Raw genomic sequence first — 142,170 nt, forward strand, 5'->3', positions numbered from 1 at the left:
ATGATTTTGAGGACTACGGGTCAAGTATTTTGGAAGATGCCCCTCTATTGCAATTAGTCTATTTTTTCTACACTGGATTTTGGGAGAAAGATCACAAAAGTAAAGTGACCATATCAAGGTCACTTATCAATGTAACATGACTGTTGATTGATCTTGGTCATGTGGCAGAAGTAATGTTTCTCAGGTTTCTCCAATGTCAAATTACTCTTTCCCGCCCTTTGGAAGATCACTGTGCACAGCCTACTGGTAAGTAATGGGGAGTGATGCTCTTCTTTTGCTTTTTTATTTTAACTGATTGCCTTGGGGATCCCTATAAATATGTACTGTGGTATTGTGGTTACTTCAGACTCACATCTTCACTACCACCACCACCCCCACACACATCACACACACTACTTTTTTGCACAAAATAATGCATATGAGATTGCCCTATAATATGAGGGACTTCGTTAGGATTTGAATATAAGTTACTTATTTTTTGCTGAGGGATAATGTGGGAGTAAAAACACATTGCATAATAGGACATTAAGGAAAAGAGTGCTAGTTTGCCCTCTAATACCATTCTCTCATTCCTGGTAACAGTCCTGGGTGCCCAGCTAGTATGTCTCAGTGGTTGAGTGTCAACCTATACGCCAGAATATCAGTTTGATTCCCAGTCAGGACACATGCCCAGGCTGTTGGCTCAATGCCATTTGCTGGGGTCCAACCCCAGCAGGTCCAGGGGTCCCCAAAGGTGTGGACGGAGTCGGCGAAGAAGGAATGACACGGAGACAGTGTTCAGTTGATCAGCAGCCTAGCCAGGATCTCCAGCCAAGTTCTGGTCAGGATCTCCAGTGAAGTTCTGGTTAGGATCTCCAGCCAGGTTCTGTGTCCATATTCTCTTGCTAGGTTCTCCAGCCAGGTTCAGTCACCAGGTTCTAGTCAGGTTCTCTTGCCATGTTCTATCCAGGTTCTGTAGCCAGGTTCTCTCTAGGTTCTTCAGCCAGGTTCTCTCGCTAGGTTCTGTCTCTAGGTTCTGTGGCCAGTTTCTGTCCAGGATCTTTTGCCATGTTCTCTCGCTAGGTTCTGTCTCTAGGTCCTGTCTCCAGTTTCTGTCCAGGATCTTTTGCCATGTTCTCTCGCTAGGTTCTGTCTCTAGGTTCTGAGGCCAGTTTCTGTCCAGGATCTTTTGCCATGTTCTCTCGCTAGGTTCTGTCTCTAGGTTCTGAGGCCAGTTTCTGTCCAGGATCTTTTGCCATGTTCTCTCCAACGAAGTTCTGTCTCTAGAGAACGTTCTGTGTAGGTTCTGTGCCTAGATTCTGTCTCTCTTGGTTCTGTCTTCTAAGTTCTGTGTCTTGCTGTCTTGTTACATCTGTATTTATACCAGTTGATTCAATCCTATCAATCTCTATTACAAAGGTTAGGGCGTTTCTTATCTCCATTCCAGGGAGTAAAGATTATGTAGCTTAAGCATGATTGTTCATAGTTAAAGTGATTAATTACCCGCCTGGCACTTAGTTGAGGGGTTTTATTCCCTCCCTAACTTCAGGGGAAAATCCCTTCCTGGGGAAGCAACCGTTCTCAGAGAGGAGACCTTGGTTAAAACACATAGTGCCAAGAAGGTGAGCAAACATATTAAGAACAGTATGCCATATATGCCAGGTCCTTTGAAACAGCAAGGATGGACCGGCTCCCGGCAGCCATTCCCAGTAGGGACCCTGCAGAAAGCAGCCCATCGATGATTCTCATTGATGTTTCTCTATCTCCCTCTCCTCTCTAAAATCAATAAAAATATGTATATTTTAAAGCCCTGGACAATTTCCCAGTATTTTACTGGGAAATTATGTTTTTGTTCCTATATCGTGGCAAGAGGTGGCCATGTGACGAAGTTCTGGCCAACAAGATACAAAGGAAAGTGCATAATTTCTGGGAAAGCTCCTTGGAAGGGAAGGAGGTGAGAGCTCTTTCTGCCTTTCTGTGCTTCCTTTTTTACCTGCTGCCCAGATGGTATACATATGGATGACTGGAACTCCAGAAGCTATCTTGGACTCTGAGATGACAAAGATAGAACCCATGCCCACTTTCTCACATGAGAAAAATAAAGGACCTTGCTCATGATAACTTCAGGGTATTGTTGAAGCCCTCAACTACATCTGGACTTCTTGACAGAGAAATAAACTACTTTATTTAAACTGCTGTTGTTGGGTGGCTCTCTATTATTGACAGTGGAATGCAGTTCTAACCGACAAAGGCATAGAGTATACATAAAGAGTTGGGGACTGTTTTTGGTGCTTGGGGTCTCCAAAGGTCTTACTAAGGACTTGCTTCTTCTAGGAAGCAAACGCTAAATGAGTCACTGAGTCCTTTAGCACACAGGTGTCATGTTCAAATGGACTTGAAAGCCTTTCTTGAAGGTCTAGATCAGCGGTTCTCAACCTGTGGGTCGAGACCCCTTTGGGGGTCGAACGACCCTTTCACAGGGGTCGCCTAAGACCATCGGAACACATATAATTACATATTGTTTTTGTGATTAATCACTATGCTTTAATTATGTTCAATTTGTAACAATGAGGAACTGTATTAAAGGGTCGCAGCATTAGGAAGGTTGAGACCACTGGTCTAAGGTTTATTTCTACCTCAGTTGCTGGCTCCTACCCAGCCTGGCCCTGGTCAGGGCTTGGGTGGGAGACAACCAACTGATGTGTTTCTCTCACATTGATATTTCTGTCTTTCCCTCTCTCCCCCACTCTCTCTAAACATCAATGGGAAAATATCCTCGGGTGAGGATTTAAAAAACAAACAAAGGTGGGTAACCTGGTCAGAAGGTCAAATCTTCAAAGTGTATGCAAGCTGCTCCTCCCAGGGGGTCCGGACTGAATGTTCTTGAGCACCTCCAGGAAGGCCTGGGGGGATGGTGCCTCCACATTCTGGAAGGTGTTCTGGACTCTGCCGAACAGGATGAAGTAATTCACCTGCAGCGAGATGAACCCGAAGTGGTTCTCATCGAACAGGATGAAGACTCCAGGGAAGCGCCTGGTGTAGGCGAAGCCATGTAAGGCAACGGTATAAGTATGAGTGTCCACGCCATAGAAACACACCCTGCAGGTTCGGGGGTAGTTCTGGTCTCTTGAGAGCACGCCCACAGGCAGAACAAAGGGAACAGGCGGCTCCTCCAAAGCTGCAGCCCCGGACACTCTGACGCTGGGCTGGGCAGGGCTCTGCCAGCCATGGCCCTCGCTGTCCTCAGTCCCGTCTTCTTGCTGCTGCTGCTTCCGGATCACCTGCTCGTCAATCTCCTGGACCACGCGGGAGAGCTCGTTGAAATTGCGGAAGATCTCGCCATCTGGCAGCTGGATGCGGCGCATGAGGTGGATCTCTAAACTCGGGTTGGAGTCTCCCGTGACCTTCGTGACCCTGGCATACTTCCCATGGAAGCTGAGCATGGCAATTGATAGGTCATAGGCATTGCATTTGCATTGGAATAGGCCTGGCCTGATGAGGTCATCCAGGTGACTCGGCGGGAGGTAGAGGCGGCGGTAGGTCAGGCAGTCATACTGCTGTCTGTCCTCCTGCACCAGCACCCGCCCCCATTCGTCCCTAAGCCGCGTTGGTGAATCCCTTCGGTGGTCTGTCTTGTTGCACTGGGTGGTGAGCCTGTCCTTCTGAATCTGCATCTGGCGGTGGTGGGGCCTGCTGTGGCGGCCTTCCATGCACTCCACCACGGCTGACTTCCTTTCTGTCAGGCGAATTCTGAACGCGGGTTTGAATTGCAGTGGGCCATCCACACGGGTGTTAAAGCAAGGCCCGTACGTCCAACCAGTAACGCCTAAGCCGTCCACCACGACATTCAGCAGTGTTCTATAGCCCTCAGTATCTAGCTGCCACAATCCCAAAATGTGTCTGTATGGGTGGAGCAGCTTCGCATAGACTTCTCGATAAGACATACCTATCGTCTCCAGATTCTGCAACTTTTCACGAACGCCATACTCCTCCCGGCAGCGCCGTCTCCAGATGCTGTCGGTGTGCAGGATGTGGTAGAATTTGGTGCAGGCCAGGGCCAGGCTGGGCAGATCGGTGCTGGGGAGCAAGGCGAAGATCTCCACCAGCATCTCCACCGGCAGGTCCTGCAGTGAGCAGGGCGGGGGCGGCGGGGGCGGCATGGGACTCGCGATTCCTCCACTCCCCGCACAGCACCCCGCTGCCTTGTCAGCCTCAATGTGCTTTTCTGCCGGGGCCGGGGCCGGCTTGCAGTAGGCTGCTGACATCTCAGCTGAGTGCTGGCGCTTCTGAGGACACCGCTTGCCATCGGCCACTGCCGTCTCAGCTGGGCCCTGGCACTCCTGACTACACTGACATCCCCTCGAAGAGGTCAGGACACAGAGGCAAGCGCACTCCTCCGTGGCTCCAGGAGTAACAGCCACCGCCGCCTGGGCGGCTGTGCCTCAGCCTGGCTTTAAACCGGCTTGTCCCGCCCCGAGAGTCACGCCCCCAGGGCCTAGCCACGCCCCCTCAGAGGAGCCAATTGTGGGACGTTAGCAGCACTTCCAAAGAAACCCAGACCCAGTAACAGTCGCCTCCCTTTCCCAGTGCCCCCTCCCTGTCCTCCCGCCCTAGCCCCAGGCAGTCACTAATCTGCATTCTTTTTTTTTTCAACGTTCTCTTTTATTGTATGAAATTTTTTGAAAAAGGATCCGTTTTCTCATTTATTGTTAAAACTGTATCTCTCCTAAAGCCATAGCTAAGTATATTTCATTTTTTATACTTTAATCTCTGCAGGTAGCATACTGTTGACAGCCATGTATTATGATATAAAAGTTCTGGAAAATTGGGACAAATGTAATTTTGCTTAAAAAAAATTTGTGACATCTTTAAGCACAACGACTTTTAAGGATTTCGCAATTGACCAGTCTGCAAAGTCTTGCCTGGCACAGAGGTTTCATGGTCGCCCGAGTTCTTTGCAAGGCTCTCCAAGCTTCTCCCAGGGAAGCCACATGTGGCATCAGCCGTGGCTTCACAGACACTGAAGGACTCGGAACTGAATCGATGACTTCGAGAGCCACGCTCAGGCCCTGCGTGTTGCATGGCCTCTTTGCCTCTCTTCCTTCCCATACCTAGTATTCTCTTCATGGCAGACATCTCAGCCACACTATGCATTAAAAATAAGACAGTGTGTATTTTTTTTCCTTTTTTCAGAAAATGTTATAAATATGAACCTAATAGGCTTATGCTGACTTGTTTATAAAACAGAAGGGGCAGTTCCTTGGACAGCAGATTTGAGGAGGATAGAGTACAGTTGATCTGCTTCTTCCTATTCCCCTTGCTACGGACGGCGGAAACACCCTGGTGCTCCACCGGGCTGGGCAACAGTCGGATTACAGTTGTTCATATGGAAAATAATACATTCATTAATAAGCAATCATACAAGATTAAATTCTGTGTTTTTCACACTTCCAACCATAAACCTACTTTTGCCTCACCCTGTATATAAACAAATATAAGAAGTCTCTGGGAGAGAACCAAGATGGCGGCATAGGTTAACGCCGGAGTTTGCTGCTTTGAACAACTACTTCAAAAGTAAAACTAAAAGACGGAAGGGACATCACCCAGAACCACAGGAACGCTGGCTGAGTGGAAGTCTTACAACTAGGAGGAAAGAGAAACCCATAGGGGCACTCAGAGGAGGCGCAGTGCTGAAGTCAAATTCTGAGGTGCGGAGTGCGTGGAGCGGGCTGGCGGCGGAGGGCGCAGTTGTTGTTTTCAATCGGGAGGGAGTCGCAGACTCTGAGCTCCAGATACAGGCGAGTCTTTAGGGACCCAGACTCAAACGGGAGAAGCGGGACTGTCTGGCTTCGGTCAGAGCGAGTGCAGCTTTCTCTCCCAGCTTTGCAGCGGGTGCTGGGACTCAGAGAGGCAGAGCCCCTGGGGACAGGACTGAGAGCCGCCATAACTGCTCTCTCCGGCCCACCCTGTTGATCCTGTGCGACCCGCCCTACCCAAGCCCTGCAGAGAGGCATTTACTGGATAGCCTCAGGCAAAGGCTAAATTAGCACCTCCCTAGAGGACAGAAGTTCTCTCACTGCTGACACAGCTGATTCTCATAGCCACTTGGCCTGGAGGTCAAACCCTCCCTGGGATTAGCTACAAAAATCAAGGTTTAACTATAAGACTGCGAACAAAGACCACTAGGGGGTGCACCAAGGAAGCATAACAAAATGCGGAGACAAAGAAACAGGACAAAATTGTCAAAGGAAGATATAGAGTTCAGAACCACACTTTTAAGGTCTCTCAAGAACTGTTTAGAAGCTGCTGATAAACTTAATGAGATCTACAAGAAAACTAATGAGACCCTCGATGCTATATTGGGGAACCAACTAGAAATTAAGCATACACGGACTGAAATAACGAATATTATACAGACTCCCGACAGCAGACCAGAGGAGCGCAAGAATCAAGTCAATGATTTGAAATGCGAGGAAGCAAAAAACACCCAACGGGAAAAGCAAAATGAAAAAAGAATCCAAAAATGCGAGGATAGTGTAAGGAGCCTCTGGGACAGCTTCAAGCGTAACAACATCAGAATTATAGGGGTGCCAGAAGATGAGAGAGACCAAGATATTGAAAACCTATTTGAAGAAATAATGACAGAAAACTTCCCCCACCTGGCGAAAGAAATGGACTTACAGGTCCAAGAAGTGCGGAGAACCCCAAACAAAAGGAATCCAAAGAGGACCACACCAAGACACATCATAATTAAAATGCCAAGAGCAAAAGACAAAGAGAGAATCTTAAAAGCAGCAAGAGAAAGAAACCCAGTTACCTACAAGGGAATAGCCATACGACTGTCAGCTGATTTCTCAACAGAAACTTTGCAGGCCAGAAGGGAATGGCAAGAAATATTCAAAGTGATGAATACCAAGAACTTACAACCAAGATTACTTTATCCAGCAAAGCTATCATTCAGAATTGAAGGTCAGATAAAGAGCTTCACAGATAAGGAAACGCTAAAGGAGTTCATCACCACCAAACCAGGATTATATGAAATGCTGAAAGGTATCCTTTAAGAAGAGGAAGAGGAAGAAAAAGGTAAAGATACAAATTATGAACAACAAATATGCATCTATCAACAAGTGAATCTAAGAATCAAGTGAATAAATAATCTGATGAACAGAATGAACTGGTGATTATAATAGAATCAGGGACATAGAAAGGGAATGGACTGACTATTCTTGGGGGGGAAAGGGGTGTGGGAGATGTGGGAAGAGACTGGACAAAACTCGTGCACCTATGGATGAGGACAGTGGGTGGGGAGTGAGGGCGGAGGGTGGGGCGGGAACTGGGAGGAGGGGAGTTATGGGGGGGGGAAAAAGAGGAACAAATGTAATAATCTGAACAATAAAGATTTAATTAAAAAAAAAAAAAAAGAAGTCTCTGTAAGATGGAGAGAAGGAGGAATATTGGCTAGACACTTTGGACTTAAGTCCCCAAATGATGATTTTTGCCTCACATATTCCAAATAGGGTACTGGAGAAGTAGACTACTCAGAAAAACCAAGGGTGCAGGAAAAAATAAACAACCAAAGGCCGCTTTGCCAAAGGCATAGGAAACGGGCAATCTGCTAAGACAGAAGACTTTTACACCATCACTATGCTGTTCCAGCCAAATACCCCGGAAAAGAACTGTGGCTGCATCCCAGCCAGGCCAGCAAAGGCCGCGTGGAGAGCCTATACTTCCCTCTCCCCTGATTGGAATGAGGTGTCCCAGGCACCCCATCCCCTAACTCCCCTGCCCCAAGCCACGTTTGTGTCAGAAAAGGCTGAGTCGGGACCTGGAACTTTCATCCATGCCAGGTATTAAAGAGGTTCCCTACTGGTACTTCTGCAGTGTTAACAGAGACTAGTCTCTAATCTGCATTCTGTATGGATATGCCTCCAGGGATATGCCTATGGGAAGGGCGGGGGAGGGGGGACATTTCACATAAATACAGGTTTTTTTTGATTAATTAAATCTTTATTGTTCAGATTATTACAGTTGTTCCTCTTTTTACCCCCCATAACTCCTCTCCACCCAGTTCCCACCCCACTCTCCGCCCTCACTCCCCACCCACTGTCCTCATCCATAGGAGCAGGATTTTTGTCCAAGTCTTTCCCCCATCTCCCTCACTCCTTTCCCCCCCAAGAATAGTCCACTCCCTTTCTATGCCCCTGATTCCATTATAATCACCAGTTCATTCTGTTCATCAGATTATTCACTTGATTTTCAGATTCACTTGTTGATAGATGTGTATTTGTTGTTCATAATTTGTATCTTTACCTTTTTCTTCTTCTTCCTCTTAAAGGATACCTTTCAGCATTTCATATAATACTGGATTGGTGGTGATGAACTCCTTTAGCTTTTTCTTATCTGTGAAGCTCTTTATTTTATTTTATTTTATTTTATTGTTTTATTGCTTAAAGTATTACAAAGAGTATTACATATGTCTCCTTTTTTCCCCCGCCCTTGACAATCCCCTGGCCTCCCCTACCCCCAGTGTCTTATGTCCATTGGTTATGCTTATATGCATGCATACAAGTCCTTCAGTTGATCTCTTACTCCCCTACCTCCTGCCCCCCAAACCTCCCCAGCCTTCCCACTGCAGTTTGACAATCTGTTTGAGGCAGCTCTGCCTCTGTATCTATTATTGTTCATAAGTTTAAAATGGTCTTTATTATCCATGAATGAGTGAGATCATGTGGCATTTTTCCTTCATTGACTGGTTTATTTCACTTAGCATAATGCTCTCCCATTCCATCCATGCCGTTGCAAATGGTAAGAGTTCCTTCTTTTTTTACAGCAGCATAGTATTCCATCATGTAGATGTACCACAGCTTTCTAATCCATTCATCTACTGATGGGCACTTAGGCTGTTCCCAGATTTTAGCTATGGTGAATTGTGCTGCTATGAACATATGGGTGCATATATCCTTTCTGATTGGTGTTTCTGGTTTCTTGGTATATATTCCTAGAAGTGGGATCACAGGGTCAAATGGGAGTTCCATTTTCAGTTTTTTGAGGAAACTCCATACAGTCTTCCATAGTGGCTGTACCAGTCTGCATTCCCACCAGCAGTGCACAAGTGTTCCTTTTTCTCCACATCCTCTCCAGCACTTGTCATTTGTTGATTTGTTGATGATAGCCAGCCTGACAGGTGTGAGATGGTACCTCATTGTTGTTTTGATTTGCATTTCTCGGATGATTAGTGACTTTGAGCATGTTTTCATATGACTCTGGGCTTTCTGAATGTCCTCTTTTGAAAGGTGTCTATTTAGATCCTTTGCCCATTTTTTGATTGGATTGTTTATCTTCCTTTTGTTAAGTTGTATGAGTTCCCTATAAATTTTGGAGATTAGGCCCTTATCAGATATGACATTGGCAAATATGTTTTCCCACACAGTGGGTTTTCTTGTTGTTTTGTTGATGGTTTCTTTTGCTGTGCAGAAGCTTTTTATTTTGATGTAGTCCCATTTGTTCATTTCCTCTTTAGTTTCAAGTGCCCTAGGAGCTGTATCAGTGAAGAAATTGCTTCGGCATATGTCTGAGATTTTGTTGCCTTTGGATTCTTCTAGAATTTTTATGGTTTCCCGTTGTACATTTAAGTCCTTTATCCATTTTGAGTTTATTCTTGTGTATGGTGTAAGTTGGTGGTCTAGTTTCATTTTCTTACATGTATCTGTCCAATTTTCCCAACACCATTTATTGAAGAGACTATCTTGGCCCCATTGTATGTTCTTGCCTCCTTTGTCAAATATTAATTGAGCATATTGGTTTGGGCTGATTTCTGGGGTCTCTATTCTATTCCATTGATCTATATGTCTGTTCTTGTGCCAGTACCAGGCAGTTTTGAGAACAGTGGCTTTGTAATACAGCTTGATATCTGGTATTGAGATCCCACCCACTTTGTTCTTTCTCAGGATCGCTGCAGCTATTTGGGGTCTTTTTTATTCCAGATGAATTTTTGGAGCATTCGTTCTAGATCTGTGAAGTATGCCACTGGTATTTTAATGGGAAGTGCATTGAATTTATAGATTGCTTTGGGTAGTATGGACATTTTAATGATGTTGATTCTACCAATCCATGAACACGGTATATTCTTCCATCTGTTTATGTCTTCCTCTATCTCTTTTTTCAACGTCCTGTAGTTTTCTGAGTAGAGGTCTTTTACCTCTTTAGTTAAGTTTATTCCTAGGTAGCTTAATTTTTTTGGTGCGATGGTAAATGGGATTTTTTTAAAATCTCTCTTTCTGAGAGTTCACTATTGGTGTACAGAAATGCCTCAGATTTCTTGGGGTTAATTTTGTATCCTGCTACATTGCCAAATTCATGTATTAAGTCTAGTAGTTTTTTGATGGAGTTGTGAAGCTCTTTATCTGACCTTCAATTCTGAATGATAGCTTTGCTGGATAAAGTAATCTTGGTTGTAGGTCCTTGGCATTCATCACTTTGAATATTTCTTGCCACTCCCTTCTGGCCTGCAAAGTTTCTGTTGAGAAATCAGCTGACAGTTGTATGGGTATTCCCTTGTAGGTAACTGACTTTCTTTTTCTTGCTGCTTTTAAGATTCTCTCTTTGTCTTTTGCTCTTGGCATTTTAATTATGATGTGTCTTGGTGTGGTCCTCTTTGGATTCCTTTTGTTTGGGGTTCTCTGCGCTTCCTGGACTTGTAAGTCTATTTCTTTCACCAGGTGGGGGAAGTTTTCTGTCATTATTTCTTCAAATAGGTTTTCAATATCTTGGTCTCTCTCTTCTTCTGGCACCCCTATAATTGTGATGTTGGTACACTTGAAGCTGTCCCAGAGGCTCCTTACACTATCCTCGCATTTTTGGATTCTTTTTTCATTTTGCTTTTCCAGTTGGGTGTTTTTTGCTTCTTCGTATTTCAAATCGTTGACTTGATTCTTGCGCTCCTCTGGTCTGCTGTTGGGAGTCTGTATAATATTCTTTATTTCAGTCAGTGTATGCTTAATTTCTAGTTGGTCCTTTATCACAACCTCGAGGGTCTCATTAGATTTCTTGTAGGTCTCATTAAGTTTATCAGCAGTTTCTAGAAAATTCTTGAAAAACCTTAAAAGTGTGATTTGGAACTCTATATCCAGTAGTTTGCTTTCCTCCATTTCTGTCATTTGTGTCCTGTTTCTTTGTCTCCGCATTTTTTATGCTTCCCTGTGTTTATAAAGTGGTTTTCTGTGCTAAGTGTCCTCTAGGGCCCAATGGTTCAGCCTCCCCTATTACCTGAGGAGGACACTTTTGGTGCACCCCCTTGTGGTCTTTGTGCATAGTCTTGTTGTAGTTAAGCCTTGATTGTTGTAGGTATCGCTGAGAGGAATTGACCTCCAGGCCAATTGGCTGTGAGAATCAGCTGTGTCTGCAGTGGGAGAACTTCTGTGCTGGAGACACCCCTCTGGGGCAAGACTTGCTTCAATGGGGCTTTGGTGCTCACTGAGTCTGCCCCCTGAGTGTGTCCTTTATGGTTCCACGGAGCTGCAAACTGGATGGTCCCACTCTGACCTCTGGGTACACTCAGGAGAGAGGGTCCTTTAGATGTAATTCAATTAAGGATCTTGATTATCCTGGATTATTTGTGTGGGCCCTAAATACAATCATGCATCCTAGGAAGGGGAGACAGAATGAAGTTTTAGAAGAGAAGGCAATGTGACCATCAGGTCAAAGAATGATGTCATGCAGCCACAAGCCAAGGAAATCTGACAGCCACTGGGATCTGGAGGAAGCGAAAACAGGTTCTTCCCTCGTTCCTCCGGAGGAGTGCAGCCCTGCCAACACTTTGATTTGGGCCTCGCGGTACCAATTTAGCCTCCAGAACTGAAGGAGTTACTGTCTGGAAGTAATGCTGCCGAGAAAGAACAACCCTCCCTTTGAGATGAGCCTTCCTCAGAAGATGAGGAGGAAGAAGATTGTCTTGTGCAGCATCTCACTTTAATTCTTGAAAGACCCTCGGAGGCAAATTCTAGTGTATTTTACAAAAGAAGCTAAGGCTTGGATAGCTTAGGCAATTGGCTCAGTTTCACACATAAGTGGCAGAATCAGGACTTAACTAGGTCTGTGTGATGGAAACCCATGTTCTTAGCCACCTCCCCTGAACAGACACTCATATACTATTAGCATTCAACATTCTGGTATGTGCCACTGGCAACCTCCTGCAAACCTCTGTAACCCCACCTGAGGGTTTTCTCGTGGTTCATACAGGATGTGAAGGGAAGGTAGCATCCCCAGGAGTAGCCGCCAGCCAGATACGGATTGGAGTTGGTAAATGGTACCCAGCTCCTTAGCGCCTTGGGAGGGGCAACTCTGAGGTGTGTTCAACATTTTTGTCTCCATGTTCTCCATTGTGGCTGAGTCCTAGGTCCCAGCACTATACCTGCCTGGACCTGCGCTCTACATGAGCGCCCTTCCCCTCCCTGTCCCACTTCACTTCCCTGTTTGTACTTCTTGGCATCCCCTCCCAAATAACTCCTTGCTCTCACATCTTTTACTCAGGATCTACAATGGGGAGGACCCAACCAAAGATGCTGCCTTTATAACGTAAAAGTAGGAAAATATGAAACATGCCCCAAGAATGACTATACATTTTTTTAGGTTTCTCAGCTATTACTGAATGTCACAAACCAGCACTAATTTTATTGTGACAGCCTATTTTCACATTTCTTCAATTTCAAAGATTATCTGAATTATTTTATAGCAATGTTCAATTACGTTTTTATTCCGTTTTTAAGAGGAAAACTCTGGAAGCTTCAGGTTTAGGCTATGCACTAGTAATTTTAGTATGCAAAGGTTGAAAATAAAATCACTACATTTGAGCAATCAACCCTGCCAACATCCGAGCTCTGGCTGGGAGTCAGAGAACAGCACTTAGCATGCAGTGAGAGGGCTCTTGGAATACTACTACCTTCAGAGCACATGCCAAATCAAAATGGTTTAAATATCCAAAATATATTGAGACTAAAACATTTAATGGATCAAAGAATGCCAAACATAGGTACCCTGGACATGCAAACATTTGTTTGCTAAAAGTATTGATTTAAAAGATGATTGTGAAACTTCAACTGGTAAAGATTGGGGGTAAATGGGGCTCATTGCAGTAGATAATGTATTCATGAAATAATTTGGAAACTGATTATGTGTGATGAATCCTAATTATAGCTATTTATTGTGGTGAATATTTAGAAAAATCAAGGTCTTAAAAAAGAGACAAGCTTTTACTCTAATTATTTAGGAAGGAAAATAAGTCACCCCAATTTTATTTGGTGTAATTATGTTTTTCATTTGGTTTGCTTATTTCATATTTAGGACCACAGAATATGTCTCATGTCTTTTTTCTGTTTCTTCCTTAAATTTTTCTTAAGTCTCCTTCCCCACCCCACTAGGGAGAAAATGTAAATTGCTATCACGCAAATGAATTCCCTGGCTTCTGCTGAACCTTCACCTCACAGCTGTTGCATGAAATATAATCACTGAAATACTAGCTAAATGAAAATGTCTATCCAAAATGACAGTTTTTGAATAATCTTATGCCAAATAACCTTGTAGGAAAGAAAACAGAGATTACTACGTGTATTTTGTTTTATCTATCAATAGCTGATTTTGCCCTGCCAGGTAGCTCAGTTGGTTAAAGCATCGTCCTGATACCCCAAGGTTGTGGGTTCAATTCCAAGTCAGGGCACATACAAGAATAAACTCATGGCCCTAACCGGTTTGGCTCAGCGGTTAGAGTGTCGGCCTGCAGACTCAAGGGTCCCAGGTTCGATTCCAGTCAAGGGCATGTACCTTGGTTTCGGGCACATCCCCAGTGGGGAGTGTGCAGGAGGCAGCTGATCAATGTTTCTCTGTCATCAGTGTTTCTCTCTCATGGATGTTTCTAACTATCCCTCTCCCTTCCTCTCTGTAAAAAAAATCAATAAAATATATATATTTTTAAAAAGAATAAACTCATGAATGCATAAATAAGTGAAATAACAAATCAATGTTTCTCTCTTATCTCTCAAAAATTAATTTTTAAAAAAAGTTTTACAAAAACAGCTGATCTGAAAATATACCAAAATGCTAATAGTGGTCAGGAAGAGGGGACAATGGATGGATTTTTATCTTTTTTTTTTCTTCAAGTTGCTTTGGTAATGAAAATATGTTGTAAATATTTAAAAGTTGCTTTTAAGCTATAATTCTCATTTTAATTATGAAATCTGAAATATCTACGGGCAAAAAAGTGAGAACGTACTTTCTTGTATATAAAGTGAAAAATTATGTCTTATATTTTTATATTGTTCCTCAACTGTCTTTTGCAAGTATTTTTCAAAACAAGTTGTTAAATGATGAACAGAGTGAATCCAGAGACATGGAAGCATGGAACAGAGTGCAGAATCTTGGAGGGAAGGCGGGGGAGGTGGGTGGTGGGAGATAATCTAAAATATAGATTCTCAGACCCTGCTCCCAGGGGAGGTGAATTCAGTAGGTCTGGGATAAGGGGGTGAATCTGCATTTAACCAACAGCTGGTGACACTTTTGTTAGTGACCTGTAGACTTCACTTTTATGCTGATTCTCTGCAGGGTCTGAGAATCTATATTTTAAACAATTTCCACACACATTATTTTAGAACTGTTGCTCTGGACTCCTCTGCTAAGACTGAAACACAACGAAGCATTGCACTATTTCACTCTGGTATCTCTTTCTCCTTGGGTGGGCCTATAGGCTTACTTGTATGGTGAGATTTCAGGTCAAAAAAGATACATTGACACTTTTTTTTTTTTTCAGATGTAGTGTTGACATAGCCATTTCTTATGGAGATAGAGTATGTACCAATGAATAAACCAAACCAGATGACGCCATAATTTCTTTTTTTAAAATATATTTTATTGATTTTTTACAGAGAGGAAGGGAGAGGGATAGAGGGTTAGAAACATCCATGAGAGAGAAACATAGATCAGCTGCCTCCTGCACACTCCCCACTGGGGATGTGCCCGAAACCAAGGTACATGCCCTTGACCGGAATCAAACCTGGGACTCTTGAGTCCGCAAGCCGATGCTCTATCCACTGAGCCAAACCGGTTAGGGCTGCCATAATTTCTTTTATGTGTATAAACATTTACTCCTTGAATAAATACTGACAGATCAGTTTTTCCTGATTCTGTAGTTCTATATAAACCGTCCTATGCTAGATACAGAAATAGGGGAGGAGGGGAGGGGGTGGGGCATTTACCAACAATAGTAACTTGCCTTTACAGTTATTATCTTTTTTTTTTTTTAATATATTTTATTGATTTTTTACAGAGAGGAAGGGAGAGAGATAGAGAGTTAGAAACATTGATGAGAGAGAAACATCGATCAGCCGCCTCCCGCACATCTCCCACTGGGGATGTGCCCGCAACCCAGGTACATGCCCTTGACCGGAATCGAACCCGGGACCCTTCAGTCGGCAGGCCGACGCTCTATCCACTGAGCCAAACCGGTTTTGGCTACAGTTATTATCAATAACATTTTTATTTTTCCCAAAGCAAAGACCAACAGGAATAGGAAATGACCTGGCCCTAACTTGACTTTGAGTTTGTTCGGTCTGAACTAGCTTTAGCAGGAACATTTGTTCACCTCGGGGGTAGCCATTAGAATTGTGGGAATTAGAATTTCACTAGTACTACATTCTCAAGTTCACCAAACTCTGGTTAAAAGTTTAAAGTGTCTTAGTTTGCAGTCTTTTTGGCTCATTTGTTTCATGCTATCATGTTTTATAGAAGACTTTTTCACCGAGAGTAGAAAAAGGAAAAATCCTAACAGAAGGAAATTACAACAAAAAACCTGTTCCTCTTCAGTGATACCAGCACTTAGACCTTTTGATTCAAAGTTCTTCATTTCCTACAAATATTTCTTTCAACCGTTCCAAAGGTAGAAGAGGCTCTGAATAGCCTAAGCGCTGTGCTTTTTAAAACCTGCTGGACAACTTCTCATCTCTAACAGTGCTGAAATTTTGCCATACCCGACTGTGTATGACAAACCACAAAACATTTGCATAAAAAAATCTAGGCTCTTCTAACTGTGCCAATCTGGGGCTTAAAAACTTACTTCTGGAGCCGCGCAGCTGTTGGAATCAGTCATATTTACAATTTTTACAAATGAGTTTATTTTAATAAAAACAAGTTGCTCTGTGAGCACGATCTCTAAACAGATTTATGTGGGCTGGCACAATCTGCTATGCGAAATATATATTCATATTGCTTAGGTCTGCAAGCAGTTTTTATTTTAGGGTGAGTCTTGCTTTGTACAAGGATACCAAATAATTGGCAGCAATCCAGCTGAGGACACTGTTCTCAGCGCTGTGCTATTAAAATTGTTTTCCTGGACAGAATTGCCCTGTGGGCATGGCCCTAACTTGGGAGGACTCTGGGCTGCTGGAATTGGGCAGTGAACCAGATGGACAGCTTATAGAGGAAAGGAGGTGACACTATAAGCTGGTACTAAAGTTAAAGAACTGGGAGGCAGGTGAGGAGGAGGAGGAGGAGGAGGATGGACAGGAGAAAAGGAAGGAAAACAAGAGGGAGATGAAGGAGGCAGGAGAGAGAGAGAGAGATGATTTATATTGATCAGTCCATACCCTTAAAGGGTCTCTTTATGTATCTCTCCTTCATCTCTGGCTTAATTTTTTAAAATATATTTTTATGGATTTTAGAAAGGAAGGGAGAGATAGAAACATCAATGATGAGAATCATTGATTGGCTGCCTCCTGCATGCCGCCTTACTGGGGATCTAGCCCCCAACCTGGGCTTGTGCCCTTGATAAAATCCAACCCGGACCCTTCAGGCCACAGGCCAACGCTCTATCCGCTGAGCCAAACCCGCTAAGGCTGGCTTGATGTTTTTATGTTCATGTTGTTTTGCTTGTTTACTAGACTGTAATCTCCTTGAAGACAGTAATACTGCCTGACTCACCTTTGCATCCTCCACAGTCAGTGCCTGGCATAAGCTGCTGCTCAAAAACCATTGTTAAATGCATGAGCAAAAGAATGAGTTTCTGTATCTGAAGCATTTCCTTTCCTCAGAGATCAGTCCCAAAAAGAGCTTCTCAGTGTGCACAGTATTGCCCCCTCGGAAATATGCTGAAATCCTATGGGGGCAGTTTTTGGCCTGTATATTTCTCATATTGGTGTATTTATTTACAGAGAAAAACATTGCTTTATTATTTTTACTGATATTAGTATAGCATTTTAGAATCAATGACTTTTTATTTTTCACTTGTAGAACACCGACTTCTTGAAATTATTTGTGTAAATAGCTTGCATTATCTATGAACTTAACTCCAGGAGAGTAAAATGATGTTAAATTTTTGTTGTAAATACAAGGTGTTGAGTATGGCAGACTGAGTACCTCTGTTTATAAGATCATGAAGCTTCGCTTGCTTATGCTTCCACAAGTTCTAGGACCCTAAGATGAAACATACAAATAAACAGAAGCTGGTGTCCGTCCATTGATTCCGACCATCAGGCTTCCCCTTGAAGCTACTGCCTCTCTCAGGATTGGTGGGGCTCCGCGGAGCACTGCTGTCAGGGCGCAGAGGCTCGGTGGCTGGGCTGGGGGCGGGGGATGAACGCCAAGGCACCGCGGAGTTCTCGCACGTCCAGGCCCATGAACCTGTGCAGAGTAGCTTGGAGCGTGAGTCGTTTCTCTCTGCTTTGGTTTGAATTTCTCTTCATTTAAAACATGATGCGGGGTGGAGGGGAAGTGAGTGGGGAGGGGCGGGGACGCTGCCTGGTTTTCCCAGAAGCCTGGCCCCCGGCTGGGCGCCCCCTCTGCGGGACTGGCTCACCTTGGAGCGGTCCGGATTTGAGGACCACAGCCTGCAGAGAAAGCCCTCCAGGAGGGTGACTCAGGAGCGCGGAAGGAAGGGCTTTCGGGGGACAGAGGATGCCTCCGTCCCGCAGGGCGGTTCGAAGTGAGGGCGACCTAAACTTCTGGAGTTTGCGGGCAGCGCTGTGGCCAGTGGAAGCAGGGACCCTGGAGGCAAGGAGAGGCGGGGCGTTGGTTGGCCAGCGGTGAGGCATCGGCTGGAATAGAGACTGGCCTCGGGAAGGCGGGGCTTCTATTGACAGAGGGCGGGGCTTGCTCTTACGGGGGCGGGGCTGGGCCAGAACAGCCGCCGGGAAAGGGGCTTGTCGTATTTCTCACGATCCAGCGCTGACAGTAGGAAGGCCGAGCGCTCAGGGGGCGTGGCCGAAACTGACAAGAGGCGGGGCTGTCTTCCGGACGGACCCGAGCGAAGGCCAGATTTCTGCGGTAGAGGGCGGAGCGACCGCCGGCCAGGGGCGGGGCCACTTCGAGACCTTGGGGAGGCGGGGCTTCTGTGGGCGGGGGCGGGGCTCCTGTTGACAGAGGGGCGGGGCGGCTCCTACAGCCCGTCTTGGGCGTAGAGGCCGGTGGAACCCCAAGGGTGCAGCGGGTTCAGGAGCCGAGAGCCGGCAGCGGAGCAGGGACAGGGCGCCGAGGGCGCGCGTGCGGGCGGGCTCCGCCTCGGCCGGCTTTCCCCCGCCGCCCGCCCCTCCCCCCACAGCCGGCCGCCGGGGCGCGCGCCTCGCCGAGCTGCCTTCCGCCCCAAACCGCGGGCCCCCCACGCCCCGCGGGGCCTGCCGAGCTCCGAGGCCCCGTGAGAGCCCGCCGAGCGGTTCCGGGGGTAGGGTTCACAGGTCAGAGTTGACTCCCTGAAAAGTGCCGCCGCTTGGAAATGCAAGATGGCGGCGGCGGGGCGCTGAGAGGCGCGGCGGCCCCCGCAGGTAGCGGCGCTGCCGGTTCCGGGGCGGGCGGGCCGGGCTCCCCGGGGCTGAGGGCGGGATCGGGCCGCGCGGAGCCCGTGCCCGGCGCGCGGGCCGGGAAAGCGGACGGCGAGCGGACGGGACGGAGGCGGCGGCCCCACGGCAGAGACCCCGGGGACCGAGCGCGCCCGGCGGCGGGCGGCGGGCGGCGGGCGGCGGGCAGACCCGGCGCTGGGAGTCCAGGGGGAGGGACCGGGCCTGCCAGGGCCGGGCGTCGCCGCGGGGGACCGACCCTGCGCCTCGTTCGCGCCTCCGGGGTCTCTGTGGCCGGGGAGGAGGGGTGGGCTCCCCGAGGAACCTCACTCCCTGCCCGGGAGGGCTGAGCAACTTGGGGCTGTGGAGGGGCCGCGGAGGCCGGGTCTTCCGGGGGGCGGTCGCCGCAGGGGTGGGGGCCCAGAACTACGGGGAGTCCCCGGGGAGGTCGGGGCTCGGCCTCCCTCAGGTCAGGAGAGCCTCTTGCTGGAGCTGAGCGCACCGGCACGGGGTCGGGGCCCCAGGAAGCAAGTCGGGGAGGCCGTACCCCACTCCAGGGGAGGCCGTACCCCACTCCGGGGGAGGCCGTACCCCATTCAGGGGAGGCCGTACCCCACTCCAGGGGAGGCCCCCACTTCGGGGCAGGACCGGAGTCCAGTCCTTAAGGACTAGGTGACGTTTGGAAGCCCTGGCGCTGAGGGCGAAGTTAATGGCAGAGAACGGAGACGGTGTCGGCCCCTCCGGGAGCCTGGGGGTGGCCGGGGACTCCCAGCCCAGCCTCAGGGGGGCGGCCTCCCCATCCTCGCGGGGGAGGAAGAGGGGCTGCGGGCCGGACAGACCCCGTCCCGCTGTCCAGCCACCGAAGTTCTTGGTCCAGAGGTTTGCGATTCTTTGTCTCCGCGGCGCCTTTCCCACCTCCCCTCACGATGGGAGCCGCGAGGACAGAGCCCGGCGCGGGCAGGCGCCGGTGCCCCGGGTTAGTGGGGGGTCAGGCTGCGGCGAGGCTGCGGGGTCGGGCTTGGGGCGCAGAGGGGCGGGAGGGGGAGGAGCGCGGCGGGGAGGGCGGCCGGGCGGGGATTCCACCGCGCCGTCCTGACATCCCACGCCAGCCGCAAAGGAAGCCATGAGTCCAAAGGAAGAAAAAGCAAAATAAATAACCCGCCACAAAAAAACACAGACGGCAGAAAGAAAACCTCGAGGAGAGGCTGCTCTTTGCTTGCTGGGGGCGGGGGGTGTAAGGAGAGGCTGTGACTGGTACCGACATCAGAACGGGCCGGGGCTGGGATCATGGACCCGAACGGCAGCGGCAGTGTCTGGGGGGGAGCGGGAGCGGGCGGGGGGTCACAGGTCTGGGGAGCGGAGGCTCCGGTGCGGGAGGAGGCGCTGCTCCCGGGACGGGCGGCGGGCGGGGAGGCTGCGCGCGTGGGCCCCGCAGAAGTGCGCCTCCGGGCCGGCCGGCCGTGTCGGTCCCTGCGGCTCGGTCTTTGTCTGAAGCTTTAACTTGTGTTGTACGGAGCTGCGTGAATTCTCTTTGCTTCTGAGAAATCGTCCTGAAAAAGTGGTTTGTTTTGATGCCAGCAGTGAAGATGAGTGAGAGTTGGTGCTAACAGAGATCCTGACTCTAGTTGAGACATAGGTTTGATTTCTTAAAGTAGCAATTTGGACTCGATTTTTAAGCAAAAGAACTGTGAGTGTTGCCAAGGACAATAAAGTGGTGCAGGATGTAAAAGAAAAAGGGCTTTCATGAGTATTTTCCCCTCTCAGTGTTTCTCTTGTCACTCCAAGCATTTTAGGGCTCAGCAGGCTAATTTTATGCCAAATAAAGTGTAAGATTGTGGGGTCCTTTCAATATAGAAATAATAGCATTTCATGTATCAATGAGTCGTGTAAAAGAACCTCTTCAAGTGCTTTATTTAGTGAACAGGATGAAAATGAGAAAGAAAAGAAAAACCTGGATAACTGATGACAGCTATGATCCATGCAGATTTCTTGAGCCAGTCTTATTTTTAAAAGAGCTTGAACGTAGCCGAACCGGTTTGGCTCAGTGGATAGAGCGTCGGCCTGCGGACTGGGGGGTCCCGGGGTTCGATCCGGTCAAGGGCATGTACCTTGGTTGCGGGCACATCCCCCCGGTGGGGGGCGTGCAGGAGGCAGCTGATCGATCTCTTTCATCGATGTTTCTAGCTCTCTGTCCCTCTCCCTTCTTCTCTGTAAAAAATCAATAAAATATATTTTAAAAAAAGAGCTTGAACGTATTTAATGGAAATGTTTTTAGAAACCCATTTCAAGTATAAACTCGTTTAGAGCTGCACATTTGGAAAATTTTTTACATGTGTGCTGTTCTTTGGTTTCCCCAAAGTGCATGTAGCTCTAGTTTTATATTCGATTCTGAACAGATTAGGCTGGTGAACCAGAGTGGCACTGATGCCAGATGGTTTGAAAATATGCTAAGGCGGAAAGTAGAAATGTGCCGTACTGTGAACGCTCATTAGTAGGTGTATTTTCCTTATAGCAATTATTTCAATGAATTTGGAGGACAGTCCATAAATGATGCATCAATTATTTCATCTTTCATGATACTTTAAGTTCTTTTAAAAATAAATGTGAATCAAGTTTTGCAGTTTTTTAAAAAATATGTTTTTATTGATGTCAGAGAAGAAGGGAGAGGGAGAGAGAGAGAAACATCGATGATGAGAGAAAATCATTGATCAATCGGCTGCCTCCTGCACATCCCACACTGGGGATCAAGCCTGCAACCCAGGCATGTGCCCTGACTGGGAATCCAACTGTGACCTCCTGGTTTGTAGGCCGATGCTCAGCCACTGAGCCACGCTGGCCGGGCAGCAGTTATTTTATTAATGAACTTAATAGCATAGGTAAGGTGGGTTCATTTTGGAGACTTTCTCCCTTTTGTATTAAATTTCACATTAAGACTAAAAGGTGATGTTATGATGTATTATACTTTTTTTTTTCGTGTAATGTTGGTTGGGCACAATAATGTGATATTTTGGGACTACTTTGCTTTAAATCAAGCATGTCAAACTCATGGTCCATGGGCCATATGCAGCCCACAACAAATATTTTTGTGGCCCAGCCAATATAATGGTATGTAAGATACTTTTTTAAAAAAATATATATTTTATTGATTTTTACTGAGAGGAAGGGAAAGGACTAGAGAGTTAGAAACATCAATGAGTGAGAAGCATCGATCAGCTGTCTCCTGCACACTGCCCCCTGGGGATGTGCCCGCAACCAGGGTACATGCCCTTGACCAGAATCGAACCTGGGACCCTTCAGTCCCCAGGCTGACGCTCTATCCAGTGAGCCAAACTGGCTAGGGCAAGATACGTTTTAATAAAAAATTTGTAACTTAATTTTTACAATATCTTGTTATACATAATTATTACTAACAAACTACAACATTCGCTAATGACTGATGACTATAATTGTGTTGCATTCATTTCCCTTACGCGCCTTAGCCTTACGCGCAGGCGCACCATTTCTCTCCACTAATACCAGCAGCGAATATTTTAGCAGCCGAATGCCACGTCATTAGTCTTGTACTGACTTGTTTGGTGTGCGCAACAGGAAATATTTCACTTTCAGAGAACAAGAAAAATAGGCTTATTTGCGTTACGCTTATTAATTTGTGCAGCTATTCAGTGTATAATAAGTTAATGTTCAAGAAAAATATTTTTATTAAAATGTTCTATTATTTTATGTTAACGAGTACTCATTTATTTCAGCCCTTTGTATTTATTCAGCATGTCTCTATTGAAATAAAACTACATTTCTATGAAAATTGAAGCTTTTGTTTTTTTGTGGCCCACATAAACTTAAACCTTGTTTATTTGGCCTGTGTTAGCCTTTGAGTTTGACATGCTTGCTTTAAATTATAGCTTTATTCTTAAATAGAAGTACCTTTAAACTATTAAAATGATAGCAAATGTGGCTGAGGAAATAACCTTTTAATGTACATTGTAGCATTGTGGATTTGGGCTCAAAAGACTTTATTTGAGCCCTGACCTGTTTGGCTCAGTGGATAGAACATCGGCCTTCAGACTGAAGGGTCCTGGGGTCGATTCTGGTCAAGGGCATGTATCTTGGTTGCAGGCTTAATCCCCGGTAGGGGGCGTGCAGGAGGCAGCTGATCAGTGTTTTTCATTGATGTTTCTAACTTTCTATTCCTCTCCTTTCCTCTCTGTAAAATCAATAAAATACACTTTTAAAAAAAGAGACTCTATTTGAATATTGACAGTGTAGTCATGAGTTAGCCAGACTTGCATGACCGAAGCTGCTGATTACTAATCAGGATATATATTTGAGTTTACATTTGGAGGTCTGTATTTTATACAGTTAATTTTTAAAGTAATTATGTAATATTTTTAGGTAGTTGCCATGTTTTGGTCTTAAAGAATACTTAATCTTTGTAGTTTATGTCACCAGTATTCCGTAATGTATTTAAGAGTATATGGATGGTCTTATACACCTTTGGCCTAAACAAATATAATGATATACTTTGAAAAAGAATTGTATGTGAGCAGTTTAAGAATTACATTTATTCAAGGGAGTTAAAATTGAGCAAATCATAGTTTATGCAAGATTTTTGTTTTCAGTTTTTAGGTTTAGATTTTTTAAATTGATTTTTAGGGAGAAAGAAGGAGAGGGAGAGAGAGAGAAACATCAATGTAAGAGTGAAACATCAATCGCTGCCTCCTCTACGAGACTGGATGGAGCTCACAACCTGGGCATATGCTCTGATGGGGAATCAACTAGCAACCGTCCCATACATGGGGAGATGACGTCCAACCAACTGAGCCACACCAGCCAGGGCTAGATTTAAATTTTTATTTATTTATTTTTGTTGTTAATCCTTGCCCAAGGATATTTTTCCATTGACTTTTAGGGAGAATGAAAGAGAGAGGGAAAGACAGGAACATCAATGTGAGAGAAACACATCGATTGGTTGCCTCCTGTACAAACCTGGAAGGAACCTGCAAACAAGGTACGTGTCCTTGACCAGAATTGAACCCGGGACCCTTTGGTCTGCAGGCCGATGCTCTATCCACTGAGCCAAGCCACCTAGGGCTAGACTTAGATTTTTTTAAAACATCAAAGCTTTTCTAAGAAAATTGAAACACTGATGTGGTAGACATATCATATACATATTCAGAATTTTAAATAAAATAACTTGTCAATTTCAGTGATTCATATTTCCCACAGGATTCCTGATTCTCTTTTCCCCTTCCTAAAGATCTTTCCCTTTTTGGGTTATTGAGAGGAATGAAAGGAGATAGAAAGATTCTGATGTTTCTAAATATTTCACTCATAACTATGTTTTTCTTCTATATAAGTGTTTCCTTTACCTTTAATATTGTCAAAAAGACATTTTTTAAAATTTTTCTGGGCATGGACCGTACTTGGGAGTGAGGGATGGTGAAAAGAGAACAATTTCTCTTGATTACTATGATAATTTTTTTTTATATCAGAGGCTTGTTAGTTCTATGAAATACCCCCTAAAATGTTTTTAGACAAATGATTCTTCTTGAAGGTCAGAGAAAGTATGGATATGTCGGGGTGGGGCGGTGTAAATTACGATTGATTAATGTCTACTTATTAAAGCCAGCTTATTCTAGCATTGCTTGATATGCTGAAAGGTATGAAATGGGAAATTGATTATTGCCTGGGCTTTTAAAATATGTTATACTGTTTCAACATTTAACAAATTTTAAACAAAGACTTCCTTTGTGCTATAAATTAAAGTTAATACTTAAATAAAAGTCAGAAAATATAACTGTGGACTTACTAATGCCAGGAAATATTCTAAACACTTTACATGTGTTATTTCTTTCAGTCCTCAAAGCAATCCTATTAAATAGGTACTATTATAAGATACTGGGTATTAGAGAGAATTGTTCTAAAGTAATCCCAGTTTCAGGAACTGAAATAACATCAGGCAAGTATGCTTTTCATCCGGAACTATTGAGCAGCTCATTTGTTGCTCCTCTAGTTGCCTGGTGCCTTCTCATGTCTTGGCAGCTATTCTCAAGAGACTCCCATTCGATAAAACATCTTGCAATTACTGTGTGATTTAAGAGTGGATTCAAATAGGTCACCAATTTCCTATAACATTAATAATTCATTTTGGAAAATAACCTCCCCTCTTTGGCAGCTGTTTCCTATCTTCTCCTCTAGTTGACATCCTGTAGGTGGATGGCTAAGGAGAGGTGGAACGAGGAGATACCAGAGAAGAAACTGTAGAATCCCAGGCTGCAGGGGTAACAGGATGCTCCACTGCACTCACCAGGAAAATGCTATTTTGCTTTTCATGAAAATAGTGTAACTATTCAGTCCAAGCTTTAACTTTACCTAGAAGTATTTTACTAGAGGATTTACATTATTTCTTTTTTAAAATATATATTTTTATTGATTTCAGAGAGGAAGGGAGAAGGAGAGAGAGAAACATCAATGATGAGAGAGAATCATTGATGCCTCCTGCATGCCTCCCACTGGGGATTGAGCCTGCCACCCAGGCATGTGCCCTGACCAGGAATCGAACCGTGACCTAGTTCATAGGCGCTCAACCACTGAGCCACACTTGCCAGACTACATTATTTCTTGACTTAAGAGGGCTCTTTGTAAATGTGTATATAATAATAGCAAGAATCAAAGGATAAGGCATTTGGGGGAAATCATCTTCCTAAATATTCATTCACTATGGTTACAGAGCTTCAGTGCTTAAAGAAACAACAAAAATGATTCAACCCTTCAAAAGCATTATTTCCTGTTATTTAATAAACAGAAACAATTACAGCTTTTATTAAATTTTCGTGATTGGCTTAACTCTGAGTAATATACGACATTTGGACACAAATCTGAGTTTTCAGAGAATGATTTCGCTCTGGCTGGTTTGGCTCAGTGGATGGAGCATGGGCCTGTGGACTGAAGGGTCCATGTCTCAGTTGTAGGCTGGATACCCGGCCCTCGTCCAGACGAAGGGGGAGGCAACCTATCAATGTACCTTTCTCATATCCATGTTTCTCTCTGTGTGTCTCCCCCTTGCTTCCACTCCTAAAAATAAATGGGAAAATATCCTCTAGTGAGGATTGACAAAAAAATAAAAATAAAAATAAAGGAGAGAGAACGATTTCCAGTTTGTTTTTACAATTGAATGGTTCACAGTGCATTGATTAAAAAGCCATTTGGTCTGTAGCTTTCTTGCAAAAATGAAATAGTTAAACGCCAGTCATTCTATTAGATACTACATGTTTAGGAGTACCAGTGGTTTATTTAAGTAATACTGGCTTATTGCCAGTATTAATAACCCACTTCATTCCACTTAATACACAGTAAATTAGGATGCAGATATTTGCCAAATATCTATGTTTCTGTGTAAACATAGAAACATATACCTCTTTTCAACTCTTAGTTTAAGTTGTCTTTCATAACTTTTGAAATGGAAAATTGATTATTGCCCGGGCTTTTAAAATATTTTATTCTGTTTCAACATTTAACAAATTTTAAACCTTTCAGCATAACAAACAGTGCTAGAATAAGCTGGCTTTAATGAGTAGGCATTAATCTTAATTTACACCCCCGCCCCCCCCCACAGAACTTCTGTGTGGTAAATTTTTACAATTCCCAATTTCTTAATCTTAGCTTTCCTAGTATATTCTGCATATATTCACATTTTGAACATTTTCATTGAAAACAGTATCACAGTGACTTGGTTGTTTTACATAATATAGAATTTTTTAAAGTGTAGTTTTCAATTTTTGTGTTTCTTACTAATATTGGATTTGGCATTTAGATAATTCTTTTAAAGTTTCTATGAGGAAATTAACTTTTTTTCAAAGTTACATTTATTTTTTAAAAAGCCAAGGCATAAACTTTAAAGTTTCCTAAGACTGCATCATCATCTCTAGAATAATAAAGTGATATTACTTTTTTTGTAGGAGATGGCAGATAGGTACTTTGGACCTGTCGGTAATGATGGCCTGAGCTAAACACCTAATTTGAAGGGACACCCTTCCGTGTCAGAGCACAGAATGCTGAGGAAGCTATGGCAAGTATGTGTTCCGATGTTTTGATAACGTAAAACGCGGGTACTGAATGTGCTCCCTTTAGATCCCATGACACTCTCTTTGGCTCAAGTTTTAAAAGCTTTTTTTAAATGAACACAGATATATTCCTAACACTTTTGTAAGAAATGTACATTCAAACTTTAAAAATATAGGAAGATTGGCTGCTTCAATTTTAATGGAAACAGCATCATACGTCATAATACATCTATGTGCTATATTTATAATTGATTTTTAATTGATATTTGCTGAAATCCTTTGTTTCAGGCACTATCTTAGGTGCTATGGTAACAGTGGTAACAAGACAAATGAAGGTTATGAGGGCAGAGATGTTTCGTATGGGGAAATTGATCCAGAAATGTTACTGTTTTTTTGCCTATATCCAGAAAAATGCTTCATGAACAACTCCTGAAATATATTTTCAATATATAGTCTAGTAATAATAGTTAACTTATAATGATAAAATTAGGATATTAAAAGTTAAATAATATAGGTTAAATATACCCTTATTTAAATATTCAAATAGATTTTTACATAATTACATGTATATTTTATTTACCTGATATATATTGCTTTTATAAGAAGCATTAGATTATATAGTATATTGTTTGAAATATTTATACTTTAGTTCAATTGTTATTTTAGATGATTCCTGAAAGTACTAAGAAAGCTTACATGACCATTAATATGGTGGTTCACTTTTAATTTTAAAAATTGAGTTCTTACAAGTTGACATTGCCAATCTAATTTCTATTATATTTCAAAATATTTTAAAAAATTGAATGATTATATCCTGAGGGAAATAGGTAACAACTACTATATTTTATCCAGGGAAGAGATAACAGACAGATGAATGGTTTTTCAGCCTCTTGATGATAATCTCACTTGGAATCAAGAATAGCATTCTTGTGTTAGACTGTGTGTTAGACTGGCTTTGAAAGACTTGAGAAAAGAAGGGGAAAGCTATTTCAGCAGAAAATTACTTTTGGATCATACAAACTTAAGTAACAAAGATAGGAGATTTCATTATAGTTCTAGTTTCTATATCACTCTCAATATGTTACATACCTACTGACATCCCAGGAGAAGGCAGCAAACCAGGATGTTAGTGTCCTGGAGACCTTTCAAAAAGACATTTCACTCCTCAAATCTGGGGGCAGAGCTTGCCAGAGAAATCTGTCCAGCTTGGACTCTTCCTTTAATCGTTAGCAGTATTAAGGTCAGCTTTCTCAGGTGGAAAAAAACAGGAAAGAGGATAGAGTTACTAAACCTTTAAGCCTTAATTAGCATCAACAAAGGGATCTTCTGAAATTAGATTATCTTTGGTCATAATTTCTTAGATGCTTTCATTTTTGTCATATTCATTCCTGTCTATATTCATCGTAATACTTGAATTTTGATTGTCTTGAGACCACTTTGGAAATTTACTTAATAATTCTAGGTTACAGAAATTTTAAAAAACATTTGTTGTGGGTACAAATTTGGGTTGTCAAATTTCTCACTTAATTTTAAAAAATAATTGCTGTTCCTGAATATTTTTACATTTTAGCTTTAAAAAATGCCTAAAGTGTGTAAAGGCTAAACTTTTTTTGCTTGTTTTTTATTAAAAAATATCCTTTTAGACTTTTTTTTTTAACATGGTAGATATCCTTTGTTTTAATGTGGTCCTATTATTCTTTGTTCCTAGTATTATTTCAGGCATTTTGTGATTTTGATGGATTTCTGACTTCTGGTTTGAATACAAACATGTAAAAATAAGTATTTTCAGCTGGCTAAACAGAACTCTGACTCCAAGAGGGAGAAGTGAAACTAAGTAAAATACAGAGTTCAAAAAATTTTTCACTGTATGTATGAATATTTAGTCCAAAGGATTCTCAGTTGGTGTACTTTAGCCACCCTAAGAACAGTTTTATTAAGTTGGTACTAGGTCAAAACTAACATGATCCTTAAAAATTATAGTTATCTTCTAAATGTTCTTATTTGACCCAGAATTGGTATAAAAAACAAAGTTTGTTTTTATTCACATAAAACTTTACCAAAATAACATGCTTTTGTGGCTAACTAGGCCAATAAACTGCTATCTGTTAATCATTTAATTTGAAGTATAAGACAGCCAAAAAAATAAAGGCTTGGAAAATTCAGTGTAGCTATGACTCTGCTTAATTATAAACAACGTTGGACTTTTATTTATTTATTTAGTACTAAGTATACAATTTGAAACAATCCACTCACTTTTTATAGTGCATACCATTGACAACTTATATTTTAAACTCTTTAAAAATGTAACACCATTAAAGTATAGTTTTCTCTTGGAACAGAAATAATGATTCCACGTTCAAATTTGCATTTGCTTTCTTGTAAAGACTAATTTTTGAATGAATTTATCTCCCTTGTTTCAATCTGAGATAGACCACATATTTAGATATACACTGTTCATGCATAAAACTGATTTGTTACAACAGAATTATGGATGTTGGTAAATATTTGTTGAATATTCATTGCGCTATTTTATTAGGTAGGATGTTTGGATGTTTGATAATCAAGAATGTTTTAATATTTTAATGACTGGTAATCTCATTAGTAAGGATTTTACCATTGAAAGTAATCTACCATAAAGCAAGCACAGTTGTTTTTTTATAGCTCCTCTGTAAATGAGTGTTTAGTGAAATAAAATGTATGTTATAATATACAATACAGATATGTTTTAAAAGTGGGGTTTTTTCAGCAAATATTATTGGGGCCTTGATAGGCACTTTGCTGGTCCCTGGGGAGAGCTAAACAGACATTCTTTCTGACCATGTAAGAAGAATTGCTATTAGAATTGTCCAAAATTTTTATACTGTGATGAAATAAATTTTGCTTTCATTAAATGCTTTTCTGGAGAGAAACTTTGTTGTGATAATTTTGACGAGTTTAAGATCATGAATTGATTAAGGAGCAGCTTACCCTCAGGAAAAGAGCAGGATGCAGCTAGGACCATGGAAATTGGCTTCGCCCAGATCTACACCCTGGAGATTATGGGTGCTCTTGGGGGTTCTTAGAACCAGTCTGACTTCCAGACCTGGGGCAGGAGCTCCAAAAAATATCTGGAATACACCTGAATGCTATACAGAAATGACCATACAAGTACTTTTATTTATTTGCAATTTTAAGGCCTTAAAACCATTGTTTGTTATATTTTATACAACTAAAGCAATGTTATAACAATATTAAAGAAAACTTGTAAATACCATACACAAATTTTATCTGTTTCATGAAAATGTTATTTTTTATATTCTCTAGTCTTTGTCCACATGTAAATGGATAATTTTTTATATTTCTTAACTACAATTTTGATTATCATTTTTTAAAATATATTTTTATTGATTTCAGAGAGGAAGGGAGAGAGAGATAGACACATCAGTGATGAGAGAGAATCATTGATTGGCTGCCTTCTGCACACCCCCTACTGGGGATCTAGCCCACAACCCGGGCATGTGCCCTTGGCTGGAATTGAACCCGGGACCCTTCAGTACCCAGGCCCACACTCTATACACTGAGCCAAACCAGCTAGGGCTTGATTATCATTTTTAATGGTAGTATAACGATTGATCAATTATTTTTTCACATATTTCTCTACTGAAAGGTTAACTGAAAATAGTTTTCAAACATAATTATATTTACGATGCTGGATGCTTTTAGCACATAATTTTTCCTTTATTGGCAGACTTCACTTTAATTGTGTTTTAATTGCAAAGCCACTTCACTTTCAGTTGTGCAACTGAACTCTAACCCCCTTTAACAGGTAAATAGTGCAAGGTTCCCCAAATTGATTTCGCGTTCTGTTTCCAGTTAACCTTCAAATAGAGGATAAGATGTCTGTCAGCTAACAGTGATTTCTGTATGGCAATTTCCCTGTCCCAGCCCTACTGCACTTTAATGACAAAGGAGATGAGTTGGAATCACACCATAGAATTGCTTATTCTGTATTTTTACCCCTTCTCTGCTTTTTCATTCCATTTGTGTGGATTGTCAGATGATTAAGTTCGGGGAGAGAGAGAGAGAGAGAGAGAGAGAGAGAGAGAGAGAGGAAGGGAATCGAACCTGGGATCCTTCAGTCCGCAGGCTGACACTCTATCCATTGAGCCAAATCAGCTAGGGCAGGAATTCCCTGTTTTTAATGACAAAAAAAAAAATAAAAAAAAATCAAAATCAAACAGCTATGCTAACACTTGGAACAAAATAGTGGTGTCCCTATTGAATTGAATAGGGAAGATGGCATTAGCTTAGTTTATATCATTTAGTTAAGAAATAGTTTGCAATTTCAGATTTCTTTATATTCCCTTAGAAATCAAAGAAATTTTATAGAAAAAGAACGAATGACATCTTTGTGAATAGAGAATTGGATTATTGTCACTACAATTATTACTAATTGTAATAATTGGAACTCAGGGAACAAGGGGCATTTAGTACAACTTTCCATCTGCTGCTTAGACCCATCAAAGGAATTGTAGTATGTATTTGAATAATCTCAGGGAGGAGGTTCTTACCGCCTTCAAAAGCAGGGCATTCTCTCTTTGGACAGCTCTGTTTCCTAAAAATGTTTCTCCCTTTCCTGAGTCAGTGCATCTCCTCATAGAGAACTGGTTTTGCTTTATAATCTTGGAAGTAAACTTTTTCTCCTCAGTTCAGCTAGGACATGGATCATGCTAGTAAATGAATAGCTCCAATTTGTGGTAAAGAATAAGACCCCTTACTCATTTTATTCATTTTTTATTTCTTGTAGACTTCAGAAACCCATCAACTTTAACTGATTTAGCATCAAAATTTTGAAACATTTAAATGTATTTGTATGAATATAATACACTTTTTCTTGATGATTTAAGATCATTCTTATGAGTTTCAGGAACTGTTTTCTCACGTGATGCCCTCATGGCAGGTGGAGTTTTGTAGGACTGTTTTCCTATTCATTCTTATTCAGTTAATAAACATTTAGTGAGTCCCCACTTCCTGGCTTCTTACATGCAAAGAGGATATAGAAATGAATGAGATTGCCAAGACACCTTGGGAGAACTTTAGGTTAAAGATATAAAGTTCATTGGTTTCATCCAGAGTTTCAGGGGCTTTGTTATATCTCAACTAGAGGTCTGGGGCACAACATTCATGCACTCAGGGTTGGGGTGGGGTCCCTCAGTCTGGCCTGCACCCTCTCACAGTCAGGGAGCCCTTGGGGCTTCTGGCTGAGCAGCGCTCCCCCTGTGGGAGCGCACTAACCACCAGGGGGCAACTCCTGTGTTGAGTGTCTGCCCCTGTTGGTCAGTGCGCATCATAACGACTGGTTGTTTTGTTGTTTGGTAAATTTGCATATTACCCTTTTATTATATAGGAAAAGCTATCACTTAAGAAAAGAAGAAATAATGACACACACATCTATGATGAGGACTATGTTGTGGGACAGAAATGTAATATTTCTCTACTACAACATAGTCAATACTAGACTAGAAAATAAACCAGGGAGGAGGGTGAACTGTCAGGCAGACAGAGAGATCATCCCACCAAGTGCACAACATGTGCTCTGGGATAAGGGCTGGCCTGCATGGAGGGTCCCTGGCACAGCAATCATTTCTGCTGGGCTTAAAGCATATAGAAATCGGAGTCAGGAGACTGAAGGAAGGGCCAGGTTGTGACGGGAACTCTGTGTGGCTTCGAGTTTGACTTTATTCTTTCATAAATTTTAAGTCAGAAGACTGATATGATTAGATGTGTTTTATAAATTCTAGCAGCACTGTGGAAAATGATTAAATTGCCCTAACTGGTTTGGCTCAGTGGATAGAGCATCGGCCTGCGGACTGAAAGGTCCCAGGTTCGATTCCAGTCAAGGGCATGTACCTTGGTTGCGGGCACACTTCCCAGTAGGTGTGCAGGAGGCAGCTGATCAATGTTTCTCTCTCATCGATGTTTCTAACTCTCTGTCCCTTCCTCTCTGTAAAAAATCAATAAAATATTTTTAAAAAAATGATTAAATATAGTGTTTCTAAAACTTTGATCATACGTATTGTATCTTTGCTTCTTTGCCATACTTGGGCATGCTTTTGGGATGATGAGAAGGACCAGTAGGACCAGGCATAACTGATGGATTGAATTTCTTATACATTTAATTGCCATAGTCTCTGAGTATCTGTGACTGCTTTTTATAGTTTTAAAGCTTCTCCCTTGTTAACAGATTATCCTTTCACATTGGTAGTACTCTTGGCAAAGCAAACTTGTTCCCCAACATCCCTTCCAATATATAGCTAGCTGAGAAATCCAAATAAGCCTGTGGGCTGACCCATGAATATAGTACGTGACCTTCAGTGAGTTGGTTTGGAGACATCTATTTTAATCCTTAGAGGACTTTTTTTCCTGGTTTTGATCTCATTTTAGATCTTTATAACTGAGCTATCCAACAACTTCATATAAGTGAAATATAGCTGTAATTTGTTTAAAAGATCATAATCACTCATTAAAAACATTTTTAAATTTATTTTAATGTAGGTGATTGGAGTTGTGCTTCAAAAATTTCAGCAGTTCAACAATATTTTATCTGCCAACAATAAATTCTTTACTTGATTGCACCATGAAAAAGCTGCTAATGAGACTTGTTGAGCATAAAAACGGACCTGAAGAACCAAAAGCCATTGTTTTCAAATGAAGAATACTGAATAGTTTTAAGCCTCAGTGCTTTTTAATCACCACTGAGATTTCCCCCATAACATCAGAATGGCAAGCAGGCGAAAATCAACAACACCCTGCATGGTCCTTGCCAGTGAACAGGATCCAGACCTCGAGTTGATATCAGATTTGGATGAAGGGCCTCCTGTACTCACGCCTGTAGAAAACAGCAGAGCAGAGAGCGTCTCGAGTGAGGAAGAAGTTCATGAACCTGCGGATTCTGACAATCAGCAAAATAAAAAAGTTGAAGGTGGTTATGAATGTAAATATTGTACTTTTCAAACTCCAGACCTAAATATGTTTACTTTCCATGTGGATTCAGAACATCCCAACATAGTGCTAAATTCCTCCTACGTTTGTGTCGAATGTAATTTTCTCACCAAAAGGTATGATGCACTTTCTGAGCATAATCTGAGGCACCACCCAGGAGAAGAGAATTTTAGGTTGACTATGGTGAAACGAAATAACCAGACAATCTTTGAACAAACTATAAACGATCTGACTTTTGATGGTAGTTTTGTTAAAGAGGAGAACTCAGAGCCCGCTGAATCTACAGATGTTTCTTCTTCAGGAATTCCTATCAGTAAAACTCCCATCATGAAAATGATGAAAAATAAAGTGGAGAACAAGCGTATTACAGTTCATCATAACTCAGTTGAGGATGTTCCTGAAGAGAAAGAGAAGGAGATCAAACCAGACCATGAAGAAAGTGTGGAAAGTCCTAGTTCTTCAGCTTCTGACTCTAATACCAGTACTTCCATTGTCAACAGAATACACCCAAATGCTGCCAGCACGTTAGTCACCCCGGCAGCAGTTCTTCCTGGACTAGCACAGGTGATAACCGCTGTGTCAGCTCAGCAGAATTCCAATTTGATTCCCAAAGTCTTAATTCCTGTTAGTAGCATTCCTACCTACAATGTTGCATTGGATAACAACCCCCTTTTGCTTAACACCTACAAAAAATTCCCTTATCCAACCATGTCAGAAATTACTGTTCTTTCCGCTCAAGCAAAATATACAGAGGAACAGATCAAGATATGGTTTTCAGCCCAACGTCTAAAACATGGTGTGAGCTGGACTCCTGAGGAAGTAGAGGAGGCAAGAAGAAAGCAATTCAATGGAACAGTACACACTGTACCTCAGACCATAACTGTTATTCCAACACACATTTCCACAGGGAGTAATGGCTTACCATCCATTTTACAGACATGCCAAATAGTTGGTCAGCCAGGTCTGGTTCTTACACAAGTAGCTGGAACAAACACCTTGCCGGTAACAGCACCGATAGCCTTGACAGTGGCAGGGGTGCCAAATCAAAGCAGTGTACAGAAAAGTCAGGCCCCTGCTGCTCAGCCTCCTGCAGAAACAAAACCAGCAGCAGTAGCAGCAGCAGCGGCAGCAGCAGCTGTCCCAGCAGCAGTCCCAGCAGCAGTCCCAACAGCAGTCCCAACAGCAGTCCCACCTTCTCAGCCTGTCAAACACGAAACTGCACTGGCAAACCCCGATTCATTTGGCATTCGGGCAAAAAAGACTAAAGAGCAACTGGCAGAATTAAAAGTCAGCTACCTTAAAAATCAGTTTCCTCATGACTCAGAAATTAGCAGACTTATGAAAATCACAGGCTTGACAAAAGGAGAGATTAAAAAATGGTTTAGCGACACGAGGTACAACCAGAGAAATTCAAAGAGTAATCAGTGCTTACATCTCAACAACGATTCCTCCACTCCCATTATTATAGACTCCAGTGATGAAACCACGGAATCCCCAACTGCTGTCACTTCACAGCATAAACAGTCCTGGCATCCTTTCCCCGACTTTACTCCCCAAAAGTTTAAAGAGAAGACGGCAGAGCAGCTCCAGGCCCTTCAGGCCAGTTTTCTCAGCAACTCCGTACTGACAGATGAAGAATTAAATAGGTTAAGAGCGCAAACCAAACTGACCAGGAGAGAAATTGATGCTTGGTTTACAGAGAAGAAGAAATCAAAAGCTTTAAAGGAAGAGAAAATGGAAGTAGATGAAACTAATGCAGGTAGTTCCAAAGAAGAAGCGGGAGAAGCTTCTCCTGGAGATGAATCTGGTGCACCTAAGGCAGGGAGTGCAGGCAAGATATGTAAAAAAACACCTGAGCAATTGCACATGCTCAAAAGCGCATTTGTCCGATCCCAGTGGCCGTCACCAGAAGAGTATGACAAGTTGGCCAAAGAAAGCGGGCTTGCTAGACCAGACATAGTTAGTTGGTTTGGGGACACCCGTTATGCTTGGAAAAATGGAAACTTAAAATGGTACTACTACTATCAAAGCTCCAATTCAAGTGGTATGAATGGTCTGTCTTCCCTTAGGAGAAGGGGGAGAGGGAGACCCAAAGGAAGGGGAAGAGGAAGGCCACGTGGGCGGCCTAGAGGAGGCAAGAGAATGAACAACTGGGACAGGGGGGCGTCACTCATAAAATTTAAAACTGGAACTGCAATACTTAAGGATTATTACCTGAAGCACAAATTTCTTAATGAGCAAGACCTGGACGAACTTGTTAACAAATCACACATGGGCTATGAGCAGGTCAGAGAGTGGTTTGCCGAAAGACAGAGAAGATCAGAGTTAGGTATAGAGTTATTTGAGGAAAATGAGGAGGAAGATGAAGTTATTGACGATCAGGAAGAGGATGAAGAAGAAACAGATGATAGTGACACCTGGGAACCCCCACAACATGTGAAGCGGAAGCTTTCTAAATCAGATGACTGAAATGTAAGTTTTTAATCCAAGCATATATTTATCAACCACACACATTTAGAACATCCACCTGGTATCTGTCATCTCCACTTTTGATAGTTTTTTTCTTAAGTAGTTTTTCTTTTACCTAATAAGAGAACTAGGTACTACAAGTATAGCCAAGAAATATATGATTAGCACGTATAGTCTGATGATTATGATTGTTCTGTTTAATATGTAGAGTTTAATGTTTTTTACTTTGTTTTAAGGGAAAGTTACCCGTTTTCTAAGAAGGGAGACTGGTGGGTCTGAGGGAATTCACAAATACTAAAGATAACTAAAATGTAGTTTTTGTAACCCTCCTTCACTAAAGCTTCATTTTTTGCCTATTTAAGGAAAGAATTAAAAAACAAAAACTAAAAAGAAGGGGGAAAGTATACTGAAGGAAAGACTTGCCACAGGGGTGAGGATTGCTCAGTTTCAGGAAACTAGGTGAAAACGGTATCTTTTTCTTTCATTGTATTACCCCCCAAACTCTTAGTTTTTTTAAAAAAATATATTTTATTGATTTTTTACAGAGAGGAAGAGAGAGAGATAGAGAGTTAGAAACATCGATGGGAGAGAAACATCGATCAGCCGCCTCCTGCACATCTCCCACTGGGGATGTGTCCGCAGCCCAGGTACATGCCCTTGACCGGAATCGAACCTGGGACCCCTCAGTCCACAGGCTGATGCTCTATCCACTGAGCCAAACCGGTTTCGGCTAGATTTTTAACTAAAGTTTAAAATGCTTTATGTATTAAAAATAACTCAATATTTTTTCTATTAAAAGCCAAAGCTCTATTTTAGGCCATATATAAATTCCATGTTTACTTGGGTGGCATCTGTTTTTAAAAACTGTAATATAAATTATTTCTGTTTTAGAGATCAAAAGGTAAACAACAAGTTTGATATTAAATTAACTCAATTGCCTAAAATGTCTTTTCATTCTTTGATATAAAACAAACCTGCTACCAGCAAAAATGCTGTATTTAGTAAAAAGTATCTCTCTGTAGTCATAAAAGTGCAAGTAAATATGCTTTAAATGTAAAGGTTTGGCATATTCCTTAAATCTTCATTCTTTTATAGGTTGGATTAATTAAAACGTCACTGTAGTTGCAAATCACATATCTGGTTTGGAGTTAGAACTTTAATTCTTACTACTTTTGGAATTCAGTAGCATTGTTCTATTCTTTACTCTCAGTTTTTGAGCGTTCCAGGATAAAACTATACAATGCAGTTGTCATGAAATGTTTGTATATGTCTATCAGTAGTCCAGAAGCATCTTGTTATCTGAAATCACTGCAGTGTTGTCAGACTGTAAGGGAGGGAACAAGGCATAGACTCTTATGATGATATGAGCATATTTATGTATTTCCTTAGCTTTTTGCATCCCTATCCCAGCCTCTACTTTTATCCTCTCTTTTTCTGCACAGTATCTCCTTCATTCCTCCACATCTTCCTTCATGGTTTTATTTATTTTGTTATAACAATTGCTTATAGAGAGCTATGTCCCAGACACTATTCTTACTGTTTAGCAATCCTTTTCCAAGTTTTCTTTTCATGAACATTTTTTTTTTCAGGCAGAGAAAAAGATGACACTAAAAATGCACCTACTTTTGAATAAATCTCACTCAGGTTATAGAACAAACTGTATTGTAGGTTACAAGAAGTTAAATAGTTTTGTACAGCTTTATCCTGAGGCAGTCCTCCATTTCCTAATGTCGGAACTCTTCAGGACAGGCTTTCTTCTGACCCAGATGCATAAAATATTTTTAACAGGCTGCCTTTTTTTTTTTTTTATTGCTAGACACAAGAATGTGCACTCAGCCAAGATTAAAACAACAAAATTTTTGCCGCAATGAATTGTTGTAGTAACCTCTGCAGTGATTTTTGGGGGAATTGCAGTCTTCTAAAACTAATGTGAACTTTTATATAATTTAGTTTGACCTTACTTTAAGTTTGTGTGGATAATTCTTATATTAATACTTAAATAGGTACTATGATTAAAAAATTCACACAAAGCCACAGTTTTCAAAAATTGTGTCATATATGTTTTATGTGTACTTTTGTGGTACATATACAAACTTGCCTTGCTCTTAAAATATGCAAAAGTCTGAAATTATAAAGACATTAATCAACAAATTATTGGCTTAACAAATTAAGTTTTTATCCTACAAAAGGATTCACCTTAAGTTTCCTCTCAATAGTTACTTTTTCATTTAAATATAGTTCAACTTACGAAAAAAAGGAACCAAAACCTTTCCAAAGTAGTTATTGCAAAAAGTAATATACAGTAGTACCCCCTTATCCTTCCGGGATATGTTCCAAGACCCTCAGTGGATGCTGAAACCGCAGATAGTACCAAGCCCCTTATAAACTATGTTTTTTCCTATATGTACGTACCTATGATAAAGCCTAATTTATAAATTAGGCACAGTAAGAGATTAACAATAATAACTAATAAAATAGAACAATTATAATATCCTATATAATAAAAGCCTAATATGCTAAGTGTCCGGTCGGCTGGTCAGCCGTTCAACCAATCAAAGCGTAATATGCTAATGATATGCTAAGGCTGCTCAACCGCTCACTATGATGTACACTGACCACCAGGGGTCAGACAGTCGACCGGTCAACCAGTCACTATGACGTGCACTGACTACCTGGGGGGCAGACGCTCTAACTGGTAGGTTAGCTTGCTGCTGGGGTCCGGCCGATGGGGACTGAGCGAGACAGGCTGGACACGCCCTAGAGCCCTCCCGCGGTCCCTCCCTGGCTGGCCAATAGTGCACCGGTGGGGTCCCTCGGCCTGGCCTGCATCCTCTTGCAATCCGGGACCCCTTGGAGGATGTCAGAGAGCCGGTTTCAGCCTAATCCTGTAGGCCAGGCCAAGGGACCCCACTAATGCATAAATTTGTACACTGGGCCTCTAGTACTGTAATAAAAGTTATATGAATGTGGTCTCTCTCTCTCCCTTTCTCTCTCTCTCTCTCTCTTTTGCGCTCTCTCTCTCTCTCTCCCTCTCTCTCTCTTTCTTAACTGATCAGATAACCCAGAGGACTACTAAGTGGCAAATGGGCAGGTAGTATATACGGAATAGATCTGCTGGACAGAGGGATAATTCACGTCCTGGGCAGGATGGCGGGAGATGATGTGAGATTTCATCATGCTGCTCAGAACAGCATGCAATTTAAAACTTATGAATTGTTTATTTCTGGAATTTTTCATTTAATATTTCTGGACTGTGGTGGACCACAAGTAACTGAAGCTGCAGAAATCGAAACCGTGGATAAGGAGGATTACTGTATATGTGTGTCTTTTGCACAAGCCAGCCTTGTACAGTAAGTCCTCACTTAATGTTGTCAGTAGGTCTGTGACTTTAAGCGAAGCAATGTATAAGGAAACCAGTTTTACCACAGGCTAATGGATATAAGCAAGAATTAAGTATCTGCAGCATCTCATCATGTTATAACAAAATGGTGTTGAACCAATCAAAGTTATTTGAGGACTTGATGTATATAAATAGAAAAAAAATACAAGAGTTAAAAAAAGAAAAATACAAGAGTTTAGATTTCATAGTTCATTACAGACACTGACAATGAAATATATACTTACTAATAATTTTAAATAAATTATTTCATATAGGTATATAATATAGGTAAAAATTATTACATAGAGGTGAAAATGTCTTTAAAGCAAATCTAGTATACGCAGAACACATACATAGGAATTGCACACAAAATCTAGTGCATTATATAAGATATATTTGGAAGTGATCTCAGTATTACTGAGTGATTACAGAGGATGTGTTTTCATGGCTAATTTCTCTCATTTTTGTTTGTAAAAGAGGTAAACATTAAAGTATGGTTTTCTTTAAGTTTTTAGTTTTTTATTGTGTGTGTTTTTTTTATAGTTGCCTAAAACGTTGGAGGAGAATCAATTCTTCTACTCAAGCTGTCTGATTTACTGTGAATGGGCCCAATATTTAATGACACTGAAACCCTTTGGGAGCATACACATTCTCAAAAAATAGGATCCAGTACCCAAAAGAAATGGAACTTTATGTTGTGCCAAAGTTAAACTACTGCAGCTGGTGAAAGCTCTGCAATGTAAATAGAACATATTCAAAAACAACTTGTAAAAACTCAAATTTTAATACATTTTTATTCTGATAAGATGGAGACATTCTGATTCTTGGACATTCAGAGGGGGTTTAATGACCACTAGAGCTTGTCCTCATATTTTGTCTAGTGTAATACTGTATATCTGGTGAGATGGACCTTATTGTCTGTATTCTCTGATATGTTATTAAGCTTATACTTTGAGTGACCAAACATTTCCCAGAGTAAAAATTGTTGGAAACAGGAAAAAGAAAAACCTGATTTATTTCTGTCTTGTTTATCAGGCCCTGCACGAAGATTAAAAGTTATGCATGGGCTTATACATTTTCAATGTAAGTGAAAATACAGCCTTTTGACACATGTTGGCACAATAAGAGTTTGTGGTATTATTGGCCCTTAATGATTAGATCTTTCATGGATACCACTATTACTACTTGTAATGCTTCTGTTACTTGTTTTCATTCGAAGCTGAATTTGCTTTTTATTAAACTGAAGATAACACTGAAGAAGGAAAAGAAACTGGCATTAGAATTTGGATGGGGTGAAACTCTGAAATAAATGCTATACCAATCGTATGGAAATCAAACGTTTGTACAGGTGTCAGATCAGAATTTTCAAGAATTACCTTTCAGTGAAATTCTACTTTGTGTAATAACTTCAGTGAATAGAGAAAAAATTCTTAACTGATCATAATGAATTAAAAGTCAGCTTTTCAGGAGACTGAAAGTTCCTACTAACTTATAAACCTTGTAAAAACCGGTGCTGTTCATTCATGTTGAGAAGGACCCTTTCTTTTGTGACTAGGGGACCATTTTTCAAAATGTGCTTTTTCATGGAAGAAATGTTCAGTTCAATTAGCTTTGTATTTTATTTTATTTATTTTCATTTTCTTTTATTCCTCACCTGAGGACATGGAGAGAGAGAGAGAGAGAGAGAGAGAGAGAGAGAGAGAGAGAGAATTGGTTGCCTTCTGTAGGGCATATGCCCTGACCAGGAATGGAACCAGCAACCTTTCGGTGCACAGGACAATGTTCAGCCAACTAAGCCACTCTGGCAGGGCTCAATTAGCTTTGTGTTTTAAAATGTTGGGGGTTTTTGTTTGTTTTTTCTGAATGACCAGATAGATGTAGTGGGCTTGGCCAGTTTAATCTAATTTAATGGATAATAAATATTAATCTCATGTTTTTACCTAAATGTTTGACATCTAATGAAAATGTTATGAAAAAGCCTTGAATATGCATGCTGCTTTCATTTTTATAAACTTTTCATTTTTTAACTATAGCTTTATTAGTAATTCCCAAATGCTGCCGTTTCGCTGATTTCTTCTCTCAGACAGCTGGCTTTGTGGGTGGCTTTTTCATACTACTGTTAACTTTTTTAAAAGAAGCAATGTAAAGACTGTAACAATTTAATGCACTAAACTGTTCTTTCTTTTACACATTAAAAAACTTCTTAAAGCTCTGTATTATAATAATTAAATTGCTCCCTTTTTTAAACCATTGCTAATGTGGTCTGAGTTTTGCTTGGTAATAATTTTCATATTTTCAAAATTTGAAATGTCAAGTATTAGACAAGTATAAAGCCATTGAATATACTTATATTATATTTCCCTTACAATATGTAACTTTGTATAGCTGTTAAAACTATTGAAATGTTCCCTCCTGTCTCTTTTTTAGACTTGGCCCTTAATTCTGCTCTGATGTTTGCTAGATTTTAAGTATATTTATTTGACAGAGCAAAAGAACCCCCTCCTGGTTGTATCCAAAATAAAAGTTAGCTGCGACTAGTAGTTTTCAGTGATTTCCCCTCCGCATTGTATTAACTGAGTGTGTTTTTTTAATGTGGTAAAATACACATAACAAAATTTACCATTATATCTGTTTTTAAGTGTAAAATTCAACTGCATTAATGATATTCATAATGTTGGGAAATCATCACCACTATTTCCAAAACTTATTCATCATTCCAAACAGAAACTCTGTAACAGTTAAGCAATAACTCTCGATTCCCCTCCCCCCAGCCCCTGATAACCTTTACTCCACTTTCTGTTTCTATGAATTTGCCTGTTCCTGATACTTCAAGTAAGTGGAATCATACAATACTTGTCCTTTTGTGTTTGGCCTTATTTCATTTAGCATAATGTTTTTAAGGTTCATTCATGTAGCATATATCAGAATTTCATTCCTTTTTATGGCTGAATAATAATCCTCTGTGTGTGTACCACACTTTGTTTATTCATCTGTGATGGATGGACCTTGGGTTATTTCTACATTTTGGCTAGAAAAATGCTGCATTGAACATGGCATACAATCATCTGATTGAGTCACTATTTTCAGTTACTTGGTGTATATACTTAAAAGTGGAATTGCTGCCCTGGCTGGTTTGGCTCAGTGGATAGAGCATCGGCCTGCGGACTGAAGGGTCCCAGGTTCGATTCTGGCCAAGGGCATGTGCCTGAGTTGTGGGCTCGATCCCCAGTGGGGGGCCTGCAGGTTTCAATCGATCAATGATTCTCTCTCATCATTGATGTTTCTATCTTTCTCTCTTCCTCTCTAAAATCAATAAAATATATTTTTAAAACAAGTGGAATTGCTGAGTTACAGCATAATTTGATGTTTAAATTTTAAAGAACCATCAAATTCATGCATAGCCTCCTCTATTATTAATGCCCCCACCAGAGTGGTACATGTATTACAATTGATGAACCTATACTGACACATCATTATCACCTGAAGTCCATAGTTTAGGGTTCACTCTTGGTGTTGTATATTCTCTGGGTTTGGACAAATGTATAATGAATGTATCTGCCATTACAATATCATTCAGACTCAAGCAGACTAGCAGAAGGTATATTTCCATAGACTAGGGAAGCTGAAAAGGTGCAACAGGTACATTTCCATAGAATGAGGGAGCTGGGAACAGCAAAAGGTCTATATTTACAAAATAAAGAGAAGGAAGCTCTTCATCCAGAAGGAGAAGAAAGCCCAAAGGGAATAGGAAACAATAAGGAAGGAGCGGGGAGAACTTCACATGTCCCATGTGAGGTTCCACCTTTGAGCCTAGAAGTTACTACAGTAACCAGTCTAAGGGAATAGTGACCAATCAGAGGGGATATCTGCACCAGGATCTGCAGCCTTTATAAGCCATAGGGAAAGGAACTCCGGGGGACCCTTTCCCCCTCCCTACTTGGGGGTCCATTCTGTGGGACTCTCTCCCTCTCCCCACGTGGGAGTCTGTACTTGTTCTTCAATAAATCTCCCCCTTTGCTATAAAAATATGTATATGTCATGCAGAGTAGTTCCACCGCCTGAAAAATCCTGTGCTTCTCCTATTCATCTTTCTCTTCCCCAAACCCCTGGTGACCACTAATCCTTTACTATCGTCATAGTTTTGCCTTTTCTAGAATGTCATATAGTTGGAAGCATATAGAGTGTAGCCTTTTTAAATTGGCCTCTTTCACTTAGTAATATTCATGTCTCTTCATGGCTTAGTAGCTCTTTTTTTTCCTCTCTCACTCCCTCCACCTCCTTCCCCTAGCTCCGTGGTCGGCAAACTGCGGCTCACGAGCCACATGCGGCTCTTTGGCCCCTTGAGTGTGGCTCTTCCTAAGCCTTAGGAGTACCCTAATTAAGTTAATAACAATGTACCTACCTATATAGTTTAAGTTTCAAAAATTTGGCTCTCAAAAGAAATTTCAGTCATTGTACTGTTGATATTTGGCTCTGTTGACTAATGAGTCTGCCGACCACTGCCCTAACTCATTTCATTTTAGTGCTAAATAATATTCCATTGTCTGAATGTACCAGTTTATCCACTCACCTACTGAAGGATATCTTGGTTGCTTCTAGGTTTGGACAATTATGAATAAAGCTGCTATAAAAATCCATGTTTGGGTTTTTATGTAGACATAAGTTTAAATCCTTTGGGTAAATACCACGGAGCATGATTGCTGGATCATATGGTAAAAGTATGCTCAGTGTGTTATAACATTTTGCATTCCCACCAGCAGTAAATGAGAGTTCCTGTTGTTCCACATTCTTGCCAGCATTTAGTGGTTTCATTGTTCTGGATTTGAACATCATTGTTTTAATCTCATTGTTGTTTTAATTTTTATTTCCTTGCTGACATATGATGTTGAGCATCTTTTCTTGTGCTTATTTGCCACCTGTATATCTTCTTGGGTGAGGTGTCTTTTAAGGTATTTGGCCCATTTTTCAAATCAGGTTTTTTTTTCTTCTTATTGTTGAGTTTGAAGAGTTCTTTGTATATTTTAGACAATAGTCCTTTACCAAATGTGACTTTTGCAAATATTTTCACCTGGGCTATGGCTTGTCTTCTCACCCTTTTGAAATTATCTTTCACAAACAGATTTCGTGCAACAGTATTTGATGTTAAGGAAGTCCAGCTTGTCAATTATTTCTTTCATGGATCATGCCTTTGGTATTGTATCTACTAGTAAAATGTCATTGCCATACCTGAGGGCATCTAGGTTTTCCCTATGTTGTTTTCTAGGAGTTTTATAGTTTTCCATTTACATTTAGCTATATGATCTATTTTGAGTTAATTTTTGTGAATGTTGTAAGTCATTTTTTTGCATATGGATGGCCAGTTGTTAAGTACCACTTGTTGAAAAGTTTTGCCTTAAATTCAAAGTACTTAGTTTAATTAAGCTTTCTTTTTTCTAGACTTTCTTTGTACTTTATATACCTCTTAAGGTGTTTATTACTTTCTATTTTATATTACTACTAGAGACCCGATACACAAAATTCATGCATGGGTAGGATCCCTAGGCCTGGCCCGCAATCAGGGCTGATCTGTGGGACGATGGGGGAGGGGGGGCGGGGAGGGAGACAGGAACACTCCCCCCCAACCACCCTTGGCTGGCCTGAGGCCTGCTGGCTGGGGGCAGCTCCTGCGTTGAGCATCTGCCCCCTGGTGGTCAGTGCACTTCATAGCGACCAGTCATTCCACCTGTCTTTCCACCATTCAGTCAATTTGCATATTAAGCTTTTATTATATAGGATTTTCAATCCCTTGATCATTAACTGCTTTTTACACAGTAGGTACACAGTTGCTTTGATTGAAGTAACAATGAATTTTATTCCTTCAGTCTGGCTTTTCCTTAGTCTGATGTTGTCACCATCACAGTAGTTGCCTCCCCTAGAGGCCTCCGGCATCTCTTCCTGATTTGGTCAGTACTAACTGCTTCCCCTATGTCTAGCTAACAGGTCTTGCTTTATACTCTATTCAGTAGCTGTCAAATTGGCTTTGTAAGTACACCTATTTCACTAGCTTAGAGCACTTTCAAGGCAGAAACTACATTTTAAAAATCTTTATTTAAGTTAGCATTAACTGAACACTTACTATGTGCCAAGCACTAGGTTGAGAGGGTTACTTGATTAATCTCAATCCCAATGCACAGTCCATGAGGTAGATACTATTATTATCCCCATTGTATTGTTGGTGAAACTGAGGGTCACAAAGGATCAGATTCACACACACAGTGTCAAACCTGAACCATCTCCAGAGCTCTCACCCTTAACCATTGCTTAGCCAGTGTCTTCACAATATTGTTACTCAATAAATGTTCATCAAACTGAACTAGAGATTGTGAGTTTGGGAGCCAGGAGAGAAGAAACGCAATGCCAGACTGGTTGTGCACATATCTGGTGTTGGCAGACAGTGTTTGTCTTTGGACAACAGCCTGTGATACTGGAATGAAATTAACTGAGCAAGCCCTGAGAAAATTTCATTTGGCTCAAGACTTGCCAGCCTGAATAAAAGGGCATTAAATTGAGATTTGTAGTGGGAGTGGGATGGGGGAGACAGAGCGAGGCTAAGTCTCAGCTACACAGATCATATGACAGCCAAGGGGTGACAGGAAAATAACCTGACACCATGGGCACCATGCACAGTCAATGCAAGAAAGTACAGCCCAGATGCTAGTAAGATACACTTGGAGTTTTGTATCACTAGATCATTCATTCATTCAATAAACACGTACTGAGCACACAATATACTCTGCCTCGCTCTCCTTTTTGCTTGCTCAGCCTCAGCACCACGGCTTGTTTTCTGCTCCTCATTCTTGCAGCTTTCCAGAAGTTCTTGCTTCCACCTGCAAGGCTACCTCCAGATATCCTCTTGGCCAGCTCCTCTTCATTCTGGGCTCAGCTCAAAGATCGCCTCTTCAGAGGGGCCTTCTGTGACCACCCTCCCTGAAGCAGTCTCTTTCTCACATCACTCCTCCACTTTTACGTACAGCACTTAGCCACAGTCTCAAACTACTTTGTTCATTTATTTACTTGTTATTTGCCCACTAGAACTTAAGTTCCATGGAGCAAGGATCTTGTCTGTCTTATTTATCACTGTCCGCCACTCTGAGGATACAGTCCTTGGCTTAGAGCAGCGGTTCTCAACCTGTGGGTCGTGACCCCTTTGGGGATCAGATGACCTTTTCACAGGGGTTGCCTAAGACCATTGGAAAACACATATATAATTACATATTGTTTTTGTGATTAATCACTATGCTTTAATTATGTTCAATCTGTAACAATAAAAAGACATCCTGCATATCAGATATTTACATTACGATTCATAACAGTAGCAAAATTACAGTTATGAAGTAGCAACAAAAATAATTTTATGGTTGGGGGTCACCACAACATGAGGAACTGTATTAAAGGGTCACAGCATTAGGAAGGGTGAGAACCACTGGCTTAGAGCAAGTCTCAAGAAATTTTAGTTGAATCAATGAATGTACCTATTATAAAAATGTACAGACTATGGGAAATAAATGAGAGAGCTCAGTATGCCAAGATCTATAGATATAAAAGCCTAAGCGACGGAACAACCGAATGACTGAACAACAGAACAACCAGTCGCGATGATGTGCACTGACCACCAGGGGGCAGACACTCAACGCAGGAGCTGTGTCCCGGTGGTCAGTGCGCTCCCAGAGTTGGGCTCATGGCTGGCAAGCACAGCTTCTCCTACCTCAAGCCTCTCTTAGCTCTGCTGCAGTGCCACTGAGCGGCAGCAGCAGTAGGCACAGCAGGGCAGGATGAATGGGAGTGGCACCCCGCCTGGGCTCAGGCTCCTCCCCGGCTGCCTGCTGCTTCGTGCACTGCTACATCCCTTGGGGGATGTTGGACTGCCATCCCGGATTGCGAGATGGCGCAGGCTAGACTGTGGCACCCCACCGGTGCACGCATCTGTGCACCGGGCCTCTAGTAAGTTAATAAATACCGAGGAGAATTAGTGGGTGGTGCATGCCAATAATGGAAGGGCATGCTTTGCTAAAACAAAACAAAACAGAAAAAGATGGAAAAGGAGAAAAAGCAATATTTACAAATATCTGAGGAAGCAGAGAAAGAGGGCTCAGAGGAAAACAGCCTGGATAAGAAAAGGAAAGGAAGAGATGTGATTTCCTTCTGGAAGGTGTTCTACTGGTTGCCAAGCCCCATTATTCTCTATCCTATCACTTTGCCACAATCTGAAATTAAGTAATTTGCTTGCTCGCTGCATATCATATGTCTTCTCCACCTTAATTTAAACTCCTTGAGAGCAAGGACCATGGGTGATAGGTATATCCTCATCACCTGGCACAGAAGGCCCTCAAGAATACATTGGGTTATGCACAGAATGCTTAATGAATACTGTGTACCAAGCGCTGCCCTAGAGGAGCGTAGTGTGCAGAGCGGAGAGGATTCACATGCAAACAGTGTAACAACCCGTTCAACGAGGAGTGAAGGCCTACTGGGTGCCAGACACTATGCTTGGTGCTAGAGCAGTGATGGCGAACCTATGACATCCGTGTCCGAGGGGACACGCGAACTCATTTTTTTGGTTGATTTTTCTTTGTTAAATGGCATTTAAATATATAAAATAAATATCAAAAATATAAATCTTTGTTTTACTATGGTTGCAAAGATCAAAAAATTTCTATATGTGACACGGCACCAGAGTTAAGTTAGGGTTTTTCAGAATGCTGACACGCCGAGCTCAAAAGGTTCGCCATCACTGCGCTAGACAGAGAGATGTCCCTGCCTAGAATGAGCTCATGGTCTCCTGGGGGTGAGGGACAAGAAAGCTTGGACAAGAGCTGTATGAAATGAGAAATGCCCTGTCTGAGAGAATCACATGGTGTTCTGTGAGCCCAGACAAGGGACATGTAACCCAGACGTGGGGATCAGGAAAGGTTTATGGGAGGCAGCAAGATGGAGCACACTGGGAGGGGTCCTCTTGACAAAAGAAATGGTGAGGTGGCACCTGTAGGGGCAGGGAAGGTTGCAGGATGAGGGGAAAATTCAGGGAGGTCAATTCCAGAGAGGACCAGCTTGGCTGGAGAGCACTAATTCAGTTAGGGGGTGGGTAGTGGATTAGGTTCCCCTAGGGTGAGTGTGTGGAATAGAAAACTGTGTCGAAGAAAGAACCCTAGAAGACAAATAGTGGAAGAGGCACTGGCGAGATGACCAATAGGAGGGAAACTAGAGAAAAGCCTGTTGTCTGCTGTGTAATATGGCACAGTAATACTGTGCTGTGCAATATCGGATGGTACTTTGTCAACACTCTCTGCTCCCTACTCTCAAGGAACACCTTGAAAGTATAAAAATGCTAGTAAATATTAGTCTTAGGATTCTTGGATTTAGTATTTTCTCCAGGCAGAATGAGTGCTCCCGAATGGAGTCCCAGAGTAAATCTCTATATCCTCCGGTTTTTATTCTGATCTTTGTTATTGGTGGTGTCTCTTCTCTGGAGACTTGGGGAATACTGACTCATTTCTTTCGAAGCTCGTAGCCACTTGATAATTGATCCTGAGCAAGTTATTTAACCTCTATAAGCCCAATATCTTCATTTGCAAAACAGGAATCACTGTATCTTTCATAAGGAAAGGATATAAAGTGCAAAAAAAAAGTGCTTAACACAGTGTCAAGAATGTCGTCAGTGGTGAAAAAATGGTACCTACCAATTTTAATCAGCTACCCTGGGGCTGGTGCTTTTTGAAGCGAACATATAAGGAACGCTCTGCCCATCTCCTGAAACCGAGAAGTCAAACTCTGTCCCTGTCAGTTTGTGAGTCAGATAAAATTCTCAGCTCAGCTACGACTCCCAACCTGCAGTGGGCTTCCAAAGACTACAAATCCCAGGATGCTGCGCTCTGGGCCTGGCGGCCCCGCCCCTTCGCCTTGGCCCGCGCCTGGGCGCCGCTCTAGGCACCGCCTCCTCTCTATGCCCCCACCGTGGGCGCGCGATGGAGGCCGAGTGCTGGCTGCTGGGCGGCGAGTTCGAGGACTCGGTGTTCGAAGAGCGGCGGGAGCGGCGCCCGGGACCGCCCGCGTCCTACCGCGCCAAGCTCTGCGAGCCGCAGGTAAGAGGGCGGGGCCCCTCCCCCCCGTCCCGGCCCCCGGTCCTCGCCTGGGTCCCCGGGCCCCGGCCTCCGCGGGCCCCGGCACCAGTGCCCACCGCCTCCCCGGCTGCCCCTGCGCCCACCTGGCCTCCCGTCGTCTCTAACCACCGTGAGGATCGGATGCCTCCCGAGCCCCTCCGGGTGGCCCGGCCCACGCGGGCCCGGAGGGCGCACGGGGACCCCCGCGCTGTCGCGATGAACCGGCGGCAGGCGTTCGGCGGGCGTCGCTGTGCCGTCCTGTCTTCCCGGCTCTGAGCGCTGCAGAAGCCCGCGGGCCGAGCCGGCCGGCACTGACTGCAGCCGGGCGGGCAGGCAGCGCCCCGACATCCAGCCGCCGCCACTGCTCACACCTTAGGGTGTCCGCCCCCCCAGATGGCGACGGCCCTCACCCCCCGCCAGCGCCCTCGGTCAGTGACTCCCTCCCTGCCCGCAGCGACCCCGCTCTGACGCTCAGAATCCCTCCCTTGTGTCCATTGCTCAAGTCACATCGTAAGTGCTGCCTCCTCCAAGAAGTGTTTTCTCATATTTTTTTATTATTTTAGCGGGGGAGGGAGGAGAGAAACATCAATGATGGGAGAGAATCATTGGTGGTGCCTCCTGCACGCCCCGCCCCGCGGTGGGATCACCCCACAGGCGGGCAGGTGCCCTGACCAGGAGGGGAACGTGACCTCCTGTTCTTAGGTCAGCGCCCAACCCCGGAGCCGCTGACTTCCCCTTCCAACCCCAGATGCTCGTCTGTGACTCTTCCACCACCACCCGCCCCTTTTAGCTTCTGTTAAAACCCAGAACTCCGGCCAGCGCCCCATAAAGCTCTTTGCGACCCTGAATGCTAAATGATCGCCTGGCTGTGGGCGCTTCACTGGGTGCTTTTCAGAGTTGAGAGGATCCTATTATTGGTATGTTTACTCATTATGATCATTTTCATAAAAACTGGGGCGGGGGGTCATTAAAATCGTCACTCTTCTATGCCAGGGTGTCTTCCTCTGAGTCCATCCTAAAGAAGTATGTCTTTTCTGAGACTTAATCATTTATTTATGGAAAACCGCTTCTGAATATGAGTTGGAAAGCACAGCGTTTCTGTGTAATACACTCTTTTCACAATTTCTAGTGGTTTTACGGGGAAACGGAGAGCAGTGATGATGTGGAAGCTCTAACCATCAAGAAATTCCGAGGGGACCTGGCCTACAGACGGCAGGAGTATCAGGTAGAATTCCACATGTATAAGGTCGTGCTACTTAAAATGGGCTCTTGTTCCATAAGTTACGGCATAGTTCAATAACAGGCTAAATTAGGGGTGTTGTTTGTGAAGATGAGTTTAATCTTCTGCGATATGTGTTTGTAATCTTAGAACCCCAAGTCTCTGTCCTTTTCTTTTTTTAATAATTCTTTATTGTTGAAAGTATTACTTATGTACCTTTTTTCCCTCCATTGACCCCCCCCAACCTGTCCCCCCTACTCCCCACCCCAGGCCTTCAGCACCCTATTGTCTGTGTCCATGGTCTGTTTTTGTTTTGTTTTTCAATATATTTTTATTGATTTCAGAGAGGAAGGGAGAGGGAGAGATAGAAACATCCATGATGGGAGAGAATCATTGATCGGCTGCCTCCTGCACACCCCTTACTGGGAATCAAGCCCCCAACCAGGCATGTGCCCTTGACTGGAATCCAACCCGAGACCCTTCAGTCCGCAGGCCAACGCTCTATCCACTGAGCCAAACAAACTAGGGCTGGTCTGTCCTTTTCTATGAGGTTCTATATAATTTGTTTTGTTTCTTGTAACTCCAGTATAGGAATCTTTTGGGGATCCTTGTAATTCGGATTCCCCAGGCTCTGTCTCTCCTCATTATGCGGGAGCCTCTATCACAGACACCTGCTAGTGCCCCAGAAGCAAAGCACCCCAAAGTGTGTAAGAAAAGGGAGAAGCTAACAGCTAGGCACCAGCTTTACATGTAGATCTCATTTCATCCTCCTAAGAGCCCTGTTGTTAATTTGCCGATGAAAAGGTTATATAACAAGTTAGTGGCAGAACCAACATTCAAACCCTGGTCCTGATCCTGGTCCATTTGGCTCCAGAATGTTCTTGCTCCTATACTTCGATGTTTCCCATGGTAGTAGTGATTTTATCCTCCAGCCATTTATGTTCTGCCTTTTAGAAGAATACTACTGACTGACATCCTCAAGTCTTCCTTAGTTCATGGTTGGGGTCAGTTATGACATTACCTTCTGCCTAGGGAAAAAAATCACCCCTGTAACTGAGTCCTTTCTTCTTCTGTGTTTCCCGCCTTTCTTTTCATCCCTTCTCTTCATTTCCTCAACTGAACAAACAATTGCCAGAAAGCACTGCAGGAATATTCCAGTATCTCTGAGAAATTACCACCTACAAATGTCGCCATGAAAAGGGATGTCCAGGAAGGCCGGGCTCGGTGTCTGGCTCACCTGGGAAGGCGTGCAGAAGCACTGGCGATTGCGACGGACTTGGTGAGTGGTCTCATTGCTTTTCTCACTTGTTTCCCGAAGGTGGTTGAATATTTTCTGAAAAACAAAACAAAACAAAAGCCAGCTTCTTGCTCACAGCAAGATCTGTGAATTCGGAGGAGCAGAGGAAAATCGCCAATGGTGTAAGAACTGTATGATGGTGAACATTTTGGAGCTCTGGACATAATCATTTTCTTGTCACGTTTTTTCTTGATTATGATAAAAATTCTTCATTGCCTGAAAATCTCATTCGATGGAAGGATTATCAGTGATCTGTTTCCTTCTTTAGGTTTTATTTTTCAAAATTTCTACAATGAACATGTATTTTGTAAAGGGGCGGCAGGGAAGTTACCAAAAAATGGCTAAAGATCATACTACGCCAGCCGTGGGCAAACTACGGCCCACGGGCCAGATCCGGCCCTTTTGAAATGAATAAAACTAAAAAAAAAAAAAAGAAGACCGTACCCTTTCATGTAATGATGTTTACTTTGAATTTATATTAGTTCACACAAACACTCCATCCATGCTTTTGTTCCGGCCCTCCGGTCCAGTTTAAGAACCCATTGTGGTCCTCGAGTCAAAAGTTTGCCCACCCCTGTACTACACCAAGCTTTAATAATCCTTTTTTTTTTTTTTTTTTTTTTTAGCTTTGCGCAGTGGCGGTATTGTAGCCAATGAGGTTTATCCGAGGCGTGATTATTGCTAATTGGAAAAAAAAATCCTTTTTTTCTTAGATGGAATTTGCAGAATTTTTTTAAGGGATAAAGAAAAGCAACTCTTTGCAATTCTATATTCTGCTTGTTTTTGTCTTCAGGTTAAGGCATCTGGTTTACTTCTGGTTATTTGTGTAAATTTTATAGGGGGTTGGTCTCAAGTAAACAGTCCTGGTTTATACACTGGGTGGCCAGATTATTATGACCACCTGACATTTGTAGGCAAATTTGCTATAATTTCGCTCTGAAGTTGCTAGAGGGCCACGCCATTATAAATAGGGAAGCAGGTTGTTTACCACGACAGTAGAAGTGATTTTTTTCTGAAGATATGGGTAAACAACACAATTTAACAGCCTTTGAACGTGGGATATATATATACTGAGTGGTCAGATTATTATGACCACCCCCTCAGTACTTCGCTGGGCCACCTTTTGCCTTCAATACTGCAGCGATTCTTCTTGGCATTGACTCCATGAGATGTTGAATGGTGATGCGAGGAATCTGACACCATGCCTGATGAATAGCACCGTCTAGTTCTGTGAGATTTGATGGTTGTGGAACCAGCTGCCTGATGGCTCTTTTAACTTAGCCCCACAAATGCTCAATTGGATTGAGATCTGGTGATTGTGGGGCCACCTAAGCAAGGTAAAGTCTCCCTCATGTTCTTGAAACCACTCCTGCACAATACGAGCACCGTGGCATGGCGCATTGTCTTGTTGGAAGAAGCCATCTCCATTGGGATACGCCATCAACATGATAGGATGAACTTGATCAGCAACGATACTTAGGTATGTTGTGCTATATTCGTTGTTCCACACGAATTAAAGGGCCCAAACCATAACACTGCCCCCACCAGCTGGAAGGGTTATACTCATGCATGTGGGGTGCATGCTTTCATGCTGTTTCCGCCAAATTCTCACTCTGCCATCTGCATGATGCAACTGGAAACGTGATTCATCGGACCACATGACTTTTTTCCAAAGCTCGACTGTCCAATCCTTGTGTTCCTGTGCGAATTGGAGACGTTTTATCTTGGTAACTGCAGACAGCAAAGGTGTTTGAACAGGCCTTCGGCTTCCATATCCCATACGATGCAGGGTACGGCTAATTTGCCTACAAATGTCAGGTGGTCAAAATAATCTGGCCACTCAGTGTAGATGGCCAGTGTTCTTCCTCAAAGGGAACCAGTGAGGCACATGTCACTGATCTTGACCCCTGTGGACCTAGTCAACCAAGGTCAGCCTCGAGTGTGCGTGCATCTGAACTGCCCTCTTTCTGGTTAACCAAGGGGAATCCCTGAATCTGCTTGCTGAGGGGGTCACCGCATAGGATCTCCACCTCTTGCAGTGAGAGGAAACCTTGGGGCGATTGTCTTCAGAACATGGAAAATAGCTGCATTTTCTTCTTTCTTCTTCTCCCCTCTAGTGATTGTGGGCTAATTGGCTGCATATTGTTTCAAGAACCTATTTCTTAGCAATTTAAACATCTCATAGTGGTGTGTGATGAACTGTGTAAAGAATTGCTTTCTGACAGCAAAGGACTCTCTTTCTCATTTATGTTCTCCCCCAATATGTCAGTCCCACATGTGCCTCGTGCCAGGGTTCGTTCTGAAGCGACAGATAGGACGTCAACCCTTGCACATACATTGCTCATCGGGAGTCCAGTGGGAGAACCCTAAGCCAGCTAACGTGTCAGCTCTTCTGTGACTTCCTTCTTTATTCCTAGTATGACTGCCTGGCTCTGCTACTTCCTAGCTGTGAGGTCATGCAGGTTATCTAACTTCTTTGTTGTGACTCGTTGGTCTCATCTATAAAATGGGGATGAAAATAGAATCTGTTCTAAGGGATTGTCATGAGGATTAAGGGAGTAAAGCACCGAAATGAGCTCCGCCTGCCACATGGTAAGCTCTCAGTAAATATTAACATCATCATCGCATCCCAGAGGAGCTGCAGTGTTCTGGAAAATTCACACCAAGTCATCGGCATGGAATTTAACATCCACAGAGCTATTTACTGGTGATGCTCTCAGAACCCTCCCATCAGATCGTAGTTTGTATGTAACAACCTCTACCCTCACACACTTGCTTTCTCCATATGAAAATGTGTCTGCACAGAGTAAAGCCCACGGAGTGGCTGTAGAACAGTAGTATTTGGTTTAGGTGGTCCAGACACGGTACTTTCCTGATTGTACGTGAAGGACATGAGGAGGTATGACTCAGCAGTTATTAAGCCTCTGTTGTGTGCAAAGTGCTGTGTTCTGTGCTCAGGGTTCAGCCTTGAACGGAAACCCTCTAGGACAGTGATTCTCAACCTTCCTAATGCCGCAACCCTTTAATACAGTTCCTCATGTTGTGGTGACCCCCAACCATAAAATTATTTTTGTTGCTACTTCATAACTGTAATTTTGCTACTGTTATGAATCGTATTGTAAATATCTGATATGCAGTATGTCTTTTTATTGTTACAGATTGAACATAATTAAAGCATAGTGATTAATCACAAAAACAATATGTAATTATATGTGTGTTTCCCAATGGTCTTAGGCGACCCCTGTGAAAGGGTCATTCGACCCCCAAAGGGGTCGCGACCCACAGGTTGAGAACCGCTGCTCTAGGACTTCCTGGACTGTGGGGAAGGACAGAATACCCGACAAGAGTAACAGGAACAGCAGACAGGTCTGTCTCTTGGAAGACACAGTGTGACCAGGTCGGTTGGGCTTTCTTTCCATCTTTTCTCTCCGTACGTGACTGTTGAGAGGCCACCCAAGCTTCCGCTCACTGGAGCGCCAGGTCTTCGGGCAGCGGCCTGGGTAGTTTTACTCAGGGCAGTTTTCTGTGGCCGCTCGATTTGCATACTAGACGGCCAGGTTTTCCTGTGACTCAAAATCAACTGAAAGGCCATTTCGTCTGCTGTCTGCTCTCCAGACTTGAACTTAGAAAAGAAGGGTTGTTTTCTGTAACCCACAGGGCTTTTGCCATATGGCAAGTTAGGCAAGCGGTGGTGGCTCAGCTAAGGAGACCGCAAAGGATTTTCTGATCAGAAGGAAACCGAGCAACCCCCTGGAGCCAAAACACTGCCCTTGGTCAGAGCAGGGAAGGCATTTGGACTCAATTACGATGCAGCATGAGCTTCAGGGCTGTCATCGGACATAGAGTTCATACGAATCCTCAAGGAGATGACCATTTGGGTTTTTAGAAGCCTGGGATCTTACTAGTAAAATGGAACCGTTAGCCTAGGTCAGTGGTCGGCAAACTCATTAGTCAGCAGAGCCAAATATCAACAGTACAATGACTGAAATTTCTTTTGAGAGCCACATTTTTGAAACTTAAACTATATAGGTAGGTACATTGTTATTAATTAGGGTACTCCTAAGGCTCAGGAAGAGCCACACTCAAGGGGCCAAAGAGCCGCATGTGGCTCACGAGCTGCAGTTTGCCGACCACGGGCCTAGGGTATCAAAACGTTGGCTTGGCTCTCTTAGCTGTGTGGCTGAAGGCAATAAAGATGATAATAAACTTGAAAATAAACTGGCAGTGATGTCTTTGGTGCAGAACTTTGTGTTATTGTTATGACATTAGGATCTTGGGAGTGATCAGTGCTTGCTTTACTGGGTAGCATATATTTCTCTGGGTTTAGGGTTTCAAACAGATCTATTGAAAAATATTTCGTTCACTCTACTTGTGTAACTGCTGAAAGATACTTCCGATTTATAACATCTACAGCCTGGGTTGTTAGGAAGCTCCATTTGTATATAGAAAACGTTCTGCAGTGTAATGTTTTTGACCTTTTTTTCTCCTTAGGAAATGAAAGCAACGAACACAGACCATTTAACCACTGTGCTCTGCCTCCAGCTTGCCATTTGTTCAAGCTCGCGGGACGCGCAGCGCGCCACCTTCTGCCTTCAGAAACTGGTCTCTCTGCATCCTTTCAGTCCTTGGACCTGGGGCAGGCTGGCAGAGGCCTACCTGGCCGCGGGACCAGCGCTGTCCTCATCGGCCGCGTCATCTCACAGACAGAGCCATTCCACCTCCAGGGACAAAGCTGTCACCTCCGCCTGTCCACACTCAGGAAAAGACTGTCGTCTGTGTTTCCCTGAGACGTTGCCCGAGAGCTCCGTGTGTTCTGTGGAAACGAGCAGCAGTGAGAGCCGGAAGGAGGAGGAAGCTCTGACGAACTTTCGGGACTCTCTGTCGCTGGAGGCTCGGATGAAAGCCTGCGCCTCCTTTATACGGACCAGGTAAATGGACAGTGGATTAAACCATGTGCAGGACGCTAAGCTCAGAGTAAAGGTGTCCTTTTTCTAATTTTAAGTTTCAACAAGTTCCAGGCTAGCCTTGGAATATGTTTTTGAGATGTTTCCTGTGGTCTAGGCGTTCGTGCTTCCAGGTGGGTCATGCAGACAGTTCAGAGTGAAACGGGGGTGCATCGGGCCAGGTTCTGTCATGAACTCCCCAGGGACTCCCCCTCGCACTTACACAAACTCCACGTTGCTTTCCATCGCCTGCGAGGGCTGATGTGAACTGCCCTCCCTCTCCTTTCCTCCTCCTTTACTACAGTCTCTCTCTTCCTGGCTGTGTTCTGCCTACAGGGATCTTTGCGATTTGCACAAACATCAAGTTAGTTCGTGTGTTAGAGCCCCTTCCCTCAGCAACCCTCTTTCCCCAGATGGTCGTGTGGCTGGCTCCTCGTCCTGTCGGTCTTGGCTTGGAGTGACTCAGAGGAGCCGCCTCTGCTGTCCCATCGAAGTAGACACTGCATCCACCCTGCCCTGGATTCCTTTTCATGGCACTCATCACTGCCTGAGATTGTCTTGTGTTTGTAATCTCTCTCCTTCCATCCCATGAAGCAGAAGCCTGTCTGTTTTGCTCACCGGTGTCTCCCAGGGCCTGCAGTAGTGAGTGGTGTCTGCACAGTCAGTATTTCATAAACACACATGAGGGGCCAGGAGGGAGGGGGGACCAGGAGACCAGGCTTTGATCATGATGGGGGAGTTCGTGGAGAGGCAGTTACAAAGTGGTCATCAGGGACTCCTCAAAGACTTGGGCCTGCTTGGGGGAATGGAAGTGAGCTGGAGAGTCTAGTCCTTGAGGTCAGCTGCTGTGGGTTCAGGGACCTGGAGGGTCACAGAGCACTGACCGCGGAAGAACACATCCCAGGATTCTGGGGGCGGAGCCTTTGACAGGAGGCCTGTCCTTGTCACTCCATGGCACGTGTGCTCCTGATCACGTGACTTCTGCAGGACGCCCTCCGAGAGCTGGCTCTCTGAGTTTCCTTGAGAAGCTTGGCCAGTGCCTTTTCCAGATGCCGACTCTCCAGTGGCGCGGGCCTTGGTTCAGGATAAGAAGCGTTAGGGGTTCGGAGGAGGTGAGCGCCTGCGGTGGGCCCAGCGGGCCTCTCATCCAGCCGAACCCTGTGCTATATCTGGACATCTCATTGCTTTCCTTCCTGGGAACCTGCATGTCCGGACGTTGGTGTTTTTCAGGCTCTTGCTTCAGCTCACCCAGTCACAGCAGACGTCCTTTGCTTTGGAGAGGAACCTCAGGACCCAGCAGGAAATTGAAGATAAAATGAAAGGCTTTGGCTTCAAAGAAGACACTCTGCAGCTGATGACCGAGGTGAGTGACCCCTGGGGTTTATGTGAGCGAGGCACCATGGATATGTTTCCTGGCGCCCACACTCTTTTATCAAAAACGAGGTCAGAGCTCATCCGCCAAAGGACTTCCGTGCCCTTCCTTTACGTGCCTTGGGTCACTTCATCCCGAAAACGCCTCTTCCTCGTCTCCCCGCTGCAGCCGCTGGAGGCTGGGGCTCTGCCCATTCCAGGTCGCTGCTTGGGCCCGCCTGCCTGCGCACCTGCATGCCCAGCCTGAGTGGGGGAAGGAATGAGTGTTGACATTTGTGCCGGGCTCTTGTATGTTTTCTCCTTCATTCAGCCGCATAACAGCCTGCGGGGCAGGTGGGCCGAGCGAGGCGCACAGACGCTGTGACTTGCCAAGGTCAGGATGTAAGGGGCGGAGCCGCGCTGGAACCGGTCCAGTTGCAAGTCATTGTCTGTGTGCCCCGCCGCTGTTACTGCTTTGATGTTATGGAGACGGTCAGATGACAATCTTTTTAAACATTTGTTGGCTTTTAAAAATCTGCTGGCCCTAGACGCTTCAGCTCAGTGGATCGAGTGTCGGCCCGTGGACTGAAGGGTCCCGAGTTCAATTCCGGTCAAGGGCACTTACCTTGGTTGCGGGCTCACAACCAATCCATGTGTCTCTCTCACATCAGTGTTTCTCTCTGTCTCTCCCCCTCCCTTCTCTTCTCTCTAAAAATCAATGGGAAAATATCCTCAGGTGAGGATTAACAAACAAACAAAATTATATGCTGTTGAAATATCTTCAGATGACATTTGGAGATTATCCATGTACTTACGTGACTCCTCTTTGTATTTAATTGGAACTTGACAGCCCAGGGACTTTTCCCATGAGAATAACCCTGTTCGTATAAGTCCTAATGTCATGCTTTCAAGAAATGCTTACTGCCCTGACTGGTTTGGCTCATTGGATAGAGCGTCGGCCTGCGGACTGGAAGGTCCCAGGTTTGATTCCAATCCAGGGCATATACCTTGGTTGTGGGCACATCCCCAGTAGGAGGTGTGCAGGAGGCAGCTGATCGATGTTTCTTTCTCATCGATGTTTCTAACTATCTCTCTTTCTCTTCCTCTCTATAAAAAGTGAATAAAATATATTAAATAAATAAATAAAAAAAGAAATGCTTACTGCATGACCTGGCTGGTTTGCTCAGTGGGTAGAGCATCGGCCTGTGGACGGAAAGGTCCTGGGATTAATTCTTGTCAAGGGCACATGCCCGGGTTGTGGGCTTGGTCCCCAGTGGGGGCATGCAGGAGGCAGCCAATCAGTGATCTCTCTCATCATTAATGTTTCTATCTCCTCTCCCTCTCCCTTCCTCTCTGAAATCAATAAAAGTATATATATATATATATATATTTTTTTTTTTTTTAAATATATTTTATTGATTTTTTTTTACAGAGAGGAAGGGAGAGGGATAGAGAGTTAGAAACATCCATGAGAGAGAACATCGATCAGCTGCCTCCTGCACACCCCCTATTGGGGATGTGCCTGCAACCAAAGTACATGCCCTTGACTGGAATCGAACCTGGGACCCTTCAGTCCGCAGGCCTACACTCTAGCCACTGAGCCAAACCGGCCAGGGCTAAAAGTATATTTTTAAAAAAAATGCTTACTGCTGCCGAAACTGGTTTGGCTCGGTGGATAGAGCATCGGACTGCGGACTGAGGGGTCCCAGGTTCGATTCCGGTCAAGGGCATGTACCTGGGTTGCGGGCACATCCCCAGTGGGAGATGTGCAGGAGGCAGCTGATCGATGTTTCTCTCTCATTGATGTTTCTAACTATCTCGCTCCCTTTCTCTCTGTAAAAAATCAATAAAATATATTTTTAAAAAAATAAAAAAATAAAATAAAATAAAAAAATGCTTACTGCTAATCTATGATTGCCTGGCTCCTTTCTCCCTTCCCCAAACTAAGCTCCCCCTTGACTCCTTTTCCCTATTCTGGGATCACACTCTCCTGTCTTGTCTCTGAGCCTTTTTCAGCCTTCCCCCTCCTCTGGGCTCTTTCCATTGAGCCCACAGACATGCCCGGGCACCCTGTCTCTCCTGAGCCGACCGTAGCCGTTCCTTCGTCTGATTTCCATCGATATGTAGCTGTGGACCAGTCACTTTCGGTTTCCCCTTCCCTTTGCTCTGAGAGGCTACACTGGTCCGCTTTTCTCCTGGATTTCTCACTATCCCTCTGCCCCTTGAGATACCACTAGCTTCCTCCGTGGCCTAAGTAATGCATTCTCCCAGGTGTCACTTAGGTTCTCCGTTCCCTCTGCCTTCCTCCCGCAGCAGCCATAACCGCATAACCGCACCGTAGCTCAGTGGTCGCCTCGGGGCTGCTGACCGTCCTGTCTGTTGGGTCTCTGCTCCCTGCTCTGGAGCGCTTGTCTCACACCTCAGAGAAATTACCTACTGAGCGGTTAATCTGAGATGGTTATTGATTATTCTGCAGTCACTTCAGCTACAGAATGTCTAAAATGGAACTGCTCACCAAAACACTTCCCACCTTCCACCAGTGCCTAGCATACGGAGTGCCTTTCACAGCCTTGGCCGTCAGCAAGTATTTGTGGAGAAGAATCACAGGGGAGTTGGAGAGAACCATCTCTTGCTTAGACTTAATTTTTTCCATTGATCCCGTCTGTCATTCTTTGTTTATCCAGACCTGGAACCTCACAGCTGCATCCTCTGTTCTCACCTCTAGCCAGGCACCAAGCCCAGCCTTTCTTCAGGGTCCGCCTTTCATTTCTCTTCACCACTCGCGCCGCAGTCCTTACCAACTCACGGTTACCCTCACAGCGACCTCCGGCTCATCCTGCCTTGCTTCCTTACCTTCTCCCCTCAGATCTGTCTTGAACGTTGCTGCTGAGTTCATCTTAAAACAGTGCTTGAGGACTGGGTGAAAAGGGGGGAGGGATTGAGAAGTACAGAATGGTAGTTACAGAGTAGTCACTGGTTTGTAAAGTGCAGCACAGGAAATGGAGTCAGTAATATGCAAGAACCATGTATGGTGCTGGTCGGTACTAGGCTTATTCATAAATTATGTACTCGTCTAACCACTATGCTGTACACCCGAAACTAGTGTAAAATAATACTGAATGTCAAGTATAATTGAAAAATAAGATTGAAAACAAACAAACATTGCTTTGACCATGTTACCTGCTTGCTTAAAACGAAAATGTATCAGGTCTAGTTTACAGCCTTGATTATGATGTCCAAGGCCTTACAGAGAGTAACCCCACACTTCTGACTTAGTGATTCCTTACACAAGTCTTTGCTTCCACTAGACCAGTGGCTCTCAACCTTCCTAATGCCGCGACCTTTTATTTTTTATTTTTTTCCATGAGAAAGCATTTATTTATTTATTTATTTATTTATTTATTTATTTATTATTGCTTAAAGTATTACAAAGGGATGCCACGACCTTTTAATACAGTTCCTCATGTTGTGGTGACCCCCAATTTCATTGTTACAAATTGGACATAATTAAAGCGTAGTGATTAATCACAAAAACAATATGTAATTATATGTGTGTTTTCTGATGGTCTTAGTCGACCCCTGTGAAAGGGTCGTTCGGCCCCCAAAAGGGTCGCGACCCCCAGGTTGAGAACCGCTGCACTAGACTGATCTGCCTGTATCTAATGAATCTGCCATGGGTTTCCCACCTCCACCTCCTTGCTGTTCCTATCCTCAAAGACCCAGCCAGAATCCACGTCCTCTAGGCACCTTTCCCAGCACGTCCTATTCTGTGGCAGCTTCTCCCTCATCTGAGCTCAGATAGAATGATGGCTTGAATAGATGGCCCTTTATTCCCCCCTCCCAACACCCCCCCACCCCCCCAAGCAAGAACATGTCTTAATCTTCCGTTGTTTTATCAGAGAAACTAATGCAGAATCTGAACCTGATTCTGACCAGCAGGGAGCAGTATTGTGCCTTCAGAGGGCCAGCCAGCTTCTTAAATCTCAGAGGTTGCTGTGGTACCATTTCTGGAAGGATTGAGTCTCTCTGGGTCAGGAAAGGGTGGGCCAAGCTACTTGCTTTGACTTCTTTGGAGAACTTCTAAGAGAAAGAATCTGTGTGGTCCCCGCAGCAGTTATATCTCGCCCAAGCCCTGCTCTTCAGTCATTGTACAAGGAGGGAGGGTCCCTCGCAGAGAAGATGCTCTCAGCTGTGAGGAGGTGACTCGGCTTCCTGTGTCTTGACCAGTTCCGCTGCCACATTAGCACTTCTGCGACTGGTTCACTCGGGAAGGATGAGACCGGAAACGGGGTGATATTTTACCCATGGGGTCCTCAATCGCTGCTTCTGGTCAGACATCTTTTCGAAACGTTGGAACGGTTGGAATCGTCCCCGTGCTGCTGAAGGAGTCCTGCTTGCATGAAATCCTTTACGCCACAGACTGGCGTGGTCCTGCGTGCCATGGCTCGGGCCCCTTTTATTGGTTTCTTTCCCTCCTGCAGGTTATGGGAGAAGATATCGTTCCAGAAAAAATAAAAGACGAGGTTCACAGCGAGGTGAAGTGTGTGGGCCCTGCAGCCCTGGCCGCCTTGGTGATTGCATCTTCGGAAGAATTTGAAGACAAGTGGTTTCGAAAGATCAAAGACCACTTCTGCTCCTTTGAAAACCAGTTCCATACACAGATGCAAATCTCTGCTTAAAAACAAAACATCTGGCCCTAGCTGGTTTGGCTCAGTGGATCGAGCGTCAGCCTGCAGACTGAAGGGTCCCGGGTTTGATTCCAGTCAGGGGCACGTGCCTGGGTTGCGGGCTTGATCCCCAGTGTGAGGTGTGCAGGAGGCAGCTGATCAGTAATTCTCTTTCATCATTGATGTTTCTATCTCTCTCCCTCTCCCTCTCCTAAATCAATAAAAATATTTTTTAAAAAGACATCTGGCCCTGTGTTAGCTGTCCTTTACTTCAGAGAGAATCCACTGCTAACCATGAAATATAGTGAATCAAACAAGATTATTTGCTTTATAAAAATGACTTATCTCCCAGGTTCTTTCTATTGTGTTCTGTTTCTTGGACTTTTGCCATTCACCTATCTTAGCCTCCTACCCCTTTAGAAGTTATCTGTTGGGAGAGTATGTAAAAGAGGCTTTTAGATTTTATAGTCTTTTAATCTTTTTAAATATATTTTTATTAATTTAGAGAGGAAGGGAGAGGAAGAGAGAGATAGAAACATCAATGATGAGAGAGAATCATTGATCAGCTGCCTCCTGCACGCCCCACACTGGGGATCAAGCCTGCAACCTGGCCATGTGCCTTGACTGGGAATCAAACCTTCTGGTTCATAGATCAATGCTCAACCACTAAGCCACGCAGGCTGGGCTAGATTTTATAGTCTTTTTATTTTATTTTATTTTTTATTTTTTTTAATTAAATCTTTATTGTTCAGATTATTACATTAGTTACTCTTTTTTCCCACCATAACTCCCCTCCACCCAGTTCCCACCCCACCCTCCGCCCTCACTGCCCACCCACTGTCCTCATCCATAGGTGCATGATTTTTGTCCAGTCTCTTCCCGCATCTCCCACACCCCTTCCCCCCCAAGAATAGTCCATTCCCTTTCTATGTCCCTGATTCTATTACAATCGCCAGTTCATACTGTTCATCAGATTATTTATTCCCTTGATTTTTAGATTCACTTGTTAATAGATGTGTATTTGTTGTTCATAATTAGTCTCTTTACCTTTTCTTCTTCTTCCTCTTCTTAAAGGATACCTTTCAGCATTTCATATAATACTGGTTTGGTGGTGATGAACTCCTTTAGCTTTTTCTTATCTGTGAAGCTCTTTATCTGACCTTCAGTTCTGAATGATAGTTTTGCTGGATAAAGTAGTCTTGGTTGTAGGTTCTTGGTATTCATCACTTTGAATATTTCTTACCACTCTCTTCTGGCCTGCATGGTTTCTGTTGAGAAATCAGCTGACAGTCGTATGGGTACTCCCTTGTAGGTAACTGAGTTTCTTTCTCTTGCTGCTTTTAGGACTCTCTCTTTGTCTTTTGCTCTTGGCATTTTAATGATGATGTGTCTTGGTGTGGTCCTCTTTGGATTCCTTTTGTTTGGGGTTCTCTGCGCTTCCTGGACCTGTAAGTCTATTTCTTTCACCAGGTGGGGGAAGTTTTCTGTCATTATTTCTTCAAATAGGTTTTCAATATCTTGCTCTCTCTCATCTTCTGGCACCCCTATAATTCTGATGTTGGTTCGCTTGAGGCTGTCCCAGAGGCTCCTTACACTATCTTCGTATTTTCGGATTCTTTTTTCATTTTGCTTTTCCGGTTGGGTGTTTTTTGTTTCTTCGTATTTCAAATCTTTGACTTGATTCTTGCACTCCTCTGGTCTGTTGGGAGTCTGTATAATGTTATTTTAGTCAGTGTATGCTTAATTTCTAGTTGGTCCTTTATCACAACATCGAGGGTCTCATTAGATTTCTTGAGGATCTCACTACATTTATCGGCGGTCTCACCAGTCTTCTTGAAGATCTCACTACATTTATCGGCGGTCTCACCAGTCTTTTCGAGGGCCTTATTAAGTTTATCAGCTGCTTCTAGACAGTTCTTTAAAGACCTTAAAAGTGTGGTTTTGAACTCTATATCCAGCAGTTTGCTTTCCTCCAATTCTGTCGTTTGTGTCCTGTTTCTTTGTCTCGGCATTTTTTATGCTTCGCTGTGTCGATAGAGTGCCTTTCTGTGCTAAGTGTCCCAATTACCTGAGGTAGACACTCTTGGTGCACCCCCTTGTGGGCTTTGTGCACAGTCTTGTTGTAATTAAGCCTTGATTGTTGTAGTTATCACTGTGAGGAATTGACCTCCAGGCCAATTGGCTGTGAGAATCAGCTGTGTCTGCAGTGGGAGAACTTCTGTGCTGGAGACACCCCTCTGGGGCTAGACTTGCTTCAATGGGGCTTTGGTGCTCACTGAGTCTTCCCCCTGAGTGTGTCTTTTATGGTTCCACAGAGCTGCAAACTGGATGGTCCCACTCTGACCTCTGGGCTTCCTGGCTCTTGGATCTCTAGGGAGGTGTTAATCTAGCCTTTGCCTAAGGCTATCCAGCAAAAGTCTCCCTGCAGGGCTTGGGCGGGGCGGGTCCCACGGGATCAACAGGGCAGGGTTAGCAATTATGGCTGCTCTCAGTCTTGCCCTCAGAGGCTCTGCTTCTCAGTGTCCCAGTAATTGCTGCAAGCCCCACGGAGAGAAAGCTGCCCTAGGGTTCTGAGCGATGCCAGACAGTCCCGCTTCTCGTATGAGTCTGGGTCCCTAGAGACTCGCCCGGAGCTGGAGCTCAGAGTCTGAGACTCCCTCCCGATTGAAAACAACAACCATGCCCTCAGCCGCCAGCCCGCTCTGCATGCACTCCGCACCTTAGTATTTCACTTCAGCACTGCGCCTCCTCTGAGGCTCGGTATGTTTTACTCTTTTCTCCTAGTTGTAGAACTTCCACTCAGCCAGCCTTCCTGTGGTTCTGGATGATGTCCGTTCCGTCTTTTAGTTGTATTTTTGAAGTGGTTGTTCGAGGCAGCAAACTCCAGTGTTTACCTATGCCGCCATCTTGGTTTCTCCGATTTTATAGTCTTTTTAAAAACAGTAGCGTAAGTATTCACTTTGCTTCGGTAAATTCATCAGGGATGACCAAGGTTGTTGAAGGGCATGTCAAGGTCAGTTTCATGGATGCTGCAGAAGAGTTTTTTGTTGGTGGCCCAGCCAGCAGTATAAGCTTCAGCCCACTTACATCACTTCTCTCGCCTCCCAGTCCCAAGGGGGTGACACATATGGGCCTATGGAGCACTGTCTCACAGGGACATGGTCCTGTCCTTCCAGCCACACAAATTACAATCACACTCCACACAGCACCTTCAGCAGAGGGGCCATACCTCACTCGACCTACCTGGGGTGGATGAGCTCTCAGAGAAGTGGGATTTAATAAACCGAAAGCTTCCTCAAATATTGTCCCAGCTTTTAGTTTTCTCATTGACTCTGCACTTTTGTGATAGCCAGCGGGGAAGCAAGCTGGAGGCAGGGAGTGCGGGCAGGGGGTGGGGGTAGTAAAGGTGTTGGGGTGTCTGAACGTTAGCCCCCCTGCAGGAGCAGTCAGGTAGCGTTCACTGTGCCCTGGGACGTCCAAGGCCCTTAGGGTCCCTTGGAGCCTGCAAGATACCCTTGGCCTCTGGGCTCTTGCAGTGCAGATAGAGACTTTTATTTTTTTATTTTTTGATAACAGATTTTTTAAAATGGTATCTGGTGAGGACCAAATGAATACTGCAGGTAATTTCTAGGAGAGGCTTGGGGGCAGGGTGGCTCATTAGCAGTCAACACTTCCTTCGTCAGTCCTCCAGGTGGGTAACGTGATCCCTAATCCCTGGTGTGGGGTATGTGTTTGGCCATAAATGAAGCCCCCCATCCCCCTGGGCCCCACACAGGACGATCACAGATTTCTTTCCTCGTGTTGCATGGTGTGGGTTCACATGGGTGTCACCTGCAGCTGACTGGAATTCTCCAGGCACATGTGAGTCTGGGTCTCCGCCTGTGGCTGTGCCTGGAACTCGGTGGGCAGCCCATTGCTGTTGTTTAATTTCACTCGCAGTAGAGATGGTGGGTGTCTCAGGATGGCCCCCAGCGAGCAGGCTGCCAGGGCAGGTGCAGTGGTGACTCTAGCCCGAGTGGAACTACAGGTGGGTTTGGGAGGACTGGGAACTTGGAAAAGGACGTGCTCTGGCCTTCAGCCACCTCCTCGCCTGGTGTGTAAAACCCTCCTGGTCTCCTGGTGGACGTACCGTCTGGACGAGGGCCCAAGGCTGGGGACCCTTGGGAATCCAGTCCCACCAGGGAATGCCCAGCCTCGGCTCCCAAGGCTGTATCTGTCAGGCGAAGCTGGGTCATGGTGCAGTAACAAACAACCCCAGTCTCAGTGCTTGAACTACAAAGGTTTATTTCTTGCTCATAATGCTTCTCCACTGTGGGTGGATGAGGAGGAGTCGGGGGGGGGGGGGGCTGCTCACCACAGTCTCTTAGGAACCCGGCCCCCTGGAGGGGCCTCCACCTTGAGGCCACCTGCACCTGCTCTGGACGCTCTGGACCAGGCGTCCTCAAACTGCGGCCCGCGGGCCACATGCGGCCTGCCGAAAACATTTATCCGGCCCGCCGGGTGTTTTTGCCGCCGCTGTGTGCATAGGAATTTGTTCATAGTTTTTTTTTAAACTATAGTCCGGCCCTCCAACGGTCTGAGGGACAGTGAACTGGCCCCCTGTTTAAAAAGTTTGAGGACCCCTGCTCTGGATGCTCTGGGAGTGTCAGCCTGGAAGTGACTCAGCACGGAGCTGCCAAGCTGCCTTATCCACCTCGATCCCCGGACGCCTGGCCTCCTCCATCTCTGCCGCTGCAGGCTCCACCGGCCCCACACGGCTTACAGCAGCAGTTGTGGGGCCTCATCCCTCCGCCATCGGGCCCAGGGATACCCAGTCTTCCGCCTTCCAGGGAGCAGGAGTTGTCCCCCCTCCCAGAAACACCCAGGCCTCCTCCCGGATCTCTCTCCGGAATCTCTGGGGAGAAGACTGTTCCTGCAAACTGGGAAACGGAGCACCTTGGTCACACCCACCCTCTGCTGCTCGGTGCCCGTTTACCCATCTATGAAACGTGGTGCATCTGCCCTTCTCGCATCCCAGCGAGTCAAAGAATGGTCATGTGGAGGCACTGGCTGCTCTTTGGAAGAAAGGGCCCTACTTTGACCATCTTGTCCTCTAGTTCCCCACCCTGTCACCCTGGAACCTTCTGGAATGTGCTGCGTAGTCCAAACTAGAGAGGGGAACCCAGGGACTGGTGGGGTTGGCAAGTGAACACTCTCAGGCCTGAGAACATTCGAACAGGCACCAGTGTTGTCCAGGTGCCTTTAGTTGTATGGGAAGCAAAGCTGCCGGTCGTTGAGGTGGGTTCCCAGGGGTCCTGGGAGGGCAGCATGGGGGGGGGGCCTTCAGAAACGAGGGGAGGCCTGTAGGAACGGCCTCCAGACATGGGCCGCCCTGGGCAGCAGGCCCAGCTGCTCCAGCTGCAGCCGCGGGGGCCTGCAGGCGTTGAGTTTGCTGTACAGAGCGAGGGGGCTGTCGTGGGGCCTCAGGCAGAAGTGGGCCTGTGGGGCCAGGGCCCCCCAAAGGCCATGGCAGGGCTGAAACCTGGGGGGCGGAGGCGGGTTTGGGGCCGGCGGGCTGCTGGGCCCTGAGGACACGGACAGACTCCGGTTCTGGGGGTTGCTCCCCGTGGAGGGGCTGCTGAAGGGGTTGGAGGACAGGCGGCCACTGGCAGAGCAGCTGCTGTCGCCGGGCGGGGGGCTGCGTCCCGCTCTGGGCGGCAGGGGCGCGACCAGCCTGGGGCACTTCAGGCCCATCACGGGCTGGGAGGCGGCGTAGAGGTGGCGGAACTCCTGGTCAAACAGCGCCACGGCCTGGCCCGTGAACTTGGAGAGGATGTTCCGGTGGACGTGTCCGCAGAGCCAGGTGAAGCTGCGGGGAGGAGAGAGGGGAGGGTGGGAATGGGGCCACACGGGGCCACCGGGACCTTCCTCCGGGGGCTGTGGGGCCACAGCAGGACTGGAAGGAGGGGATCCCGCCCTCAGCCCCTGTGCTGCCCCCTGTCACCCTGCGCAAGCCCTGGAGAGACAGTGATGCCCCCTTTCACAAAAGGCAAAACTGGAACTCCAGGCCCAGCCAATGTCGAATGTGGGCTGGCTAGTGAGGAAGTTGCCAGAGCGACTTTCTGGCCTCGGGTCAGGGTGCCTCCTGCTGCTCAGATTATGGCCCCTTAGCCATCCCGATCCCCATCCCCATCCCCGATCCCCGATCCCCACGGAGGGAGTGCGGGGCCTGAGAAGGCAGCTCTCCGAAGGCAGGGGCTGTATGATCATGACAATCTAGGGTGTTGGCCCATTTTCAGGCACGTGGACAGGACAGGACACCCTCAAGCAGAGGTCTTGGCCCTCCGTCCATTACAGGTTTTAGGAGAAAACAAAGTGCTCAAGGCATTTAGATGTGACTTTTTATGATTCCCTGATTTAACCAAATTCCTTTCTATTTTTAAAAATATCTTTTTATTGATTTCAGAGAGGAAGGGAGAGGGAGAGAGAGATAGAAACATCAATGATGAGGGAGAACTATCCCGTACGCTCCGCACTGGGGATCGAGCCCACAACCTGGGCATGAACCCTGACCGGGAATCGGACAGTGACCCCCTGGTTTTTAGGTCGATGCTCAACCGCTGAGCCACATAGGCCGGGGGAAATTCCTTTCTATTTTTGATGAAAACTCCCCTCATCACATCCTCCCCCCTAAATCCCCCCCCCCAAAAAAAACAGCCCTTAAAAATGGTGACAGCACAGAAGACCCACCAAGAGCATCAGGTCAGAGATCCCTGTGTCCCTAATCATGTGAACAGGGTGTGGACGCGCTGGGGGCTGGGTGGTCAGAGGGCAGGGCACCCTGAGGGACAGGCCCACCAGGGGCCCCAGCCTCCAGCCCCCAGCCCCGGGCTTGCCGACAGAAGACAGGGCGGGCCCACAGAGGCTGGGCAATCCTGGGAGGAACAAGGAGGCTTTGTTTTAGCCTCACCTCCGGGCCCGGGAGCCGCCCACTCAGCCCCAGGTTAATGAGCAGCTGAGGCTGAGCTAGGGCCAGCCAGGTGACAGGGGGGGTGCAAAGGCAGGCACAGTGGGGCTCCTGGCTACACTGAGAACTCCAACGCCCTGTGTTTGGAATCAGGCTGGATGAGGTCAACAACTACATGCTTTGCTCAGTAAAACAGGTCCGAAGGTGCCCTGGCAACGGCCCAGGTCCCCGCGCACGCAGAGGCCCCTGCGCTGCCCCCCTGGGCCTTTGTGCAGGTCCCCCACCCCTCGACCAAAGAGGCAGACAGCTCTTCAGTTCGGTAGAACGAATACAACCAGAGAGAAGGGCCAGACTACTGGAGCCCAGGGAGAGCCAGGCTGAAACATGGGGTGAAGGGTTTCCTGTTTGTGTTCATTGGCTACAGCTCTAAGGTCCCAGGGGCAGGATCCTGATAGGCTAACAGATGACCCTTGAACACTGCCCTGCCCTCTCCCGGAGCCGATTCTCCAGGTTCTCAGGGATGGCCCTGCATCTTGAAGCCCACTGCCCCTCCTCCTGGCACCGCCTGGGTCAGGATGGCACGCCCAGCTGGGCCCTGGTGGGCACCCGAGAGCTGGAGATGCTAGTCAGGACACGGGGGACTGGGGACCAATCACCTGCCCCCTCTGCTCCTTAGTGCCCCATCTGCCAATGAGAAGAGTGTTGCCTCCCTCAGGGGCGTGAGGAGGATTAAATCCTTACAGGTCTGATCTCTGATCGCACCTGCCCCGGGGCCTGGCACAAAGCAGGGCCACCCCGTGAGGAGCTCTGTAAGGACAATGAAGTGAGAACTAAGGCTAAGTTCTGCTGAAAGTAAGGTTCCCCCTCTTGGTTTTCTCTCCCAGAATTCCTTCCTCTGTCCTTTGTAACTGTCTGGAAATCTTTTTAACGACTGAATAAGCCTCTTGCCAGTCTCATGGCTGGTTGCTAGGGGCTGAGAGGAGGCATGGGAGCGCCTGCCTAATGGTGAAGGGGTGTGGACATGCCCTCTCAAAGTAGACGTCACTCTGATATAACAGCTTGTGCTGAGGGAACCTGAGAAACAGAGCTGGGAACCGAACTTAAACTGTCTGACTCCCAGGCTGGGCCGCTGCCGCTTCTAGTCCCTGGTGCCAGCCGTAGGTCCCGGGGAATTTGGAGATGCTCTGGCATGAGGGGAGAAGGGGCCGGACGCTGGTGGTTGGGGCCACAGAGGGTGGCGCTTGTCGCTTATCGAGGACACTGTGATGTTCAGTGAGCCCTGGCAATTCTGAGTGAGAGGGGGGCTGTCTTGGTGCCCTCCAGTCTTCCCTGGACCACGTCCCCTCCTCAGCCTACGTGACATCCTCCAGGGGCCTGGCGGCCCTCAGGACCAGCCTCCTCTCAGTCCTCACCCTTTCAGATCCTGCCTATTCCATGTCCCCCTCCCCCGGGGCCTTGCCAGGGTACTGGCGGGCTCATAGCAATCATTTATTGAGCACCTACTATGTGCTAGGAGCTATGCCACATGTTTTGCAAACTTTATCTGCAAGGGAAGATATTGTTATCCCTCATTTTACAGATGAGGAAAGCAATGCCAAAAAGAATCGAATTGCATTCTCTAAATGGGTGAATTATATAGTATATTAATTATACATCAATACAATGTTTAATATATATATATTATTGATTTCAGAGAGGAAGGGAGAGGGAGAGATAGAAACATCAATGATGAGAGAGAATCATTGATTGGCTGCCTCCTGCACGCCCCCTACTGGGGGTTGGCCCACAACTGGGGCATGTACCCTTGACGAAATCGAGCCTGAGACCTTTCAGTCTGCAGGCCATGCTCTACCCACTGAGCAACTGGCTAGGGCCTCAGTAAATTTTTTATAAAAAAAAAGAAAATTGGAAATAGGAACACACACACGCTAAAACAAATTGCATGGTTTATAATCATATCTGAGACAGCTGAGGAGGCAATAAAAGGATTCTACATCCTGTTGCAATATCAAGGGAAACTGAGGCACCAGAAAGTGACTCTCTACCCTGAAGTCCTCCCAGGAAGGGCCCATTTCCGCCCCCTCCCCATCCCCGTTTGTTCAGGCCTGTCCTCCCTCCTGGGAGCTGCAGATGGGGGGCAGGGGTGTGCCCGAGCGCCTGAGGCTGGTGGGCACCACGCTCAGCCTTGGCCTCCACGAAGCCTCAACAGGACCCAGCACTCACCTGTACGATCCAGAAAGGACGTATCTCCAGTCCGAGATGATGAACTTCTCCTGGACTTGGCCGGCGAACTTCCTCCCTGATTTGGCGCAGTACACCTCTGCTTCCACACTCCGGATGGAAATGTTCTGTTGGAAGGGAGGTCGAGGTGTCGCTCACCAATCATGTATTTATAGATACACGTCTGCCCAGGACCAAGTCTGGAAGGATGCTCACCAACACGGAAGCAGGGTTATGTCTAGCTGGTGGGATTATGGGCCATTTTTATTTTATCCTTGGCTGAATTCTCTAAATGGCCTTCATTGTCCTGACAATACTCGAAGTAACAGAAGAAAAAAAAGGGAGGGGGGATGGTAGAAAGCAGAAAATAGAAGCCGAGGGTCGGTGCTCCGGAGCCGCCAGTCTCAGCTCCCATGGACCATGGAGGTCTGGCAGGGGCAGCTTGCCTTGTGAGTGACTTTAGTGACGTGAGTGCCTGACCCCAAGCTGGTTAGTGCGAAGGCTCAGTGCAGCCAGAGGAGGCAGCTGTGTGGAGAACTTCCTGGACCCTCCATGGTTTTGTCTAAAAAAAGGTGTGTTGCCCTAGCCTAGCTGGTTTGGCTCGGCTGCGGACTGAAGGGTCCCGGGTTCGATTCCAGTCAAGGGCACATGCCCAGGTTGTGGCCTTGATCCCTGGTAGGGGGTGTGAGGAGGCAGCCAATCAATGATTCTCTCTCTTCGTTGATGTTTCTATCTCCCTCTCCCTTCCTCTCTGAAATCAGTACAAATACATTTTTTAAAAAAATTTAAAAATAAGTTTAAAAAGGTGTGTCCACGCCCAAATCCTGGTCCTGTTTGTTCCCTTCCTCCCCAGCAGCGCCTGCTGCCAACGGGCATGGCAGCCTGGGAAGGCTGGAGAGATGAAGGCAGCGGGAAAGGCGAAAGGCGGAGCACTGCTGAGCCCAGGCTCACGCCTGCTGTGCTGGGCGGGGCTCTGGGAGGGGACGCCCAATGCCTCCCGCAGCTCCTCCGGCCTCTAAGCTCTGAGGTTTCGGCAGGAGGGCCACCTCCCGCTGTCCCTTGGTGGGCAGAGGGCTGTGAGTGTGGCCTGTGTGAGCCTTGAAGACAAGGCCTGTGCTGACTCCTGTTTCTATGGCCTCATGCTGAGCAGGTGGAGTCCAGGTAAGACCAAGCAGACCCAGCCATCAGAGGCCAGGGGCCTGTGCCACCAGGGGCGCCTGAACTCCGCTGCCTGCCGGTCAGCGGTCAGCGTGGAGGGGACAGGAGGAGGACAGGCAGGGGGGCGGGAGGAGGACAGGCCTCCAGGAGGCGGCCCTGCCTGAGCTACAGGGGAGTCACCAAGGGAGCGCCATCAGCTGTTCAGCTGGGCCTGCTGCAGAGCCATGGGTGCGTGGACATTTGACCTTGAATTAGCTGCCCAAAGTCAACACTGAGGGAACCTTATCTCGGTTTCTTTGCTCATTGCCAGAAGAAGGGGGTGGGGAGGTTGGTTAAGCCCCAGGGGATGAGCTTCCTGTTGGGGCCACAGGGTGCTGTCCTCCCTCCTGACGGGAATCACACAGGCGCTGAGGTTGCCCTGACCGTGAGGCGGTGAAGCCCCACGGGCTCCCTCAGCTGAACGCAGTGAAGGCAGGGGCGCCAGAGACTGATGCTCTGCAGCTGCCCGCCCTTCCTGCCCCGGGCAGCTCGGGGAGGTCAAAGGGCTATGAGTGGGCCCGGCTGGCCTGGCTCAGTGGTTGAACATCTACCCATGAACCAGGAGGTCGCCGTTCGATTCCCATTTAGGGCACATGCCCGGGTTGTGGGCTCCATCCCCAGTGTGGGGCGTGCAGGAGGCAGCTGATCAATGATTCTCATCATTGATGTTTCTATCTCCCTCTCCCTGAAATCAATAAAAATGTATTTTTTAAAGAAAGGCTACGAGTGGAAGTGAAAATCTCTTCCAAGTCCGGTGTCATCCTGTGGGAACCCCGGCCCCCTTTCTCCGGCCACTGCAATCCTGAAGGCCACATCTACCTTATGGAGCTACAAGATGAGGGAGGGCTGTCTGACCTTCACTTTGAGCAAGAAATAAACATTATTGTGGGAAGCCACGGGCACAGTGGGCACCTATCGCCGTGCCCTGGCCTGCCTTGTTCCAATCCATGGCGCCTTTGAGACGCCTCTCGGGGCCCTACCTTGAGGTGCCGGTCAGAGACCTGCACTTTGTCACACATCTCCTGGAAGAGCGGCACGCCTCCCTGGTCCAGGAGCACGCAGACCAGCACCCCGCGCTTGTTGGCCGCCTCCAGGATGTCACAGAAGATCTCCACGTCCGTGAACACGTCCATCAGGATGGCCAGGACCTGGGCCAGGGCGAGGGGCAAATACCAGAAGGGTCAGATCCGGTGCTAACGGGTTTCAGCGGAACTTAGTCCCGTGGGCCTGGGAGAGCTGGTCCCACGGCGCTGTCAGAGGGAAGGGAGGTGCTCACAAGCCCTTGAGATTTCCTGAGCGAGCTCTTCGTCCGTGTGAGGACACAGCGAGATGCTGTCCGTGAACCAGGATGTGGGCTCTCACCGGACACTGCCTTGGTCTTGGACTTCCAGCCTCCAGAACTTCTAGCTGGTTTGGCCCAGTGGATAGAGCATTGGCCTGCGGCCTGAAAGGTCTGGGTTTTGATTCCAGTCAGCGGTACATACCTCGGTTGCAGGCTCGATCCCCCACCCTAGTCAGGGCTTGTGTGGGAGGCAGCCAGTTAATGTGTCTCTCTCACATTGATGTTTTCCTCTTTTTGTCTCTCCCCCTCCCTTCCACTCTCTAAAAATCAATGGAAAAAATATCCTTGGGCGAAGATTTAAAAAAAAAAAAAAAATTGAGGATTCCAAAGAGCTTTGGTTTATGTGAATTATAGCTATTGATATTTATTACGTTAGAAACTAAATGTGAGGACATTTTAAAGCGCTTATTTATTAATTACTCTAAAATAACTAATATTAGTTATTGAAAACAATATTAAACCCAGTACGTTAATATAAATAACCATTTTAATAAAAAATAACTATATCTTCCGAAACAACAACAGAATGTAGTGAGCGGAGTGTTGTCAATCTCTGTGGCGTCTGGCTGCACAGGAGACAGCTGGCCTTGCCTGTCTGCTTCCGCAGCAATCTGTTGTGGTGTGTTGTTTGGGTGGAAGTATGTGAAGAGAAACTGCCTCACACAGATAAGTGGCTAAAAAGGGAAGTGCCGTACAGACCCGCTGGAAGGGTCCGTGGCCACACCGGCAGGATGTGTTGGTCACGGCTGTGGTTTTTGTGTGTTATGATGTGTTGACATCCCAGAACTGCTGATTCCTAGAGATAGCAAACACCTGGCCTGTGAGCATGTCTTTGATGTGCAAACAACGCTATCCAGAGCCGACACCCAACCACCCTCTTCTTCTTCTTCTTTTTTTTTTAAATAATATATTTTATTGATTTCTTACAGAGAGGAAGGGAGAAGGATAGAGAGTTAGAAACATTGATGAGAGAGAAACATCGATCAGCTGCTTCCTACACACCCCCTACTGGGGATGTGCCCGCAACCAAGGTACATGCCCTTGACCGGAATCGAACCTGAGACCTTTCAGTCCACAGGTTGATGCTCTATCCACTGAGCCAAACCTGTTAGGGCCCATCCTCTTCTTTAATTCACACACAACAACCCCCTAAAAAGCCCCGCCCTTAATCACCCAGGCAAGGCCGGGACCACGAGGGACCCTCTGTAGCCCAGAGCCTGCCAACCTGACCCAGACTGGCCAACCTCAAACTGTTCACTGCGCCCTCCTTGTCTCTCCTGCAGAACCACAACCCAGGCTCGTGTCCGTGCTGTCTGTTTGCCGCCCTGCCTCCTGACGGCCCTGGTCCTTCCCGTGTGGCCCTGAGTGGCACGGGAGCTGTGCCTGAACTCCTTCCTCCCGGTCTGCGTGGCCTTCTGCACCTGGTCCGAGCAAACCTCAGGTGGGAACCCTAATCAGCGTACGCAGGACGGTCAAGGCCAATTTGCCATGCGCTTGCGTGCAGGTGAGGATGTAACCTGTTCATGTTAACGTAGCACAAGCATGTATCACTCAGTGGCACGAGGCCTCTTTTGTTTGTATACAGGTTGCCACTGACCAGCCAGGTGGGCTGGCTGCTTTGTGGGGCTGCTTTTGTGGGCTGCTTGGAAGAACTACTTTGTCTGGTGGCTCCTGCAGTAGCAATGGCTACTTGGTCTACAATGAAATCTCTCCTGTATGTGCCTATGACTTCTCATGCCTTCTCCATCTCATACCTGGCATCCTACACAGGACTGTGCTCACTCTTTGGCCCAAAGTGTAAGGCAGAGCTGCTGTGGCCGCTAGCCTCTGATCCTTGTTCCCGCCCTCATCACTCCCCGATGATGGCCCACCAGTGGGATGGCGTGTCTCCCCACCTCCCGGACCCGCGGCTCTCTCAGACCTGGCCTTTGTGCCTGACACTCCCTGGGCCTGGAATGCCTTTCCCTCCCCTCTCTGCCTGGTAGACTCTTACTCAGCCTTTGAGACTCAACTCAGAGGCCACCTCTTCGTGAAGCCTGCCTTAGTCACCTTCCTGTCTACTTCCAGGCACAGAGGTTGCTCAAGCTCAGGCTGCCACCCACCAGTGAATTCCTCACCCCCCACCCCAACCCCGTTCTCCTCTCCTTCCTCTCCTTCCTCCTGGGGCAGCTGAGCTCTCCAAAGGGAAGGAGGCTCCGTGTGCTCTGCCATGCTGGCTTGGCTGACAGAATTGCAGGCACCCTGCTGGCATGCGGCCAGTTCTGTGTCCTAGATCAGGGCCGTAGTGGCTGCCACTGTCAGCTGCAGCTCCTCCTGCCCCAGGTGCACAGGTGACTCTCAAGCACAGGCTGTAGATGCCCACTCCGCCCGCCCAAAGCCCAGAGGGGCCAGAATGGACTCCAAGGGAAGAAATGTGTCACCTGCAAACATTCTCCCTCTGTCTCTGATCACTTAGAAGTTAAATTTTGGTTACGCTGAAAAGAACTCAAAAAAGAATGAGCTGATATTTAAGCTCACGTTTTTGTTGGGGTTCCAAGTTTAATGCTGTCTGAAATCCAAAGGCTCCAAGAAAAGCCCCCAGGGGTGGGCAGGCTGTGTGGGGGTGGGGAGGCTGTGTGGGGGGTGGGGAGGCTGTGTGGGGATGGGCAGGCTGTGTGGGGGGTGGGGAGGCTGTGTGGGGGTGGGGAGGCTGTGTGGGGGGTGGGCAGGCTGTGTGGGGGGTGGGGAGGCTGTGTGGGGGGTGGGCAGGCTGTGTGGGGGATGGGGAGGCTGTGTGGGGGTGGGCAAGCTGTGTGGGGGGTGGGGAGGCTGTGTGGGGGTGGGGAGGCTGTGTGGGGGGTGGGGAGGCTGTGTGGGGGGTGGGCAGGCTGTGTGGGGGATGGGGAGGCTGTGTGGGGGTGGGGAGGCTGTGTGGGGGATGGGGAGGCTGCGTGGGGGATGGGGAGGCTGTGTGGGGGTGGGGAGGCTGTGTGGGGGTGGGGAGGCTGTGTGGGGGTGGGGAGGCTGTGTGGGGGTGGGCAGGCTGTGTGGGGGTGGGGAGGCTGTGTGGGGGATGGGGAGGCTGTGTGGGGGATGGGGAGGCTGTGTGGGGGATGGGGAGGCTGTGTGGGGGTGGGGAGGCTGCGTGGGGGATGGGGAGGCTGTGTGGGGGATGGGGAGGCTGTGTGGGGGATGGGGAGGCTGTGTGGGGGTGGGCAGGCTGTGTGGGGGTGGGGAGGCTGTGTGGGGGTGGGCAGGCTGTGTGGGGGTGGGGAGGCTGTGTGGGGGATGGGGAGGCTGTGTGGGGGTGGGGAGGCTGTGTGGGGGATGGGGAGGCTGCGTGGGGGATGGGGAGGCTGCGTGGGGGTGGGGAGGCTGTGTGGGGGTGGGGAGGCTGTGTGGGGGTGGGGAGGCTGTGTGGGGATGGGGAGGCTGTGTGGGGGATGGGGAGGCTGTGTGGGGGTGGGCAGGCTGTGTGGGGGTGGGGAGGCTGTGTGGGGGATGGGGAGGCTGTGTGGGGGTGGGGAGGCTGTGTGGGGATGGGGAGGCTGTGTGGGGGGTGGGCAGGCTGTGTGGGGGATGGGGAGGCTGTGTGGGGGGTGGGCAGGCTGTGTGGGGGATGGGGAGGCTGTGTGGGGGTGGGCAGGCTGTGTGGGGGATGGGGAGGCTGTGTGGGGGTGGGCAGGCTGTGTGGGGGATGGGGAGGCTGTGTGGGGGTGGGCAGGCTGTGTGGGGGATGGGGAGGCTGTGTGGGGGTGGGCAGGCTGTGTGGGGGATGGGGAGGCTGTGTGGGGGTGGGCAGGCTGTGTGGGGGTGGGGAGGCTGTGTGGGGGATGGGGAGGCTGTGTGGGGGTGGGGAGGCTGTGTGGGGATGGGGAGGCTGTGTGGGGGGTGGGCAGGCTGTGTGGGGGATGGGGAGGCTGTGTGGTGGGTGGGCAGGCTGTGTGGGGGATGGGGAGGCTGTGTGGGGGTGGGCAGGCTGTGTGGGGGATGGGGAGGCTGTGTGGGGGTGGGCAGGCTGTGTGGGGGATGGGGAGGCTGTGTGGGGGTGGGCAGGCTGTGTGGGGGTGGGGAGGCTGTGTGGGGGATGGGGAGGCTGTGTGGGGGTGGGGAGGCTGTGTGGGGATGGGGAGGCTGTGTGGGGGGTGGGCAGGCTGTGTGGGGGATGGGGAGGCTGTGTGGGGGGTGGGCAGGCTGTGTGGGGGATGGGGAGGCTGTGTGGGGGTGGGCAGGCTGTGTGGGGGATGGGGAGGCTGTGTGGGGGTGGGCAGGCTGTGTGGGGGATGGGGAGGCTGTGTGGGGGTGGGCAGGCTGTGTGGGGGATGGGGAGGCTGTGTGGGGGTGGGCAGGCTGTGTGGGGGATGGGGAGGCTGTGTGGGGGGTGGGGAGGCTGTGTGGGGGTGGGCAGGCTGTGTGGGGGGTGGGCAGGCTGTGTGGGGGTGGGCAGGCTGTGTGGGGGGTGGGGAGGCTGTGTGGGGGTGGGGAGGCTGTGTGGGGGATGGGGAGGCTGTGTGGGGGATGGGGAGGCTGTGTGGGGGGTGGGCAGGCCGTGTGGGGGTGGGCAGGCCGTGTGGGGGTGGGCAGGCTGCGTGGGGGTGGGGAGGCTGCGTGGGGGGTGGGCAGGCTGTGTGGGGGTGGGGAGGCTGTGTGGGGGTGGGCAGGCTGCGTGGGGGTGGGGAGGCTGCGTGGGGGGTGGGCAGGCTGTGTGGGGGTGGGGAGGCTGTGTGGGGGTGGGCAGGCTGTGTGGGTGGTGGGGAGGCTGTGTGGGTGGTGGGGAGGCTGTGTGGGGGTGGGCAGGCTGTGTGGGGGTGGGCAGGCTGTGTGGGGGTGGGGAGGCTGTATGGGGGTGGGCAGGCTGTGTGGGTGGTGGGGAGGCTGTGTGGGGTGGGAAGGCTGTGTGGGGGATGGGGAGGCTGTGTGGGGGGTGGGCAGGCCGTGTGGGGGTGGGCAGGCTGTGTGGGTGGTGGGGAGGCTGTGTGGGGTGGGAAGGCTGTGTGGGGGATGGGGAGGCTGTGTGGGGGGTGGGCAGGCCGTGTGGGTGGTGGGGAGGCTGTGTGGGTGGTGGGGAGGCTGTGTGGGGGGTGGGCAGGCCGTGTGGGGGTGGGCAGGCTGTGTGGGTGGTGGGGAGGCTGTGTGGGGTGGGAAGGCTGTGTGGGGTGGGAAGGCTCTGTGGGGGTGGGCAGGCTGTGTGGGGGTGGGCAGGCTGTGTGGGTGGTGGGGAGGCTGTGTGGGGGTGGGCAGGCTGTGTGGGTGGTGGGGAGGCTCTGTGGGGTGGGCAGGCTGTGCGGGGGTGGGCAGGCTGTGTGGGTGGTGGGGAGGCTGTGTGGGGTGGGCAGGCTGTGTGGGGGTGGGCAGGTGGGAGGGAGCCGAGTTTGGAAAATTTAAATTGAAGGAAAGAATGGGTGGAGCACCAGCTTTTCATGTTCCTGGGCTGCTTCTGAGCAGTATCTCAAGTTCCGTGACAGGCGGCAATAGGGTTTGGCAGATGGTCCCGGCAGGCAGCCAGGAGTGTGGGCCGTGGCGGCACTGGCTGTGCGACCTGGGCCAGTCCCTCACCTCCCCAGGCCTCGGATCCCACGCTGGACGAGGGTCCCTCCCAGCACCCAGGGCCCGTTCCTCGGCGTGCTGGCTCTGGTCCCCCTGTGCATGAGCTCACTGCTCCCCCAGGGGTGGGCACCAAGGTGGGGATTCTTAACTGAAGCTGCCGCTCACAGGGTGAGGACACCCCCTGGAAAGAAGCCAGGTTAGGGCTTGTGAAGCATCATCCCCTGGCTGAGTCCCTCTCCTTCCCCCTCTCCCACCCAGCAAGGCTTCCCCTCCTGCCTCTGTGGCCTGAGGCCTGCTAACCTCCTTTCTTTCACCAGCACAGCCCGTTAGGAATTTAAAACAACACAGATCAGAAGATTTCACCTAAAAGTAAGGCTTTTCAGCTCCTCTTAGCAGGTAGGAAGACTGGCTCTGTTGGTGCTGAGTTGGTGCCACCTTCTTTGCCACAGACCCCACCACTCCCTCTTGCACCAGGCTCCCACCAGCTCCACCCATTTTGTTGACTGTCAGGCCTTTGCAGGCAGAGTTTGTGATCTACACACACACACACACACACACACACACACACACACACACACACACACACGGGCTTAAGGATGAATGGGCTGCTCCCGCAGAGATGCCAGAGGGGCTGGACCCCCAGCTACAGGCTGTCATTGCAGGTGGGCTGTGATCCCTGCTCAGAGCCTCCAATGGCTCCCAGCTGCCCACAGTGGGAGAGCAAACTCCTTAGCACGGCTCACGACCGCTCCAGGTCCTGTCCCACCTCCTGCCACTCAACACTGAGTGACGGGCAGACTCTCAAGCCCACCGTGCTCTGTGTTCAGGCCTTGCCTGTGCTGATCCCTCTGCCTGGGCCCCCTCACCTTCCCTGCGCTGTGCCTGACTGGCGCCTACACCTCCTCGGGACCAGCCCGAGCCTCTCTTTCCGGAAGCCTCTCCTGAATTCCCAGGCTGGGCCAGGCCCTCGCCTCCGTGCTTCCAGAGGAAGGAGCCAGTCCACGGGGCACATGCTGGTCCCCCGTCCTCTCTGACTTGCCTAGACCTGTCTGCACACAAGTGCGCGTGCAGCGCCTGCCTCCACTGGTGGTCGGGCAGAAAGGGGGCCAGGTTAGAGCTGATGTGCAGGAAAGTGTCCACAGCAGCATGGAGCCTGGGTGGTGGGGACGGGGAGGGAGGCCGAGGCCCGGGCAGGACTATTGCAGGAGCTCAGTGATGAGGTGGCGCCTGGGGCCCAGGCGGTGACAGATGGGTTCAGGAAGTCAGTGATCCCAGGTAAGGCAGGGGGTGGCATCCCTGACTCCATCCCTTAGGGGGGGACGCACCCCTCTGCCCTCTCCACCAGGCCCCGTCCCTCCCCGCCCCGACAAGGAGCCAGGCTCGGCCGTCCGTCGCTACCTGGCCGGTCCGGGTGATGCAGCGGCGGATGATGTCCCTGATGTTGCTGTGCTTGTCCGTCTGGAAGTACACGGTGGCGCCGGGCCGTTCCTTCAGGTAGGGCTTCTCGGCCGAGGCCCAGGCGTGCAGCAGGGCCGGCTCGCTGTCCTCCGAGGCCACAGGGTAGTAGGTCCCTGACTGCAGGGAGCAGGAGTCCAGGCCCTTGGTCCCGGCCTCGGCCCCTCCCGGGGTGTCCGGGGGACAGGGGGGCTCCTTGGCCTGGGCCTGGATGTACTGGGTCTCCGCGGAGGACAAGAAGTCCACCTCGCCTTCCTGGCTGAGCACCTGCCGGTAGGCCTCGGGCCCACCGTCCAGGAGGGCGTCCGTGGCCAGCCGGGCGCTCTCGTGGTCGCTGAAGTCGGCCCTGGCCAGCCGGACCCACTGGCTCTTGACATCCTCCAGGCGTCTGCGGATCTTGCCCACGTGCCGTGCCCGGCTCATGCTGCCCCGACCCTGGTGGTGGCGGGGAGGCGGCACTCCAGCTGCTCCTGATGTCCACGGCGGGGAGTGGAGCTCCTAGCACCCAGCTCCCGGGACTGCTGTGCGCCAGCGTCCGGGGCTGCCTGCCACCTCACTCCCGCTCCCAGGAGTCATTTCCCGCTGCTCTGAGCAATGCTCACCTGGGAGAGCACCAGCCGCGCGGGCGGGGCTCATCTCTCAGCGACACCTGCCCCGCCTGCCAGCCAGGGGCGCTGCTCCATCAGCCCTGGCACTCAGCCTGGGAGACGCCCTCCTCCCAGCGCAGCGGCAGCCACGGTGAGCCGGCTTCCCGCTTGCTTGTTGCACAATCTCCCCAAGACCCTGGGGTCCTGTTACAAAGCCGGGAGCCTCTCCCAGCCCATCACCTCTGTGGGCCCCTACTGTGCTCCTCAGTTCAACACCCAGGATTCAAAGACCAGGATCTCCCAGCGGGCACATGCTGCCCCCCAGACCCGCCTTCCCACCTGGTGAGCCGGGAAGCTGGGCGCACGCCAGTGCCTCCCCTCGCTCCTGGTGACACCCCAGCTCCCGGTCCTCCCGTTGCTCTGCAAAAGCTCTTCTCCCCAGCTCTCTCCGTGTTGTGATTGTCCTGGTCATAGAACACATCGCAGATTATTCCTACCCAAAGGGCGAGAAACCTGCAGCATTTTCCTTCCAACCTCCACTTGTCAGCGGTCAAGGCTGCTCCCAGGGCCACACTAGTTCCCCACCGCTGGCCGCCCTGTGTGCTCAGCAGCACAGCTGTGACGCCAGAGAAGGCCTTCAGGCAGGCACAAGTGCGCACAGGAGGAGACTGGAGCAGCGAGCGCCAATGGGTGCCAGCAGGGCACTGCCAATGTCTGCCAAGAGAACTGCCAGAAGCCCAGGATTGCGTGGCCTTCAATCAACTAGTACAGCAGGAGCCAGAGGTCCCTCGGTGGCAGGGCTACTCTTTGGAGGAAACGTGCTAGAAGCATCTGTAACTCCTCAGAGCTGTGGTCCAAGTGGCTCAGTCCAGTGGTAGAGCAGCATTTTCAAAAGCACGGCCCAAAGAAGAGAAAAGGAATTTTAAAAGAAGTTGTTCTTCTCTTTTGAAGGGTATTTGAAGGAATTCAACTCACAACCCTGAGTAATCCTTCCTTTATTCCATTTTACCTCCTCATCACAATCCCTGGAACCTTGAAGAGGACAGACCTCATCACCTCTCTCCCCCTGTGGCCTCCTCAGTGCCATGCCAAGACTCTGGTTGAGTCCTTTGGAATAGACAGCAAATACACTCTCTGTGCTGTCACACCCAATCCCCCCACTCCTGTGCTCCTGGCAGACATTACTAGTTGATCACAGAACTCTTTCCTTGGGAGCTGGGAACTACCCCCTCACTGCTCCTTAGAGAACTCAAATTGGAGTCCTCATCTGGAAGGAATCTTGGACGAACTTCATTCCTCCTCCTCCTCCTCCTCCTCCTCCTCCTCCTCCTCCTCCTCCTCCTCCTCCTCCTCCTCCTCCTCCTCCTCCTCCTCCTCCTCCTCCTCCTCCTCCTCCTCCTCCTCCTCCTCCTCCTCCTCCTCCTCCTCCTCCTCCTCCTCCTCCTCCTCCTCCTCCTCCTCCTCCTCCTCCTCCTCCTCCTCCTCCTCCTCCTCCTCCTCCTCCTCCTCCTCCTCCTCCTCCTCCTCCTCCTCCTCCTCCTCCTCCTCCTCCTCCTCTTCTTCTTCTTCTTCTTCTTCTTCTTCTATAATCCTCCCCCAAGGATCTTTTTTCCATTGATTTTTAGAGAGAGTGGAAGAGAGAGGGAAAGACAGAAATATTGATGTGAGAGAAACACATCAATTGGTTGCCTCCTGCATGTGCCCTGACCAGGGCCTGGGCCAGGGAGGAGCCTGCAACCCAACCAAGGTACGTGCCCTTGACCAGAATCGAACCCTGGGCCCTTCGGTCCACAGGCTGACGCTCTATCCACTGAGCCAAACCAGCTAGGGCTTGGATGTACTTCAAGTGCTCCAGCTTACTGATGGGTAAACTGCAGCCCAGAAAGGGAAAGTGACTGGTCACACAGCTGGCCAGTGATTGTCATCATTGTTGTCCCCCTCTCCTCCCCTCTGCAGCCCCAGCCCTGTGAAGTGCCATCATTCTTGCTGGGTCCGCTGGCTGGGATTAATCCCCCACCTGGGGCTGTGGAGACACACCTTCCTACACGGAGGCATCCTATCAAAGAGCCGTCTGTTACAGCAACTGAGGATTGCGAAGGGCCTACTTCTCTGTCCTGTGGCCTGAAGTGTAGTCTTCTCTGCTCCTGAGGACATCTGACAACGGGAAAGAACGAGAAGCCAGTGAGAAGCCAGGCTCCTCTGAGTGGCTTCCGGGCTTCCTTTATTAGGACAATGGTTCTCATTGCGGGGGATTTGGATCCTCCCACCCAGGGGGCATCTGGCAATGTCTGGAGACACCTTTGGTTGTCGCAACTTGGGGGTGGGGTGATGCTACTGACAGCTGACAATAAGAACTCTCTGGCTCCAAGGTCAATAGTGTTGAGGCCGAGGAACCCTGGCGTAGGGGACAACTGACCCTCACCCCTGTGGGAGGTCCATCCAGCCCCTGCCTTTATCCGCCCCTCCCTGCCCCTCATCAGGAAATCCTTGCCTCCATCTGGACAACTTATTCGAATCTTTCTCAGTGTTCGAGGTCTCTCTTGATTCCCACCTATGCAAGGGAGACTTTCTTGACAATCCCCAAGCAGCTGGACTTGCTCCTCCTCTGCGCCTGAAGGGGCTGGTAGCACTCATCTCGGTCAGTCTCGCGCTAGTTATGGGTGCACGGCCTCCTCGCCCTGCATTTCATTCCCAGCGTGCACAGCAGCAGAAAGCGTCGGTGCCTTCGGAATCTGCACAGCCAGGTTCATTGTGCCTGTGATACTAGGTGACCTTGGGTAGCTAAGCTCACGGAGCTTCACTTTTCTCTGTCCATATGGTCACAGCTAACACGTATGGAACACGTCCAGTGTACCAGGTGCTCTTCTAAGTGCTGTGCGTGTGTTAACTCACTCGATCCCCCTAGCAGCCCTAGGAGTCAGTGCTGTTCCCATCTCTCATGGATGAAGGAATCTGAAACACAGAGGTGACCTACCGAGCTTGCCCAAGGTCACCTGGCCTGGAAGTGCAGTGCCAGGCGCCACATGTGAGTGGCCTGGTCCCAGGGTCCACCTGCTAACCACCGAACCTTCTGCCTCTTTCACGGGATGAACCCCAAAGGGCGTGAGACCTACGGGAGAAGGCCTTGCCCCATTTCTGCTCCACTCTTTTTATTTTTAATATATTTTTATTGATTTCAGAGAGGAAGGGAGAGGGAAGAGAGACAGAAACATCAATGATGAGAGAGAATCATTGGTCAGCTGCCTCCTGCACACCCCTAGTGGGGATCAAGCCCGTACCCCAGGCATGCGCCCTCGACTGGAATTGAACCTGGGACCCTTCAGTCCTCAGGCTGACACTCTATCCACTGCTCCACTCTTTAGCCTAAGACAGCACAATATTTTTCTGAGCCTTTTACATAGTTGATCTAGTTGAAACTTTACAACTGAGAAGCCTGTCAGACCCCACCCTAATCAAGCGATCACAGTGGTCCTTCTCAATAATGGGACAAGTCGAACCAAAGCTTGAGCCACCTGACAGGATGCGGTGAGAAGAGCACGCTATCACTTCTGGGATATTCCTGCCAAATGCACAACCTGGATTTTTACTGTTTTGTTTTTTTAAATATTTTTAAAAAATTTTTAAATTTATTTCAGAGAGGAAGGGAGAAGGAAAGAGAGATAGAAACATCAATGATGAGAGAGAATTATTGACTGGCTGCCTTGCACGCTCCACCCTGGGGGTCAAGCTGCAACCTGAGTATGTGCCCTGACTGGGAATTGAACCAGTTATCTCCTGGTTTATAGGTTGACGCTCAACCACTGAGCCATACCAGCTGGGCATTGACTGTTTCTTTAAAGTGTTTTTCAAGTGACCCCAGAAGGAGGAGCCAATCAGGCCAATCCAGACTATGAGACGTCCTAGGGGAGAGGACAGCACTGGGGACCAGGGAGGGAGTGGACAGTCTCCTTATGTACACACTGCATCCTACCAGCTCTGCAACGTGTTCGTAGGTGAGGAAACCGAGGCAGAGGGAGGTGAAATACAATCCTCTGGGATCCAACGGCAGAGCCTGGATTGGGTTTGCCTCCAAAGCCTTCACTCCCATCTGCTGGTTTAAGTGAGAATCTCCTCCTTTAGACTGTGAGCAATTTGGCGTAGGGGGTAGGAGGTCAGGCAAGTCATGACTTAGCTTTTGGCACCACCACCCCAATGCCTGGCCCAATTTGGAGCTGGCAGGTAGTAGGCATTCAATCAATGCTTGTTGGGTGAAGAGATGGGGCAGAGGCCAGCTAACCCACGTAGAATGTACACACATGGGATTCCAGAGGGTGTCTGGGGGCAGACACATTGAGAGCCTGGGCTGCGGGCCCAGGAGCCTGGAGGAGCAGGGTGCCTGTTTGGCCTTATGGGGCAGCTGCCACCCTCTCCCTACCACTGCCCCATCAAGGCCTGCAGCGGCATGAAAATGATATAGATCAGTGGTCGACAAATTCATTAGTCAACAGAGCCAAATATCAACAGTACAACGATTGAAATTTCTTTTGAGAGCCAAATGTTTTAAACTTAAACTATATAGGTAGGTACATTGTTATTAACTTAATTAGGGTACTCCTAAGGCTTAGGAAGAGCCACACTCAAGGGGCCAAAGAGCCACATGTGGCTCGCGAGCCGCAGTTTGCCGACCACGGGTATAGACTCATGACCAGTGACCTGAGACATGCGATTAGGTTGGAAATTAGTTGGCATAATTCACTAGATGGGTAAATAGCTCGCTGTCAACACTGATCAGTCCATTCTGCATATAACAGCTCAGCACAGCAGGCCAGGAGCCCAGCAGTGTTCCCGCGGCGGTCTTCAGCGGCTCATCCTTGGCACCCAGCAAAACCACAGCTTACTTCACAGGGCCTACGCTGCAAAGCCCCTTTGCTCTCTCAGATCCCTACTTTCTTATTTTTAGTTTTTATTTATTGATGAGAGAGAGAGAGAAAGAGGGGGGGGATGGAAGGGAGAGAGAAACATTGATTTGTTGTTCTATTTATTTATTCATCCATTACTTCTTGTATGTGCCCTGAGCAGGGATTAAGCCTGCACCCTTGGCATATTGGGATGATGCTCTAACCAACTGAGCTACTAGGCCGGGGCAGCGAGTTATCTACTTTTGAGTTCCTAGTCCATTGTTCTCGATTTCTGATGCATGAAAACCGTGGCAGCTCCATTTTTGGCCAGCAAATTTGCAGAAGCTTTAAAAAATTACAATGAAAATTAAGGTATAACTTAGGTGCAGTAAAGTTTACCCATGTTAGTGTACAGCTCTATGAGTTTTGTCGAAATGAATACAGTCATGATCAAGATACAGAGTATTTCCAGAATTGCAAAAATTTCTGGCCCCTTCTGGAGCTTCCCCTACCCCCATCCCCTGGCAACCACTGATCTGTTATTTCTCCCTGAAGTTTGCCATTCCTGATTGTCCGAGAATGGAATCACATAGTGTGAGCCTTTTGAGCCTGGCTTCTCTCTCTCAGCGTATGCGCCTGGGGTTCATCCATGTGGTGGTATGTGTCAATGGCAGCTGCTTTTCATTGCCGAGTAGTATTTCATTGCAGGGATGTACCACAGTTTGTTTTTCCATTTCCCAGCGGAAGGAGTCTGAGTTGTTTCTGGGTTGGGGTCTCTATAATAATAAAAGTATAATATGCTAATTAGACCGGATGTCCTTCTGGATGACCTCCCGGATGAAGCTGGGGTTGTGAGGGAAGCCCAGGTCTCAGGTGCCAGAGGGAAGCTGGTGCTGGCAGCTGGGGGAAAGGAGGCCCACTGTTGCATGAATTTCGTACATTGGGCCTCTAGTTTGTGAATAAAGCCACTGTAGATATTAATGTGTAGGTTTTTGTATGAATGTAAGTTCTCATTTCACTTAGATAAATATCTAGGAGTGAGATTACTGGGTATTATGATAGGTGTATAGATAACGTGTTTAAAAAAAATTTTTTTTCAATCTATTTCAGAGAGGGAGGAAGAGAGAGAGAAACATCAATGATGAGAATCACTGATGACCTGCCTCCTGCACTCCCCCTACTGGGGACCATGTGTCCCTGACCAGAATCGAACCTGGGACCCTTCAATCTGCTGGCTGACACTCTGTCCACTGAGCCAAACAGCCTAGGGCTAGGTGTATAGATAACTTTACAAGAAATTGCCAAACTGATTGCTGAAGTCCTGTACCATCTTGCATCCCACCAGCTATGTATGAGACTTCCGGTAGCTCCACATCCTTGTCAGTGCATATATTTAAAAATGACAATATGCATTGCTGGTGACAGCAGGGTCTGCTTGCATAATTTGTGGGGTCCAGTGCAAAATGAAAACGCGGGGTCCCTTGTTCAAAACAAGAGGAAAAAAAGTGGCAGTAATGGTATTAAGATACAAAGCTTTTTCTTTTCTGCTGCAGTCTTTTCGTTGATTTCTCGTGGTGTTTTTTAAATTTGCCATTTAATGTCTTAAGGGAAAAAAAGTAAAGTTCAAAATTATGAGCATGAATTTCACCAGTCATCTTTATATCGTGCAATGCCATTTTAAATGCAGATATGAGAGCGTTGAACTTGTAGGCAGAATCGCTGAAATGACACAATTTGTAGGTACTTTGTTTACGCACGCATTTGTGTTGCGTTCCTCCCAGAAAGTGGAAATGCCCCACAAAACCAACTCAGTGGTTTTGTTCCACTTCTTGATGTGTGCACGTTCTGCCGACACTGTCTACCTGTGGCTCACTGACGAGCACCCTCCTGCTCTAGGGACCGAAAGGTTGTGAGGGTGAATCAGCTCAGTGTGGCCACTTCCTGCTTCCCTTCACGGAGCAAGGACCTGCTCTGACCTGGGCCAGTTGCTCAGGTGGTTGGAGCGTCGTCCTTTACACCAAAAATTTGCAGGTTCGATTCTCACTCAGGGCATATACCTCGTTTGTGGGTTTAATCCCCAGTTGAGGTGCCTGTGGGAGGCAACCGATTGATGTTTCTTTCTCGCCCCACCCTCTCCCTCTCTTCCTTTCCCTGGCTCTCTCCAACCCCCCTTCCTCTCTCTAATCAGGGCCACACTTATGAGTAGAAAAAGACCCACAGACTCAAGATAGCAGACTTTATAGCATGCATTTATTCCACAAACACTTACGGAGTGCCGCCTATGTACATATGTACGAGGCGCTGGAGGGACCCTGATCTCCCAGCAAATGCCACTTTGTAACCAAACTTTGCCCTTTAGCCACCAGACTGTCACCTAAACTAGCTGAAGCCTCTAGACCAGCGGTTCTTAACCTGTGGGTCGCGACCCCTTTGGCGGCCGAACGACCCTTTCACAGGGGTCGCCTAAGACCATCCTGCATATCAGATATTTACATGACGATTCATAACAGTAGCAACATGACAGTGATGAAGTAGCAACGAGAATAATGTTATGGTTGGGTCACAACATGAGGAGCTGTATTTAAAGGGCCGGAAGGCTGAGAATCACTGCTCTAAACCTTAATTATGAGCCAGATGATGCAACTTTGCCACAATGTGGTTGTGCAATTTCAGGTACAAACGCTATGTTTGAAGTACAGGTGCGGGAGTAGATTTTAGTGATAAAATTCAAAAGGATGCATGTTTCAGCAGCCCAGCCCCCGACGCCTGACTTCCACAGGAAAGAACCATGATGCCCATTAGCCCTGTGAGGAAAGGGGCCTCGTGGCTGTGTCTCCACAGCCTGGGGGGCCAGGGCACGCACTGATACCACCTGCCACTGACCGACCCCTGTTGGAACTGCAGGCAAAACCACTTCCTGTTCCAGGCCTGAACCTGTCAGGGGCAGGGCCCGCTCCTTGGGCCCCAGGGCTGCTGGGACCACACCCACCACCACCTGTGTCACCCGTCAGAGGGGACAGAGTGGGAAGGCTTGCGAGGTGAGCGCTGTGACTCTTTCATCCCCTCTGGTTAGGGGACCTCGCCGCTCTCCCACGTGTATGTGGAGAGTGGGTGTGGACCTTGAAGCCCACTCCTGGCCAGTTCAGGGAAAGGCCCACTTGGTTCCTGAAATCGGAGCCTATATATCTTTGGAACTAGCAGGGGTCCTCAAACTACGGCCCGCGGGCCACATGCAAATACAAATATTGTATTTGTTCCCGTTTTGTTTTTTTTACTTCAAAATAAGATATGTGCAGTGTGCATAGGAATTTGTTCATAGTTTTTTTTTTTTTTTTAACTATAGTCCGGCCCTCCAACAGTCTGAGGGACAGTGAACTGGCCCCCTGTTTAAAAAGTTTGAGGACCCCTGAACTAGGGCATGGGACTTGGATCAGACTAAAAGTTGGGGATACAGAGATGAGCCGACTGCAGTCCCCACCCTCCAAGAAAGACAAGCAATTAGGGTAGAGCTGAGAACATCTCCTCCATCATCAAATGCTCAGGGCCCACCGCGGGCCGTGCACGGCCAACAGCGTGCCTGTGCTGTGGTGGTGCCTACAGTCCAGAGGGAAAGGCAGCAAATGAGAAGTCATGACATTGAACTTGGGTGAGCATTAAGGTCAGGGGAGCAAGAGCCATGAGAATACAGAGCAGGGACGCTGACCTAGCCCAGGGGTCAGGAGGCCTCTCTGAGGTGATGACAGGGCGGCACAGCAGGAATTCGCTGGGGGAGGCGGGAGGGAATGGGGCCCCAGGAGTGTAGAGGTCGTGTGGGGGGTGCTGAGGGGTGGGAAGAGTGACCTCAAGAGGTCAGGTGTCAGGGGGCACAGGAGGACTCCGGCCTTTATCTCAGCGATGGTGGGAACTACTGAAGCTGTTACACAGCACGCGGACCGGCCTGATGAGCGTCTGTGATGGCTCCCTCTGGCGGCAGGGCGGGGAAGAGCAGAGCCCATTGAAGAACAACCCAGCTGTCAGGGTGAGCCCTTCCTTCTCAGAGCTCTCCCCCCCCGCCCCCCCCCCCCCCCCCCCCGCACGATTCTGCACAACGACCCTCAGAAGCTTCCAGCAACAACAGGCGGACTCACATGTCCACGCACCCAGTCCAAATGGAGCGGGCCGGCTGGCCTTCCACTGCCCTGGACGGGTGACAAGGAACCACTGGCTGCTTCCCACGGGGCGTGTCTGAGGGAAGTCTCCTCCCTACAGCCGGCCTCTCTGGGCCTCCCTGGACTTGCCCAGCTGGCTGCGCCCTGGCTTCTGGCCTGTCACAGCCAGAATAATGAGATGAGACACGTGGGCCCGCAGCCAAGTCCTGCCACATCACCAAGTCGGGTGGGGAAGGGCCAGGCCTGGGAACCTGTGCCGCCTCCCAAGCACCACAGGTGACTCCCTCCCCACACAGGGCCTTGCTCCTGGCCTGCTTCCTTCCCTGGGATCGGTGTCACTCACCCAGCCTCTTGACCCACTCTACACTTTTTATTTATTATTTTTATTTTTTAACATATTTTTTTCTTGATTTCAGAGAGGAAGGGAGAGGGAGAGAGAGATAGAAACATCAATGATGAGAGGGAATCATTGATCAGCTGCCTCCCGCACGCCCTGCACTGGGGATCGAGCCTGCAACCTGGACATGTGCCCTGACAGGGAATTGAACCATGACCTCCTGGTTCATAGGTTGATGCTCAACCACTGAGCCGTGCTGGCCGGGCTCCATGGGCTATTTAGACTTCATTGGATGCATGTTAAAAATCATATATGCAGTTTTATTTATTTAATTAAATCAGCATATATGTATTGGAAATTACATCCTTTGTAACTGTTTGCACTTATGAGAAAGTTGAGATATCCACTGAACATCATGCAAGGACGTGCTTAGATATTTCTCAAAGTTATTTGAAGGCGTGCAGAAGTGAGGAAACACTGTCAGGAGCTGCTGCTGGGGGTGAGATGCCAGCGCAGTCGTCTGACTCGGGATGGAATCCTGCCTCCGCTGCTACCAGAGCTTTGAACATGGGCAGGTACTGCTTGTCCTTGGGTTTGCATGTCTGTAAATGAGGGGCAATTGTAATACTGACCCCTGCCCTAACCGGTTTGGCTCAGTGGATAGAGCATCAGCCTGTGGACTCAAGGGTCCCAGGTTCGATTCCGGTCAAGGGCATGTACCTTGGTTGCCGGCATGTCCCCAGTAGGGGATGTGCAAGAGGCAGCTGATCAATGTTTCTCTCTCATCAATGTTTCTAACTCTCTATCCTTCTCCCTTCCTCTCTGTAAAAAATCAATAAAATATATTTTTAAAAAAATACTGACCCCTTCTGGTTGTTCTGGGAGTATCTGAGCTGGAGGAAGTAGTGGCTTTATCTGCCCGCCCAGAAGGAGGGCAATAGCAAAAAAGGAAGTAGGAAGTAGGAAGTAGTGATCAGGGCTGGCACAGGAAGGGACCATCCATTTAGCTGAAGAAAGGCAAGGGGGAACCCGGTCACGTAAACACACCCTGGCTCTCACAACCACATAAAAATTACAACTAAACTACAGAACAACCATCATCCAGAACTGCCTGAAATCTCGCTGAAGAGAAGTCCTACAACTAGAGGTTTAAAGAAGAAGCCACATTGAGCCTGGTATGTGGGGCCCAGACATGGAACGGGCTGAAAATTGGGAGGGAGATCTTGGCTGTCCCAGCCTCACACCAGGCCTCCTACCCCAGGGTTCCAGGGCTGGAAGAGAAATCCCCATAACTTCCGGCTGTAGAAATGAGTGGGGATTGAGGCCAAAGGGAGGGAGGGCTCCTGGAGTCCCAGCAGTGCCCGGGCACTCATTCAGATTCACTGCCTCTGAGTCCATTGCTGAGACAGCTGCTTGAAAGAAACTGGAAATGGAATTGTTTGTTTTGTTGTTTTGTTAATCCTCTCCTGAGGGTATTTCTACTGCTTTTCAGAGAGAATGGAAAAGAGGGAGGATGGGAGAAGGGAGAGAGAGAGGAGAGAGAGAGAGAGAGAGAGAGAGAGAGAGAGAGGAGAGAGAGAGAGAGAGAGAGAGAGAGAGAGAGAGAGAGACATCAAGTGGTTGCCTCCCACATGTGCCCCAACTAGGGGCAGGGAAGTGAAACCCTTCAGTGCAGAAAAGTGAAACCCTTCAGTGCATGGGCTGAAGCTCTTACCCTGAGCAACACAGGCAAGGGCAGGACCATTGTTTTTTTGGTGGGTTTTTTTTTTTGTGTGTGTGTATGGTTTTTTTTTTTTTTTTTTATGAGCTCTTCAACAAAGAGCCTATAGGCAAGGGCCATATCTGAGTCCCTGCCCCATCCAACTGGCTTTTAATATAATGGCCTGTCTTTGCTCATGCTTCAGACTTTTCTAAAATCACTCAAATAAGCAGCATCTAGCCTCAGCATGCAGTACCTCTCACAAAGTGGCACCAGGCCCAGCACTAGCAGCATCTGGCTTTGGTTCACAGCTTGGCATCTCCTGGGCATCTCCAAACTCAGCACAAGTAGCAGCCTTTGCAGATTGCTTTGTAGCTCAAGCCCAGTAGCCCTGGGCAGAACACAGGTAGTGGTTGACCTGGGCCAGCACCTCCTAGGAGGCCCCACAGCCAGCACACCTGGTGGACAGCTTCAGACCATGTTGAAGCACCACCAACTTCCTCCACAGGGGACACACTCAAGGGTGGACTCAGCAGGCACCACTGCCCCACTGAGGTAAGTCCTCCAGCTCTGTGGGGTATGCCCTTGCACAGTTGACCTTCCACAGTGGTTGGTGCTTGCAGCTGATCGACCTGGGGGTAAATAACTCCCATTGAGGTGCCTACAGCAATTGAGGCTCAACTACATTAGGAGGGTGTACAGAGCACATGATGGTGTAGGTTGGGGGCACAACTGGAGTGCCCAGCTTAGGTGATCAGGAGACTGTGCCACTGGACCCTACAGGACAGCTACTATATTAGGCCACTTTACGAAGCCCAGGACACATAGCAGCTCTACCTAGTACACAGAAGCAGACACAGGGAAGATGCCAAAGAGGGGGAGACAAATAAACATGTCCCAAAGGAAAGAGCAGAACAAAAGTCCAGAAAAAGAACTAAACAAAAGGGAGACAAGCAATCTAATAGATGCATGGTTCCAAACACTGTTTATAATGATGGTACTCAGTGAACTTAGGGGAACAATAGTTGAACTTAGAACTTTAACAGCATAAAAAAGGACATGGAGCCCTGGCTGAAGTGGCTCAGTTGTTTGGAGCATTGTCCCATCTCCGAAGGGTCACTGGTTCGATTCCCAGTTAGGGCACATACCCAGGTTGTTGGATGAAACCCTGGTTGGGAACATATGGGAGGGAACCAATGTTTCTCATATTGATGTTTCTATCTCTATCTCTCTCTGCCTCTCTCTTCCTTTTAGTCTAGAATCAATAAAAAATATATCGGGTCACTGGTTCGATTCCCAGTTAGGGCACATACCCAGGTTATTGGATGAAACCCTGGTTGGGAACATATGGGAGGGAACCAATGTTTCTCATATTGATGTTTCTATCTCTATCTCTCTCTGCCTCTCTCTTCCTTTTAGTCTAGAATCAATAAAAAATATATCCTTGGGTGAGGATTAAAAAAAGATATGGAAAACATAAAATGGGACGTGGTAACCATAAAAGGGTACATGGAAACCATAAAAAAGTACATGGAAACCATGAAAGGGGACGTGGAAACCATAAAAAAGGACACGGAAACCATGAAAGGGGACATGGAAACCATAAAATGGGACGTGAAAACCATAAAATGGGACATGGAAACCATGAAAAAGGACACGGAAACCATGAAAGGGGACATGGAAACCATGAAAGGGGACGTGGAAACCATAAAAGGGGGCGTGGAAACCATAAAAGGGGACGTGGAAACCATGAAAGGGGACATGGAAACCATAAAATGGGACATGAAAACCATAAAAAAGGACACGGAAACCATAAAATGGGACGTGGAAGCCATAAAAGGGGACGTGGAAACCATAAAAAAGGACACAAAAACCATGAAAGGGGACATGGAAACCATAAAAAAGGACACGGAAACCATACAATGGGACATGAAAACCATAAAAGGGGACGTGGAAACCATAAAAAGGGACACAGAAACCATGAAAGGGGACATGGAAACCATAAAATGGGACATGAAAACCATAAAATGGGACGTGGATACCATGAAAATGGACATGAAAACCATGAAAGAGGACATGGAAACCATAAAATGGGACGTGGAAACCATACAAAAGGACACGGAAACCATGAAAGGGGACATGAATACCATAAAATGGGACGTGGAAACCATACAAAAGGACATGGAAACCATGAAAGGGGACATGAATACCATAAAATGGGACGTGGAAACCATAAAAAAGGACACGGAAACCATGAAAGGGGACATGAATACCATAAAATGGGATGTGAAAACCATACAAAAGGACCCGGAAACCATGAAAAGGGACCCGGAAACCATGAAAAGGGACCCGGAAACCATGAAAGGGGACATGGAAACCATAAAATGGGACGTGAAAACCATAAAAGGGGACGTGAAAACCATAAAAAAGGACACGGAAACCATGAAAGGGGACATGGAAACCATGAAAAAGGACATGGAAACCATAAAAGGGGACATGGAAACCATAAAAGGGGACGTGGAATCCATACCAGAGGACATGGACACCATATAAAAGGACACAGAAACCGTAAGAAAGAACCAGTTCTCAGTGACCCCTGGTCAGGGCCTGCCCTGCATTGCACAGACTGGGTCACCATCCATGGTGGGCATGGTATCCCAAGGTGAGGAGAGTGGCCCTTCACCAGGCCCACTAGGGGACTTGGCCCTCAGTGAGCAGCAGCCAATCTCCAAAAAATCCCTGGCGTGGAGCAGGGTCCTCAAGTGGAAGAAGTTCAAACCAGGCACCGACACCCTGCTGATGCGGTCACTGCCTTGCCAGGTCTACGTGGATCATGGTGAGAACCTGAAAACAGACCTGTGGCGTCAGAAGCTGATCATGAACTTGTTCCCCTCGCAGCTGCTGATCCCACTGGGCCATTATATCCGGAACTCAAGGAGGGTCTAGTTCTCCTTCACCAACCTGGACCTGGAGTCCCACAAAAGCCTCTACCACACTATAGGCAGCGACTGTGGGGGCTTCGTGCACTTTCTCTTCATGGACCACAGCAAGTTGCGCATGTATATGCTCCTGTTGTCCCCCAAGAAGAAGACCTTCATGGGTCTCATTCCCTATGACCAGAAGGGCTTCCTCAACAGAATGACGCAGATTGTGCGGCAGGAGCTCAAGAAAGGTGAGTTGGGGGCATAGCAGGCACTGCCCGGGCTGAGCCCCCTTCCGGAGGACCAGGCTAGTTCCTCACAGAATCTGCTCTAGCTCCGCCAACCACAGTCTGAGCCTCAGGGCACTGTGGAGGCCACTGCAGCCTCGGGGCAACCTCAGCCCAAGCTGTTGCCCAGGTTCCCCCCAGGTACTGCCCAAGGCCCTCCAAGGACAGCTCCCAGCCTGCCTCTTTCACACCTATCCTTTGGCCCCAGAACCCTGGGGCCAACTGTGGAGTCTCCTCCTCAACCCACCCCTGACCCAGACAAGGGTGTGCCTCCTGCCCCCCGCCCCCCCCCCCGCAAGCAAGCTTCTCTCCATTGCCTCCAACCACCAGGAGTCCCTGCATTGTTGACACCACCACACCAGGCCTGGGGCTGCCCTAGCTGGGGCCCCTACTCTTACAACTGCCACCAGCCCAGCCCTGGCCAGCACAGCTTCCCCCGGGGGCTCCACTGCCAGGTCACATGCTCCTTTAGCTTTGGGTCCGGAACCCACTCATCCTGACTTCCTCTAAATGGAGCAGTGATTGCTGGGAACCTTTGAGGAAAGACAGGCTGTGGGCTGTGCTTAGAGCCCAGGCTGTCCACCATCTGGATGTGATCCCTGCCAAGCAGATGGGGACAATGACCCGTGGGTGGGATGGGAGTGAAGGGAGAGGTCAGGGGTGACAAGAGAAGTCCTGGCTCCAGCAACTGTGAATGCCCCAGCACAGACAAATCCCGCAGCTTCTGGTCTCCACATAGGCACATGGCAAGTTCCCTATGTACGCCCTTCGGGGGTGCAACGGCAAATCTGCCAGAATCTAGGACACAACATGTTTTCTGGTTTCCCACAGGTCCTTAGACTACCACCGTCAAACACATGCCCGAGAATGTTCACTGCAGCATGTATTCCTAACTGGGGAGAATGAGATGTTCTAGAGAAAGACCTGGAGCAGCTTGGGCTGAGGTAACAAAGGACTGCACCGAGGACTTCAATAACAGAAATGCATTCTCTCACCACTCTGGAGGCTGGATGTCCAAGGTCCAGGTGTTGGAAGGGTTGGGTTCTTCCAAGGCCTCTCTCCTTGGCTTGCAGATGGCCATCGTCTTCCCCTGTTCCTCTGTGTGTCTGTGTCCCATCTCTGCTGTGGCTACAGAGAACGAGGGGTGAGGGTGGCATGAGGGAGACTTTATTTACTTGGGTATGTCTGTATGTGTGGCAGATTGGATTATTCTCAGTTCTTCACTCTCTGCCTTGCCCTGGCTTTGCAGCCTCTCCCAGTGTGGGCCAAGTATATTTCCCTGCCCGATGGATGTTGAGGTTGGCCAGGTGACTTGGTCTGGCCAGTGGAATTGAGGTGGAGGTAACAGAGTAGAAGCCTTAAATGTGCTTTCTTGGCATAGCTTGGTCTCTTGGGCTGTTGTGACCTTCAGTGAGAATAGACCCTGGGAAATGGCTGGTCGCAGGGAAATGTGAAGCCATGATGAGCAGAGCTGAACCCAACCTCAGCCTAGCGCTAGCTCAGTGACTCACGTACCCCTGAGCAAGAAAAATGCATGCTTACCTTGAAAACATGCTGAGTGACGTGAGCCAGACACAAAAGGACAACTATTGCGTGCTTCCATTTCTGTGAGCTATCTAGATAAGCAATTTCATACCCAGTCTGTTAGAGGCCGCCAGAGGCTTGGGGATTATTCCATGGTACAGAGTCTCTGCTTGGGGGATGAAAAGGTTTGGAAATAGTTACAGTAGTTGCACAACATCACAGATGTACTTAATACCACTCAATAGGGCACTTAAAATGGTAAATTTTATTATATATATTATATCACAATTAAAAAATAATAATGCCATAATATACTAAAACCATTGACTTTATAATTCACTTATTTTTTAACCAAAATTATCATTTTAATTAGTTTTAATAGTCTCTCACCCAAATTCTAGCTAAGAAAAAAAATTATTTTTTAAATATATACAGATTTTTTTAATTGTTGACAGTATTACAGATGTCTCCCATTTTCCCTTTACCTGCCTCCACATAGCCCCCACTGCCCCCACCCCAGGTTTTCACCCCCTATTGTCTGTGTCCATGGGCTACGCATAGAAGTATATAAGCTCTTTGGTTTCTCTCTCCTGATCCCTCCACCCCCACAGCAAGTTGTGTCAGTCTGTTCCATGCCTCTGTGCTTCTTCCAAAACTAAGTGAGATAATGTGATATTTGATAACAATTCCAGAAACATTCAATTGAAAGTGAAGCAAGTGCATTCCTGCTTTAAACTGGTAGTATTTAAAAAAAATCACAAGAAATCTCATTATTTAACATACTTTGTACATTTAAATACATTTCATTTTAAATAGCTGGTTGGGCTCAGTCAATAGAGCATTGGCCTGCGGACTGAAGGTCCTGGGTTCGATTCCGGTCAAGGGCACATGCCAAGTTGTGGCTTGATCCCCGGGGGGGGGGGGGAGGAGCATGCAGGAGGCAGCCAATCAATGGTTCTCTCTCATCAATGTTTCTCTCTTTCCCTCTCCCTCTCCCTTTCTCTCTGAAATCAATAAAAATATATAAAATAAATAAATATGTTTAAAGGTGTACTATAAATTTTAACTATAATAACAAATGGTAATAATAAAGCTTAGATCCAATTTCTTTCAGAAGTATGTAAGAAATTCCCTTTAAAATAGTGTCCCTGGGATTCTCCAGTAAAGAGAACAAATAAAAATGTAGCAATAAGAATGTCAGTTATGCCCAGTTGGTGTTGCTCAGTGATTGAGTGTTTACTAGGAACCAGGAGGTCACAGTTTGATTCCTGGTCTGGGCATGTGCCAGGTTATGGGCTTGATCCCCAGTAGGGAATGTGCAGGAGGCAGCTAATCAATGATTCTCTCTCATCATTGATGTTTCTAACTTTCCCTTTCCCTTCCTCTCTCTGAAATCAATAAAAATTATATATATATATTAATATTAGAGGCCCGTTGCATGAAGAGATTCATGCAATAGGCCTTCCTTTCCCTGGCTGCCAGCACCAGTTTTCCTCCGGCACCCGGGACCCAGGCCTTCGCTCTGACCACAGCAGAGAAGCCAAGCCTCTTCAGTCTTCAGTCGTCTTTAGTCTTCAGTTGTCTTCAGTCTTCGCTGGGGCTGGAGCCTTCAGTCTTCCCTCCGTGCCTGCATATGCATATTAACCGCCATCTTTGTTGGGTTAATTTGCATACTCACCCTGATTGGCTGGTGGGCATAGTGGAGTGACACCAATTTGCATGTTTCTCTTTTATTAGTGACACCAATTTTATGTTTCTCTTTAATATATGTTAAAGAATACCAGTTGTGTGAAAGGCAGGAGTTACAGGTTTAAAAACAACATCCTATAGGACAGTGGTTCTCAACCTTGGCTGCACATTAGAATCACCTGGGAATCTTTTTAAAATCCTAATTTCTGGGCCTCATCCTCCGGAAATTCTGTTTTCTTTGTTACTAATGTTGTGGCCTCACCCCATAACAAAGAAACAGAATTTCCAGAGGATGAGGCCCAGAAATCAGGATTTTAAAAAGATTCCCAGGTGATTCTAATGTGCAGCCAAGGTTGAGAACCACTGGTGTAGGAGAATATGGATAATACATTTGGTACTTTTACAGGTGTAAATGTATCTTTTCTAATGTGATTGCTTCATTCATATCACCTAAACTCAATAGTCTCTTATAATTCACTGCTGTTTAAAGCAAAATAACTTGTCAAATGGATGAGCCACTTACAACATCTATTTGTTGTTACTATTTAGTATCCACAAATGCTAAGTCCCTGTTTTGGGGAACACTGACCATCTCTCCTACATTGCTGACCATGTGTAATTTAATGGTGAACTTCTGCCCACTCTCCGTGGTGTGCAGTGGCCTGGTGAGTGCAGTCATCGAGCCACCCTCAGGCACCACTTCCGGCCGTGCAGTCTTCTTCAGATGATCCAGGTTTCACGGAAAGATGCACAGCTGCCTCCCTGGGCACGTGTGTGTGCAGGACTCACCTGAGGCCTTTGTGGAGTGCAATCTACTCTCACTGCCAGTAGGTATTTGAAGAAATCCTTTAATCCAGTTCTGGCTTGTGGGGAACATGCAGTTCACCCATTTTAAGAGCTTCTCAGAGATGTCATTTTAACTTTTCTTCCCTTTTTAAATTTTAGTTGCTATATCTTCATGTAACTTTATGATTTGTGGTATAAATAAATAGATGTACCTTGCCCTAAATTCAAGGACAATGTTCCCCAAGACAAAACTCCGTTCTGTGGAAACAGAGAGACCCTTAGCTCTGTTCTACATAAACGGTACTCCCTGGCGCACAACCCCATGTGCATAGAACATGCAGATTATAACGAATGTGGTACTTTTGTAGTCCAGCTCTGAGTGCAGCCGGCCCTGGCCAAGGAATTTTTATTCTTAGAAGATCTTTAACAATGCCATCCACTTTCTCTGAGTTAGGGCTGGTGTTTTATTATCAAATCTTTTCCTCCCTTTGTACCACGTGATGTACTATTAAGTATATATTGCCTGATCCATTAAATATTTCAAAGACATCAATGTTTTCTATGATCTAGTAATATCAAATTATACCTGGCAACCAATTTCCTCTCCCCTGGAATAGGTTGAAGCAATTTCTAGAAGAGGAAACAGGTGGCTCTGGTTGGTCCTGATTGGTCTTTGTGGGTCTGGTCAAGTCGGTCCACTTCCTTGTGTCTCACTTCTCTGTATATACAGTGGAGACCAAAGTGCCAGACCCAAATCCGCTCAATCTAAGACAATTATGTGAAGCATTCTCTGATCTCTTCCTTAATGTAGATAAGCATAGCTGATTGCCATGTGTGGTAGGATACTGTTTGCTGTTTTTTCCCCCTGCGTGTTGCTGAGGAAAGGAGAGTTTCCAGTAATTGGGAGGGTTTTTCTGGTTATGTTATTGGTGAAAGGGGGGTATCCCTCACCTCACTGGGTGCTGGGGGTCAGAGCCGGACGATATCGAGGGAAGGTGAGTGATTTTTCTTTGCATGGAGTTACATCTCTGGGTTTTCAAAGTCCCATTTCCCTTAATCCGGTCCTGGGAGACGTGTAGCTGGGGAGTGAGTAGAGCTAGCAGCAAAGCCAGCTTCTGAAGTTTCCATTCCATGGGGGAGTTGAGTCGGGTACAGCATCAGACTAGCTGTAGTCCATTAGTCCATTAATGTGGGAGCGTGAGAGCTCGGCAAGCCAGGACTCAAGAGAGCAAACTCCTTCGTTTGGGAGCTTAAGTATCTCAAATCTGCCCATGTTCGCAGTGGCCACATCTACCCTGGCCAATGACTGTCCCCAGGGGTGACTGATAGGCCAGTACCTTCCCCATGTCACCCAGACTCTACTGGGCATGGGTCTGTTCTTCCCCCGTCCAGTCCCTTTCCCCAGCAGCGGACAGACTGGTGACTATAATATTTGTTCTTCCCCTGGCTCCTTTCCAGTTATTCCTCACTAGGTTAAATTGCTGTGGTGTCAGAGCCTCTGCCTTGCATGCATCTGAGCCATGTCTGTGCTCACTGTGAGCTAAAACAGTTATGGGTGTGCTAATAAGCAATCACTCACCACACAAGCTGCTCAAATATTCAAGAAATGGGGTTTGTGATTATATGATAACAACATAACATCCTTTTACTGCCCTAGCATATGTTCTAGAATTTTTGTGCTAGTCAGCAGTTATATATCATTTTCACAATCAACCAAAATCAAGAGGGAGTATTTAATTCATAATCTTGTCCTGTCAAATCACTCCTATTTATTTACTGCTTATCCATTGAATAACTTTTTAAAAAAAATATATCTTATTGATTTTTTACAGAGAGGAAGGGAGAGGGATAGAGAGTTAGAAACATTGATGAGAGAGAAACATCAATCAGCTGCCTCCTGCACACCCCCTACTGGGGATGTGCTCTCAACCAAGGTACATGCCCTTGGCCAGAATCGAACTCAGGACCCTTGAGTCTGCAGGCCGGCGCTCTATCGACTGAGCCAAACCAATAGGGCCATTGAGTAACTTGTTCATGAAGACAGTATTTTATTTTATTTTTGTGTTGTTAATCCTCACCTGAGGATATTTTTCCATTGATTTTTAGAGAGAGTAGCAGGGGGGGGAGAGACACAGAGAGAGAGACAAACATCAATGTGAGAGAGACACATCGATTGGTTGCCTCCTGCATGTACCCCAACCAGGGCTGGGGATTGAGCCTGCAACCAAGGTATGTGCCCTTGACTGGAATTGAGCCTGGAATCCTTCAGTCTGAAGGCCAACCCTCTATCCACTGAGCCAAACCAGCTAGGGCAGTGGTTCTTAACCTGTGGGTCGCGACCCCTTTGGTGGCCGAACGACCCTTTCACAGGGGTCGCCTAAGACCATCCTGTATATCAGATATTTACATTACAATTCATAACAGTAGCAACATTACAGTTAGGAAGTAGCAACGAAAATAATTTTATGGTTGGGTCACAACATGAGGAACTGTATTTAAAGGGCCAGAAGGTTGAGAACCACTGAGCTAGGGCATGAAGGCAGTATTTTAAAAATTAAGAATGCATATACACTAAAGTGATTGAATATGGATTCTGATGTTCTCAGACAATAGAATATTCACGTATGACACAGAATGCATCAGCTTTTATTTCAAACTGCGCTTCTCTCAGGGTGGACTAACAGAGTCTGCATTGCTCAAGGGAAAGCCTAAACACGTGCCTTACATAACTTGACCAACTTAACTAAAGACCAAACAGACATTTTTAAATACCAGAAGTGGTATAACCAAATAACAGTTTACATGAAGATTTGCAAGAATTCAACACCGAGTTAAAACCTCTGTAATACAATGAGGTAAATAAACTCTACTTTTAATGTGGCTACTTGCATCTTTATTCTACTGAAGACACAGCATAAAAGGGAAGTTTGAGACATACATTCTGGACTTCTACATGTTAATCTGTAGGCTACAACCTAGAAATAACAATACAACAGTTTAGCCACTGATTTAGAAAGCCAGGGTGAAACTGAACTACTGAGTCCTGTTTAATCAATCACGGGCTGTAATAGGATGCAACACAACCCAGTGACGTGGATGACAGAACGGTGCCAGTTTGTCTATTTGTCCAGCAGTCCTATCCAGAGGTCCAAGGCAGCTCCAGATCGGCCTGTGCGGGGCCGACACGGTGGACAGATGGATCGTGCGTCTCTCCCCATCTGTGCCTAGTGGATGTCAGAGTACAGTTACTGAGTTTATGAAGGCAGATGAGTTTCAAATCCAGATGCTTGCACCTGGGTCTGTTTGTGACCACTTTACTCTATGTTCATCCCCTTAGATGGTCTAGCAACTATTCTAAGCTTAAAACTTCATTTTTTAAGAATTACTGAGAGCCCTGGCTGGTTTGGCTCAGTAGATAGAGCATAGGCCTGTGGACTAAAAGGTCACAGGTTTGATTCCCGCCAAGGGCACATGCCCAGGTTGTGGGCTCGATCCCCAGTAGGGGGCGTGAAGGAGGCAGCCGATCAATGATTCTCTCTCATCATTGATGTTTCTATCTCTCTCTCCCTCTCCCTTCCTCTCTGAAATCAATAAAAATATATTTTAAAAAATTACTGAGAATTCATAAAAGAATTTTTGAGTCATAAAGAAAATCAATAAAATGTTTCCAAGAAACCTGAGAAATACTACGATGATTTCCAAGAGGCCCTCTGAGGCCCACTGCCAGAGGACTGTTCAAATCCACAGTGTCCATCAGTTGACATATACTGGAGATGAAAAACTGCATTTTGAACAATGTATTATTATTGGTCACCAAGGTAGGTTTCTAAATTTACATTTTCTAAACTTATAGCTATGTATTATCCCATTTTCCTAATAACTTTGTGAACTAAAGAAGCAATTCTCATTCACCGAAATCAGAGAGGGAGTTTGCATAGCCCCACCCAAGACAGAGTTTTCCCCTTCCACATATTTTTAAAAATGTATTTTGAACCAAAGTAATTGAGAAATTGATTAATGCCCATTAAATTAAGTAAACAAAACCTGATGGTGACACTAATACTTTTTCTCACACTTAACACCAAGCCGTAGGAAACAAATATTTGTAGAAATTTTCATTCCTGTTTTGAATTCATCCCAAATAAAAAAACATATCTTTTTAAAAAAGTAGTCAGTGACCATGGTCTGGTGAAGGCTCTGCCCTCATGTCTGAGATGCACACTGCAGATGTTTGGGCAAAGTGTCCATCCTCTCTCTTACTCCACTTTCATCTCCCTTCCGTGGACATGAAATAAAGGTTGCTGGCCCGACTCCCTTGTGATTCCAGAACCAGGTATTGACCAGGTTCACCTAACTACCAGGTGCTGTCTGGGACTAAGGAATAAAGCACATGGAATCCATAGCTCCCAGTGGAAAGAAACCCATTAGAGAGAAATATAAGGGCAGATTCATTTCAGCTTCCTGGCGGTCCCTAAGCGAAAGAGATGAAGAATACGAGGAAAAGAGAACGAAAGAATAATTTTGCATTTCTTTTTACCTCATTTGCTCCTCACAGACATTTATGAGGTTGGGACATTATCTATAATAAAAGGGTAATATGCTAATTAGACTGGACATCCTTCCTGACCAAGCTGGGGCAGAGGGAAGCCAGACCCGGTAGGGGTGCCTCCGGGCAGCTGGAGGGGGAAGCAGCCCATCCGGGGTGCTGAGGGAAGCCAGCCCACCAGCCGATCTGGGTGCCTGCAGGCAGCGGGGGAAGGAAGGCCTACTCCTGCACCTATTTTCGTGCATCGGGCCTCTAGTATATTTATAAAGTTCTCAATCCTGAAAAGCAATACACAAGAAATTGCAATGAACTGGTCCGAGTTTTAGGAGAGGTCCCCGGGGAGAAAGCAGCGTGAGGGTAATGAAGTCCTCTGCAGAAAGAAGCGATAGTTACTGAACAGACGGTGTAAGTAGCAGGGTAGCAGGCTCGCGATCCATTTTAGGACGCCGCGCGCTGGGCAGCTGGTTCCGCCAGGGGGCGCCACAGCCTCGCGCCTGGGCAACTCGGGCTCCCGGCCTGTCCTGAGCCGAGCCCGCGGAGTCCCCCGGAGCCCAAGAGTCCTGGAGCATTTTCAGGTGAGAGTAGGGGTGGGGTGGGGGTGGGGGACTGGTAAAGAAAGAAGGGGCTGGATCAGGAAGGGGGATTATTACTAGTCTTAGCCCTGTTGTAGAGTCACAGCCAAGCTCCAGCCTCCTTTCCCATACGCCTCCTCTTTCTCTCTCTTCTCTCTTCTGTTTCCCTCTCTCCCTCTCTCTCCTCTCTCTGTCCCTCTCTCTGTCCCCGAGGCTACTCCGAAAAGGACAGAGGGGCCTCGTCCACCATCACCGCGCACCTGGGAGAGGTGGGCGCGGAGCGCACGCGCCCGGACCCATTTCTCCGGCTGTTAGAACTTTGTGGAGGATCAGGGGGGATGGGCAGGCTGTTGCCGCTTGAGCCAAAGCACAGCCAGTCGCTGCTGGAAACCAAAGCGGCCAAGTGCAGGGGCAAGTGCGCCGCCCACGAGCCGCCGCGTCCGCGGACCTCGCCCGGACCTCGCCCGAGGTAGCGCCGCGGGCTCCACCTAGAGCCGGGGTTGCGCACGACGCGGGGGCCCGGAAAGCGCGTTGCGGAACGAGAAGGAAGTTCCCAGCACTTCTTCCTTCCCCTCGCTCCCCTCCCCGAACTAGTTCAGGGGGGTGCCCTTCCGCATTAGGAAGCCGGCGTGTGCGTTCTCAGCCGCCGCCGTCCTGACACTGGGTGTGCTTGCTCCAGCATCACCCAGGGGACCAGGCAAGTTCAACTTACGGGCACGCCTAGGTCCGGGCCCGAGCATCGGCATCTCGCAGGTGTGAAGAGGCGGGGGCTGGGGGATGGCAGGTCAGGGCTGGCGGTGCCGAGGGGGCGCGCCGGGGAGTCAGGCGGCGGGGCGGCAGGCCAGCAGCTGGCGGAGGCGCCTGCGGAAGCCGGCGTCCAGGAAGGCGTAGAGGAAGGGGTTGAGGCAGCTGTTGGCGTAGCTCAGGCTGGTGATGCCGTAGGAGACCGCGACGACGAGCGGCGTCTGCGGGAGGTCGGTGGTGAGCGCCACCACGGTGCTCAGGTGGTAGGGCGTCCAGCAGAGGAGGCACGCGGCCAGGATCGCCGCCACCAAGACAGTGACCCGCTTCTTGGCGCGGCCCAGGGCCTTGGCCTGCCCGTCGAGGCGCATGGCTCGCAGCCGGCACAGCAGGGCGAGGTAGAGGGCGCAGATGGTGGTCACCGGGAGGGCAAAGCCCAGCACGAGCGTGTAGAGGCGGCTCGCCCGCCACCAGAAGGCCTCGGGCTGCGGGAAGACCAGCGCGCACTGGCGCCGGCCCTGCTCCTCGTCCAGCCGGGCGAAGAGCGCGAAGGGCAGCACCACCAGCGTCGCCAGCGCCCACACCGCCAGGCTCACCGCGCGCGCCGCGCCGTACGTGCGCCCCGCCACCCGGCGCGACCCCGCCGTGGCCAGCACCACCCGGTAGCGGTCGGCGCTCATGACGGCGAGGAAGTAGAGGCTGGAGAAGGTGTTGTACTGGTCGATGGCCACGACGAGCTTGCACATGAGCTCCCCGAAGGGCCACCGCCGCAGCAGCAGGTCGGCGATGTTGACGGGCAGGACGAGCGTGAAGAGCTCGTCGGCGACGGCCAGGTTGAGGATGAACAGGTTGGTGACATTCTTGCGGGGCGTCCGCAGCAGCACGTACAGCACCGCCGAGTTGCCCGCCAGCCCCACGGCGCAGATCAGCGCGTAGACCACGGGCACGGCCACGGCCACGGCCAGCGGCGGCGGCGGCGGCGGCGGGCTCGACGCGTTGGGGCAGCCCAGCGCGAAGCCGGGGGGCGACGCGTTGGGGGGCCCCGGCTCCCAGGACGACGCGTTGTGCATCTCGGCGAGGGTAGGGGTGCGGCCGATGCGATGCGTTTGCTCTACCGCCGCCCCGCGGGGCTCCAAGCCCTGCTCTGGCCCTTCCGGGGAGGCACCTTCTTAGCCCAGGGTCGCCGCGGACTCCAGGGGCTGCAAAGCCAAAGGAAAGCACAGGTGCGGCTCCGGGGCGTGCGGCTTTAGGTTAGAAGTGCGGGGCCGGGGGCCGGGGGTCGGGGGTCGGCTCCCCAAACCTGCTCCACGTGATCGCTCTCTGCCACCTGTTGCAATCATAGTCTAATCAGCTGAATACAGGAGACGAAGTGATAGAGAGAGCGAAAACAATCTTTTCATAGGAAAAATAGAGACCCATCTCCCCTGTTTTAGGACACCCTGACAGACCCGGGTGAACTCTGCAATGGCCAGCTTCGGTCCCCCGGTTTCTGGGCGCCTGGGAAACAGCAAGCTCAGCCACAGTCTCAGCCTCCTCACCTGCCTGGGCGAGGGTCCGCCGTTGTCTGGAGAGGCCGGGAGGGGAGGCCGCGGAGGCTGCGGGCCAGCCGCTGAGTGTCAGCCTCCTGGCGCTGCTGGAAGGAGGCAGCTCTGTCCGGCGTTGCGCCTGGAAGCTGAGAATTGGCGCAGCCTCAATGCGCTCTGCTGACCCGACCGCCACCCAGCACCCCTCCCACCTCCATCACCCCCACCTCCTCCATCACCCCCACCTCCTCCATCACCTCCACCACCTCCATCACCCCCACCACCTCCATCACCCCCACCTCCTCCATCACCCCCACCTCTTCCATCACCCCCATATCACCCCCACCACCTCCATCACCCCCACCACCTCCATCACCCCACCTCCTCCATCACCCCCACCACCTCCATCACCCCATATCACCCCCACCACCTCCATCACCCCCACTACCTCCATCACTCCCCCACCTCCTCCATCACCCCCACCTCCTCCATCACCCCCATATCACCCCCACCACCTCCATCACCCCCACCTCCTCCATCACCCCCACCTCCTCCATCACCCCCACCTCCTCCATCACCCCCATATCACCCCCACCTCCTCCATCACCCCCCCACCTCCTCCATCACCCCCACCTCCTCCATCACCCCCACCTCCTCCATCACTCCCCCACCTCCTCCATCACTCCCCCACCTCCTCCATCACCCCCACCTCCTCCATCACCCCACTACCTCCATCACCCCCCACCACCTCCATCACTCCCCCACCTCCTCCATCACCCCCACCTCCTCCATCACCCCCACCTCCTCCATCACCCCCACCTCCTCCATCACTCCCCACCTCCTCCATCACCCCCCACCTCCATCACCCCCATATCACCCCCACCACCTCCATCACCCCCACCTCCTCCATCACCCCCACCACCTCTATCACCCCCACCACCTCCATCACCCCCACCACCTCTATCACCCCCACCACCTCCATCACCCCCACCACCTCCATCACCCCCACCTCCTCCATCACCCCCACCACCTCTATCACCCCCACCTCCTCCATCACCCCCACCTCCCCTACCACCCCAACCCCAAGAGAAACAGCCGTGGAATAGAGAACATTACTCAAAAATCACAGCATCCTTTTCTTTCTTCCAGTAGTGTAATCTCATCCCATTTGAATTGGTAAAAAGCTCTCCTGTTAAGATTTTAAGAAAGTCATAGTTGGAGTGTTTTGTGAAAGGAGAACAATGCAATTGATGCTTCCATTCTATTTTTTTAAACGTCATACCGCAATTGTAAAATGCAAATTACCTGTTTTTCTAATACTCTGGTCTTCTCAAAATTACAAGGTTGTTAGTGTCAAAGAATGGTCCACAATTTGAGATATTTTAGGCTTTCTAAAAATATACATAAGCAAGGACTTGATTGACAAAGGCAAACTGCTTCTGATAGCCTTGGAGGGTATGTTTCCTAAAACATTGCAAGTTCAAACACTGCCTGAACTTCCCCCTAAGTCAAAGAAACCAACCACCCTGCAGTCTCAGGGGTGTTGCTCAGTGACAGCGCAGGGGCCTGCCTGGGCTCCCACCTCTGACTCAGGAGCTTTGACTTCTTACTCTCTAAGGCGGAACTCGCCTGGGCACCTCCCCTTTGGGGACTGAGTGAAATAAACTAATTAGTTCTCTCCAATTCTCGTTTTCTTCCTCCACCTTCCCTTTGGGAGAGTCAGCAATGAAAACCACAGAATTCTACTCAGTTTCCTTTTATTTTCCTTTCACAAGCTCAGGCAAATGCTCCAATATAGTGCATTTTTAGTCATTTATGATGCATTTTCATTTATTTACTAGAGGCCTGGTGCATGAAAATTCATGCACTGGATGGGGGGGTCCCTCAGCCCGGCCTGCCCCTTCTCACAGTCCGAGTGCCCTCAGGGCGGGGAGCACACAGTCCGGGAGTACACAGTCTGGCGATCAGGGGAAGGCGATGCCCCATTACACCTCTGCTGCTGCCACTGCTGGCAGCGCAAGCCTCGTGAGGCCCTGGTTACCTGAGCCTCAGGCGGCTCTGGGTGGCTGGGGGGCTGAGGGGACTGTTGGACTCCAGAGGCAGGCGGGGAGCAGCCGAGCCCGCCTGGGGGTGGGCCTGGCCTTGCCATGTGCCTGCTGCCCCGACGGGGCTGAGGGGACTGGGCACCGCCATCTTGTGGCTGCGGGCACCACCATCTTTGAGGGCCTGGCAGTCAATTAGCATATTCCCTCCTTATTGGCTGTGGGCACCACCATCTTTGAGGGCCTGGCAGTCAATTAGCATATTCCCTCCTTATTGGATGTGGGTGCCACCATCTTTGAGAGCAGGGCAGTCAATTAGCATATTCCCTCCTTATTGGCTGTGGGTGCCGCCATCTTTGAGGGCAGGGCAGCCAATTAGCATATTCCCTCCTTACTGGCTGTGGGCACCACCATATTTGAGGGCGGGGCAGTCAATTAGCATATTCCCTCCTTATTGGCTGTGGGCACCACCATCTTTGAGGGTGGGGCAGTCAATTAGCATATTCCCTCCTTATTGGCTGTGGGAGCTGCCATCTTTGTGATGGTGTGAGGGTCAATTAGCATATTCCCTCTTTATTAGATAGGGTTTATTTATTTATTTTTAATTAGAAACATCAATGATGAGAGAGAATCATTGATTGGCTGCCTCCTGCACGCTCCCCACTGGGGATTGAACTGCAACTGGAGCTCGTACCCTTGACTGGAATAGAACCTGGGACCCTTCAGTCCGCTGGCCAAGGCTCTATCCATTGAGCCAAACCAGCTAGGGCTATGATGCATTTTTAGAGGAGAGGGTCTGGGCTTCTGACTGGAAGTAGCCAGCAGAGGAAGCCTCTAGGGATGGAAATACAAACTTTCCTTTACCCACTTATGTGCCCCCACCAGGGATTGAACCTGCAACCAGGTATGTGCCCTCATTGGGAATAGAACTGGCAATCTTTTGATGTATGGGACGATGCTCCAACCAACTGAGCCACCTGGTCAGGGCTCCCTTTAATTTTTTGAGGGATGTTTCACTGGATCTGAAATTCACAACTTTCAGTTGTTTTATTGCAATAGTTCTAATATTTTTCTACTTTTTTGCTTCCATTGTTATTTATTGGAGATGTGGTTTTCTGTCTTAATGTAGCTGTTTTGAAAGTAATTTGCCTTTTTTCTATAATTGTTCTTTTTAAAAGAGTTTATTTTAGAAACATTGAGTGAGAGAGAAACGTCAATCGGTTGCTCCCCCCTCCCCCACCCCGTGCATCCCAACCTGGGATCCCAACTATGTGCTGTGACTAGGGATTGAACTAGCTACCTTTCTGTGTATCGGAGGATGCTCTAACCAACTGAGCCACACCAGGGCTGTAATTGTTCTTTAATTATGTTTTTGACTGTGACTTTTAGAAGCTGTACTATGACAGCCTAGGGGGAGATTTTCTTTCTGCTTATCCAGGTTTGAATTTTAGAGCTTCTAAAATTTGTGACTTGATATTTTATTTTAATTTTGGGAAATTTTCAGTATTCTCTCATCAAGTTTTGGTCTGACCCATCCCCTTTCTTCTTTCTTGCTGGGAGTCCTATTACATGTGTGTTAGACCTTCATTATCTTTTCTGTGTGTTTCCCATCCTTTTTCTCTCTGTACTTCAATCTGATCCCCTAAATCCTGGCTTTTTTGGTTGCTCCCCAGCACCTTCAAATAGTTGTTTCAGTCTTTTTCTCAAAGTTTTAATCACAGTTCATAATTAGGAACAGAAGTTAATATATAAAGTTTTCTATCCAGTGGGTTCTTGAATAACACTGTTTCATTCAATATTGATGAGATGCCATTTATATCAATTAACCTTTGATAAAATTGGTATACATTGTTTCACTTCAAGTTGCATAACCTATTGACGACCTTGAGGACTTACTGTACAGTACAATACCAAATTAAAAAGTGCCCTAGCCAGTTTGGCTCAGTGAATAGAGTGTTGGCCTACAGACTGAAGGGTCCTGGATTCGATTCCAGTGAAGGGCATGTACCCTGCCAGGATCCTGGTCAAGGTTTGTGCAGGAGACAACTAATCGATGTGTTTCTCTCACATCGATATTTCTCTCTGTCTTTCCCTCTCTCTAAAAGTCAATGAAAACATTAAATTAAAATTAAAATCAATGGAAAAAAATCCTCAGGTGAGGATTAAAAATAAAAGTATAGCTCAGCCGGCCTGGATCAGTATTTAAGCGTAGACCTATGAACCAGGAAGTCGAGGTTGGATTCCCAGTCAGGGCTCAGTCCCCAGTGTGGGGCATGCAGGAGGCTGCTGATCAATGATTCTCTCTCATCATTGATGTTTCTACTTCTCTCTTTCTTTCCCTTCCTCTCTGAAATCAACAACAGCAAAGATATTTTTAAAAAATATATGGGTAGCCTGGCTGGTATAGCTCAGTGGTTGAGTGTCAACTCATGAACCAATAGGTTACAGGTTCAATTCCTGTTTAGGACACATGCCAGGGTTGTGGACTTGATCCCCAGAAGGGGGCATGCAGGAGGCAGCTGATTGATGTTTCTCTCTCATCAATGTCTCTATCTGTCTATCCTTCTCTCTCTAAAAGCAATAAAAACATATTAAAAGGTATATGTGTGTATGTATGTTTCCATAGACATAATTATATGCAAGTGTGTATAATTATAAAAGGATATACATCAAGATGTATTTCAGTAGGATATGGTTTGGCCATTTCATTTTCTTTACACTTTTCTGCCTTTCCAAAACTTTTGTATAATGAAGATATATTACTTTTGTAATATTAAAAAACATATTTATAAAATCTAGGGTCATGAAATACTACTGAAAATAAATTAACTATACATAAGGACGTTATTTCTTTCAGCACTTGTGAAATTACTATAATCACAAAAAAAATAGTGAATACATAGACATGTAAAATATATTTACATAGAAAACATACCTTATATACTCTGAAGTCTACCCACAACATTATCAGATATTTCCAATTGCAGTTTGTACTGTTTTAACCAATTTATTTATTTATTAATATGTTTTTATTGATTTTTAGAGAGATAGGAAGGGAAGAGGATGGAGAGATAGAAACATTGATGAGATAGATTGGCTACTTCCTGCACACCCCCTATTGGGGATAACTCGGGCATGTGCCTGACTGGAAGTGAACCGTGACCTCCTGGTTCATAGGTCAATGCTCAACCATAGAGCCATACCTGCCTGGGCAGCATTCACTTTATAGTTGTTGAAATGATCAACAATATATTCGTTTCTGTGTATTCAATTATGATCATATAGTAGTAGACTTGGAAAGCGATTTTATATTTAAAATTTTTACTTCTGCAGGAAGGCAGGTAACATTGACACCTTGATTTTGAAAGTTTTTAGCAAAATACATTACACTTTACATGGAAATATGTTTAAATTATTATATTAAGTTGCAATAAATTCTATGCCACCAAAGGATGTTGAGGGAGAAATGTTTAATAGTTTTCAGATCATTAGGTCTGTGGGTTCACCTTTTGTATAATTGCTGGCATTTTTCTGAAGGTTACAGAGGGAAAAGTTCTTAAAAATAAAGTTAATGAGCCCTCAAAAGGAAAGTGAGACTGTTTGCCAGTTTTAATGTGACAACCGACCTGCCTTGTAAAGAGACAGTTAAAGGTAACGTGCCCTCCTCATCACGCAGGCTTTTGACTGGTTAGCTACTGACCTTCCGAGCAGCTTGGAAACAATCAGGGCGAGGTCTAGCCAACAGCATTTTCATCTCTCGTCCTTTAGGTCACTACATGTAAGCCCGTATCTTGACATTTACTTTAAAGGTGTTACCTACAACATCCTGTCATTAACTTGATCAAAACTTTCTTTAAAGTTCTTATTTTAATGGGCACATTTTGGCCTTAGCATCTCCGTCACTTAACTGCTTTCAAGTGAGTCACAGATGAACAAAGGTAGAGGAAAACTCGCTTCTCCACTGTAACTTAATTGAAGTCACCATCACTTACTGAGCACTCACTATACTGTGGTTCCTGGACTAGGTAGGTCTCTTTCTCCAACTCCCACTTTTTATTTAATTTAGATAGAATGAACATATCCCAACAGACAGTCTCGTCATCTGCCCCCATAAAAGTGCTCTTCTTTCTGTATTTTCAACTCAATGAAACCCCCATGGAAATGATCCTCGTTTACTCACTCCCCCCAGCGTCTACATCTGATCAATCACCAGGGCTTGCTGATTTTCTCAAATTCCTTGTCTTCTCACCAACCAAACTACCCACGCTCAGGCCTGACCTACCACACAGGCTTTATTATCCTTCCTCCGGCCATCAGACTTGTCCTGCTCAACTCTGGCCTTCACACAAGTCCCAGAGTCACCAGCATAATTGCCACTGTCCGTCAGCCACCCTTCCAGGGTGTGGCATCAGCTACTCTGTCAGGGCAGCTTAGCTGCAGGCGATGCCTCTTTGGCAGGAACTGCTTCCAGGCTCACTTCAAGCTTCACACTGCCAAAAGACTGGTAGTTTTCTGTACAAATCATGCTGTTTTTCCTCTCCTTCCTTCCTCCCTCCCTCCCTCCCTCCCTCCCTCCCTCCCTCCCTCCCTCCCTCCCTCCCTCCCTTCCTTCCTTCCTTCCTTCCTTCTCCCTATTTATTAAGCTACCTACTTTGTACAAGGCTGAAAATGTGATGGTGAACTAAATGTCTACATAGGTTACAGTCTAGTGGACTCTTCTAAAAATCCCATCTTCTCACTCCAGATCCAGATGAATTTTGTTAGGCAGCACCCTTGGGAAGAAACTTCTCACCAACCAGGCTCCCAGGCCCCCACCTACTTCATACCTATTTCTCCCCCTGAATGAATAGCTCTGCTCTCAAAGACCTTATAATCGATGGGAGAAGATAAGAAATACGTACATGTCCCCCATAAAAATGCAGAGAGCAACTGGGGAAACAAGTATCTCTGTATTACAGAAGGGAGAAATTACTTCAAGAAACATTCCCTGAGTACCTGGTGAGAACTGTGCTTGGAGATGAGAGGAGTAAACAATAATGAAAATCAACAAGCCAAAAAATTTATGTTGAAACAGTAAGGCTGACAAAATTTTAATAAGGTTTATCAAGAAAAGAACCCACAATTAGCCTATATCTAGATGTAGTGTCCTCTTTATCATTATAAAGTGTCCATCATTATCTCTTGTTACCTTTGTTATCTTGAAATCTATTTTGTTAGATATATGTATGTCTACATCTGCTTTTCTGTGAATGCTGTTTTTCACCCTTTCACTTTGAGTCTAACTTCGTCTTTGCAGGTTAGATGTATCTCCTGAAGACAACATATGGTTTGGTTTGTTTTGTTGATCCAATCTGCTACTCTGTGCCACTTTATTGGTTAATTCAGCCCATTACATTTAAGTAATTATTGCTGTATGAGGATTTACTATAGCTATTTTATATTTTGTTTTCTGGTAGCTCTGTGCCTCTATTGGATTTTTTCTTTTGTGTTCTGTCTGTTGTTTTCATTTGATGGTATTTCATACTTCTTTTCTCTTTCTTTAGCTATATGTCTCAGTTTGTTTTGTTTTTGTCTGTGGTTACCATTAGGCTAGGAAAAAGAAAGTTTCATATATAAAGTAGTCCTTTTTCTTTTGAATGTATCTGATTTCCATCCTCCTCTGCAAACAGACCTTTCCCTCCTCCCTTTTATGTTTTTGTTGTTCCTGTTTATGCTGTAACATTGTTGGTGATCTTACTCATAGTTTTGTGATCTTCTGTTCTTTGTTTCAGGTAGAATAACCCCCTTGAGTGTTTCCTATAATGGGGTCTTCTGGTGATAAATTCCCTCAGCCTCTGTATGTCTGGGAAAGTCTTTATTTCTCCTTCATATTTAAAGGATAACTTCGATGGATATATTATTCTTGGCTGGTAATTTCTCTCTTTCAGTAGTTTGAATATTTGGTTCCATTGTCTTCTAGCTGGTAGAGTTTATGCAGAGAACTCTGCTGATAACCTATTGGGTTTTCCTTTAGGTTGTTTTCTTCTTTTCTCTGGCTGCCTTGAGAAAAAGAAAAGAAGGAAAATATCTTATGCAAAACCAGAGAAATTCTTGTAGTTGCCTCTACTCTACAACATTGGTAATAAAATTTATAAACAATTTTATTCAACCCACAGAAACATTTTCACATTATATTTTTAAAACGTCTCTCTTCATCAATCTTACCTCTGCCATAAGTCTAACCCATCTCTTATTTCAAAGAATGTGATATGACTTTTACTGACATGCATTGTTTATTGCAACCCATGTATGACTACTTAACCAGATTGCAAAGTACCACTTTCTGTTTCTTTTGTTTATGTCATAGGATATAGCACATTAATTAATAATGCTATCCGGAACCAGATTATTACCAGATTTCTGAGAATACATTGATATGAGGCCATGCTGCTATGGTAAAGAAGAGATATCTATCCATTGAAATATTTTAATTAAGGAGAAACCATGAAGACATAGATTAAAAAGTTTATTTTTATCTTCCTTCCCATTAATACTTTACCAGATCCTCTAAACAGTACGAAATGGACTGGCTGAGGAGTTACCTGCCAGCCCTATCAGGTACAGTAGTTAATGTTTTAAAATAGAGGTGAGACTTAGGAGGAAAAGCAGTGGCCCTGGGTCATTTCCAAACCGAATAATCAACAATCCTGCCGGAACCGGTTTGGCTCAGTGGATAGAGCGTCGGCCTGCAGACTGAAAGGTCCCAGGTTCGATTCCGGTCAAGGGCTTGTACCTGGGTTGCGGGCACATCCCCAGTGGGAGATGTGCAGGAGGCAGCTGATTGATGTTTCTCTCCCATCGATGTTTCTGACTCTCTGTCTCTCCCCCTTCCTCTCTGTAAAAAACCAATAAAATATATTTAAAAAAAACACACACACAAAAACAATCCTCAAAAGGCATCTTAGGCCGAAACCGGTTTGGCTCAGTGGATAGAGCGTCGGCCTGCGGACTGAAAGGTCCCAGGTTCGATTCCGGTCAGGGGCATGTACCTGGGTTGCGGGCACATCCCCAGTAGGAGATGTGCAGGAGGCAGCTGATCGATGTTTCTCTCTCATCGATGTTTCTAACTCTCTATCTCTCTCCCTTCCTCTCTGTAAAAAATCAATAAAATATATTTAAAAAAAAAAAAAAAGGCATCTTAGTTTCTGCATTGCCTTTGCCGCTCGCTAGCTGCCTGACCTTTGACAGGCTACTAGCCTGTCTGGGCCTCCATGTCCTCATGAGAGTAAAAATAGAGCCTCCAATTATAAAGCTCCATGAGTCCGGCTCAGCATAACAACATTAGTGGCATTCGGAGCACTCTTTGAGGCTCCATGTGAGTAAGTTCCATTTTTGCGTATATATTTTTAAACTCAGAATATCATTCTCCTATCCAGGCTGACACTGTTGGCAGTTTTACTTCCCAGTGCCCTTATTCCCTATGCAAATGGGTTGACGCACAGAGGTACTGAACCGCTGTGACACGGTTGGCTTGTTACATGCAGGGAATACTCAGATATTCACACCTTTCTCTTCTTCCCCAGAAACATTACCTTCAGAAGATTTACTAATAACAAAGGACTATTGCACCTAACAGTCATGAGCACGGAAATAGTGACATTGTCCCCCAGGGGCCTCCAGGGGCTATAACATGAAATGAAATGCTTCGTTTGCTCTTCCAGCAAAGGGATCCTAAATATAATATTTCAAGCTCTGACTATTGCTGTAGCAGAGCTGAAAGAAAATCAAATCCAAATGAAACAGAACACTCATTACAGGTGAAAGGCATTAGATGAAGGTATTTTTGCCCTTCAGACAAACATAACAAGCCCTAACCGGTTTGGCTCAGTGGATAGAGTGTCGGCCTGTGGACTGAAGGGTCCCAGGTTCGATTCCGGCCAAGGGCATGTACCTGGGTTGCGGGCACATGACCGGTAGGGAGTGTGCAGGAGGCAGCTGATTGATGTTTCTCTCTCATCAATGTTTCTAACTCTCTATCCCTCTCCCTTCCTCTCTGTAAAAAATCAATAAAATATAGTTTAAAGAAAAGAAAAACGTAACAAAAGGCAGATACATTGTGTATAAGCATTTCCTTTTCTCGTGAAATAAGATAAAAAACACAGCACATAAAAATGCAAATGAACCCTCCAGGACAACAGAAATCTGAAGAAAGATCAATGTTGGCTTTCAAGTTGTCATTAGCTGTCAGAAAGTATTTACTACCAAAAATAGCAAACCACTGTTTTGCCTAGCGTTTTAAAGAAATTGCTTAACAAGGTTGAAAGGCAGTTTCACCGTGCCCACACTCTGCTAGGCACTAAGAAGGGATTCCTGCGCCATCATGAGCAAAACAGAAAGTGCTGGGTAGTCTTGTGCGGTAGAACACGACTCCCATCAACAATAAACATTTCATCTATTTATAGATCCGTAGTTAAAGCTCCTAACATATCTATGCCATTGTACAATTTATAATGAACTTGATAGACATTTAATCATTCATTTAGTACAATCACATTTGTTGAGTACTTGTGATGTTCTGGCTCTTTATAAGACACTAGTGACCCAGTGCACGGATTTGTGCACATTGAAAGGAAATTAATTAGAAGGTGGCTGTCAGGGCAGGACTCGGCGAGATGCTCCGGACACGCCCTGGAGCCAACCTCCTGCTGTCCCAACCAGGCGGCTACACTTGGGGTGGTGCCAGGACTCAAAGGGCATCTGCAGAGTGAGTGGGGTCCCTCGGCCTGGCCTGCAGGGATTGAGCCGAAACCAACTCTCGGACATCCCCCGAGGGGTCCCGGAGTGCGAGGGGCACTCTGCAAAGTTGCTGTTGTACAGGATGTGGAATGCAAACACAAGTGTGCGGTAAACCAGATGCGGGGCGATAGTGCCCCAGCAGCAACATAACCCACGGCCGAAGGTGGAATCGCGAGGCCTCGTGAGGAATCAGGCTCCCTCCTCTCTGGTTTTGGGCTGCATCACCCTAGAACCACCGCTGCCAAGTCACTGCAGCTCGGCAACTCCTGCATTGAGCGTCTACCCCCTGGTGGTCAGTGTGCGTCATAGCTACCGGTCAGACAGGCAGAGGGATACTTATCATATTAGCCTTTTATATATATAGACTAGGGAAACAGTGATGAATTAGATGAGCAAGGCCATTACCCTTGGAGAGTTGACAGGGCAAGTTTTCAACCAGCTTAGCAGAGTGAGCACTCTTGTCCACAGTTTACAGAGAAAGAAATTGGTAGAAATTGGTAGCCCAGAGTCAAGACTTAAATTCAGGCCTTCTGATTCCAAGGCAGAACAACCTACAATAGATGTGAAAGGCAGACCAGGGGTTGAAACAACATGACCAGCGAGTCAAGAAACAAGTTTACACAACAAAGTTTGCAGTGTGACTTTGATGACTATGCCTCATGTACAGTAAGGGCTGAGTCTAGCGAGGCTCTCAGTGGTGTGGCCGAAAAGGGGCCACATGCTGAACCTGACCAGCTTGGGGGAGGCCAAATCATATAGGCATGCCAGGAAGCTGCAGTTCAGACGCATGCCCGGTAAAGTCTAGGTGACATAGGGAAGGTACTTGCCTGTTAATCACCCCTGGAAACAGTTCATTGGCCAGAGTAGGCGTGGCCACTGCAAGCACCACCGGAAGATTTGAGATACGTAAGCTCCTAAACGAAGGAGTTTGCTGTTTTGTGCTCTTCTGCTCCTGGTTCCTCGGGGCTTTCACACTCCTGCATTCACCCACAGAGCCACGTGGACCCACACACAGTGGATTGATGGACTGTAACTAGTCTGATGCTGCACCGGACCCAGCTCCGCCATGGGATGAAGGACCTAGACACTGGCTTTGCTTCTAGTTCTGCTGAACCCCCAGCTGCACACCTTCCAGGTCTGGATTAAGGGAAACGGTACTATGGAAACCGAAGGATATAATTCCATGGGAATAAAGCTTTCTACCACATCTCCTCCTCCAGTGGGGGCCTCCAGAAATGCTTAGTCCAACGGTACCCCAAGAATCCCACTCACGCCAGCAATGGAGAAAGGCAATCCACACAATTCTCTGATAACAAAATGTCACAAGGGTTTATTACTGAGAGGCAGGGAGGCAACACAACTTTCGTGTGTGTGTGTGTGTGTGTGTGTGTGTGTGTGTGTGTGTGTGTGTGAATTAAGTAACAGGGCTCAGTAACCCATCACTGACGGATTTGGAAAGATGTGATGTGATCAGATTTGTTATTTGTGTAATGTATGCATTGAAGAACTAGCAGTTAAATTTCTACTTTATCCAGTTACTCACAGGTAATGTATTGTGATGACTGAAATTTTAACAATGTTGTTGGGGGACTGGTGTAGTAAACTGAACTGTGGTAACTAAAAATTCATGCATATTGAACCAAGCAAACAAGAACAGGCGCCATTAGGATTCTTAGATGACTCGGGTATTCCAGTAACTTGGAGAACTCTTGGGGAAATGATAGTACCTGATCCCCACGTCTGTTTCCTATTTCCGTGCCAGCTTTAAATCTTTCCCAGCTTGCCATAGTAGCTAGAATTCCACTGCCGGTCAGCCATCCCTGGTGTTAGTACATTGCCAATTTGAGTTTTTACTGTTCTATGAGCAAGGAATATAGTGGGAACAGGGTGAAATGGCCCTTGCCAAATGGAGCATACAGTCCAATAGAGAGAGTCAAAAAACACAATTAACAAATCTAAAGCATGACTTCTGACCTTTCTCAAAAAAGGGTGATGCGAGAAAACTGAAGCTGACATGGGTGGGGAAGATACCATCTAAGGGTGAAGGTGAGCAAGGGCTCCTTTGAGATTTCAAATGAGCTGAGCCCTGATGGAGAGAAGGAACCAGGTTACAGCCAATGAAAATGAGTTTGGAGTGTTCGAGAATGAGCAAGGGGTTGGCTCCCAAGAGTGAGGAAAGGAGTAATGAGACATGAATTGGGAGAGCTGGGCCAGATCACATAAGACCTTGTATTCTGATTACAATGGGAAAATATTGAACATTTTTATGCAAAGGGCTGGCACGGTAAGAACTGTGTTAAGATGGAAATGTATCTGGGAAGGATGATACGTTGCAGGCAGTTGGAAGTGAAAATGATAATTCCGTAGCGGAGGAGAGAGGAATCAGTTTGGATGATGGCTGCCAGCCACACTGAGTTAGACTAACCGGAACCCCACAGTGCAGGGAGGGCAATGTGCAGCGGCCAAGCGTCTGCATGAAGACCACAGTTCCCTTCAGGCAGGAGGCAGAAATACACAACCAACTTCCCGTCCCAACTGGGTGATCTTGGCCCAGCCATCACTGCCCTGGAGACACAGACACTTCCTTCCCAAAATGGCACTTTTGCTGCCCCGAAGGTTCCTGCCTGTCATCGCCTTTTTCATTTTGTATCTATTACCGCTAACCCGGGTCCCCTCTACTAAACAGCGATAGGAGGTAGTCAAGAAATAAAGTCGATGCAGTAATAAGAGACAAGCGAACTTATTACTTAACTGTGTTTCCAAAACCTCTGAAGGAAGTTGAATCTTTCCCTAAAGTTTGGGCCCCAGAAAGTGGAGTTCTGTAAACCTGAAAGAAATCAGACATCTCCTGTTAGTGGAACCTGTGTGGGTCGGGTGATGGAATGGAGGCTGCGTGGGCTTTGAAGTCAGTCAGGCTCAGATTCAAATTCCATGGATAAATCATTTCATTTCTTTGAACCTCAACTTCCTATTTGTACCAAAAATGGGTATTATGGGCGGGCACCATTTTGGGGCTCAGGCCATCTGGTCTCCAGGTGACCTAATAAATTTATAATCCCTTACCCCCAAAAGTGGGTATTATGATCATGCTGACCCCACATGTCCCTCTGAAGATTAATTGAGGCGAATATATATGAAAATCCATGGCACATAATGAGTGTTACATAAATATTTAATGCCTGAAATCTGTAACATATGGAAATTCCTGCCACCTAATAAGTGCTCAGTTAGATTTATCATCTCTCTCCCTCCTCCATTCCTCTTCTTTTCCTCTTTCCCTTGAATGGGATGCATGACAAGCCCAGATGACTATACCAAATTTTCTCCAGTATTAAAATATGATAATAAGGTGCCAGATTTTTTTTTTTTTTAAATTAGAAACTCAACAGAAACATCCAACTTTGAGCAGTTCTGGGGGAGCAGGGAGAAGATCCAATCAATACTCCTCTCACTGTTTTGTGGCAGAACATGCAGCAGTTTGTTACAATGATGGCTGCCCCGGCCCTGCAGCACTAGTTGTTGATCCCATATGCACAGCGCACTTTGGCGCAGATGTTCTGTGAACTGAATGGGGAAGAGGGCCCTCCAGGCAGGCTCATGAAAACATTCTGAATTGTTTGAAAGATCAAGTGGATGTGAAATCGTGTTGAATGTGAAAATCAGAGTGGCAAGTTAGACATGAATCTCCAATGGTCATCCTGCTAATTTCTTTGTCTTTTATCCAAAACTAGAGGCCCGGAGCACAAAAATTTGTGCACTCGGGGTGGGGAAGGGTCCCTCAGCCTGGCCTGCACCCATTTGCAGTCCAGGACCCCTTTGGGGATGTCCACTTGTCAACTTAGGCCCACTCCCCGGGGGATCAGGCCTAAGCTTGCAGTCAGACATCCTTCTGGCAGCCAGGGAGCCCTCAGGGGATGTCCAACTAAAGGCTTAGGCCCCCAAGGGAGCTGTGATGAGGAAGCTAGGATGACAGAGGAGCCACACTGTCCCGCCCCGCCGCCCTGGGTCAGGTTGCACATGGGACGCCTGGGTGGGCCGGCCGATTGCTGCTGCACCACCTGGCTGCCCCGGGTCGGGTCGCACATGGGACGCCCACCGCCGGGTCGCAGATAGCAGGCCCGGATGGCGGCAGGGCAGGCAGGATGGTGCTGACACGCCCTGCCCGCAGTATGCAAATTAGCCACCATCTTTGTTGGCAGTTAATTTGCATATCACGATGATTAGCCAATGGGAGGCGTAGCGAAGGTATGGTCAATTACCATGTTTGTCTATTATTAGATAGGACAGGAAAGACCCTCCCTCCCCCAGATCAATGACATTCAACTTAACTAGTTAATAACACACATACTATCTTCTAGATAGCAAGCTAGGCAGCAAGATTACACAGATGAATGTATACAAAGGGTAGAAGTTTATAAATGTCTGATAAGGGACTGCTTTTTCACTTAATAACTATTGGTCAAATGGTCTCAGACCCCTTTGTCCCAGAATAGAGAAAGGCCAGTAATGACCTCTGTTGTAGGAATACTGTAGGCATTTTAAGACTGAGACTCTAAGCTGGTTTCAAACTTTTGTCCCTAACAAACAAGGCAGATAAGTAGAAGAGACGGTATCAAATTCCAAACTTTTTGTGTCTCACAAACATACTTCATATGTATATTTGGACATGCTAGGGGAATGTTTCCAGGGAAATAAAAAATTAATCTCTTTAGAACTATACTTAACTAGCCTACTAGCCTAGGCTAAACGAACTCTTGTCTTATGTGTATGCCTGTAATTTGTGTAATATGAATATAAATTCTGCCTGATTTAGAGGCAAATCTTATTTTTTGAAAAAGTAGGATTGAAATGGAATTGAAGTAAATTAGTTCTCCCTCTGGTTTATAATTTATTTCTATTTTCATTCTAAGTTTGAGTTATTTAGACAAATGTTATGCATTCCTGATATCAAAAAGGCAAGAATGAAAAGAGAAAGACATAAAATAATATTAAGATTATCTCAGATTTACTAAGGGAAGTTGGCAAACTGGGATAGGATAGGAATCTTGAGGTTAAACCCCACTCTGGCTCAGAAGTTTTTTTTGAGTCAGAGAGGTATTTATTCTATGGTTATCATTCCTAGGGTAAGAACTATAGTAGAATTGGTAAAAGAAATATACAAAATCTTTCATGTTCAATTTTTCATTCTTTTACTATAAGAAGTTTCAAATATATAGAAAATTTGAAAGAACTATAAAAATTGGAGTTTGGTCAAGATGATGGCATACGTAAATATGGTACTCAAAACCTCCCATAACCACATCAAAATTACAACTAAAATAAAAAATAACCATCACTCAGAACACCTGAAATCTAGCTAAACAGAAGTCCCATAACTAAGAATATAAAGAAGCCACATTGGGAATGGTGGGAGCAGAGACACTGAATGGACTGGCCCCACACCCACCTGTGGTGGTTAAATACTGGAAGGTCCCTCGCTGGTTTGGCTCAGTGGATAGAGTGTCGGCCTGTGGACTGAAGGGTCCCAGGTTCGATTCCAATCAAGGGCATGTACCTCAGTGACAGGTTCCTGAACCCTGGTTGGTCTGTGTACAGGAGGCAACCAATCAATGTGTCTCTCTTACATTGATGTTTCTCTCTGCTCTCCCTCTCCATTCCACTCTCTCTAAAAATCAATGGAAAAATATCCTCGGGTGAGGATTAACTAAAAATAATAAGTAAATAAAATCAAATCACTACAATTTAAAAAAAAAACTGGGCCCTAACCGGTTTGGCTCAGTGGCTAGAGCGTCAGCCTGTGGACTGAAGGGTCCCAGGTTCGATTCCGGTCAAGGGCATGTACCTGGGTTGCAGGCACATCCCCAGTAGGGAGTGTGCAGGAGACAGCTGATCGATGTTTCTCTCTCATCGATGTTTCTAACTCTCTATCCCTCTCCCTTCCTCTCTGTAAAAAAATCAATAAAATATATTTTTAAAAAAATTGGAAAAAAAAAATGGGAGGGATATCTCAGGTGCAGAGGCCCCACTAAGGAACAACGAGTTTGGTCTAACATCAGCACCCCCACAGCTCAGGGCTGGGAAGAGAAGTCCCCATAACTTCTGTCTGTAAAAGCCAGTGAGCCCTAGCTGGTTTGGCTCAGTGGATAGAGTGTTGGCCTTCGGACTGAAGGGTCCTGGGTTCCATTCTGGTCAAGGGCACATGCCTGGGTTGCAGGCTCGATAACCAGTAGGGGGTGTGCAGGAGGCAGCCGATCAATGATCCTCTTTCATCATTGATGTTTCTTATCTCTCTCCCCCCCTCCCTTCCTCTCTGAAATCAATAAAAATATATTTTTCTAAAAATCCAGTGAGATGGGGGGCTGCTGGAGTCCCAGGCAATCCTCTTAGAGGGCCATGCCTAGACTTACTTAAACTCATCTTGAGACAGGCTGGTGAGCCAGGACAAATGGAATGGGGAAACTGAGACAGATAATGAAATAGCCAAGCAGTTTATAGCCACACAATTGGTACTAATAGGATTTCTGCTATCTATCTCCCTAAATAGGATGAATTAAGCTATTTACCTTCTGATTAGGGCGACATATAAACCATAAGGACTCACAGAGAGCATTTTGATGGTTGCCAGAGGAAAGAGAGGTAAGGAAATGCAAGAAAAGGGGGGAGAAATTTGTAAGTACAAATTGGTAGTTACAGAATAGTCACAGGGAGGTGAAGTTCTGCATAGGATATAGTCAGGAGTATTGTAATAATTATGTGGCATTGCTATTGGTGGAAGTGAGTTATCCCTTTCCCCACTGAGTGCTTGGGGTGGGGGTCTTATGTATCTCCAGAAAAAGAATTTTCTGAGACTCATACAGGAGGATGAATGATTTTTAAAATACATATTTTTATTGATTTCAGGGAGGAAGGGAGAGGGAAAGAGATAGAAACATCAATAATGAGAAAGAATCATTGATCGGCTGCCTCCTGCATGTCCCCTACTGAAGATCGAGGCCACAACCCGGGCATGTGCCCTGACCAGGAATCAGACCATGATCTCCTGGTTCATAGGTCAATACACAACCTTTGAGCCACACCGGCCGGACAGGCACTCCTTTTTATTTTTCATATTTTTTATTTTAAAAATATATTTCTATTGATTTCAGAGAGGAACGAGGAGGGAAAGAGAGATAGAAACATCAATGATAAGAGAATCATTGATCGACTGTCTCCTGCACACCCCTACTGGGGATCAAACCACAACCTGGGCATGTGCCCTTGACCGGAATGGAACCCTGGACCCTTTCGTCCACAGGCCCACGCCCTATCCACTGAGCCAAACCAGCCAGGGCCAGGCATTCCTTTTTATATTACATAGTTCATTTTCTTCACACACACATGTGCTCTGTACTGTATTCAAATCTGTTAAGAGGCATCATGGATTATTATTGATCATGCCTCCATCTTCAATGTTCTTTTTTTTATGTTCTTTTTGAAACCACATACTTTTCAATCCTCCACCCTTACCCCCAATCCAGAGCTGTGGGCTTTCCAGGGCTATTTACCATGTCTGATTTCTGCACAGAGGGTGGGAAATAGCAGTCTTTTGGTTGGTCAGTAGCTGGCTTGTTTGCCTAATTTTAACACACATCATATCGAGATTATGTTTAGCCCCATAACTTTTTCAGCCAGCAGGTACCTTACACACCAGATGGCTCCCTGCTCCTGCTTTTCTCAACAGGCTCTTTTAATGAGACCATTATATGGCTTGTTTATGGAATCACAATTAGTCAGAAGTAAAATGAAGAGAGAAACCAGGCCTTCTGATTTCACAAAGGCCCTTCTAGTTAATCCCAGGCATCTGTTATTTAATCTCATTTTTTTAAAGTTACCTTAATGTGACTAATTTAGACAGTATAAATATTATTTCAATGGCTATTTGTGGAAGGAGTGTTTTATGGGAACACTTCATTATCGTATAAGGCACAACAAGATTTCTGTGTGGTTAGAAGGGCTGGGTGTCTGCTCACCCACAAAAGTTATTAGAAGGAATCAAATAATCTGAATGCCAACAGACAGGCGCCATTAGGATTTTAGATGAATAGCCATGGGTGGGGAGGAAAGAGCCAGATAGGCAAGGAGGAGGAGGAGGGAGTAGAATAATGAAAATGAAGATTAGACCTGTACTGGAGTATTTTTTTTTCTATGATTCTATCATGTTGAAATGCTGTCTTATTAATGACCACGAGCCCTGACTCAGAAGATTCCACACCTCTCCCTACTCTAGTATTTCAAAGACAATGTTGAACGTGAACTCAGACATTCTCTGAGAGGCTCTGGAGAGAGCCCTCTCTGGCAGAAAGGCCACCGCCATTACCCACACCTCCAGCGGGCCACAGCGACTAGAATAATAATCCTCGCATTCTGATGCGGCTCTGTCTTTCCTTTAGAGCACACGCACCATCTGTCAATCCGTTCCATGGGTTCCTCTCAAATCTACTTTCTACAGTGAACAATCTTATCTCTATCTTTGGTCTCTTTCCTCTTGACTTATCACATTAGTGTAAACATATTTTTCTTTTTTTTCTGAAGGGTTTAGGACAGGGGTCCTCAAACTTTTTAAACAAGGGGCCAGTTCACTGTCCCTCAGACCGTTGGAGGGCCGGACTATAGTTTAAAAAAAAACTATGAACATATTCCTATGCACACTGCACATATCTTATTTTGAAGTAAAAAACCAAAACGGGAACAAATACAGTATTTGTATTTGCATGTGGCCCGCGGGCCGTAGTTTGAGGACCCCTGCTCTAGAAACTATGGAAAAGAAGTCAGCCCAGGAGGGGTTGCTGTAGAGTCAGAGAAAAAGGGGGCCTTGGAGACAGATTCAGGAAGTTAAGCCGGGACGAGCTGCCACTGCCCATTGCTCCCCTGGTTGCAAGTCTCATGGAGTCTCTTAGAGTTCAGGAGGTGCAGGCCTGTGGGGGAAGACATGGGAGGAGGGAAAGTCACAAGCATGTTCCTGGGAGGGAGAGTGAACTAAACATGATTTTCAATAGTCCTGTTCTCCTGGACCATCCCTTATTCTGACTAATTCTTTACATTATGCCTTACTCCCTTATAATAATAATGCCCCCCCCCCCTTTTTAACCTGAGACCCTTGTTTCCCTGACATATTTCCATCACTTTATCTATTGGTATTCACATAGTTATTCGTACTTTCCTGTCTCTTTCCTCATTGTTGTGATCTACTAACCCTGTGGACAAGAGCACACATTGATACAGGGCAGTGATGGTGAACCTATGACACGTGTTTCAGAGGTGACACACAAATTCATTTTTTTGGTTGATTTTTCTTTGTTAAATGGCATTTAAATATATAAAATAAATATCAAAAATATAAGTCTTTGTTTTACTATGGTTGCAAATATCAAAAAATTTCTATATGTGACACGGCACCAGAGTTAAGTTAGGGTTTTTCAAAATGCTGACACGCCAAGCTCAAAAGGTTTGCCATCACTGATATAGGGGTTCATGATATAAGGAAAAGAACACTGAACCTGAAATCAGAAGACTAGCTCATCTCTTGACTCAGCTTCTTACTATGTGGGTGGCTTTGAAAAATGCACAACCTCTGTTTTATTTCTCAAGAGGGAAATAATATTCTGCCATTGTCTTAGAGTTATCCTGATGGTCAAACGACAAAATATTTGTTCATTAATTTGCATTTCCCTTTGTGCAGACTGAGACAAGGATTCAAATGCAAGGAGTTTATTAAGAAGGTTCTGGAGCCTGGCTGGTGTGGTTCAGTGGTTGAGAGTCAATTGTGTCAACCCATGAACCAAGAGGTCACCAGTTCAATTCCTGGTCAGGGCACATGCCTGGGTTTCGGGCTCAATTCCCAGTGGGGGGCTTGTAGGAGGCAGCTGACCAATGAATACATAAATAAGTGGAACAACAAATCAATGTTTTTCTCTCTTCCTCACTCTCTCTAAAATCAACCAATAAATAAAAATTTCTTAAAAACCTTCAGTGGCTTCCCCTCATTAGTCAGTGCCTCTAACTTGTCATAAAATAATTTCACAGTCTTGACTCAATTTACTTTTCCTTTAATCTCATGCCTTTGTTTACTACACTCTCTAATCTTGAAATTCTCAATGGCCATGATAGTATCCATGTCCTCTTGCCCTTGCTAGCCTTCGGCCTTTGCCAACACTGACTCTTAGCCTGGGGACATGGGAGAGAGAGGAGGGCCTTTCTTCCCCTAGGCCAGATTCTCTGGCTTATCTTTCTGTTCTTGAGAGAAATAGCTTTCCAAATCTCTTCGCTAACTGCCCTCTCCCTACACTTTGTTTCACCTCCAAGTCACTGTCCAGGGCCATGCCTCTCCTGGGATCGCACAGCTATCCAGTGCTGTTTGTGACATTGAAAGGGCGAGGACTACGCCCTCCACCTTGCCCCAGGGTAAGGGCTACGCCCTCCATCTTACCTTGGCCATGTGCTCGGTAAGGCTTCTTCCTGGAAGCCCAAGCCTCTGCTAGCCACACCCAGGACTTCTTTAAACTAACCAATGACAATCAAGGGAAGTCGCCATAGATATGACCACATCCTGTGTAACAAGACACCAACTTGCGCCTGGCCAATCGGCAGGGCCCACAGTCCTTTCTCCTCCCCTTACTCCAACCCCCCTATAAAACCTCTCTCCACACAGAGTTCTCTCTCTCTGCCACTTGGCTTGCCGTTGCGTCGGTGAGTGTAGTCGGGGAGCCGAGCTAGCTCGAACAAAGACTTACGCTTTTGCATCGGACACGGCTGGCTCCCTGGTGGGTTTCTTGGGGATCCTGAAATCTGGGCATAACAACATCACAGCACTTGCCATACTGAATTGTAATGGCACCTCAACAGTTTACTTAGCACTCTTTTCCCCAAGGCTGTAAGTTCTTTGAGGACAAAACCTGGTCTGATTGGATTTAAAAAAACATTTCTAGCCCTAGCTGGTTTGGCTCAGTGGACAGAGCGTAGGTCTGTGGACTAAAGGGCCCCAGGTTCAATTCTGGTCAAGGGCATGTACCTTGGTTGCAGGTTCCCCAGTCCTGGTTGGGGTGCATGCAGGAGGCAACCAATCGATGTGTCTCTCTCGCATTTATGCTCCTCTCTATTTCTCCCTCTCCCTTTCCACTGTCTCTAAAAATCAATGGAAAAAATCCTCGGTGAAGATTAACCCCCAAATAAGCAAAAAACAAAAGCAAAACCACTTCTCGTGCCTAGTACTACCTGGAACAAAGGAGGGACCCAAGAACTATGAACTGAAATAATGAATTAATCTCATTTATTATAGCATAGAACTTGATGACAGTTTCACAAAGTTCCACAAGGGAAGGTTCTCTCCTGGGATAAATCTATATCTTATCTCCTCAGAGACTTAAGTAACTGTTCCTGAAGACCAAGGGATCTTTTTTCTTCTTTCAGATTTAAATTAGATGGCCAGAGATAAGATAATGCATAAATGTGCCCAGGAGAATTTAAAGAAGATCTGTGAACGTTTTTGCAGTAGTTGCTGTTCTTCTGCGTTTCACCTCTGCCAGGTGGTGAGTGGGGTTGGATTTTTAAAATGTAACTGAGACACCTTTTCCAATTGCTTTCTATTTCAAACAAAAAGTACTGAATTCATTCCTTGCCAGCAACAAAGTGAAATAGTTCAGTCATTTTTTAGCACTTAGTTTGTTATTAAATCAAATGAACTGGAAGAAAAGGCAACTATTTAAAAGACATTTTCCGTGTGGATTATTCTACTTAAAGTTAATTAAATAATTTTCTCCTTTTTAGTATTTTAGTTATTTGTTTTTATTTTTTCATCACCATTTATTCCCTAAATAATTTTCAAATAAAACTGTTTATTTGTTGAATGTGAAAACTGACTAAGCTTTCGGTTAAAAACACCTTAAAATAAAATTAGCATCTGCATGGTCTTTGTACAAACCTGAAGGTAAAGCAAAGATAAATTTTTCTTATAGAAGAATAGCTTTAAAATATATATATATATATATATATATATATATATATATATATATATATATATATATTTATTGATTTCAGAGAGGAAGGGAGAGAGAGAAACATAGAGAGTATCATGGATCGGCTGCCTCCTACATGCCCCCACTGAGGATCGAGCACACAACCTGGGCATGTGCCCTTGACCAGAATTGGAACCCAGGACCCTTCAGTCCGAAGGCCAACACTCTATCCACTGAGCAAAACTGGCCAGGGCAGAAGAATAGCTTTTAGTGGGAATGTATTTTTGCAATGAGAAATTGGAAGAATTTTGACAATTTTTTATTTTATTTTATCCTCACCCGAGGATATTTTTTCCATTGATTTTTAGAGAGAGTGAAAGGGAGAGGGAGAGACCGTGAGAAACTGAAGAAAGGCAGCATGCTTACCTTGAACATTATTTAAAGCTTATTATAAATGTTTTAGTTCAAATGTTTGTGAATACTCTTAGGAGAGTGTGTTTGAAGGAAATGTGCCATGAGCTAGCAGTTCAAGTATTTACACTTCCTGTAATGGCATTTCAGCTCTTTGTATTTGCAATTACTGTACTTCTTTCCCCCAAATTTTGCTAAATTGTCACGATCTACTTGGCAGTGCTCCCGAGAACTCATGGGACCTCTTTCCCCCTTCTCTGCCCCCTGCCTCACAGAGCATCTGCCCTCTTCTGCCAGCCTCACATTGTAGGCGGCGGAAAGGCACCTGGTGTCTGACCCGGGAGATCAGACCAAACCTGGGTTCAGCAACCTTGGTACTTGGGTTCTGGCCAGGAAAGAATTCAGAGCCAAGGTCCAAACTATAAGAGAACATTTATTGAGTAAATTACAGAGGTAGAAGCAGTAATTCCTAGAAGAAATGGGCTCAGCAAACACATTCTACAGCAGTGGTTCTCAACCTTCCTAATGCCGCGACCCTTTAATACAGTTCCTCATGTTGTGGTGACCCCCAACCATAAAATTATTTTCGTTGCTACTTCATAACTGTAATTTTGCTACTGTTATGAATCGTCATGTAAATATCTGATATGCAGGATGTATTTAGGTGACCCCTATGAAAGGGTCGTTCGACCCCCAAAGGTTGAGAACCACTGTTCTAGAGGCAAAGAAAGGGCCCTAGGAGCTTGGGAGTGAGGAAGCTAATGGTGACCTTGGGGCAGGGAGGAGGAGGCAGAGGAAGGAGAAGGGAAAGGGAAAGGCCCTGGCGTGCTCCTGGGAGGGAGAGCGCACTGGGTCCTTCTTCCTGGAGATTTTAGGGGAGGTCTATTAATATCCTATTGATAGACTATTCAGCATTTTTCCAGGTGTATCCTTTCAGGGTTGTGGTCTCCACTGATGGGTTGGTGCCAGGGCAAGGGGTCGTTATTCAACGCAGCTGGTTCTGAGGGCAGTCATTGGGGTTGCTGGTCTGGTTTTGTTGCCTTTTTGGACCTGGAGCTGAAATACAACGGAGGCCTAAATGTTATCTCTAAGGAGAATGTGCTCCCTAGAGATCAGTGATGTCCTAGGACAGGAAAGGTCACCCAGGGGCAAGGTCCCACCCTACAATTGTCATTTGCTGGGCACCCAGAACTTTCCACCCTGGTGACCTTCTCTACCTGGCCCATCGTCCTTGCTCTGCTTATGTCTAACTGCCTGCCATACGGAGGTAGGAGTTAACAGACTCCGCTTCACCCTTGTGTTATCACCCTTGTGTTAATGTAAAAAAACACTCAAACCTGTAAAGAATTTTTGTGAGTTTATTTGAGCCAAACTGTCGACAACTGCTGGGAAGCAGGATCTCAACATATTGAGATGGCGCTTCGGAGAATTGGTTTTTTTTTTCCACCTTGTTTTTTACATTACAATCAAAGGAGGAGACTTAAGTGGGCTACATGAAATCCATTGGTGATTGATTAGGGAGGGCAAAATAAAATGATAGACACATATTTCTTTTACATAGGTGGGTACAGGATAGTTAACAGTCAACAACAAACAAGATAACTAACAGTGAGGGAAGTTGTGGTCTGCCCTTGGTACCATTTGATGTACCCTGAGGGGGTCTGGAAAAAGGGAAGTTACAGTTACTCTGACATTCCACAGGTGTGTTATGTTAGATGCAAAAAATAATAGGCGCAGTAAAGGTCAAAGTTGATCTTTGTCAGGGAAGATACTGGCCTAGGACATGACTACCCACTGTAAACTGCCTTTTAATTGAAAGGTTTTAATTTCAGACCACCCTTTGTGGTTACTGTAGGTCCCTTGAGTTTGCGAGGCCATCTCGCTGGCCTTCGCTGAGTTAGTCAGGCTAGCATGTGGCCCTTCTTACGTCCACACTTGCAACAGAGCAATGGTTTTCCTTCTCAGCCCCAGTATCTCACTAGTGCTTCAGAGCAAGCAGTCCTCATAGATTTCAGATCCCACTTTGTTTTCCCCCATTCTGTTTGTTATCATAGCTTCAGGGATATTCTGTCACTCTCGCTTTGATCGGCTATGATTTACAAGACATAAAACACACCAGTTTCATATGGATAGTTTGATGTCAACAAATATATACTGTCTTGTAATTGCCACCCAAAGTATGATCTAAAATAAGTCCATCATTTCAGAAAGTTTCTTTGTGTCCTTTTAAAAATCAGTTTTCTTCCCCAACCCCTGGAACCCACTGATCTGCTTTCTGTCACTGTGGTTTATCCATTTCTAGAATTTTATAGAAGTGGAACCTGATAGTAATCTTTTTAAAAAATAAACTTGTTTTCCTTTAGTGCTATTTATTTATTTATTATTGATTTCAGAGAGGAAGGGAGAGTGAGAGAGATGAAATATCAGGGATGAGAGAGAATCATTGATCAGCTGCCTTTGGCACCCCTCCTACTGGGGATCGAACCCACAACCCCGGCATTGCCCTTGACTGGAATCGAACCCAGGACCCTAAAGTCTGCAGGCTCTATCTATTGAGCCAAACCAGCTAGGGCATAGTCATCTTTTGTGCAGGGTCAGGAATAGTGTGAGGGGAGTGCTTTTGTGACTGACTTTCACTTAACATAATGCTTTTGACATTCTTCTGCCTTGTTGGCTGAATCCGTAGTTTGGTCCTTGCTGTTACCAAATCCATTAAATGTCTGTGTCATAATTCATTCACTCACCTATTGAGACATGGAGTTGTTTCTAGCTTTAGTTTGTTATCAGTAAAGCTGCTTTAAAGATCGGCGTATTAGTCTTTGTGTGGGCATGGCAATGTATTGCTCATGGCTAATACAGGAGTGGATTACTGAGAGCTATGCAAGCATTTAATTTTATGACTTTGCACTTTCTAAATTGTACCATATTACATTTCTACCCAAAATGCATGAGAGTTGCTTTATATCTTTGCCAACATTTTGTATTGGAAGTCTTTAATTTTATCATTATTGGGTATAAAGTGGTGTTTCAATATGATTTTAAATGTAATTTCCCTTGTGACAAATAATTATGAGCATCTTTTCATGTGCTAATTTGCCATTTAAGTCTTGGTTGTGTTTATTTTCCTGTTTCTTTTACCTGGGGTGTGTTGAGCGTTGATCTGTTGGTTTATAGTTTTCAAACATGGCAAATATTCAGCCGTTGTTTCTTCAAATATTTTTGTCTGAACAGAACGTCCAACCCCTCCTTTCTGAGACTCTAATTAAATTTATTATGTATTTTAGGCCATATTATATTCCTTCATTTATTTAAAAAGAAAATCTGTTCCTCTGAGTTGGATTATATATATATATATATAAAATATATTTTTTAATTGATTTAAGAGAGGAAGGGAGAGAGAGAGAGAGAAACATCAATAATGAGAGAATCGTTGGTTGGCTGCCTCCTGCACGGTCCACACTGGGGGTCAAGCCTGCAACCTGGGTGTGTGCCCTGACCAGGAATTGAACCGTGACCTCCTGGTTCATAGGTCGATGCTTCATAGGTTGCACTCAACCACTGAGCCATGCTGGCTGGGCTAAAGTGTATTTTTAAAAAATTAATTAATTTGTTTTAAATCTTTATTATTGGAAGTATTACATATTCCCCCATCCACCCCCTTCAGTCCCCCCGTGCCCCCCCGCACCCCCCCCCCCGCAAACCCCGCCACAGGCCCTAACCACCCCATTGTCTGAGTCCATGGGTTATGCATGTACGCACACAGGTCATTTTAATGTCTCATCTGCTGATTGTATTGAAGGGTTCATATCTAGCTCTGTGTCTTGTTTTTTTTTCTCTTGGTGTTGAAATATGTTTTGCTGTTTATTTGTATGCCTGGTAATTTATGATTAGATGCCAGTGTCAATTTTATGTTATTGAATGTTGGACTTTTTGTATTGCTTTCAATATTTTTAGGTTTTAGTTCTAAAATGCAAGTAAATTATTTGAAATCCATTTGATACTTTTGAGGTATATTTTAGTTTTCTTAGGGCGGGCCCGAGGTGGAAATCCATCCAGAATCCTTGTTGATAGCAGCTCTCTCAGGCCTTGTCTGGACAAAAACATTACAACTTATCACACCATTCCTTAACAAGCCAGATCATTTTGCCTCAAAACCAAGCATAAAGCAGATAATACTGAATGGTAGCTAAGGGTTTCTGAAATGATTCAGACTTGGTTTAATTGTAAATATAAGTATATTATTAATGCCTTCACTGATAGTAGGCACTGAGGACACCCCAGTGGTGAAAAAAAATAAACAACATCCAGTTAGACAAACTCAAGTATTTCCCCTCTTCATTCCTACTCCCACCTCATTAGTTTCCATGTTTACCTCCTGTGTCTATTAATCTACTCCTCAAAAGCCAGAGCAATTTTCCAAAAAACCAAATCTGATTCTGCCAGTCTGTTGTTGTTTTTTTGTGCCAGTCTGTTTAAAAGCCCTAAATAAGTCCTTCAAGATAAAGTTTAAACAGTTTATCTTGACTTTATCTATAGCCCACTTCTTTACCCTTATGCAGTCACTCCCAAAGTCCCTCAAATTTTACACACAAATTATTTCCTGAGGTGTTGGGAACATTTTAAATATCTTTTCTATTTAAACAATTTTTTCTTTAATTAATTAACATCATTGTCCTCTCTAATAGAGCATAAACTTCTTAAGACCTGAATCTAAGTCACTGTAGTCAATTTTTGACCAATATTTAAAAATAAGTATAATAGCCAAGGCCGGTTTGGCTCAGTGGATAGAGCGTCGGCCTGCGGACTCAAGGGTCCCAGGTTCGATTCCGGTCAAGGGCATGTACCTGGGTTGCGGGCACTTCCCCAGTGGGGGATGTGCAGGAGGCAGCTGATCGATGTTTCTCTCTCATCGATGTTTCTAGCTCTCTATCTCTCTCCCTTCCTCTCTGTAAAAAATCAATAAAATATATTTTTTAAAAAAATAAGTATAATAGGAGATTTTGAAGTCTGGACTCCAAAATGTATCACATCATATAATCTTGGTGCTCATGACACTGCATTACGTTTACCAGCTGTTTTCCCTGGGCTGCAGGCTGGCTGAAATCTGCAGGAGGAAGATGGCCTCGTTTATATTGGACTAGAGGCCCGGTGCATGAATTCGTGCACCAGTGGGATCCCTCGGCTTGGCCTGTGGGATTGGGCCAAAACTGGCTCTCCGACATCCCCTGAGGGGTCCCAGATTGTGAGAGGGCACAGGCCAGGCCAAGGGACCGCACTGGTGCATGATCTGGGCCGGGGAGGGATGCAGGAGGTTGACCAGCTGGGGAGGGACCATGGGAGGGCTCCAGGGTTTGTCTCAATCGGCTGGACCCCAACAGCAAGCTAACCTACCGGTCGGAGTGTCTGCCCCCGGTGGTCAGTGCACATCATAGTGAGCGGTTGAGTGGCCTTAGCATATCATTGCATATTACTCTTTGGTTGAACAGCTGACCGGACGACTGGACACTTAGCATATTAGGCTTTTATTATATAGGATTCCTAGCGGAGTCACTGTAACAGGCACATATTTCAAACTACAGAAAAGTATTAAAAAGTGAAAAAAAGAGCTCTCTATCTAACCCCAAATATCCTGTTCTACTTCTTGGCATTAACCACTGTTAGCAGTTCAGTATGTATCTTTTCATACTTTTTCTCATTTAATTATTTCCCTGCCCATTTATTGAGATGTAATTGACACATAACATTGTACTACTTTTATTTTTAAAAAATATATTTTTATAGATTTCAGAGGAAGGGAGAGGGAGAGAGAGATAGAAACATCAATGATGAGAGAGAATCATTGATCAGATGCCTCCTTCATACCCCACGCTGCAGACCGAGCCCCCAACCCAGGCTTGTGCCCTGACCGGGAATCGAACCATGACCTCCTGGTTCATAGGTCGACACTTAACCACTGAGCAACCCCAGCCAGGCTTGTATTACTTTAGGTATAAGGAAAGCAAGGGTTTTGGGAAATAGGACTGGTTTAAGCAAAGGTTGGAGGAATTTGAAGATATGGCTGAAGAAACCCAAAGAAGTCCCTTAAAGCCCCTGGTTCAAGACCTTAACATAGAAAAACACTTCATTGATTGGCTTGTGTGTGTCTGAAGGAGTGTTGGAGAGGTGAGGCTAACCTCATGTTGGTGGGGAAAGGAGTTACACAGGATTGAATTAAGTTGAGACTGAGATATGTGTGAACATGATCTGAAGGAAACCAAAGGCTGTCTGGAGAGTTGGTTGTTTTCAAGGAGAGAACTTATCTTTGTCTTGTATGGTAGAGAATCTCAGAACCATCTCTTATTTAGCTATTTACATCTCTGAAATAGCCCTACATCTCATTCTGTCTTCCCCCAGGCCTGTACTTAAACAAAATGGTCCTCCAGGAGCACGAGTAAAGTTCTGTGACCTTCTGTATAGTATAAAATACTTAAATCAATAGGTAGTTCAAGTTTGTGTCATTACAAAACTAGGCTGCATAGGATATTAGAAATCATCTAACCTAGTCTCTTCCTAAAACATGGAAATTTAGGCGGAAAGATATTACACGCAGCAAAGTAAAAAAATTCAGCTTTATCTCATAATTTTTTTTTTTTTTGCTGGAAAAAAAAGTATTTCCAACATTCTTGGAAGTATAACACTTTGTCATGTTGATGTGATTGTGCCAGTGCTTATGAAAAATAAAGGGAGAGTTTTTATTTTCAGTTGAATTATATTTGGTCAGTTAGAAGATGATTAAAAGTAATATGGGCCATTAGGAAGGAAAGCAGAGATTTAAAAAAATGTCACCAACAAACAAGTATTCAAATAAAAATCATGTGATTAACATTACATTTTCAAACATGTTTAAAATTTTCTAGCTTACAGTGACCCCTGGTGTTATTTTGAAAGCATGCAGTATGTTATTTTTAAACAAAAACCTTTGAGACTGAAAATTGTCCTCAAAGAGTTTAATGCTTTTGAACTGTGTATTTTTTCAATTTTTATAATTTTCATTAATAACCTCAATCATCTGTCAAAGAAATAGTATACATTAAGGATAATTTTTCTACTTTTAAATGTAAACAGCACCTCATTAGTCATCTTTTGAATTTCAGAGACACACCCAGCTGGCTAAGGGCCACCACACCCTGTCTATATTTACTGAACAAAGAATAAATGTTGCTAGGTTGCTATAATGTTAAAAGAACAGACTAATTATTTAAAGCTCAAGTTTAAGTTCATATATTCTGATTCCTCAGTTGGTTTTCATATCATGACAAGGGGCAGCTTCCACTGACAGCCAGTACTGGCATAGGACAGTGTTTAATAATTGGGTATGATGCATTTTGTGGCTGGGGCAAAGGAGCACTTAATGTGATTAATTTTACTGAGGCCATGCTTGGAAATTTCATGCTTAGAAAAATGCCACACATACTTCCTCCTGATATTTAGCTTTCTATCTGATATTTAGAATTCAACTCCAAAAGTTTACAACTGTAGATATGAAAGAATATTTTGTGAATATTTTAAAAGGTTCTAGCTTCTTTCCTGTGCTATGTTTTAGACTAGGGCTTACCTTAATAATTCTACCTCCTCTAATTATTTATCTGTCATTCAAATTAAAATTGTGCACCAAGGCTTTGCTGATTGAGACATTTCTGGACAATTTTTTCTTTGAGCCGACTTTATGTTGATTAAGCTATAAATGTAATACAGTATTTATTCAACAAGGGTCAATTAAATGCACAGCACAGGACTAAGGATCTACTAGAGATAGAAGTACTTATGTCTAAAAATGTCCCGTTTAAAATGTATGTATATACTAATAGTTCCATAATTTGGGACAGTAGTCTTGCCATGACGCATACTAATATCCTGGAAAGGAATTCTTATTAAACTAATACTTAACAAATGTGCACAAGTTTAAAAGTTATGTACTAATGATATTATGATAGCCAAGATATGGAAACAACTGAAGTGTTTGTCTATGGATGAATGGATAAAGGAAATGTGGCCTATATACACAATGAAATATTATTCAGCCAAACAAAAGAAGGAAACCTTGTCATCTGCAACAACAGAGAAAGGCAAATATTAAACACCATGATCTCACTTATACATGGAATCTAAAAAACCAAAAAAACAACAACAATTTTATTTAAAAAATAATTTTATTGATTTCAGAGATGAAGGGGGGAGAGAGAGATAGAAACATCAATGATGAGAGAGAATCATTGATTGGCTGCCTCCTGCACACCCCACACTGGGGATCAACGCCTCCCCTCCCCCGCCCCCCGAAACTCAGGCATCTGCCCTGACTACAGAATTGAACCATGACCTCCTGGTTCATAAGTTGACGCTCAACCACTGAGCCATGCCAGCTGGACCAAAATTCACCATTTTTAAAGTGTACCATTCAGTGTTTTTAGGATATTCATAAGGTTGTGTAATCATCACCATTATCTGATTTCAGAACATTTTCATCATATTCAAAAGAAACCTCCTGCCCATTAGCAGTCATATCCCATTTTTCCCTTTTCCCAGACCCTGACAACCACTAATCCACTTTCTGTCTAGGAATTTGTCCATTCTAGACCTTTCATATAAGCGGAATCATAGAGTATGATGTGGCTTTTTGCTGACTGGCTTCTTTCACTTAGCGTGTTCATCCATGTTGTACCATGGTCAGTACTTTCCTTTTCACTGCCAGACAATATTCCAGTGTATGGATAGGCCACACTTGGTTTTTTCATTCATCAGTTGATATTTTTGGGTCTCTTCCTTTTTTCTTTTTCTTGTTTTTGACTACTAAGAATGCTGCTATGAACATTTTTGATTGGACATATGTTTTTTGTTTAGACATACATTTTTAATCTTTTAAAAATAGAATTCTCTTGGAGTACAACCTGGGAATAGACTTGCTGGGCCATATACTGTTTATTAAGGAACTGAAATCTTGCTTCACATAATATTCTGAGACCCAGCCACATTATGGTTATCCATTGATCAGTTGACATTAGGATTGTTTTCACTTTAACTGTACGAATAACTCAGTATGAACATTTGTGTCCGAGTTTTTGCAGACATGTTTTTATTTCTCTAGGAGTGTAATTGTGGGCTATGTGATACCTGTTGAAACTTTTGAGAAACTGCCAATCTGTTTTCCAAAGTGGCTGCTCCACTTTACAATCTCATCATCAATATATTAAGAGTTCCAACTTCTCCACATCTTTGTTATCATCTTTGAAAATTAATAGAAACCTGATAGGGCTATTAAGGCAACTAAATAGGTTTATAAATGTAAAGCCCATATTTTGCCTCTAATGTTTTATGGGATTCAGTTAGGTTGTTTTTTTAAAAATAAACATATCAAAAACTTTACCATTGAGGGATGCCACTAAAAAAAGGGGGGGGGCATGTGGAAGCCACTGATGGAAATACTAGGAGCGAAGATTCTCAAGGTTTGGGACCTTTTATCGAATGTAATGTCTTTCAAGCCATTAAAGGGTGGTAAAATCAATTTAGTGGGTTGGAAAATTTACTAGCATTGGAAAAAATAGACTAGAAAACATCAGAGTACATCACAAGCAGTAAGTGCTTTTTCATGAAATATGGTTTTACTGCTAGAGGCCTGAACCAGGTCACAGTGTTAAAATGTATCTTTTATATATCTACACTAATAAAAGAGAAACATGGTAATTGGCGTACAACCACTACCCTTTTCATTGGCTAATCAGTGAGATATGCAAATTAACTGTCAGCCAAGATGGCGGCCGGCAGCCAGGCAGCTTGAAACTAACATGAGGCTTGCTTGCCTCAGTGACTGAGGAAACCAACGTTCCCCGCCTGCCGCTGCAAGCCTCTGAGCGGGCAGTTTAAGAAACATTGTAACAAATACCGCCGGACTTCAGCCAGCAGATTCGCAACATTGTAAGCAAAGGCCAGAAACCTACTTTCAGCCGCGGAGGCCTAAGAGCTGGAACCAAGCCTCAAGGTAAAGCTGGCCCAGAATAAAAAAAAAAAAGAAAAAAAGGAGCGGTTGGGAACTTCAGTCACTCCCAGCCTGAAAACAGCCCTCAGCCCCTCACCCAGACTGGCCAGGCACCCCAGTGGGGACCCCCACCCTGATCCAGGACACCCTTCAGGGCAAACCAGCTGGCCCCACCCATGCACCAGGCCTCTACCCTATATAGTAAAAGGGTAATATGCCTCCCGGCACCGGGATCAGCGTGACAGGGGGCAGCGCCCAAACCCCCTGATTGCCCTGCGGCTCTGTGTGTGACAGGGTGCGGCGCCCCAACCCCCTGAGCAGCCCTGCTCTGTGCCTGATAGGGGGGAGCTCCCTAACTCCCCCCCGACGGGCCCTGCTCTGTGTGTGATGGGGTAGAGCCATAACCTCCCCATCAGCCCTGCCCTGCCCCTGATTGGCCCTGCTCTGTGGGTGATAGAGGGTGGTGCCCCAACCCTCCCCCCCCACGGGCCCTGCTCTGTGTGTGACGGGGGCAGCGCCCCAACCCCCTGAGTGGCCCTGCTCTGTGCATGACAGGGGGTGGCGCCGCAACCTCCCCATCGACCCTGCCTTGAGTGTGACAGGGGGCGGTGCCCCAACCCCCCAATTGGCCCTACCCTGAGTGTGACTGAGGGTGGCATCACAACCTCCCAATCTGCCCTGCTCTGTGCATGATGGGGCAGCGCCCCAATTCCCCAATCGGCCCTGCTCTG

At 46.4% G+C, this 142,170-nt stretch overlaps 5 protein-coding genes, 1 non-coding gene and 1 pseudogene across 11 annotated transcripts; 4 read left to right on the forward strand and 3 right to left on the reverse strand.

Annotated features, from left to right (window-relative positions):
• Positions 1-2,552: 2,552 nt before the first annotated feature.
• On the reverse strand, positions 2,553-5,115 carry LOC132220107 (F-box only protein 31-like). Its single transcript, XM_059673047.1, has 2 exons — positions 5,091-5,115; positions 2,553-4,414 (listed from the first exon to the last, which is right to left on the reverse strand). The coding sequence occupies exons 1-2, from the start codon at positions 5,113-5,115 to the stop codon at positions 2,814-2,816; spliced, it is 1,626 nt and encodes a 541-aa protein (XP_059529030.1). The 3' UTR covers positions 2,553-2,813.
• Positions 5,116-18,393: 13,278 nt separating this feature from the next.
• ZHX1 (zinc fingers and homeoboxes 1) lies at positions 18,394-41,929 on the forward strand. Of its 3 annotated transcripts, none has more exons than XM_059672800.1 (4): positions 18,394-18,776; positions 26,744-26,857; positions 33,383-36,301; positions 36,661-40,309. In XM_059672800.1, the coding sequence occupies exon 3, from the start codon at positions 33,608-33,610 to the stop codon at positions 36,296-36,298; it is 2,691 nt and encodes an 896-aa protein (XP_059528783.1). In that variant the 5' UTR covers positions 18,394-18,776; positions 26,744-26,857; positions 33,383-33,607; the 3' UTR covers positions 36,299-36,301; positions 36,661-40,309. The 3 variants fall into 3 exon arrangements, with proteins under 3 accessions (XP_059528783.1, XP_059528781.1, XP_059528782.1); XM_059672798.1 differs by having other exon boundaries at positions 18,395-18,776; positions 40,221-41,929; XM_059672799.1 differs by having other exon boundaries at positions 18,395-18,689; positions 40,221-41,929.
• A 7,704-nt stretch (positions 41,930-49,633) lies between these two features.
• On the forward strand, positions 49,634-63,528 carry C17H8orf76 (chromosome 17 C8orf76 homolog). 2 transcript variants are annotated; one of them, XM_059672803.1, is made up of 6 exons: positions 49,634-49,795; positions 50,943-51,038; positions 52,168-52,311; positions 56,821-57,257; positions 58,503-58,635; positions 63,104-63,528. In XM_059672803.1, exons 1-6 carry the CDS (start codon positions 49,679-49,681, stop codon positions 63,299-63,301), a joined length of 1,125 nt encoding a protein of 374 aa, XP_059528786.1. In that variant the 5' UTR covers positions 49,634-49,678; the 3' UTR covers positions 63,302-63,528. The 2 variants fall into 2 exon arrangements, with proteins under 2 accessions (XP_059528786.1, XP_059528787.1); XM_059672804.1 differs by lacking the exon at positions 49,634-49,795 and adding an exon at positions 50,396-50,730.
• On the forward strand, positions 52,954-53,091 carry LOC132220217 (U4 spliceosomal RNA). Its single transcript, XR_009449722.1, has one exon. It is a non-coding gene; the product is annotated as a U4 spliceosomal RNA (small nuclear RNA).
• Positions 63,529-66,831: 3,303 nt separating the features above from the next.
• Positions 66,832-83,216, reverse strand: FAM83A (family with sequence similarity 83 member A). 2 transcript variants are annotated; one of them, XM_059672801.1, is made up of 4 exons: positions 81,919-83,159; positions 74,633-74,800; positions 72,459-72,583; positions 66,837-69,137 (listed from the first exon to the last, which is right to left on the reverse strand). In XM_059672801.1, the coding sequence occupies exons 1-4, from the start codon at positions 82,396-82,398 to the stop codon at positions 68,612-68,614; spliced, it is 1,299 nt and encodes a 432-aa protein (XP_059528784.1). In that variant the 5' UTR covers positions 82,399-83,159; the 3' UTR covers positions 66,837-68,611. The 2 variants fall into 2 exon arrangements, with proteins under 2 accessions (XP_059528785.1, XP_059528784.1); XM_059672802.1 differs by lacking the exon at positions 74,633-74,800 and having other exon boundaries at positions 66,832-69,137; positions 81,919-83,216.
• Positions 83,217-95,162: 11,946 nt separating this feature from the next.
• LOC132220108 (mediator of RNA polymerase II transcription subunit 25-like) lies at positions 95,163-97,655 on the forward strand (annotated as a pseudogene).
• A 6,031-nt stretch (positions 97,656-103,686) lies between these two features.
• NPBWR1 (neuropeptides B and W receptor 1) lies at positions 103,687-108,124 on the reverse strand. Of its 2 annotated transcripts, none has more exons than XM_059672806.1 (2): positions 106,661-108,124; positions 103,687-104,054 (listed from the first exon to the last, which is right to left on the reverse strand). In XM_059672806.1, exon 1 carries the CDS (start codon positions 107,757-107,759, stop codon positions 106,770-106,772), a length of 990 nt encoding a protein of 329 aa, XP_059528789.1. In that variant the 5' UTR covers positions 107,760-108,124; the 3' UTR covers positions 103,687-104,054; positions 106,661-106,769. The 2 variants fall into 2 exon arrangements, with proteins under 2 accessions (XP_059528789.1, XP_059528790.1); XM_059672807.1 differs by having other exon boundaries at positions 106,209-108,124.
• Between the last annotated feature and the right edge of the window lie 34,046 nt (positions 108,125-142,170).

Source organism: Myotis daubentonii, chromosome 17, assembly GCF_963259705.1.
Source record: "Myotis daubentonii chromosome 17, mMyoDau2.1, whole genome shotgun sequence".
Taxonomy (NCBI): domain Eukaryota; kingdom Metazoa; phylum Chordata; class Mammalia; order Chiroptera; family Vespertilionidae; genus Myotis; species Myotis daubentonii.

Excerpts from the sequence above, each read along its gene's own strand:
- ZHX1 (XM_059672800.1), top strand. The coding sequence starts at position 33,608 with ATGGCAAGCAGGCGAAAATCAACAACACCCTGCATGGTCCTTGCCAGT.
- LOC132220107 (XM_059673047.1), bottom strand. The coding sequence starts at position 5,115 with ATGTCTGCCATGAAGAGAATACTAG. Across the intron at positions 4,415-5,090 it reads TGCCATGAAGAGAATACTAG|CCGCCCAGGCGGCGGTGGCT; the intron begins GTATGGGAAGGA and ends GCTGAGGCACAG.
- NPBWR1 (XM_059672806.1), bottom strand. The coding sequence starts at position 107,759 with ATGCACAACGCGTCGTCCTGGGAGCCGGGGCCCCCCAACGCGTCGCCC.
- C17H8orf76 (XM_059672803.1), top strand. The coding sequence starts at position 49,679 with ATGGAGGCCGAGTGCTGGCTGCTGGGCGGCGAGTTCGAGGACTCGGTG. Across the intron at positions 49,796-50,942 it reads CCAAGCTCTGCGAGCCGCAG|TGGTTTTACGGGGAAACGGA; the intron begins GTAAGAGGGCGG and ends CACAATTTCTAG. Across the intron at positions 58,636-63,103 it reads CTCTGCAGCTGATGACCGAG|GTTATGGGAGAAGATATCGT; the intron begins GTGAGTGACCCC and ends TCCCTCCTGCAG.
- FAM83A (XM_059672801.1), bottom strand. The coding sequence starts at position 82,398 with ATGAGCCGGGCACGGCACGTGGGCAAGATCCGCAGACGCCTGGAGGAT. Across the intron at positions 74,801-81,918 it reads GCATCACCCGGACCGGCCAG|GTCCTGGCCATCCTGATGGA; the intron begins GTAGCGACGGAC and ends GCCCTGGCCCAG. Across the intron at positions 69,138-72,458 it reads GTCCTTTCTGGATCGTACAG|CTTCACCTGGCTCTGCGGAC; the intron begins GTGAGTGCTGGG and ends TCCTCCCCGCAG.